The sequence below is a fragment of the Electrona antarctica genome, assembly GCF_951216825.1.
Source record: "Electrona antarctica genome assembly, chromosome: 19".
Taxonomy (NCBI): Eukaryota; Metazoa; Chordata; class Actinopteri; order Myctophiformes; family Myctophidae; genus Electrona; species Electrona antarctica.
In genome coordinates this window covers 6,266,673-6,389,172 of record NC_136800.1, presented here as the reverse complement: position 1 = coordinate 6,389,172, position 122,500 = coordinate 6,266,673, and the positions used below count along the sequence as shown (strand labels likewise).

Genomic DNA, 122,500 nt, shown 5'->3' with positions numbered 1-122,500 from the left:
TCAGTCAGTCAGTCAGTCAGTCAGTCAGTCAGTCAGTCAGTCAGTCAGTCAGTCAGTCAGTCAGTCAGTCAGTCAGTCAGTCAGTCAGTCAGTCAGTCAGTCAGTCGCACGCACGCACGCACACATACTGTCTTTCACGATGTAGGCTTTGATCGTCATAACTTTGCGCGGCACCTCCTACATGGATGCGGGTCTGATAGTGGTCTACTATTATAATCAGCTGACAGCTGTCATATCAATAGTGATCCCCGTAAAAGAATACATGCTTTTAGAACTAATTATTAATGCAACCTCACAACTGCCTATACTGGCTATATATCTTCCTATATTTGGTCCTCTATAAAGTCTGAATGCGTTCACACCAGTAACTTTATATGTTGAAAGATGATATAGTGTCATTTGGAAATTATAAAAAGAGATAAAGGAAAAAGATATAATGATCTGGTTCGTCTGGAGTATATAATACTCAATGCTGTATTGCGTGAGACCATTTTATACTCTTGGTCAAAACATGGGACTCACCAAACCTGGTGAGATTTTGTAACATGAACTCATCTAGACTACGACCCTGACAGGAAAGAAAAACCTATATATGTCCCAGTACAGATACAAGACTGTGTTCAAACTAGTCCTTGATGACACGACACTTCTAAAGGATTCACAATGTAAAAGCAAGTCAGAGGTATGCATTTTAGCCCTAAAACCATTGAGTGATTTGAAGGCGATGAGTTTAGTAATTTATCAACACGTTAAAACAATCAACAAAAACAGAGTCCTACCTGAGGTCCAGAAAAAGGTGAACAGCACCAATATTTGATATAGAAACATATCTGTTTCTAGCCGTCAGAACAGATAAATGGACCTTCAGTCAACAAGACGCAGCGTGGTCTGGTGTCTTTGTTTGGGTTTTATAGACGTAGTGCTGTCTGGTGTCTCTTTGGGGTTGGGGTTGGCACATCGTGTTTTATCTTGATCTCTTCATCAGAGTCATGTGGTTTCTCTGTAACGTCACGCTGCTCTTACTGACATTCTGACAGGAAGTGCTTATCGACGCGTCAGTTGGAAAACCCAACACATCACCGTTGTGTGCGAGGGCTCAGGGGTAGAGTGGCTGGATGGTAACCGCAAGGTTACCATCCCCAGAGTTAGTGTCGAAGTGTCCTTGAGCAAGACACTGAACCCCTAATTTCTCCCGATGTGCTGGCTAGTGCCTTGCATGGTTTCTTCCGCCATCGGTGTATGAATGTGTGTGTGAATGGGTGAATTGATGCACAATCTATAATGTAAAGCGCCTTGGATAAATGCGCTATATAAATGCACCAGTAAGCCCAGTGCACAGCACTGGTATCAATACAATTTCCAGGTTTCTGATTGGGACTGTTTGGAGTCATCAGGCGAGCAGAACCAACGGGGCCAGCATATTAGGCCTATACCCAAAATAATTCCCTGTGATCAAGGGCATCATAACTTTAGGGCCAACCCAGTAAAAACATTGATGCGGTGTGGTTTAGCTTATATGAATACTTTGTTTGGTATTATGCATCTTTTTTTTTCTCCAACTCATATCAATCAATCTCTATGAAGTGCTATATGACTACATAAAATGCAATTCTAGTGCTGTCTACATAACATGAGTCTGTATCAAATGCTATCTAAGTCTACATAAAGTGCTATCTAAGGGGGTAGGGTAAGTGCCACGGGCCATGACGGAGTCTGAAAAGGTGGGTTTTCAGACTACGGCGGAAGATTGGGAGTGAGGCTGCATGTTCTGACTGTAATGGGAAGTTCATTCCATAGTTTAGATTGGGAGTGAGGCTGCATGTTCTGACTGTAATGGGAAGTTCATTCCATAGTTTAGATTGGGAGTGAGGCTGCATGTTCTGACTGTGATGGGAAGTTCATTCCATAGTTTAGATTGGGAGTGAGGCTGCATGTTCTGACTGTGATGGGAAGTTCATTCCATAGTTTAGATTGGGAGTGAGGCTGCATGTTCTGACTGTGATGGGAAGTTCATTCCATAGTTTAGATTGGGAGTGAGGCTGCATGTTCTGACTGTGATGGGAAGTTCATTCCATAGTTTAGATTGGGAGTGAGGCTGCATGTTCTGCTGTCCATCATAGACTGTCTAATGTCCACCCCACTCTTCCTCCTGTATCATCATCCACCTGCTGTCCATCATAGACTGTCTAATGTCCACCCACTCTTCCTCCTGTATCATCATCACCTGCTGTCCATCATACTGTCTAATGTCCACCCCACTCTTCCTCCTATATCATCATCACCTGCTGTCCATCATAGACTGTCTAATGTCCACCCCACTCTTCCTCCTGTATCATCATCACCTGCTGTCCATCATAGACTGTCTAATGTCCACCCCACTCTTCCTCCTGTATCATCATCCCCTGCTGTCCATCATAGACTGTCTAATGTCCACCCCACTCTTCCTCCTGTATCATCATCACCTGCTGTCCATCATAGACTGTCTAATGTCCACCCCACTCTTCCTCCTGTATCATCATCACCTGCTGTCCATCATAGACTGTCTAATGTCCACCCCACTCTTCCTCCTGTATCATCATCACCTGCTGTCCATCATAGACGTCTAATGTCCACCCCACTCTTCCTCCTGTATCATCATCACCTGCTGTCCATCATAGACTGTCTAATGTCCACCCCACTCTTCCTCCTGTATCATCATCACCTGCTGTCCATCATAGACTGTCTAATGTCCACCCACTCTTCCTCCTGTATCATCATCACCTGCTGTCCATCATAGACTGTCTAATGTCCACCCACTCTTCCTCCTGTATCATCATCACCTGCTGTCCATCATAGACTGTCTAATGTCCACCCCACTCTTCCTCCTGTATCATCATCCACCTGCTGTGCTTAAAAGCCTTCTCCCAAAGCCTCAGTTGCTGTTTTCCAAGCCCGTCACAGGGTTTCCAACTAACAGTGACAATGTGTATATATAGCCTACACTACAGTCTATCAGGGCTTAAAGTGGATGCTATGACACCCAAGGTGCCTTGACACAAGTCTAGTGGTGCCTCAGAATACTTTGATAATATTTGGAATTGATCAATGTCACATCAGTTTAACTACCCTCTAGGTTAAACTGTACTTGTGTTCATTTTCAGTGTATAGTCTCTTCACCAAAAATGGCAGATCTACAAGCTCACAACATGTTGAGCTTGTAGATCTGCTATTGTTGGTGAATGTTCCCCCCAGAATAGGAATGCTGGGGTTTAAGTGGTTAAACGTCTGTCCAAATGCAAACATTCTCTCCAGTTTTCCTCGTGACACACTGTATTTTGGGGAGAAAGGATAACATATTTACGTACAGTTACATGTAATATGATAAAAGGTGCTATAAAGTAACAGCGTAATTCATGGGTACCGTCACCGTGGATGAAAAGGTTATTTACAGGGGTGACCTAGCTGTGCCAAAAAACTTGAGAACCACTGGCCTATATCAATTATACATGTCACAATGTTGAACCACTGGCCTATATCAATTATACATGTCACAATGTTGAACCACTGGCCTATATCAATTATACATGTCACAATGTTGAACCACTGGCCTATATCAATTATACATGTCACAATGTTGAACCACTGGCCTATATCAATTATACATGTCACAATGTTGAACCACTGGCCTATATCATTTATACATGTCACAATGTTGAACCACTGGCCTATATCAATTATACATGTCACAATGTTGAACCACTGGCCTATATCAATTATACATGTCACAATGTTGAACCACTGGCCTATATCAATTATACATGTCACAATGTTGAACCACTGGCCTATATCAATTATACATGTCACAATGTTGAATAGCCTGTGGTGTTTCAAATGTATTGATTCAAAGTATATTTACTTTTCATGCAGTTGAATACTTTACTTTTTTTTTTACTTACTGAAAGATGATATACTTACAGTGAATATATACATTAATATACTATATACTGTAGTGTGTACTGTACATCTATCACCAGCGAATATATGAATAGAAAAATAATGTACAGTGAATATATACATTAATATATGATATACACTGTACACTACAGTGTAGTGTGTACTGTACATCACAATATATGAATAGTTCTACAATTTATTCACAAAGTATGAATGAAGTACAGTCTCAAGGGTTATGCTTTAACAGGCTTCTGTCAAAGTTTGACAATGTAGGCCTGCCCTACATACACAATCACACTTGTGTGAAGTGAGGGGCGCTCTTATCATCATACGTCATCATACATCATCTCATTCTGGCCAATCACAATTTGCGACCTCACTTTTGTCTTCAATGTTTGTGTTTACACACAAAGCTGGACATAGGAGGGGCTAGCACCCCTCAACAATAGTACAAATTGGTTAGGTGATGGTCCATTTGGTGCATTTAGATGGTTTAAAACCAAAAGGATGTTTCTTTAATACATTTTTTTCCAAGGCGTAGGTGGGAATCGAACCCACGACCAGCCCTGACCTTTGGATCCTCAGCAAGTATACCTAAAATTCACAATTTTCATTAATCTATCGTGTATACTATAAAGAACTTGGATGCATCACTGGGGAGAGGCACAACAACAAAGGCCTTTTGCGTTTTTCATCCTTTCCACATTAGTTTTTTTCTTCTTTCTCCTCTTTTTTTCTTCTTCCCCCTTCTCCCCCTCTCCCCTTCCATTTTGTTCCCCCTTCGCCCCCTTGGTAGGCGAATGTTCCCTTCGCCGGTGCCTGCCCGTTGGTCACTGGCCTACTTGGAACGATGCAAGTTGGAAATGGATGCCCCACTCATTATGTCTGCGTCCCTTTTCTGCCCAAATGTGGAGTCTTTGTGGCGGTTCTGGTCAACTGTGGGTTCTGGTCAAGACCGACTCAAGGCCGGGTTTCGGTCGTTAGACCTTCATCAGGACGGAGTAAAGAGCAACATTTTTGTGACCAACAGTCACCAACCTTATGAGGTTTGCATTGGCCTTTATCTATAGGATCTTCATTTTATTTTTAAGCCAACACACTCATTCTAGATCAGAAGATAACATCTTCACTTTCAGGAAAACCCAAATGCTACACAGCTGATCTATGAGAAATTACGTCTCTAACCACATCCTGCGGTTGACAAGTTTCCATCGAAATGCTTTTTTTCAAAACTACTTTTTAGTTATTTACTAATACTAACATTACTGTCAATCTCCAATGAATATAGCCTCGGGTTTGTCAAGACATGTGTTATTCAATCTTTATTTCAGACTCGGGGTCCATATATCACCAACACAATGGCGATACAGTCTAGTCTACCCTCTCTCTTCTGTAAAACACCTCTGTCAGTGTCTATCCCTCTGTCCTCTTCCCTCAGTGTCAGACAGACAGCCTGGCTGGTGCGTGCGTGCGTGTGTGTGTGTGCGTGAATATATGTGAATGTTTTTTTTTATTAATCAGATTTTAAGTCTGAATAAAAGTTGTCAATCCACACCCATCATCTAGCGGCGGGGGATTTCAATCATGCTGATTTAAAGACACTCTTTCCATCGTAATGTGAAATGTGCTACCAGAGGGAGCAATATACTTGATCAGGTTTATACCAACATAGCCCATGAGCCCAGGTGTACCCCCATCTAGGTCTCTCTGATCATGTTTCGCTCCTCCTGCACCCTTGGTACACACCAAAAATCAGATCTAGTAGGCCCAAAGTCAGGTCTGTCAGGACGTGGCCTGAGGACGCTATCCCTGGGCTCCAGGTCTGCTTCAGCACCACAGACTGGGATATTTTTAGTGGCCCGGCAGCGCTGACGCGTGGGTCTCTGAATTATTTCACAGACTCAGTGCTGGATTATATAAATTTTTGTGTGGATATTGTTTCACACTGGAAACAGATCCGTGTTTTTCCAAACCAAAACCCCTGGATAACACCAAAACTACAATCACAAGTAAGAGCCAGGAATGCGGCACATAGATCTGGGGACACCAATGCATACAACACGGCGAGGTCAGCCCTGAGAAATGGTATCAGATCTGCCAAGCTGGCATATAAAACCCCCTGTCCCCTCTGATGGCTCCACCTTAGTCCTGAGCACTCATGTCTACGCCTACGCAACATCAACTCCAGGAAAGCGGCGGGTCCAGACGGAATCCAGGGATGGGTGCTCAAGGACTGCGCAGCTGAACTAGCACTGTCTCTGGGCTCATGCTGGGTCCCCGCACGTCTCAAGGCAGCGACAAGTCCCGGTTCCCAAGAAACCGAATGTCACAGGCCTGTGACTATACAGGCAAACATGTTGCATGTTTATATGTGATCAGTGTGTTTGCTGTCATGCTGGGTCTCATAACACTGTTTTCTATGTTTGTGAGTGTTTATGTGAGCTGATCAGATGCAGCCTCACACTTCTATAGAACCACGCAGGCAGGCAGGCACGCACGCACACACACACCACTAACATGCACTATTGCTCGTCTCATCAAAAACTTTTTATCTGAAAGGTTTAAACCACAGGATGTGCTTACAGTCTTTATAAAAAGATCCCATGCAGTCAATCCCCGCTGTGCGTGCGTGCGTGCGTCAGTGGTCCTTGAAGGGGCTCCCAGGGAGTCCACAGTAACATTTATTAACATGGCATCACAACCAGTATAACCACTTTGACCTAATGTTTTACTTGTTGTACATTTATACTTTTGTACAGCCATTTAAAAGTAAGCAATCATCAATACAAGCACAAGCTGTGAAATTAGAACAAAACAAATCTCAATTTCAATACAGCAATGCATTGATATATAGGAAACAGGTAGGCTATACCATTTACGAAATATGTGGTCGTTTTTACTTTTCACCTGACTGGACCTCACACTGCTGAACTAGAACAGATCACTTATTAATTCATGTATTAATTCATGCCCCCCTTGAAATGAGTTGCTGCAACTCAGGGGACTATCCCCTAGTGAAATTCCAAAATAAATAAATGCCTTTAAGAAAACTGGATTGTGAATTTGAGGTAATTCAGGTTGATAGTGTTTTTGTGAGCCCAGTGGAGGAGGAGGGAGGCTGGCCTGGTGGTGGTACAGTGTGAGTGTGGCTGCTTCCGCTGACAGCGCGCCACAGAGAGACAAACCTGATTGGACAGATGATAAAAAAGCATTATACATAATAAGCACATTTCTGAAAATGTTAAACTATTCTCAACTTTTAATAGAACTCTGATAAGAAAAAAGTAAAGATCCATGCAGGGGTGATCAGGTGTGATCAATTGGCTAATTTGGGCCCTGTCCAGAGCCTGCATAGGCGGCGGCCCTGTCCAGAGCCTGGGCAGAGGCCTTTTGTGGCGGTTCTGGACAACTGTGGGTCAGACCGACTCAAGGCCGGGCACTGCACTCCCTGTGGTGGAGTGGAGGAACGCGTGTGTCTAATTTGAAGCATGTATGGATAGATGTTCCACTTTTTACACTTTGTTTGTTGCTCCTTATTAAACGACGTTTTGGTCGTCTGATCAGGACGGAGTAAAGAGCAACATTTTTGCCAAGTTTCCGACAGTGTGCTTTTCTGCTTTTCAAAGATTCCCTTTTAATAAATGCACTTTTGTCCTACGCACCTGCAGTCAACAACCTTATGAGGTGTGCATTGGCCTTTATCTGTAGGATCTTCTTTTTATTTTTTATGCCAAACACACTCATTCTAGATCAGAAGATAACATCTTCACTTCCAGCTGAGCTTGGGAGTGAAAAACCCACATGCTACACAGCAGATCTATGAGAAATTATGTCTCTAACCACATCCTGCGGTTGACAAGTTTCCATTTAAACGTTTTTTTCCAAACACTACTTTTTAGTCATTTACTAATACTAACATTACTGTCAATCTCCAATGAACATAGCCTTGGGTTTGTCATTATAGGCAAGACATTTGTTATTCAATCTTTATTTCAGACTCGGGGTCCATATATCACCAACACAATGGTGATACAGTCTAGTCTACCCTCTCTCTTCTGTAAAACACCTCTATCAGTGTCTATCCCTCTGTCCTCTTCCCTCAGTGTGACAGACAGACAGCCTGGCTGGTGAATATATGTGAATGTTTTTTTTTATTAATCAGATTTTAAGTCTGAATAAAAGTTGTCAATCCACACCCATCATCTAGCGGCGGGGGATTTCAATCATGCTGACTTAAAGACACTCTTTCCATCGTAATGTGAAATGTGCTACCAGAGGGAGCAATATACTTGATCAGGTTTATACCAACATAGCCCATGAGCCCAGTGTAGCCCCATCTAGGTCTCTCCCCATCTAGGTACCCCCATCTAGGTGTACCCCCATCTAGGCCCAAAGTCAGGTCTGTCAGGACGTGGCCTGAGGACGCTATCCCTGGGCTCCAGGTCTGCTTCAGCACCACAGACTGGGATATTTTTAGTGGCCCGTCAGCGCTGACGCGTGGGTCTCTGAATTATTTCACAGACTCGGTGCTGGATTATATACATTTTGTGTGGATATTGTTTCACACTGGAAACAGATCCGTGTTTTTCCAAACCAAAAACCCTGGATAACGCCAAAACTACAATCACTAGTAAGAGCCAGGAATGCGGCACATAGATCTGGGGACACCAATGCATACAACACGGCGAGGTCAGCCCTGAGAAATGGTATCAGATCTGCCAAGCTGGCATATAAAACCCCCTGTCCCCTCTGATGGCTCCACCTTAGTCCTGAGCACTCATGTCTACGCCTACGCAACATCAACTCCAGGAAAGCGGCGGGTCCAGACGGAATCCAGGGATGGGTGCTCAAGGACTGCGCAGCTGAACTAGCACTGTCTCTGGGCTCATGCTGGGTCCCTGCACGCCTCAAGGCAGCGACAAGTCCCGGTTCCCAAGAAACCGAATGTCACAGGCCTGTGACTATACAGGCAAACATGTTGCATGTTTATATGTGATCAGTGTGTTTGCTGTCATGCTGGGTCTCATAACACTGTTTTCTATGTTTGTGAGTGTTTATGTGAGCTGATCAGATGCAGCCTCACACTTCTATAGAACCAGGCAGGCGCACACGCACACGCACACGCGCACACACACACACACACACACACACACAACTAACATGCACTATTGCTCGTCTCATCAAAAACTTGTTTTCAAAAAGTGTTTATCTGAAAGGTTTAAACCACAGGATGTGCTTACAGTCTTTAAAAAAAGATCCCATGCAGTCAATCCCCGCTTCCGCTGACAGCGCGCCACAGAGAGACACACCTGATTGGACAGATGATAAAAAAGCATTATACATAATAAGCACATTTCTGAAAATGTTAAACTATTAAAACTAAGAAAAACGTGAAGATCCATGCAGGGGTGATCAGGTGTGATCAATTGGCTAATTTGGGCCCTGTCCAGAGCCTGCATAGGCGGCGGCCCTGTCCAGAGCCTGGGCAGAGGCCTTTTGTGGCGGTTCTGGACAACTGTGGGTCAGACCGACGCAAGGCCGGGCACTGCACTCCCTGTGGTGGAGTGGAGGAACGCGTGTGTCTAATTTGAAGCATGTATGGATAGATGTTCCACTTTTTACACTTTGTTTGTTGCTCCTTATTAATGGTTTCTTTCTTCCACTATGACTCACACACTCTCTACCCATTACGCTGTCCTACCATGATTATGAGTAAATTACCGTAGGTCTCCAACTACCCAGCCCATGAATTGTTGTAATTGTTATGATGCGGTAATTCCGGTAAATACAACGGAAGTTATTCAGTAACTCTAGGAAACAAAATTATGCCATTGACTGCAGGCCACCATCTGAAAAGGAGGGAACCACATAATAGGGGATGTAGACATGCATTTACAGTATAACTGATTGATTGATTACTGCATTACAGTTGTAGAATAAGCACAGGAAAGCACAGTTCAAACAAGGTCTGCTAAAGAGGATTAAAAACCCACAGCTTGTTTACAATTTACAATTTAGGCATTTAGCAGACGCTCTTAATCCAGAGCGATTTACAGTAAACAAGAACTACACATCAGATCTTGTAGATCTGCTATTTTCGGCAAAGAGGTTTGGCATAGAGGGGAAAAAAGACCAGACCAAGTATCGAGCCAAAGGTCAAGTTTACAAAGTATTGAGAGTTTAAGTGGTTAAATGTCAGAAAACACACATTATGAGCAAAAGGTGCACACCGGCCCTTGTGAGGTGCCAGCCAACGGGAAAAATACTAGTAATGAAAAAATGTATAGCCGCAATGCAGAGAAGAAGCCAACGTTTCGGACAGATATACTGCCTTCAAAACACGTTGAACATGAATCCAATATGTCGTGGGGGGTCCCTGCTTCATCTCTCTCAGCCTAAACACGTTGAACATGAATCCAATATGTCGTGGGGTGTCCCTGCTTCATCTCTCTCAGCCTAAACACGTTGAACATGAATCCAATATGTCGTGGGGGGTCCCTGCTTCATCTCTCTCAGCCTAAACACGTTGAACATGAATCCAATATGTCGTGGGGGGTCCCTGCTTCATCTCTCTCAGCCTAAACACGTTGAACATGAATACAATATGTCGTGGGGGGTCCCTGCTTCATCTCTCTCAGCCTAAACACGTTGAACATGAATCCAATATGTCGTGGGGGGTCCCTGCTTCATCTCTCTCAGCCTAAACACGTTGAACATGAATCCAATATGTCGTGGGGGGTCCCTGCTTCATCTCTCTCATCCTAAACACGTTGAACATGAATCCAATATGTCGTGGGGGGTCCCTGCTTCATCTCTCTCAGCCTAAACACATTGAACATGAATCCAATATGTCGTGGGGGGTCCCTGCTTCATTTCTCTCAGCCTAAACACGTTGAACATGAATCCAACATGTCGTGGGGGGTCCCTGCTTCATCTCTCTCAGCCTATAAACACGTTGAACATGAATCCAATATGTCGTGGGGGGTCCCTTCAGTAAGTTGGTTCACAGCTGCAACAATCAGGCCACAACTCAAAACCACCACGCATCTGCACATAGGTATGGTTTTGCCCACTCAATTCGTAATTAGCCTTCCAATTTTGGGGCTCTGGCTCATGGACTATAAGAAGCGAACTGGTTCAACACTGGTGGAAAAGGGGCCTCAAAGTGACATACTCGTACGGGGCCATTTGGAACTTACTCAATGACAAGAACACTTTGAGACCCACTGGTGTAGCGGAGTGTTTCCAGTGAGCCAACACATGCACAATACTGTAGCTGTAGAAGCAGAACCCTGACTCTGTTTGACCAGAATGGAATAGAGCCTAGTATCATCGGTAAAGTCAGAAGAGTGCAAACTGCAAAGAGCCTGTTGGATTCATGCTGCTGTCTAATCCTGTGTGGCCTTTCGTTGTGTTTGCAACTCCGTCGTATACGACCAAGGCTTAAAAGCATCAGACAGAAATAAATAATCTAGAAAAAGGTAAAAACAAACAAACAAAACAAAAACATAGATGTTCACAAAGACAGGGAGAGGGAGAGCAAGGTAAATACAAATCTAAAAACATTAACGTGCATTGATTACATTTTGTCCAGAGGTTCTTTGTTCAGCTTCCTTCAGACAATGTAGCATGGTTAATAATAGTAAAGTGAAAGAAAAATAAATAGAGAGAGAAACAAGAGCTTAAAAAAGAAGACTCTAGTAGCCTAGGCCTAGAATAAAGGAAAGAAACTGTAGTGTTTGTGGTGAGAACAGAAAGCCGAGAGATACACTGTCTGTGCATCCTGAATGCATTGAGATATATGAGGCAATGGCAATAAAGCACTTTACCGCACGCACGCACACACACACTGTGTGTGTGTCCAGTTGTCCACCTATTGACAATTAACTCAACATGCAAAGTTGCCATCTGCTGGCCATTGGAGCGCAAGTGTGCATTTCTTTACACAGGCATTAGAATTAGATCATGTTTTTTAAACCCTGTGTATGGGTGTGAACATCTCACGTATTGCACCTACAGTACCCTGGCCTCTCTCCACTGGCCGGGGAGAGGTGGTTCAAAATAGTTTTTTAAGATTTTGCCGTTTGTTAGTGCCTCCTCTGGACGGGTCAACTGACTTGGGTTGCCTTTGCTGTTGCACGGCATAGATAGACTATGGAACAGCATTCCCTCTGTGTCAGATCTAAGCTTAATGGCCGCGCTCTTTTTAAGTCCAGACTCAAAACTCTCTTTTAGTGTTTGTATCCTCCTGGTGTGGCTGCTTTTGTCTTGTGTCCATGTATGTCTTGTTGTAGTTCAGTGTTTGTTGTATTTGTGAGTTAGCTTGGCACTCTGGTCAAGATTGGTTGTTTTTAAGTGTGATTCAGGCATTTGAAAATGGTTTACCAAAATGGATTGATTATAAAAAAGAATAATGCTTATTTTATTGTTTCAGAACAAATTCAGCAATTGATTATCAAAAGACACGTTTAGCACTACATTCAGTGAAGTAATAAACACATTTGCAGTGATAATGAAAATAGATAAAGAAATGCCAAGGAAAATATAAAATAAATACCACTGATTCATGACAAAGAAAAGGGCTTACAATCTGTTGTTTAAAGTACACAAGTTGTCAGGATAGACATACTGTATTTTCAGCATGCAACAAAGTCTAATCAGCCATTATGACACTATCAAGGCCTGGCAAAATACATTTCAGTCAACTAAATCAACTGTAGGTTTAAAACTTTAAATGTTCTGATGAATTGAAAATGGAGGACCCTGATGTAAACAAGTCTTAGTGCATTTTCTGGTTTTATCTTATGTTAGATAAATTCTGATATGTTGTTTACACGTCATGTCAAGTTGGCCACTCCATCATATTCTGTTGGTCAACACAGATAGAACTTTGGCCCAGACCGTGTTCCATATAGGTCATATTTTGTCATCTTGCCCTTTTATCATCATTTTACTCTTAGCCTACTGCCTGTTTACTCCGGGTTGTTCTCCTTATCCTATTTATGTCATGTCACCATCCACGTGCCTAATCATCTCAGCCCTATATTATCCTTTATATTATTTTGTCATACATATATTATGGATTTCCTGACACCACATTCAGATTTAATATCTTATATCTCGTTGACTCCTTATTCGGTCTCCATACTGTCTGTCCCCAGTCAAGTTAACTCGCATACTGAGAGGCCTATTTTGATTTGAGACTACATGTATTTGACCTTGATGCCCAGTGAGAAAGTAGATAGCCGGGCATTTCTCTGTTAAAGAGTTCACAGCTAGCAGGGAAAGAATGTTATCTTCAGGTTGCCATAGCAACGCCATCCTCTGTGCTTTCCCGGTCTATGGCCCTCAATGACGGAACCAAGGAAGATGTCACGATACCAGTCTCATCATCCATGTGCTGGTCCAATGAGTGCTCGACAACCAGCACCACCGTGGGATATTGCGGAAATGAACTATCTATTGAGCCAATGAACTGTTATCAACAACTGACGTGATCTACAGTATTAATGCCAGTAACATACTGTGAAGTCGAAATGCTGTCAAAAGAGTTGGGTTCAGTTCGGATCCATATTGGAACAATTGAATACTCTAAATTATATTGATGTATTGTACTATTATTATTATTATCTGAACCACGTAGCACAGTCTCTATGTAAATTGACTTTATTACCTACTAAAAATTACAGTTAAAACCTGAAACTCCTCTCAGAACTTTATTTCATCTGCCTCCAAATTCTTTTTTAAGGTCTTTCTATTTTTTATGGTACAGTGACTGTCAGTCAGATTTAAAGGGCTACTCACTCATTTTTAAGGTAAATACAGCACGGTATTTGGTCTCCCTGCTGGGTTATTGAAGGTATATATTTACAGTCCTTTCTAATTAACATTACAAAATAGATATAATTTATTTTTATCTATTATCTTATTCTTAGCAGATTTTGTATTGACCTGTACCTTCCTTGAACTGTATACCCATTCTGCAAACTGTTAATACAATTTACAAAATGTTAATACGATTTTCAATCAATCAATCAATCAATCAATCAATCAATGATTGATTGATTGATCCCCATCTCATTTTTATATAGTAAGCTAAAACAATATGTACATAAAACGTAAACTGAGGTGGCATCATTTGAAACTGAGGGTACCAGGCCCCCTTCTGGCACACCTGTGGTGCCGGGCCTGCTAAAACTAAATCGAAATGCTGTCAAAATCAACAATGCGGAAGTTGCCCTGTATCCCCAGAACCTTCTACTTTGGCTCGTTATCTCTGCCAGGCCGAAGGCTGGGAGGCAGAGCAGAGATCATTGCTTGGGTGCTGTGGTGGTGTGCTTCTCTGCATAGTCAATGGCCTCCTGGACCCATGTCTGAGTTGGGTCAACACAGAACTTCATCTTATTCTTCATTGAGAAACTAGAACAGACAGAGAGATAGAGAAACATTTTCATCATTTAAGGTGTTTCACTTTTCATTTTGTTTGTTTATATTTATGCTATTACAAAATACTAGCATTTTGCACTATAAAGTAAAGTAACTATAAGTACTCAAGTACTGTACTTATTTTTGTATTTTTTTAATTATTTTTTTTTGATTAGAATTGTCTGTCGGTCTGAGCTGTCAAGTTGTTATAACTATCTCTTTCTCTCCGTCTCTCATGGGTTTATATGTCTTTAGGAGATGCATAGGTGGGTGGAAACATGTGTGTGGAGGAAGGGGGCGTTGCTATAGAATTAGCCTCGGAAACCCAGACGTAGGTGTTAAGAGAGGCCATGCGCGTGACATCATTGACAATGATTGTGCGTGTGGTGGCACGGTCATGTCACCATAGGCATGTTCTTTTTTTAAACTTAATTTTTATTTGCAGGTAAACATAAAAATAAAAAACATTAAATGACAGTTACAGTGCAAGGGTTCAAAATATATCATTAATAGACAACGTATTCCAGTCCATTTATGAATGTCCATCATTGTTAACAACGGTGTCGTTCTGTTGGTTTCTATATTCAGTCCATTTCTTTGTAGTCTCAGTGTATGAGTTAGTTTCCCCATTACAATTATCTCCTCCACAATGCTCAGCCACTGCTCACAAACTGGAGGTTCTGGTTTGTACCATAGCCTTGTAACTGCTTTTTTACTAGCTGCCAATAATACTTTGACCATATCTTCTCTCTGTGTGTTATCCTGTGTCAAATCACCACCAGAGACATGTTCAATTTATAATTTTGTTGAATAGCCATGCTATATAGGGCTCGGTCCTTAGGTGCCACAGCACAAGAATAAAAATAAACAGAATACCCCTCGCTTGTGGTGAGAGGAAGCATCATGTAGTAGGCCTGTGAGAACATGAAAAAAAACCCTGTTCAGATGTATGGAAATGGACTGTGGTTCATTTTGAGAACTCAAAGCTGTGTTAGGCAATGACAGTTGCAGTACATAATAGGCTAGTATGCTCATCATAGGGGTCTGGGGACCACAGGGTTCCTCTTTGAAGGGCTTCAATCCCCAGCTAAATGAATGATAGTTTGGTCTGTACTACATGAGTGTACAAATTGACACTAGTCCCAGAAGTGTACAATAATATATTTGTACACTCAGTTATGGTGGTCCATGAGCTACATTGTGTGCGCGAGTCCTGTTAAACGACGTTTCGGTCGTCTGATCAGGACGGAGTAAAGAGCAACATTTTTGCCAAGTTTCCGACAGTGTGCTTTTCTGCTTTTCAAAGATTCCCTTTTAATAAATGCACTTTTGTCCTACGCACCTGCAGTCAACAACCTTATGAGGTGTGCATTGGCCTTTATCTGTAGGATCTTATTTTATTTTTAGGCCAAACACACTCATTCTAGATCAGAAGATAACATCTTCACTTCCAGCTGAGCTTGGGAGTGAAAAACCCACATGCTACACAGCAGATCTGAGAAATGACGTCTCTAACCACATCCTGCGGTTGACAAGTTTCCACTTAAATGTTTTTTTCCAAAACTACTTTTTAGTCACTTACTAATACTAACATTACTGACAATCTCCAATGAACATAGCCTCGGGTTTGTCATTATAGGCAAGACATTTGTTATTCAATCTTTATTTCAGACTCGGGGTCCATATCACAAACACAATGGCCATACAGTCTAGTAGTCTATACGCTCTCTCCTCTGTATAAGCCCTCTACTCAGTGTCAGACAGACAGACAGACAGACAGCCTGGCGTGTGTGTGTGCGCGTGTGTGTGTGTGTGTGTGTGTGTGTGTGTGTGTGTGTGTGTGTTCCTAAATAGAAGCCCCACTTGATCACACTACAGCATCACGCAACAGTAGCATCACTTTGATCTTGTATATCTGCTACTTTTGAGCTTGTAGATCTGCTACTTTTGATATTTTTTAATTTGAATCCTGAAAAGGGGACAGTTGTGGACATAATGAGGTTTCACCCGACAGACAATATGGGTGTTTATGAAATGTTTATTGAAATACACATTTCCGATGACTGAGACCCTCAAAGCTCGCTAGTTGCTTCACAAAGGTCTGGAAGAGAATAAACACTCACAGTACATTTACAGTGAGCAGTTTTTTATTGTAATATGACAATCCTGTTGTCATAAAAAGACAATAACTTGTACTTATAATAACAGTACGTACATGTAATGTAAAAAGATTGTTGCTAAAAGGCTAACTAGCTACAGAACTTACATGCTGGTGGTTACCCCGTTTAGTCATAATAACTTAGTTTTAATTTATTTTCCATTTAGTTTGTCTGTGAAAAGAGGTAGTCGACGAACATTTTTCGTCTGTTTTAGTCGACGAAAACTAGAGGGGGTATCAATATGTCCGTGCACTGGCAATATTACTGACTACTGATTACTGACACTATGTAATATGGCGCATTAGGAGTCCAACTAGTACTACTGGGCCAACCTAACTCGTTTGTAAACGAGTCAGGGATGTGCCGATGAGACATTTTGGCCGATATCGATATCCGATATAATTAATTGCTGTTAAGGCCGATAACCGATAATACATATGATCTCATTATGTATTAAAAAATATAATACATTATGTCCATTCTGAAAAATACATGTACTGTAACAGCGTATCTGCACTGCAGGCTTAGGCAAGTCAGATTTAACTTTAATACCTTTTATATTTAATATTGTGAGCTTGTAGATCTGTTCAAGCTGTTACTTTGGGCTTGTTTATCTGTAAAGACAGACCGATTAATCGGACCGATTAATTAATCGGTCTGATTGATTAATCGAACCGATGCCGATTAATCTAATCAACTAGAATCGGCCGATACCGATCTGTTTGCCGATTAATCTTCCATCACTATAAACGACTAATACGTTTTAGGGGTAAATATGCCACAAAGTTGTGGAATCTGTATTATTTTTATGCCTGCACAACAGCTGGTTTTTAATTTTTGTGGGGGACGGGGACAGGAATGGACTAATTGTAGTAATTCAGCAGTCCAGTCAAGCCCTAAACAAACACACAGCCTTCATTATTATTATTCTGTATTTTTATCCCACGATTTTGTAACCCTTTTTTTTTTCACCCGGTGTCAATTCCCTGAGCTGTAATCTTGGGCACTATGCTCTCCCTCTGCCAACCTGGGGAGAGCCCCGAACTGAGCTCATGCTTCCTTCAATGCGTGAGGAGTGAGCAGGCCGATTCTCATCCCCTGACAGGGGGGAGTTTCCCCGGTAGGACGTAGCGCGTGGAAGAAACACGTTATTCAAACCAGTTCCTTTTCCCTCCATCAGGCGCCCCGGCTGACCAGGGGCGCGTTGTACCACTACCTACTCTTAAGGGGACATGTGCAAGAACATGCAAATTCCACACAGAAAGGCCGTTTCGCCACAAATCGATTTGTGTTGTTATCTACTACAAATACTATTAACATTGACTGACCAGTGATGTAAACAGGTTTTCAATGTAATGAGTCCTGAGATGCAGGGATGATCTTTTAGATGAGTCCCAAGTTCATTTTATGAGTCCCACTTCAATGACATATTTTGCCAATTTTTACAAATTGCAGCATTTAACTCCCATTTTATATGTGGTTGTATTCATGTAGAAAACAGAAGAAGACATGATGATTATAACTAAAGCTAGCAAAATAAACTAGAATAAAAAACAGTACAGTAGTGCATCCTGTGGATGCAGAGGTCGTTGTTTACAACCAAGATGACTAGACTACACACATTATAACAATGAATACATCTGTCATCACTATCATGTTTATAGCAAAAAGCTAAGCTATATATTTTTGTATTATTTAATAAATACTATTGCAGAGCATGCCTGCTCTAGAAGAGTTGCTAAATCCAACACATGATACTGGTCTAGCTGTGTACAGTACATACCTATATTCTGGACCATTTGCTGCATGTCACTCCCCTGCTCGATGTTTTCTGTTCTCTCCACTGTACCTATCAAATAAGGCTCAGAAAAGCCCATAAGATGAATAAACAAAAAACAAATAGTTATTCTGAGTGATCACTTTTATCCTATGATGAAACATTTCTATCCTGATGTGAGTGGAATCTTGTAGAATGAAAATGCCACCATCTACAGGCCATGAGGGGTCACTGAACGGTTTGATGGGTATAAAAGTGATGTGAATTGATTGATTGAATGAATACTTCATTAGATAGAAATGCAAACGGCAAAAGGTATAGTCAATCATACATTTGGGTTTAAAGGGTCATATTCTATAACTTTACAGTGACCAGACCTCACCCAATTGAACCCCTCTGGCAGATTTTGGACTAACGTGTTGTGACACATGGAGCTCTCCACCACGATCATCAAAACACCAAATCAGGGAATGTTTTCATTCTTCCTGTATAGTTCTAGACTTGTAGAATCTATTCTAGGCCAAAGTCAAGTGCATTGAACTTGCTCTGGCAGCTCCTGGTGGCCCAACACCTTATTAAGACATTTTATTATTTTTTTCATTTGATTTGTCACACGTCTGATGTCACATGTAGGTTAAATAATGTCAATATGGCATTAAAGGCATGTGGTATGAATCCATCTCTGTCTTTGACCAGATAGTGGCCTTGTGGCTAGAGTGTGTGCCCTGAAACTGGGAGGTCGGGGTGCGAGCCCCGGCTGGGTCATACCAAAGACTGTAGAAATGGGACCCAACGCCTCCCTGCTTGGCATTCAGCATCAAAGGGTTGGATTGGGGGGTTAAATCAACTAATCAAATGATTCCCCAGCGTGGCTGCAGCTCACCGCTCCTTGGCTGCGGCTCTGTGGTCTGACTTATTCATATTGTTGCATAGTAAGTTAGTAGTAAGTTAAAATAAGTTCAACTGGAATGAGCTTTTCAACATGGAACAGACCTTGCTGTAATGATGGACTGAAAAATAAAGTTCTCTGTGAAATCCTCACAGTGAACACAATTCTGCTGTCCATGACACTGTCCATGGTTCTGAATCTCTCATCTCAGAACAGAGACTGCATTTGAAAGCTTAGTTTATTTACACCTCTAGTGTTTTTAACTCAAGGCTTTTAAGTACATTTAATATCGAGATGTTCATTTTAGTTCCACACATTGTTTGTTGTGTTATTTACAAGATGGTTTGGCCACCATCAAATTGTTGCATGTGTCGTAGAGAATTGTAGTTGAATATGTTTACATGATGAAGCAGCATGACTGTTGTACTTTATAGTACCTTTATAGCCTGTCTGCATGGCCATTGATGTTGATGCTATCAGGAGTCCTTGCCACACCTTAGCTTTTCTTGAATTGACTCGCCAAACTTGTCAATACAGTACATGTTTGTGAAAATCAACTTGGTTAATATTACATTTGTACATAATATGCATGGTGAATGTGAATACAGGTAAAGTGGGGACACTTGTATTTTCTCATTTACGGCACATTATACACGTAATATTGTGGTATGACAGTTACACCTGGCCCAAAGTCAAAATCAGTAACTCCCACAAACATTCTGGAAGGGTTACACAGACTGGAGCTGGCAAAATGTTTGGGAACTCTGAAAGATTACTGGCTTTTATCTTGTCTAATTCCTTGGCTATCTAACCCATGATACATCAAGGCATGACAAGCACTTGTGATTACCTAGCTGTTATTTGTCCAACAGTTGATTATATACAAAATAGCACTGACATTTAAATGGCTTATCTAATGCACACCATAGGACAAGAATGTTTAGCAGCTAGCCTATTTGTTGGCACAGGTCTATTCAAGCTGATTTGAGAAAAATAATGTTTTTCGCTCACAAGCCCTAAAGCAACAAAATATGCTCATCAATAAGTAGTACTATAAACAAATCTCTGCTGACTGAAATGCTAAACATCCATTACTGTGGAAAACACATCGTGAAAGGCACCTACCCAAATCACAATAACTAGTAGGCTATGACATAATGTCTGAAATATATATAAATTCCTCATTACCAGTTAGCTTGGAAGCTAACGGTTAGCTTTCAAGCTAACAGCAACGTTTAAAACATAAGGCAAAAGAAAAATATTGACACACGTCACCATGATTATTTACCTGGCACTGTCCTTTGTTCGTGTGGAGATGTCGCCATGACAACACAAATACACAAACCTAGTGTTGATATCTCGCGTGGTCCACCTGCAGCCATGTTTGTTGATATGGGTGACGTCAGAGCGTTCTGTGCACAAACCCGTTGCTAGGCATCAGCCAATGGGCAACGGGTGACCAACAGAATAAAGCCTGGCTGTAGGCTGTTACACATCACTTCTTTGGGAGAGACAGTACAGCTCAGAACCTTAGCAGGAGAAGACCTATACATTATGATGGCGGTGACACAAAGTTATTACTCTGGTAGTTTCAATGCTGTGGTCGACCACTCAGACCTGGTGGAGACGGAGGAGTGCAGGGAGGAGAGATGGAGGATCAAGGAGGATGAGTGGCAGGCCAAAACCGTTCAGAGATACTGTGGCGGGCCTCACCTGCAAACCCCATCACCGCAGAGGCCCACGGCTTTGACGCAGAAACTCACAGAACTACTGCCACTACCACAAAGGGCCCCTCGACGGAGACGGCACCAGGGCGACCCAGAGCGGACCACCCCACAGATCACACCGAGTGAGGGAGGCGATGGGAGCCGAACAACAGTCCCATGGTTGTGCCTGACTCCGATCCCACCTCGTACATGGAAGCCCACCAGACACCCCAACACCAATCTAAAGAACGAGAAGTGGAACCTGGACGCAAAGAAAAAGACTCTCATCATTGGGGACTCGAACTTGAGTAACATCCCGCCTTTCACACAGACCGACTTGCAGATCGAAAGTTATCCAGGAGCAAAGTTCCAGCATGCTGTGGAGCTACTCAAGAAAGTGAAACCCAACACCCAGGTCGAAACAGTTGTTCTATCGTTCGGGATCAACGAGCGTTCCCGGCGTACAATGACCACAGCACAAAAGGCCATGGAATTGGCAGTGGCAACGGCCAAAACATCTTTCCCAGCAGCAAAAATCATTGTCCCCCTGGTCACCTTCTCTGAGCGCCTGGAGCAGAGTGAGAAGAGGATCATGTGGGACCTGAACGCCACCATTACAGCCCAGAACCACCTCCCCAAACTCCAAGAGCGGGACTTCAAAACCGGGAGAGACAACATCCACTGGACAGCTGAGACAGGGAGAAAGATGCTAGACCATTGGCTAGCCCATTTAAACTGAGAGCTCAAGACCCTGTACCCCCCCCCCCCCCCCCCCCCGGCCCTTTTAAGGGCCACTTCCACTCCTTTTGCTGTGACCTTGCTGTGGTGGAGTGGCTTAGTGATTCAGTGACCCTGGAACCTATCGTGGTGGCGGTTGACCTGTGGTTTAACCAGCACCGGATTGGTCACAGGATAGTCCAAACTAACAACAGCAATATCCCTTTCTGTATTTCACCAACCAAGTCACAGCTCCACTGTACAGTATTTTTTTGCAATGCTGCCTGTTAATTTAGCCGGGAAATGTGACACAATATGCATAAAAAGAGGAAATATAATCTGATTATTAATGGTACATACACCAAGTAGAATGTTTGCAAAATATACATGCTATACAAAATACAATGCAACATACTATTCTACTGCAGTCAAATTAGGCATTTAAGTTTTCCAAGTCTGACTTCGAAAATAGCATTGCTCATTTCAGGTGCATACTGTACATAAACCATGTTCTTAATGGTGTTAGAAATGTTGACTGCTATACAATAAACACATCTACAAGGTATGTTCATGTCTGAACATAATATTACCTGAGCGAAAAAAGGGGATCAAATACACTTTCTGTCCTATTCATTCAATACTGCTTTAAGAGTTCGATTCCCGCTCGGGACGCTGTGGGTGCTGGCGGCGTGTTTCCTCCTCCGTGTCATCAGTGCCCATACCCGAGGCGGGGTTGGCGAAAGGGCCTTTCTGTGTGGAGTTTGCATGTTCTCCCCGTGTCCCCTATAGGGTAGGTACCCTCACAAAAACATGCAGTAATCCTGGTCATGCAGTAAAACTGCCTCCCCCTGGACAGCTGGGGCGCCTGATGGAGGGGAAAGGAACTGGTTGGAATAACGTGTTCCTTCCGCGTGCTACGTCCAACCAGGGAAACTCCCCTGTCAGGTGTAAAGGAGCAACTTGGACACTCAGGCATGAAGGAAGCATGAGTTCAAGTCCGTTGCTCTCCCCATGTCCCCCATATATGGGGACTAGGTTGGCGGAGGGTGTGTAGAGCCCAGGATCACATTAGATAATTGACACAGGGGTGAAAAATGGGTTACAAAATCGTGGGAAAAAACAGCCCTGTGAAGGTGATCAAAAGGCATGGGCTCAAGTGCCCATCCTTCTCACAGCACAGCATTTGAGATACTCAGCATAGTTATCAGTTTAACAATACATTAATCAGAGACAAAAAAAAGAAAAAAACAAATAACAACCCACACCGTGTCACTGTAGAGATCCACCAGGATCCATAGTGATGATGACTGCTTTAGTTAGACATTAGTATTGTTTTACACACACACACACACACACACACACACACACACACACACACACACACACACACACACACACACACACACACACACACACACACACACACACACACACACACACACACACACACACACACACACACACACAACTTGTGGACAAACCATGATAAAGCATTTACACTTGTTTACAACAGGGTCCACCATTTTTGTGAGACAAAGAGGAGAGCAAGATTAGAACAATCTGGTTTTTGAAAATGTCCAGTGTTGGTATCGTCACTGGAAAAAAAGTAATCTTTTGGAAAACAGTATATTAGCTCAGTGGCCTTGTGGTTAGCGTCTGCCCTGAGACTGGGAGGTCGGGGTTCGATCCCCGGTCGGGTCATACCAAAGACTCTAAAAATGGGACCCAGTGCCTCCCTGCTTGACACTCGGCTATCAAGGGTTGGATTGGGGGTAAGTCTCTGCGACATACAAGCGTCATGTCCAGGGGGTGTACTTGTACATCAAGCTGCCTCACAGAAACAGGAGATAGGCTCCTGCCCTATGGGCCTCATGGCTCGGCAAGGCTACTTGATATTAGGTCACAAAGTCGATTTGAGATTCCATAAGGAATGTCATTATGTGGTAAAGTAGAAAGTAGAAACCATTACCTCAATCTGACAATAGATGGCAGACTAAACAGCACAGAAACCATTAACACAACCAAGATGACTATAGACTACACACATTATAACAATGAATACATCTGTCACTCATCACTATCATGTTTATAGCAAAAAGCTAAGCTATATACTTTTGTATTATTTAATAAATACTATTGCAGAGCATGCCTGCTCTAGAAGAGTTGCTAAATCCAACACATGATACTGGTCTAGCTGTGTACAGTACATACCTATATTCTGGACCATTTGCTGCATGTCACTCCCCTGCTCGATGTTTTCTGTTCTCTCCACTGTACCTATCAAATAAAGGCTCAGAAAAGCCCATAAGATTAATAAACAAAAAACAAATAGTTATTCTGAGTGATCACTTTTATCCTATGATGAAACATTTCTATCCTGATGTGAGTGGAATCTTGTAGAATGAAAATGCCACCATCTACAGGCCATGAGGGGTCACTGAACGGTTTGATGGGTATAAAAGTGATGTGAATTGATTGATTGAATGAATACTTCATTAGATAGAAATGCAAACGGCAAAAGGTATAGTCAATCATACATTTGGGTTTAAAGGGTCATATTCTATAACTTTACAGTGACCAGACCTCACCCAATTGAACCCCTCTGGCAGATTTTGGACTAACGTGTTGTGACACATGGAGCTCTCCACCACGATCATCAAAACACCAAATCAGGGAATGTTTTCATTCTTCCTGTATAGTTCTAGACTTGTAGAATCTATTCTAGGCCAAAGTCAAGTGCATTGAAGTTGCTCTGGCAGCTCCTGGTGGCCCAACACCTTATTAAGACATTTTATTATTTTTTTCATTTGATTTGTCACACGTCTGATGTCACATGTAGGTTAAAGAATGTCAATATGGCATTAAAGGCATGTGGTATGAATCCATCTCTGTCTTTGACCAGATAGTGGCCTTGTGGCTAGAGTGTGTGCCCTGAAACTGGGAGGTCGGGGTGCGAGCCCCGGCTGGGTCATACCAAAGACTGTAGAAATGGGACCCAACGCCTCCCTGCTTGGCATTCAGCATCAAAGGGTTGGATTGGGGGGTTAAATCAACTAATCAAATGATTCCCCAGCGTGGCTGCAGCTCACCGCTCCTTGGCTGCGGCTCTGTGGTCTGACTTATTCATATTGTTGCATAGTAAGTTAGTAGTAAGTTAAAATAAGTTCAACTGGAATGAGCTTTTCAACATGGAACAGACCTTGCTGTAATGATGGACTGAAAAATAAAGTTCTCTGTGAAATCCTCACAGTGAACACAATTCTGCTCTGTCCATGACACTGTCCATGGTTCTGAATCTCTCATCTCAGAACAGAGACTGCATTTGAAAGCTTAGTTTATTTACACCTCTAGTGTTTTTAACTCAAGGCTTTTAAGTACATTTAATATCGAGATGTTCATTTTAGTTCCACACATTGTTTGTTGTGTTATTTACAAGATGGTTTGGCCACCATCAAATTGTTGCATGTGTCGTAGAGAATTGTAGTTGAATATGTTTACATGATGAAGCAGCATGACTGTTGTACTTTTAAGTACCTTTATAGCCTATGTCTGAATGGCCATTGATGTTGATGCTATCAGGAGTCCTTGCCACACCTTAGCTTTTCTTGAATTGACTCGCCAAACTTGTCAATACAGTACATGTTTGTGAAAATCAACTTAGTTAATATTAATAAATACATTTGTACATAATATGCATGGTGAATGTGAATACAGGTAAAGTGGGGACACTTGTATTTTCTCATTTACGGCACATTATACACGTAATATTGTGGTATGACAGTTACACCTGGCCCAAAGTCAAAATCAGTAACTCCCACAAACATTCTGGAAGACACAGACTGGAGCTGGCAAAATGTTTGGGAACTCTGAAAGATTACTGGCTTTTATCTTGTCTAATTCCTTGGCTATCTAACCCATGATACACCAAGGCATGACAAGCACTTGTGATTACCTAGCTGTTATTTGTCCAACAGTTGATTATATACAAAATAGCACTGACATTTAAATGACTTTATATGACCGTTATCTAATGCACACCATAGGACAAGAATGTTTAGCAGCTAGTTAGCCTATTTGTTGGCACAGGTCTATTCAAGCTGATTTGAGAAAAATAATGTTTTTCGCTCACAAGCCCTAAAGCAACAAAATATGCTCATCAATAAGTAGTACTATAAACAAATCTCTGCTGACTGAAATGCTAAACATCCATTACTGTGGAAAACACATCGTGAAAGGCACCTACCCAAATCACAATAACTAGTAGGCTATGACATAATGTCTGAAATATATATAAATTCCTCATTACCAGTTAGCTTGGAAGCTAACGGTTAGCTTTCAAGCTAACAGCAACGTTTAAAACATAAGGCAAAAGAAAAATATTGACACACGTCACCATGATTATTTACCTGGCACTGTCCTTTGTTCGTGTGGAGATGTCGCCATGACAACACAAATACACAAACCTAGTGTTGATATCTCGCGTGGTCCACCTGCAGCCATGTTATGATGTTTGTTGATATGGGTGACGTCAGAGCGTTCTGTGCACAAACCCGTTGCTAGGCATCAGCCAATGGGCAACGGGCGACCAACAGAATAAAGCCTGGCTGTAGGCTGTTACACATCACTTCTTTGGGAGAGACAGTACAGCTCAGAACCTTAGCAGGAGAAGACCTATACATTATGATGGCGGTGACACAAAGTTATTACTCTGGTAGTTTCAATGCTGTGGTCAACCACTCAGACCTGGCGGAGACGGAGGAGTGCAGGGAGGAGAGATGGAGGATCAAGGAGGATGAGTGGCAGGCCAAAACCGTTCAGAGATACTGTGGCGGGCCTCACCTGCAAACCCCATCACCGCAGAGGCCCACGGCTTTGACGCAGAACCTCACAGAACTACTGCCACTACCACAAAGGGCCCCTCGACGGAGACGGCACCAGGGCGACCCAGAGCGGACCACCCCACAGATCACACCGAGTGAGGGAGGCGATGGGAGCCGAACAACAGTCCCATGGTTGTGCCTGACTCCGATCCCACCTCGTACATGGAAGCCCACCAGACACCCCAACACCAATCAAAAGAACGAGAAGTGGAACCTGGACGCAAAGAAAAAGACTCTCATCATTGGGGACTCGAACTTGAGTAACATCCCGCCTTTCACACAGACCGACTTGCAGATCGAAAGTTATCCAGGAGCAAAGTTCCAGCATGCTGTGGAGCTACTCAAGAAAGTGAAACCCAACACCCAGGTCGAAACAGTTGTTCTATCGTTCGGGATCAACGAGCGTTCCCGGCGTACAATGACCACAGCACAAAAGGCCATGGAATTGGCAGTGGCAACGGCCAAAACATCTTTCCCAGCAGCAAAAATCATTGTCCCCCTGGTCACCTTCTCTGAGCGCCTGGAGCAGAGTGAGAAGAGGATCATGTGGGACCTGAACGCCACCATTACAGCCCAGAACCACCTCCCCAAACTCCAAGAGCGGGACTTCAAAACCGGGAGAGACAACATCCACTGGACAGCTGAGACAGGGAGAAAGATGCTAGACCATTGGCTAGCCCATTTAAACTGAGAGCTCAAGACCCTGTACCCCCCCCCGGGCCACTTCCACTCCTTTTGCTGTGACCTTGCTGTGGTGGAGTGGCTTAGTGATTCAGTGACCCTGGAACCTATCGTGGTGGCGGTTGACCTGTGGTTTAACCAGCACCGGATTGGTCACAGGATAGTCCAAACTAACAACAGCAATATCCCTTTCTGTATTTCACCAACCAAGTCACAGCTCCACTGTACAGTATTTTTTTGCAATGCTGCCTGTCAATTTAGCCGGGAAATGTGACACAATATGCATAAAAAGAGGAAATATAATCTGATTATTAATGGTACATACACCAAGTAGAATGTTTGCAAAATATACATGCTATACAAAATACAATGCAACATACTATTCTACTGCAGTCAAATTAGGCATTTAAGTTTTCCAAGTCTGACTTCGAAAATAGCATTGCTCATTTCAGGTGCATACTGTACATAAACCATGTTCTTAATGGTGTTAGAAATGTTGACTGCTATACAATAAACACATCTACAAGGTATGTTCATGTCTGAACATAATATTACCTGAGCGAAAAAAGGGGATCAAATACACTTTCTGTCCTATTCATTCAATACTGCTTTAAGAGTTCGATTCCCGCTCGGGACGCTGTGGGTGCTGGCGGCGTGTTTCCTCCTCCGTGTCATCAGTGCCCATACCCGAGGCGGGGTTGGCGAAAGGGCCTTTCTGTGTGGAGTTTGCATGTTCTCCCCGTGTCCCCTATAGGGTAGGTACCCTCACAAAAACATGCAGTAATCCTGGTCATGCAGTAAAACTGCCTCCCCCTGGACAGCTGGGGCGCCTGATGGAGGGGAAAGGAACTGGTTGGAATAACGTGTTCCTTCCGCGTGCTACGTCCAACCAGGGAAACTCCCCTGTCAGGTGTAAAGGAGCAACTTGGACACTCAGGCATGAAGGAAGCATGAGTTCAAGTCCGTTGCTCTCCCCATGTCCCCCATATATGGGGACTAGGTTGGCGGAGGGTGTGTAGAGCCCAGGATCACATTAGATAATTGACACAGGGGTGAAAAATGGGTTACAAAATCGTGGGAAAAAACAGCCCTGTGAAGGTGATCAAAAGGCATGGGCTCAAGTGCCCATCCTTCTCACAGCACAGCATTTGAGATACTCAGCATAGTTATCAGTTTAACAATACATTAATCAGAGACAAAAAAAAGAAAAAAACAAATAACAACCCACACCGTGTCACTGTAGAGATCCACCAGGATCCATAGTGATGATGACTGCTTTAGTTAGACATTAGTATTGTTTTACACACACACACACACACACACACACACACACACACACACACACACACACACACACACACACACACACACACACACACACACACACACACACACACACACACACACACACACAACTTGTGGACAAACCATGATAAAGCATTTACACTTGTTTACAACAGGGTCCACCATTTTTGTGAGACAAAGAGGAGAGCAAGATTAGAACAATCTGGTTTTTGAAAATGTCCAGTGTTGGTATCGTCACTGGAAAAAAAGTAATCTTTTGGAAAACAGTATATTAGCTCAGTGGCCTTGTGGTTAGTGTCTGCCCTGAGACTGGGAGGTCGGGGTTCGATCCCCGGTCGGGTCATACCAAAGACTCTAAAAATGGGACCCAGTGCCTCCCTGCTTGACACTCGGCTATCAAGGGTTGGATTGGGGGTAAGTCTCTGCGACATACAAGCGTCATGTCCAGGGGGTGTACTTGTACATCAAGCTGCCTCACAGAAACAGGAGATAGGCTCCTGCCCTATGGGCCTCATGGCTCGGCAAGGCTACTTGATATTAGGTCACAAAGTCGATTTGAGATTCCATGAGGAATGTCATTATGTGGTAAAGTAGAAAGTAGAAACCATTACCTCAATCTGACAATAGATGGCAGACTAAACAGCACAGAAACCATTAAGACAACCAAGATGACTATAGACTACACACATTATAACAATGAATACATCTGTCACTCATCACTATCATGTTTATAGCAAAAAGCTAAGCTATATACTTTTGTATTATTTAATAAATACTATTGCAGAGCATGCCTGCTCTAGAAGAGTTGCTAAATCCAACACATGATACTGGTCTAGCTGTGTACAGTACATACCTATATTCTGGACCATTTGCTGCATGTCACTCCCCTGCTCGATGTTTTCTGTTCTCTCCACTGTACCTATCAAATAAAGGCTCAGAAAAGCCCATAAGATTAATAAACAAAAAACAAATAGTTATTCTGAGTGATCACTTTTATCCTATGATGAAACATTTCTATCCTGATGTGAGTGGAATCTTGTAGAATGAAAATGCCACCATCTACAGGCCATGAGGGGTCACTGAACGGTTTGATGGGTATAAAAGTGATGTGAATTGATTGATTGAATACTTCATTAGATAGAAATGCAAACAGCACAAGGTATAGTCAATCATACATTTGGGTGTAAAGGGTCATATTCTATAACTTTACAGTGACCAGACCTCACCCAATTGAACCCCTCTGGCAGATTTTGGACTAACGTGTTGTGACACATGGAGCTCTCCACCACGATCATCAAAACACCAAATCAGGGAATGTTTTCATTCTTCCTGTATAGCTCTAGACTTGTAGAATCTATTCTAGGCCAAAGTCAAGTGTATTGAAGTTGCTCTGGCAGCTCCTGGTGGCCCAACACCTTATTAAGACATTGTATTATTTTTTTCATTTGATTTGTCACACGTCTGATGTCACATGTAGGTTAAAGAATGTCAATATGGCATTACAATTTACAATTTACAATTTAGGCATTTAGCAGACGCTCTTAATCCAGAGCGATTTACATTAGGCAAGAACAAAAGTATGGGAATACATCACATATATAAAATGCATTTATCAAGAAACATGCGTAAGCTAAGAACGTAGCTAGAACATATCTATATAATGACACTATCCATATTAAATATACATATATACTATACTATGCTATACATATGTACTATGATGTGCTATGACTACATACAATGCAATTATTGTGCTGTCTACATGACATGCTATAAGTCTGTTTCAAATGCTATCTAAGTCTAAAAAGTGCTATCTAAGGGGGTAGGATAAGTGCTAAGGGCCATGATGGAGTCTGAAAAGGTGGGTCTTCAGACTACGGCGGAAGATTGGGAGTGATGCTGCAGTTCTGATTGCAACGGGGAGTGCATTCCACAGTTTTGGGGCCAGAAGGGAGAAGAGTTTGGGACGTGTGGAGCGTTGTCCCGGCGTTTTTAGTGAGGGTACTTCCAGCTTTCCTGCGTTGGCTGATCTGAGTGCGCGGGAGGGTTTGTAGGGTTCAATCATGCTTGCAAGATATGGGGGAGCCATACCTTTGGTTGCTTTGAATGCCAGCATCAGAGTTTTGTATTCTGTGCGGGCAGCGACTGGGAGCCAGTGCAGGGAGCGGAGCAGGGGGGAGACATGTGAGAATTTTGGCTGGTTGAAGACCAGACGAGCTGCGGCATTTTGGATCAGTTGGAGAGGCTTAAGTGCACATGCCGGTAGGCCAGTAAGGAGCGAATTACAATAGTCAAGTTTTGACAAGACTGTTGTCTGGATTAGGAGCTGGGCTGATTCCTGGGTGAGGAACGGTCTAATTCGTTGTATGTTATAGAGTGTGAACCTACAGGATCGAGTGACAGCTGTGATGTGAGTTTTAAACGAGAGCTGACTGTCCAGGACAACACCAAGGTTCCTGGCTGTTGGGACAGACGTTACCAGGGCGTTGTCTACGGAAATAGTTAGCTCCCGCATAGGGCAGGACTTAGCTGGGAAGAAGAGAAGCTCAGTCTTGTCTGGGTTCAGCTTGAGGTGGTTGGAGGACATCCACTGTGAGATGTCAGCCAGGCATGCAGTGATGCGCTCTTCCACCTGAGTGGCAGAGGGGGGGAAGGATAGAAACAGTTGTGTGTCATCGGCATAGCAGTGATAGGATATATTGTGAGCAGAGATGATAGTGCCAAGGGATTTGGTGTACAGTGAGAAAAGGAGGGGACCAAGTACAGATCCCTGTGGGCATTAAAGGCATGTGGTATGAATCCATCTCTGTCTTTGACCAGATAGTGGCCTTGTGGCTAGAGTGTGTGCCCTGAAACTGGGAGGTCGGGGTGCGAGCCCCGGCTGTCTCATACCAAAGACTGTAGAAATGGGACCCAACGCCTCCCTGCTTGGCATTCAGCATCAAAGGGTTGGATTGGGGGGTTAAATCAACTAATCAAATGATTCCCCAGCGTGGCTGCAGCTCACCGCTCCTTGGCTGCGGCTCTGTGGTCTGACTTATTCATATAGTTGCATAGCATGTTAAAATAAGTTCAACTGGAATGAGCTTTTCAACATGGAACAGACCTTGCTGTAATGATGGACTGAAAAAGAAAGTTCTCTGTGAAATCCTCACAGTGAACACAATTCTGCTCTGTCCATGACACTGTCCATGGTGCTGAATCTCTCATCTCACAACAGAGACTGCATTTGAAAGCTTAGTTTATTTAGTTTTTAACTCAAGGCTTTTAAGTACATTTAATATTGAGATGTTAATGTTAATTCCACACATTGTTTGTTGTGTTATTTACAAGATGGTTTGGCCACCATCAAATTGTTGCATGTGTCGTAGAGAATTGTAGTTGAATATGTTTACACGATGAAGCAGCATGACTGTTGTATTTTTAAGTACCTTTGTAGGATAGTGTTAGGTTGAGACTGGCTCATGGACTATTACATCACCATGGTACATCGGTCAGAATACACAGACAAGGAGAGTTCAGTTTAAGCCTTTATTTTCCTTTGCACACACAAGCATTTAGGGTTGGGCAAGGAGGTGGTGAGGCATCACGGTTATGGTTTTTACTAAAAGACAATAGAAACATAATTATTATACAATTCAACATTACATAAACAATGACACCTAAGACAATTAGACTCAAAGGGGGGGATGGGTAGGCCTATCACTACATATTAGGAGTACACAAACATGGGAAATACACATTCAATATTATCTAAGTTACTGATTACTAAGACTAAAGTGACTATGTGCACTGCGCATTACACACACTCAGAGTTTCAGGAAAACAGATTAGACTTACATTTAACACAAATAACCAATAAAATACAATATACAAATGAACATGAACAAGCTGAACTCACTTCAATGACGCATAACCAAGGCGCTATATAAATGCACCATTTACCATTTTGTCACTGATGGAGCCAGCATACAGGTCTGAGATGAAGGTGACTGCTCCGTGAGGCACCATACCGATCAGGCCCTTCAGGGTGGAATGAGACTTGTAGGATGAGAACATCTCGCTCTGAAGAGACACACTGTCTGGCTGTTGGCATCTCAGCTCTGTGCAGTCGACAATCATCTACAAAATGAAGTAACATCAAGAATTATTTTTTAAACATCAAAGTGATGCAGAGAAAACAGATCTCAGGTTTTAACAATGTCTGGTGGAGAGATACATTGAACTGCCCATGCTCACACAACATTAAGACTACACTGCCCTCTACTGACCACCCTATGCGCGCTGTGGACCCCCTTTCCATCTAGACCAGAGGTGGGCAACTTTGGGATGGAGATAGTCCATGAGCCGGACAAGTTTTCATTACGAAATGAGTGGGCAAAACCATACCTATATTAAATTGTTTAGAAGGTCAATATAAGTAAATTAATATATGATAACACTTCCACAGGAGCAGCTTTTTCATATTTATCACACATTTTGTTATTTTCACCTATATACATGATGGGTGAATTAGGATGAAAAAAATTAAGAACTAGTGATCACCATGAAACTTCCCTAGTTGATTAATTACATGAAAACAATGATTTATTGTATTACAAGTTTTCTGAAATTGTATATTTAAATATGCAAATTAGGCATTATATAGGAAAATATGCCTGATTTTGCCTAACTTTCCCGAATCAATATTCATATTGGATTGAATATTGTATTGACAGTCAACATTCTTATTTCATTTTGTTAACATGTCAAAGTCAAAGGTTTTAAACGAGGGAATATTCAATGTCCATATAGTAGCCAATGTATCATCTAACTATAAATGCAAAGTCTGTCTGTACAGCTGTACGTCTGTAATCCATGTAACACGAGAATCGTTCGCCCCACCTAATTCAAATTCGACACACGCGTTCCACACCCCCACAGGGAGTGCAGTGCCCGGTGTCGAGTCGGTCGGACCCCCGGTTGTCCAGAACCGCCACAAAAGGCCTCTGCCTGGGCCACAGCTGACATCACAAGGCCTCTGCCTCTGCAACTCCATATTTGGGCATGCCTAAATACGGGTTCGTCCCACGGTCCCACCGACTTCTGACATCTGCATAGAAGGTGATACCGCTGACATCACTTCTGACATCACCAGCTCAACAGAATGATAAATTGGCTAATAGATAGCCAATATGCACAAAGGTACCCGAGCTTACCGCAACCGGATGCGTGACGCACAACAACGTGCACAGAGAGCTGAGTCAGACAAAGCACGAGATGCACGCCTAAAGCTGCAAGATCTGTGGTTGGTGTCAAATTTGCACACTCAATCCACGCATCACCCTGTGTCCAACTGACATCAGTTTCCAGTGAGACCCTGCTTCGGCATGACTGTCAATATGTCTCAGGGCCAGACACTACACCGTGTTGGCGTCTTCTGCATGAGGGACTTCTTCAGCCATGGCCAGTTCTATGTGGCGGCCAGTAGGGTTAGCAAATCAAGCAGGCATTCTTGCTCGAGATGAAGAGACAAACAAGAAGTGCCAGTTTATCAGCAATGTTGTTTTTAAAGAGGTCCTTACAATATAAGTGCAGTGCCCAATGTCGAGTCGGTCAGACCCACGGTTGTCCAGAACCGCCACAAAAGTCCTCTGCCCGGGCTCGCCCAGAGCACTGGTAAATTCAGTCCTTTATTTCCGAGTCAGTCAAGTCTGCCTCTGTGATAATCAGGTCCTCTTGGGGTTGGTTATTGCATGTTTGTAATTTGCACATTGATGTACATTTCAAGCCATGTCAAGCACATGCATCCTGGGAGCTTGCATTTGCAACTGCAGCAGCTGCAACACTACATCAGGAGCTGGAGATCCCTGCATCCATTCGACAGTGCGCCAACCATCATCATTTCTGACTCCCTCTCCAAATGCCAGCCTGGTAGTTGGCACGCATGGCATGCATGAAAAGACAGTCCTTGGCCCTGGCTCGTGTTATCACACTATAATAGTGTTTCTGATTGTATCTCTAGAGTTACAAAACGTAAAAACACATGTTACCACTCATATTAAAGCTTAGAATGGTGAGCAGTTTTCTATAGCCATTAGGAACATGTTGGTTCTTAGCACACACTTCCAAAATGGCAATATTTGCAAGCCTTATTTTAAATTTCTTAGATGTGTGTGCAAAATACTGCATTAAAAGCCCATTTAAGCATATATGGAAGTTTTGTGGACGTAAAATAACCATTCCAATCAATTCCCCATATTTGAATTATGCGGAAAAGTGGTTTCATTGGTCTCTGCACAAAGTAATGTTCAAAAGTTGATCATATATTTGTTGTCACAATTTGCATGTGGCAATATAGGGGTGCATGTATTCAATGCATGATAACTACCACTAAGCTGCTAGTCTGCGATTGTTATCATACAAAAATGTGAAGTAGAGATGTACAGCTAGTCAAAAATTCAAACAAGAATTTGCCCACCCATTTCGTAATTAACGCGCAAATTAGGGGGGTCTGGCTCATGGACGCCACTCACTCCAGAGGGCCACATTGCATACTGTCGTAGCAAAAATAGCCAATCTACAAGCTCAAAACGCGTCGCACTGCGACACGTTTTTTGCTATATTTGAATTTAAATTGTGAATTTTTTTTGGCTATTTTTTAATTGGAATCCTGAAAAGTAACCTTTTTATATAATTTCAAATGCATTTAGTTACCGTAGTTATGTTGACTTTATGAACAAAATACAAATGGTAACCAAATGGCCTTTGGTTGCTTTGAATGCCAGCATCAGAGTTTTGTATTCTGTGCGGGCAGCGACCGGGAGCCAATGGAGGGAGCGGAGAAGGGGGGACCACCAGTTGCCCATCCCTGATCTAGACTAATGCCAGTGATTGCGTTTACCTGCATGTATCAGCGTATTTGCTCTGCCTGAACTCCCTCGGCAACACAGCCTGAACCTCCTCTTGGGACATCCAGAGTTTCAGTGAGCCCAGCAGAAAGTACAGGTAATATGTCCACAATGTTATGATCCGGCTGACCGTTGATGGGTGGATCCCGAAACGATCTGCCAGGTCAACTTCTGTGGACCCCAACGCCAGGTACATGAGGAAGAGGAAGAATTCATCCAGCGGAAGAAGAGCATGTCTCTGAAAGAGAATGTGCAAAACATAGACATTTATGTCTAGCAATGTTGTTACAGAAGAGGAAATAAAATGACATTAATTTGCCACATTGTATAATCCAGGGCAGTGGCATGACTTATGCATACTATACATATTCCTGCCATTGTACACCCCCAGTACTTTAACTTCACAAGTTCACATGGACTTGATTACACCATTACGGGTATGTGGTATAGCAGAGTTCGGCAACCTTTTTCACATGAAGTGACATGTTTTTATTTTCTTGATAGTCAGTGTGCCATTCATATCTTAAGTTTAATTATGACAACACATCAATTAATATTTCCAACATATTTTGATTGTCGATATATTATTTTCTTTCACATCAGGATGCAAGGATCAGTAGTTTCAGTCAAATAACCCACCTATCTCTCAGACTCCCTCCCCAGTCAGAAGTTCAGCAGGTTCAGCAGGCCTGCGTTGAAGACTGAGGACAAGTACTCTTGGCTCAATGATCCCAAATTCATCTACATGGACCAAAGTGACGGTGAAGGTGATGATGATAAGGTCTACTTGTTCTTCACAGAGAATGCCGTGGAATATGACAGCAAACCTGTGATATCAAGAGTGGCTCGTGTCTGCAAGGGGGATATGGGAGGAGACAGGATATTGCAGAAGAAATGGACTACGTTCCTGAAGGCTCCTCTGGACTGCTCCGTAGAGGCTGGCAGCCTGCCCTCCCTCGTCCAGGATGTGTTCCTGCTTCAACACCACAACTGGAATGAGAGCGTCTTCTATGCCGTCCTTACACCTCAGCCGAGATCGTCGCACACATCTGCAGTATGTGCATTCAGTGTGTCTGATGTTGAAAAGGTGTTCAATGAAGGACGTTTTAAGAAGCCTGTCACTGTGGAAACATTGTGGGAAAAGTGGGTGACGGTACCGGAGGGTGATGTGCCCAAAAACAGACCAGGAGCTTGCACCAAACACTCATTGGACCAGGGAGACATTCAGAAATCCCAGATGTTCATCAAGGAAAGTCCCATCATGGATGAAACTGTTCGGCCACTCACAGGGGGCCCGCTGGTGGTGAAAAAGGGGCCCTTGATGACACGGATTGTAGTGGATACTGTGTTGGCACTAGAGGAGAGAGATACCCAGTTATGTTCATCGGCACTGAAAACGGCTACATTCAGAAGGCTGTGAACTACGCTGGGGAGATGTTCATTATTGAAGAGATTCAGCTGTATGAGGATCCTAATCCTGTCAGGACTCTACGCCTCTCTTCCAGCAGGGGCCAGCTGTACGCAGGGTCAGAGTTTGGTGCTGTTCAGAGGCCACTCAGTGACTGCAGTCGCTATGAGTCCTGTGTGGACTGTGTCCTGGCCAGAGACCCTTACTGTGCCTGGGACACCTCCTCCGACCAGTGCCGCCACGTCTCCAGCTTGTCTTCCTCTGACGCTGCAATTCAGAGTCTAAAGAAGGGGGACATTTCACAATGTCCTCGCCCAGAAGAGCCAGTCGTGGCAGCTGAAGACATCGCCCTGGTTACAGGGAACAATATTCTTCTGCCTTGCCAGCCAGACTCCAACTTGGCACAGGTCCACTGGCATTTTTCGGACCAACCACTGCACTCCGACAGCAAATACAACATCTACAATGGACACCTCGTCATTCTACACGCCTCAGAATCAGATGCTGGCTTGTACACCTGTGACTCCATAGAGCAGGTCAACGAGAGAGTCTACAAGAGGACCATGGCAGTGTATCGACTACAGCCCCACACTGACGGTCGTGCTGCAGTGGGTCTTATAGTTGCCGTGGTTCTGCTGTCTTTGCTGGTTCTATGCCTCGTTGGCATGTTAATGTGGAACCGCTGCAGAGGATATATTGGGAAGCTCCTGAATCCCACTACTCCCTACACATGCAACATTTAATGACACTGCTGTGAAACTGAAGGGAATGACCGTACTGAGACTATAAGGATGCTTTCCTTTCCTCATGTTTGATCCATGACCTGCTGTGAGCCTTGCAGAACTGTTGTACGACGCAGCACAAATAAGGGATTATACAGTATACAGCAGTGTGGGGTCAGGACCCATTTTTGATTGATGACAGCATTGATTTAATTGTAATGTGTTTGTTCTTATTTGTCTTTTGGGTGCTGTACAGGAATCTTATGATAATGTGTTGTATATAGCTGGACTGAAAAAAGAAATAAGGATTTGTGTCTGAGCCCATGTTTTTTATGTAGCCTACTGTACATAGTAATTATTTTGTTTATTTTTTATAATAAAAATGCTTGTTCCAGTGAGCTGAATTGTTGTGATCTGACTTCATGCATAATGAGTTGTAGGCTACATGTCTGCATAATAGACTACTAGAATAGGGATAAAAGGTTGGTGCCTTATGAATTTAGGCTAGTAAGAAATAAGAATTATTGTCTCACTGGGAAAATATAAAATGCTGCATTTTATCAGTGTGGATGTTGAAGCCCTCCTAGCATAGTGTTAGCTCCGTTGTTTTTTGCCAAATTTAGAACTTCCGCATTAGGAGCTGGCAAATATAAGAAATCTGGTTGCCTTCAGAATAAGGTGTCATATTAATGTTTTTTAAAACACATACATTTATTTAAAAAATGCATTTATGATATATGTATTTTTAAATGGCTTATACTAGAGTACTTATATGTGCCCTAAAAGGTTGTTACCGATTTAAAATGGCTATTGATTCCCGTTAAATTGGGCACTTGGCACATTTTCCTATCCTTGGCTTGCACTGTGGGGCGTCATTTAACAGTCTCTCGAGACTCTGTTGACTTGCATCAACTAAAGCAAAAGAGGGCGCTGGTGATGGATTCTCAGATTGCCTATATTATAAGGCAATTATTATTATAGTGGTTTTATTATAGTGTTTTTCAACCAATGGTCCATCAGTGGTCCTTGAGGGGGTGCCAGGTCAAGTCAAGTCAATTGTATTTATAGAGCACATTTAAAAACAGCCAAGGCTGACCAAAGTGCTGTACACCAAGAGAAAAACAAGTAACTATACACATTGCACAATATAAAATCTCAGTTCACAAAAATATCACATATTGCTCAACACATCATGGTTATAAAAAACATCAGAAAACCCAAAGAGTAATGGCAGCAAATACAATAAAAGTGAGTGCATCAAATACAATAAAAGTGAGTGCATCAGATATAAGGCAGTAAAAAAAAGGTCCAGCCTTTTAAGGATTAAAAGGTCTGGGATAACAGGTGAGTTATTTTTAGTCTGCTTTTAAAGGTGTCTAGGGAGGGTGCAGATCTGATAGAAAAAAATTCACCTTTTGATTTGAGCTTAGTCTGTGGAACCTTAAGGAGCCCCTGATCAGTTGACCTAAGTGGTCTAGGGTTATCCGGGGGAGGAAGCAGCTCACGAATGTAGGGTGGTGCCAGCCCATGGTGGGCTTTATAAACAAATAGTAGGATTTTAAAGTTAATTCTAAATTTAACTGGGAGCCAGTGGAGGGAGGCTAGGACGAGAGTGATGTGCTCCAACCTTCTGGTTCCAGTCAGGAGTCTAGCTGCAGCGTTCTGGACAAGCTGCAGTCTAGAGAGGGAGGCACTTGAGATTCCGGCGTATAATGAATTGCAATAGTCTAAACTGGAGAAAAATGAGGGCGTGAATTACTTTTTCCAGGTTGTAGATAGATAGATCTTTATTGTCATTGCAACAAGTAATTAAATTAAATTAAACAAAATTAAAAGTGCCAACCGATCAGTGCATCATAAACTAGAATATAAAACTATAAAAGCTAATACAACAAAACACACATAACCGTACTTCACTTCAAATCCCTATTTGCACAGTACACCCTTAACTGCAGCTGTTATAGCACAAACCCTGATTGTACTTAACTTAGAACAGCACAATAAAACATGCAACGTGCAACAGATCATTTCCTAGCAGCATTTAGTGTGGCTACCGCTGTGGGATAGAAACTGTTACTGAGTCTGCTGGTCCCTGACTTGAGCACTCTGTACCGTCTACATGACGGCAACAGTGAGTGACCGGGGTGCGAAGTGTCCTTTATAATGTTCTGTGAGACAGCGGGATCTGTGTAGGTCCTCCAATGTGGGAAGAGGGCAGCCAACGATCGTTTGTGCCGTGTTAATGACCCTCTGGAGCTTTTTCCTCTGTGCTACTGTACAGCTGGTGTACCACACGTCCACACGCATATAAGCTCTCTATGGCGCACAGATAAAAGGACACCAGCAGTCTCTGTGTGATGTTATTCCCCCTGAGCACCCTCAGGAAGTAAAGTCTCTGCTGGGCCTTCTTCAGCAGCTCAGAGGTGTTCACATTCCAGGTCAAGCGGAGTCAGGTTATCATCGAAGTGGACTCCCAGAAACCGGAAAGAGGACAACCTCTCCACACAGTCCCCATTTATGATTAATGGTGGAATGTCCGTTTTCTTCCTCCTGTAGTCAATGACAAGTTCCTGGGTCTTAGACGTGTTCAAGAGCAGGTGTTTTTCTCTCTTGTTTTTTCTGTGGGTGGAGAGGAAGCATTTTATTTTACTGACTTGCCGTAATTGGAAGAAGGCTCCTTTGACAACAGCATTTATTTGTTTATCAAATTTGAGGGCAGAGTCCAGGATTACGCCTACGTTTTTTACGTGAGGTTTATTTGTCAGCGGGGCGAGGGAGGTGGTGATATTATGTGTTGGGTGTGGGGAGCCAAAGAGTATGATTTTTTTTTGTCGTTTAGCATAAGGAAATGATCTGACATCCAGGATGTAATGTCAGTGAGGCAGTGTAACATGGGATCCAGTGAGTGAGGTGGTACCCAGCTAAGTGATGGAGAGTTTTGCATTTTTGGCCTCCTAAACGGAACAAAACATTAACAGAGAGTTTGCTTTCAAGCTGCGTTTAAAAACAAAAGACACCGTTTTGAAGGTTCGTCATTGGCATCCAGGGAGTATGTGCACAGTTTTGATCGGGCAAACGGTGCCAGAGATTAGGGTTCAGGGAAGTCCCTGCTAAATGTGTTTACTAATACTACAGCATAAAAATCAGTACTTTAACCACTTTAACCCTATAGTCTATTTGAAAATAACAGATCAACAAGTTCACAGGATGGGTAAAATGCAGAGGACGAATTTAACCTATGTACTGTAGCCTATATAAATGGCAAATGGTGCATTTATATAGCGCCTATATCCAAGGCGCTTTACCCATTCACACTGTACAGTGTACACACACATTCATTCATACACCGATGGAGGAGGAAAGCATGCAAGGCACCAACCTGCTCATTGGGAGCAATTAAGGGTTCAGAGTCTTGCTCAAGGACACTTCGACACTAACTCTGGGGGAGCCTGGGATCGATCTGGGAACGTTCCGGTACACCTGAGTACTCTAGTACCCCTGAGCCACTGCCGCCCGATGTATATACATATACACGTCTCTCTCTCACTCTCACTCTCTCTCTCTCTCTCTCTCTCACACACACACACACACACACACCTATGCCATCAGATGCCAAGAATATGACGTATGACCCCTTCCCCCAATATTAACCTTCATCATTCAACCTCTGTTATTTATTTGTCCAAAGTCGGACATAAAATAAGTACCATCAAATAGTTAACGGTATATACTACTCATGCTTTATTCTCAGGATGGCGCTCCATACAGCGATCCACTGAAGTGACATGAACTTGAAATAACTGGGCTGAATGAGAACAGCACTTGATAATGTAATGTACACTGCTTACAATGAATCTAAAATGTACCTTCGCATACTTCATATTCATATTTTATAGACACAATGTAGTCAGATATATTATATTCCTATAGTATTACTTCAACAGTGAACAGTGAAAGTTATTTATTCTATTGCAATATTTTGGCCATGAAGAGAAAACACTTATCTATGTCTGACTTCCCATGTTACTTTATGCATGTGAGGTGTGGTGTCTCCATGTCATCTAAACTGTGACCACAGACAATCACACTTATTATTCTTGTCAAGGTGTGATAACTGCAACTTTGTTTTCTGGACAGTAAAGCTGTCACCGAATTAGCTCCAAGTTTCTTAACCACAGACTAGCACTATGTAGCGTCATAGTTGTGGGTCATCAGTTTAGTTGCACCAGTTGTGCAGAGTCCATGCGTCCATTGTACTGCATGAATGTAGCATACAGTGATGCAGGAAATTCTCTTTTCTATTATACCTATATAACTATAGTTATATAGTGGAAAATGTCTTCTAATAGAAAGATCTACCACTTGGTGAGATGAAGTAAAAAATAATGCAGAATGTGACTGCACTAAATGAATGTGACCAGAAGGTGGCAGTCATAACCAGTTTCAGAGCTTCAGAAATCATGGTTGTACTGACAATTCACATTTCTGACTCATGGTTTTGCCCATGACTAGGAGACTCTCATGTAGAGTAGACAAACTAATTATAAAAAAGGTTATGTACTGACAATTCACATATGACTTATAGCACAAAGTCACATACCAGCTGAAATACAGATAATGTTCACAATCTTAAGCAGCCTAACTGAAAATGAATTAGTCTATTGATTGAACAACATTCAGTGTGCAAATTTGGCCTAAACTTCACATATTTGGTGAAGATGACATGCTTATAAGCAAAAGCTAGAGCATGGTTATTGGTTAGATTTCACACGAAAGACCAAACTGAGTGTCATCGGGACAATGTTTGCTGAACAGCAGCTTCTCAGATGAGAAGTCTGGATATCCTATATATATATATATATATATATATATATAGTATGCTTTGGAAAATAGTTTAAAACAACATTAACATCTAATTAAGGCCTAATATTGAAGTGTACATTTGTCTGATAATGTACCATGTATCCTCAAATCATTGAGCTGCAGAGAGTTCTTAGGTGCCCACTCTTCCAGGATCCCAGAAAACATTCCATGGACAGATACAAGGAAAAACGAAAAGAACAAAATTGGATTTCATGACTAAGATGAATGTATCTATCATTTAATGTTGAAATGTCAACATATGAACTTCATTCATGTACACTGTACTGTATAATTTGATTGACAAGTAATAAACATGATTTTCACCTAAAAACCAAAAGGTTGTGACACTTAAATAATAAAATCCAATGCAATTTCATTCAAGGAAGAAAAATAGGAGAGAAAAGAACATGCAATGCAAAAACAAACAGAAGACAGCAACGCACAATGGATATATTCCAGCATATTAATCAGTGTGAAAGTATCATATAAACACAATTATCCTGTGTCATGTCTTAGTGTATTATTTCCAAGCAGGGTAACAACCAAAGTACACAAAAACAGTTACATGCTTGCATATTGATCACACTAGTCTATTAGGAACACTTTAATTTATAATATATTACTGAGCACTGTCAGGTTAACATACTGAATACAGGGCTTAAAGCCAAAACAAAGCCCAAGACTAAAAATGTTTTTTTTGCAAATCTGCACTGATCATTAAATTACCTCTATGAAATCCTCAGGACTGAGAACTTTAAGCCCTGTGAATAAGGCCATTTTAAAACTGAAACGTTACCCAAATAGCTCGTTGCACTCAAGGCAAATTAATCCTAGCATGCTTTTCATAAAGACACAATTGTCACGGTGCAATACATTTATAATTATACGCTCGACAAAACAACAAGCATTATGGAACAAGAGAACCAAACAAATATGACTTAATTCAAACGGGCAGTAGTTAACTTAACAACATGTGTTACTTAGGTTTAAAAGTGTTACATTTAAATGAACCAACTGATGGCACTTGCCATAGCGTGTGACAACGTGTACGTCACCAAGAGGGGGGCGGCGTCTAAAAAGCTAGGGACGGCCCCCTGGTGGGCATTAAATTCTAGCCCGCATCACTCAGAATAGAATGACGGTGGTATGTTTTTATAAATATTGAGCTCGTTCTTGGCGATAACATAGTGAACAAACACCAGGATGGATAGAAAGAACGTCGGGCCCAAATACATTACAAGGACAAGGAAAATGTTGTGAACAAACACGGCTGTGCTTAGATACTTTGTTGAACGTTATGTCTCTGCGCCCGTGCGCCGATCCAAGTCATTCTACGTCTTTTTGTAAACTCGTCAATCTGGGTTCCTTGATGCTGTCTCCATGCTGGAAAGCTGAACATCTAATTCCGTTTTCTGGCTCATTTCCTCGACGCGACCTGCTGTGGCACTTATTTACTGAGCAAGTCTGCACCATTGTGAGGTCAGTTTAGAAAAAGAACGTATACAAGCATACGGATGGTCGCTCAATGTAAACAAACCAGACAAGCCAGCAAGTATGGCGGAAGCTACCACGTGACACATATGTTGACGCCCCCTCCAGGAGATTTTGGTACACCCTATACATGCATAGCAAGAGAGTCCAGAGGTGGGTAATGAAGAAATGATTGAGCGGCATAAAGGATCATATAATACACTAATTAACCATTTTCCTATGTTCAGTCAACTCTTCATATGAGGGTTTTCCTCAGTCACAGGGATTTAACAGTTAACACGTCACACATCAAGCTTAATTCATACTTTGTTGTCTTGCTCGTCATGTCCTTGACGTCGTTGAAGATCTTGGTGTACTTCGTGACACATGTTCTGACAGGCTCCGTTGCTGCTGGTCTGGGTGCTGCGGTGCGAGGAGACCCCCCCCACTGGCCTTGTTCTGCGTTGAAACAGACAGCTTCTCAGGCTCTCAGGATGCTCACTGCTTCCATCTCAGGCTCTGGATCCTTGGTGGGATGGAAACAAAACGGAAATGTAGTGCGCATGTTTGACATTATCCATAACTTCGATTTGGAGTAAATAATTTTCTTGATTACAAGTCAACATAGTTTTCACATTAAGTAGTAACGTATTCTTTCAGTAATTTTATGAGTAGTTTACATGAGGTGAGCTGTAACACACATGGTCATATATGAGTTATAGTTACCATTGTGGCACCATCTGTGGTTCCTCTTTGGGTATAACTGGTTGATTGCGACGTCTCTCCTTAGCCTTGGGTTCCACGTTGCAGTCTTCTAAATACAATGACACAATACAATGCTGAGCCACACACAGTATGATTACTGGAAGGTGAGTTCAACCATCAGTGCACAAAGAGATCGAAAAAAAGAAAATGATACAGAGAGAAAGAAGGCAACAGAGGAAGATAGGTAGTTACCGGTAGACACAATGTCAAATGTCCTACATATCTCACAGATTTCCAATACAGTACTGTCAGCCGGAAAGACAGACATGTACATAATTACAGACAAGTATTTCAAATGTTTACCAGATTTTCCATAAGAAACCGCACTTTATACACTCTCTATTCAGTAAATATGAACTGGGATCTGACTGTTATTGTGTTTTTGTATTCTTACATAATTTTGTCCCAACGACAATTAGCAAAGATCTACAAACTTAGGACTTCACATCATCCTGTTGTAAGCTTGTAGATCTGCCATTTTTGGAAAAAATGTCCAAACTAGGGATGCCAGGTTGAAAGTTGTAAATTGCATAGCGGTTGTTCAATGCAGCTTACAGAAGTAATAGTGTGTTTTACCAGATGGTTCCAGCACCAAGAGCTTTAGAGATGTAGTGAGCCTCGTCCATGGTGAAGACAGCAGCTGCCAGGCCGTCTCTCGCCACAACCTCCTCCAATGTCTTTAACTTCAGAATCTGCATCACTGGACCAAAGATCTGCAGACAGTAGAAGCCTTCAATACACTCCAATTCTCAGAAGATTAAGAGACAGTTGCACCACCTCACATGAAGTTCAAACTTAACGTAGTCATAGCTTAACCCATTTAGACCCGAGGCCACGTCTGTGTCACCTTACAGCCTTTAACCACTTTATTTTAAACTTTAGCTGTTGAAAAATAGCAGATCTACAAGCACAGCACTGAGTACCGCACTACAAGCTTGTAGATCTGCCATTTTTGGAAAATCGTGAAAACGTGTGCAAATCTTTCAGATGGAGGTCGGTGGTAGATTATACTTTTTTTGGGGGGGGGGGGGGGGGGGGTGATGTCATGATTTAGAAGACATTTGTAGAATCGGTCGAAATGGATTAAATGGCTTTTAAATCAAGCTGTATAACTAGGCCAAGTTTGAACTTAGTGTCTAACCCTTACTCAAATACAATCAAATTCTCTCATAGAAGTTCAAGTGCTTAAACTTTACTCAAACTGTAATCCTCTCATGAAAGTACTAATAAAAGCATTCTGTATTAATCCACACAATTCTATATGTGTAAGGTATGAAATAAAAATGTCTGTCCTGATTCCACACCGGATCGGGGAATCCTCCCCAGCGATGGTCATGTTGTCATGTGACGTCTCCAAACACGGTGGGCTGGATGGCCACGCCTCCTCCACACATCAGCTTGGCTCCCTCCTTCTTGTGGTGATTTCTGTAACACAGGTTTGTTCTATCTACGGATTGTCCTTAGTTGATCTCTTTACCCTTTGAGCCGTCCGTCATGTAACTGCCATGACCTGCTCTCTGGGTAAGAAATACATAAGCTCCTCCGCCAACGTCAAGGCGACAATCCATGGGAGGAGACCCAATTTAGTCATCGCCAATTCCCAATTGCCCCAAGTGTCCTTGAGTCCCTGTTGCTGGCACCACCACCCCCACACTACTGTGTGCATCCTCCCATACACACTTGCAAGTAGCTTCTGCAGTGCAGCAAAAGGGACGGTCACTTGATCCATCGCCAGATTAAGTTCCCACCCGTAAACACGGCCAATTGTGTTTGATGGAGCGCCAGGCGAAGTTGAAGGCACCGCAGTTAATGCTGCAGTGGTGGGAGAGTACTTTACCTCTTACCACACCCAGACGCCCCATAGACAGACGTTGCTAAACGCTCAGGCGCAAGACGCAACCTAGAGCCTGGCCCCGCAAGACGCCAAGGCCAGTGACCATCACAGGGTTGAAGGGCACCTCAAGCTAGCCCGCCAGACGCGAGGCCAACTGACTGGTGACGATGATCAGCATGCAGGACTCAGTCAGTAGAAACCTGTGGACAAACTAGACATAGTTAGGGCAGAAAACAGACGGACAGACATTACTTTTTTTTGTTGATGCAATACTGGTCAGAATACTGCTCCATTCTGCTGCTCTGTGGAGAGAGGGGGTTTTATTTGTTCGTTTTCTTTGCGACTATTATTACTTGATGTTAAAAGTTAAACCCTATAGAGTAGAGAGACAGTGTCAAGTTTCTCTGTGAGGCCTAGCACATGTGGAGGAACAAGATCTATGCCTCCAAGATCCACTTCCTGCTGAAAAGGCACAAAACCAACCTGTACCAGAGGTCCTTAAGAGCTGCTTGTCGTCTAGGAAAGGTCACTTACCTGGTCGATACTCTCATCAAAGTACTACGAAAAGCATTCCGTTTTAATTCCACACAATTCTATGTGTAAGGTATGAAATAAAAATGTCTGGCCCTCAACTTACCTGCACGTCCAGATTGAGACAGCTCCTTGTTCAACTTGATGCACCCCCGTTGTTGAGGAAAAACCCTGTGCATGCAGCTGCTACAATGAACACCGCACCCCAGGTCTGTCTGAGTTACAGTCTTAGACATGTCTTGCTTCGAGGAGGGCCTCTGTCGATGGTCACATCGGCATCGGTCTTCCTCTTCAGCGATGAAGGGGAAGGCGCCCCGTCACTAAAGACGAAACGCCTCCGTACCTTTTCTACAGGGAAGCTACAGAACACGGACAGCTGCATCTGTCCGTCTGACCTATAGACAGTCACCCGCCACTGGCGCTGGACTGGCCTTCCGCCCAGCTCCCATGTGGCGGAGACACCTGAGATAACTCTGGCCAGCTGCTGACCGTTCACCTCCACGAGGTCATAACGGTTGCCACAGCGGGCTTTCCAACACCCGAAGGGGGGCGTTAGGGTATCAGGGTGTGGTGGAGTCACGAGGCACCCAGAGAACTCATGGAACAGGCTGTTGCTCTGGGTAGTCACCACCCTGGCTGGTGGCGTGGGCGGTCGCACTGGAACCCACGTCTTACTACTGTGGACGTAGCGAGTACAGAGACACCGCGCGACCGTTGGAATAAAAGCAGGTCTCCACTGCTTTCTACGCCGGTCATAGCTTGCACGCACCGGCCTCCACTCTTTAGTGAGGTGGTCATAGTAGCATGCACAGGGTTTCTCCTCAACAACGGGTGTGACATCCTTCGGGGGTCTGAGCAGCTGCTTCTCAACTACTACTAGTGAGGAAACGTCACATACCTGGTCGAACTGGCGGTACAGTTCAGGGACACACGCTGTGATGACGGCCAGGTCGTCATCGGTCAGGGGGCGGTTCCTCAGGTTGTCCACGCGGACGTCTACCTGCCTTCTGGAACGAGCCCTCAACTTACCTGCACGTCCAGAGACAGCCGGCTCGTTGATCAACCCGAGTCTATACTGCTCCATTCTGTGGAGAGAGAGAGAGAACTGAGAGAGGTGCTGCTCTGTGGAGAGAGAGGGAGAGAGAGAGAGGTGCTGCTGTGCCTGTGGGGGGAGAGAGAGAGAGAGGAGCTGCTATGTGCCTGTGGAGAGAGAACTGAGAATGAGACAGAGAGAGAGAGAGAGAGTACTGAGAGAGCTGAGAGTTGTACAAGGCTGATACTTCTGTGAAAGAGAAATGTAAAAAAAACAGATCTAACAATGAGTATTATTTATGCGACAAGTGGTTAGCTTAGGTCTGGTCAGCTATGTTGTTATAGTTTGATTCAAAATGTAATGGCCGAGCCACAATTTGAGTTAACTTTTAAATGTAGGCCGCCTAACTAACTTAAAAGTTTTAAACCCAGTACAACGGCAATAATTAAAACGGGAACCTGACTGTGCAAAAAACAATTGCCCTCTGTGATAGTAGTTGTGGCCAAGCTAGGCTACAACGGTTACAGACAGCCTAAATCCTTTCAAACGTTTATGAAAATCACAACTACAGACGTTATCGACGCAACGACAGCACAAATGCTTACAAACTTATTTGAAAAAAAAACTTCAGACGTTATCGACGCAACGACAGCACAAATGCTTACAAACTTATTTGAAAAAACTACAGACGTTATCAACGCAACGATACCGACAGGCGGCAACGGTAACAGACCGTTCCCCGGCCCTTACCCCAAGCCCAACGTACGAGTAATTCGAAAATAAAACTCACTGTTGAAAATGAAAAGCAACAATATTAGCACTGGTTAGCAATATTAAACACTAGTTCCTTTCGTGGTTGTCGATGTAGCCTCTCTGTAACTGTGTGTAATGGTGGTTGGTTAGTGATGTCTGTGGCTGTTGAGCAGGTGGTGGTAATGATGCTGTTAAGCGGGTAGGTAGATGCGACTGTCTCTGTTTAGGATTCAATGCATCTGGGGTTGAAACCGTGCGACTCGGCTTTTTATATGCAGCTCCGCCCCCTACGCGTGCTTGTGCCCGCGGCGGCGCGGCCCGCCCCTCGTCCGTCATTGATTGGTTGACTGTTAGGCTGTCGCTGCTCGTTGATTGGTCGGTTTAAATGTCAACTAACTTTTCAGTTCAAGTCACCAGACTTCGGGGGGCTTTCCACCAAGTGACGATGACGTCGTCGCTTAGGGTGCGTTCGGAAATCGCACGAGTGCGGTATTTCCGAACGCGCCCGAAGTAACAAATTGGTTTCGTGTGTTTATTTTTGGATTTTAGCTATTGTTATTATTTTTGTTTTAATTCAAGTGACACATATGTTACGTTTAGAGGAGACAATATGAGTCGTTGATTGTTGAACTTGAACCACCACTGCATCTGCATGCCACTGCAGATCAATGAGATTATTTATTTACATCAGCCTCGTAGCGTAGTGTAGTCAGTGTGTGTGTGTGTGTGTGTGTGTGTGTGTGTGTGTGTGTGACATGGCAGTGTTACGGTGAAATTGGTGACCTGACGAAATATGTGATCATCTTGTGGACTTCAAATAACTTACATGGAGGTCTTTGACACATGGCCTAAATACCGCTAGGTTAGACTGCTATAAGTGCTAATAAACAAACAGCAATGATTTACGTATGGAATGGACACTGACGTTTAGTTATATGATGTGTTATATGACCTATTTCAGCAGGTCACCAATTTCACGGTAACATCGCCATGCTGGAGTGACCGAGACTCGGCCGAGATTTTGGGTATTGTAATTCAGCGTTTACATGACATCACGGTGTCAGATCACCGTTCTGTAACTTCTGTAGCTACTGTCATGTCGGCCACTGTTACTGATTTACATAATGAACCGAATACCCCATTAGTTATGTAAATGTGGCCCACATGACAGCACTATATTGATAGTAAACTCATCTGTTCAATACACAGTAACACCCCCTGTTGTTGTGTATTGAATAGATTGAATAGAGACCTTTTGTGTCGAAGACTAAAGTTCAAGGCCTTCTGTCTTGAACTTGACCATATACCTGAGGGGTGTTCAGGGGAGTCCCTGCAAAATGTGTTTAGCCTACTAATACTACAGTTATAAAAATCAGTACTTTAACCACTTTAACCCTACTCACGTCTATTTGAAAATAACAGATCAATAAGTTCACAGGATGGGTAAAATGCAGAGGACGAATTTCACCTATGTACTGTAGCCCAGAGCCTTAGATATAGCCAGAGTTATGCAAACTTCACTTCATGGGGCCAGTCCAATGGCGGCTCTTCTACATAGACTTCTATTGAGCATGGGGACATTGGGACAACCAACTGGGACAAGTACTGCGGACTGGAAGTAGGCAGAAAATGCATTGGACTCAGGCAACAGCCCAGCTTTAATGATCTTAAATCCCTTTATTTTAGATTGTTTTGTAGTAATAGTACAACATAAACATTAAAGAGACTTTAGTTGTTACTGTACAATACTTTAAAACAGTTGTCATGTTGCACACATGCTTAAAATAGCTCTTATTTGCGCCGCCCTCGTTGAAAACAATGTATTTCCAACTCCAGCTTGTCTCAGTTCAGGCTGCATGAACAGCGCTCGAGCGCTCGGTTTCTGCCCCCTCAATATCGTAACTCTTCTATTAGATGGCTCTGCTGTAGCCTATATAAATGGTAAATGGTGCATTTATATAGCACCTATATTCAAGGCGCTTTACATAGATTACATTCACCCATTCACACACACATTCATACACTGATGGCAGATGAAAACATGCAAGGCACCAACCTGCTCATTGGGAGCAATTAGGGGTTCAGAGTCTTGCTCAAGGACACTTCGACACTAACTCTGGGGGAGCCCGGGATCGAACTGGGAACCATTTCGGTTCCCAACCGGCAACTCTAGAACCCCTGAGCCACTAAAATCCTTACATTGGCTACCAGTATCCCAGAGAATTGATTTTAAAATGTTGTTACTATAAATCTATAAATCTGTTTGTGGCTCTGGGCCCAGCTACATCTCAGACATGCTGAAGCCATATGAACCATCTAGAACCCTCAGGTCATCTGGGGCTGGCCTACTAATTGTTCACCCCATAGTTGGAACAAAACATGGGGAAGCAGCATTTCACTATTATGATTATTATTAAATATTATGCACCACAAACCTGGAATAATATTCCAGGATACATTAGGAAATCCCCAACCATAGCTGTTTTTAAGTCTAATTTAAAAACATATATTTGTTCGAATTCATATGCTCCTTTATCTTACAGTATTTAATTGTATCTATTGTAATCTTTGTTTTTTATTCTGTAAAGCACTTTGAATTGCCTTGTGTATGAAAGGTGCCTCTGTGCACGCCGCTGTAGTAGGTAGGCCTACATAATGTATGTGTACTTATGCTCACACAGACAGACAGACAGACACACACACACACACACACACACACACAGACATGCACGCACGCACACACACACACACACACACACACACACACACACACACACACACACACACACACACACACACACACACACACACACACACACACACACACAGTACAGTACACCCTTCAAACCATATAACAATATGAATGTACAACTGAGATTCACGAGCTTGCATATCTATGCCATCAGATGCTATATTAATCTTCATCATTCAACCTCTGTTATTTGTCCAAAGTCTGACATATTAATGGTATATACTACTCACATGCTGTGTGGCCCTGTCTTTCCCTAATGGGACTGGTGATGGGTAGCTACTGGGACGTATAAGGGTCATCTGAGTGAGGGGTGTTGCGAGACCCGAAACCCTGATGACCTTGGGATAGGCCTATACATGAGGATACATCCCAGGTGCATCCATTTAGTTCAGATATTATATTATATTCCTATAGTATTTCTTCAACAGTGAACAGTGTGTCTCCATGTCATCTAAACTGTGACCACAGAAAATCACACTTGTCAAGAGGTGTGATAACTGCAACTTTGGTTTCTGGACAGTAAAGCTGTCACCGAATTTGCTGCAAGTTTCTTAACCATAGACTAGCACTATGCAGCGTCATAGTTGTGGGTCTTCAGTTTAGTTGCACCAGTTGTGCAGAGTCTGTGCGTCCATGTACTGCATGAATGTTGCATTAGTACAGTGATGCAGGACATTCTCTATAGTGGAAAATGTCTCTGCCAATATGTCTGATAATAGAAAGATCTACCACTTTGTGATCTCTCAAGAAACATTTGCAAGGAAAATATTTCAGCAGGATCGCTGTTTAGTTTGATCAGAGCTCTCAGGCTATTGAGCAGGAAGCAAGCTAATTTGTGAAAGTTTCAAAAACCTTAGTAAAAAGGCAAAGGTCTTCAGCTTTGATTTAAAAGAACAGAGTTGTAAGCAGACCTAGTGTGGGGGGAGATGAAGTAAAAAAGAATGCAGAATGTGACTGCACTAAATCAATGTGACCAGAAGGTGGCAGTCATAACCAGTTTCAGAGCTTCAGAAATCATGGTTGTACTGACAATTCACATTTCTGACTTATAGCACAAAGTCACATACCAGCTGAAATACAGATAATGTTCACAATCTTAAGGCAGCCTTACTGAAAATGAATTAGTCTCCATTGATTGAACAACATTCAGTGTGCAAATTTGGCCTAAACACATATTTGGTGAAGTTTGTGTTAAAGATGACATGCTTTTAGGCAAAAGCTAGAGCATGGATATTGGTTAGATTTCACACAAAAGACCAAACTCTGAGCGTCATCAGGCCAGATGAGAAGTCTGGATATCCTAAATATTAAAAAGAAAAAGAAAAAAGTATGCTTTGGAAAATAGTTTGAAATAACATTAACATCTAATTAAGGCCTAATATGGAAGTGTACATTTGTCTGATAATGTACCATGTATCCTCAAATCATTGAGCTGCATAGACTTCTCAGGATTTCATGACTAAGATGAATGTAGGCTATCTATCATTTAATGTTGGCAGTAGAACGATTTGAAATGTCAAGACATATGAACTTCATTAATTTACACTGTACTGTATAATTTGATTGACAAGTAATACAAACATGATTTTCACCTAAAAACCAGAAGGTTGTGACACTTAATAAAATGCAATGCAATTTCATTCAAGGAAAAAAGAAAAAAAAAAGACAAAGAAAAAGAATAGGAGAGAAAAGAACATGCAATGCAAAAACAAACAGAAGACGGCAACGCACAATGGATATATTCCAGCATATGAATCAGTGGGAAAGTATCACATATAAACACAATTATCCTGTGTCATGTCTTAGTGTATTATTTCCAAGCAGGGTAACAACCAAAGTACACAGTAACCGTTACATGCTTGCATATTGATCACACTAGTCTATTAGGAACACTTTAATTTATAATATATTACCAAGCACTGTCAGGTTAACATACTGAATACAGGGCTTAAAGGCACAGACGTTCTATGAGATTGTTACACAAAATGTCATTCTCCAAATGTGTTGGATCACGTGTGTGTTTGCTCTTTCCAGAGTGGATCACTTAGATGAATGAGTTTCATGTCGCAGTGGAGTCTCCTGATGCTGTCCATGTCCTCAGGAGAGAGCAAGAAATCAAAGACCTGTTGAAACACCAACATTATTAACAACATAGCATAAAAGGTGGAACACTGGTCCAAAGTGTGAATCCATCTCATGACTATGACATCGATTCAATACTGTATACTGTAGTATGTCTATACAGAAATGCGTAGATATGTTATCTATTGTCCTTGGCTCCTGCCATCATTTCCCATTGCTACTATGTTTTCTGACTATGAATTTCACATTAGAAGGACCTGCAGCCATCTCCTTACAATTGAGTTTTTAACTGCTGACTGGGACAGAGTCAGCAAACTCAGCAACCATATTAGTTGGTGGTTGAGATCGATCAAGTAAGTTATTTGGTGAGATGATGTAGGCAAAGTATGTTTAAATCGAGGTATAATGTGATAGTGCTGCACGATTCTTGCTCAAATGTGAATCTCGATTTTACTCCACAATAATCACGATTCTCATTTTTTTCCCATGAAAATATTTATTTAAAAAAACCACGAGTAACTAAAATGAATTAGACAGCCAATTAGTGCTGCACGATTCTTCACAAAATGAGATTGCATAAGTGTCTGAATCTAGATCTTGATCTTTTATTTTTGATTAATTGTGCAGCACTATAATGTGATATGTAGTGTAGAATAGATGAGTAAGTGCAGGTTTGGTCAGAGGAGAGAAGTAATTCTAGCCTATAGGACAACACAGATTACAATATCACAAGAAAATCTGATCCCATTCATAACAGATGAATGCAATGTGCAACACGGTGTACTCCGGCAACAAAGCAGAACAGCATGATGAAAAAAGGGAGAAGAATCACTTATGAATACAAAGATCATAAAGGCACCGCGAAAAAAACATGCAGAGAATCAACAGATAGGACGGCTTGTGTTGAGAAGAGAGTGCGATAGAGAAGCAACGTTAGAATGGAGATGTTGTTGGTAAACACCTTGTGCTACTCCACATGGGTGGGATCCCAGGATACGTGTCTCCCATCATGCAATCTGCCCAAAGTTGCCATGTCCACCTCCTGCAACTGGAACCCAAACACCTGAGAGAGGAAGGACGGTGGTGGTCGTGGTGGCGGTGGTGGTAGTAGGGGAGTTAAAAGGAGAACGAAACTGGATATATAGATATTGACAACGGTTGGAAATGGGCAGTATGTTTCTGGAACACCTTGTGTTTTCCCACTGATCTTTACCATTCATTTCTTATTACCGACTTCCCTCATTTGAGGCTAAAGTGATGGTGGGGTCAACACACATGTACAACAGCAACTGCTTATGTTGAACTCACTTGACAATTCTCTTGTACCCTCTCCTTCTTGGTAGATTTGGGTATTGTGACAACACCATTCTATAATGGAAAAATAGTTTAAACACGTTAATACATATAATAATGCATGCATACTACATAGTTTAAGGCAATAATAATTGAAAGAGTGGTTAACCTTGGGGATAATGTGCTTTTATGGCCTACAGACCAGACTAGATTGTCAATATTATGACATGATTAATACCTGTATGCTCCAGCGTATGCAGATTTGAGCAGGGGTGCGTTGGTATTTTCGTGCAAGCTGTAGAACAGTGGGATGGTTAAGGGCCTGTCCCTTGGCCAGGGGGCAGTACCCTTCAAACACTATGCCCTCCTGACGACAGTACTCCGCCAGCTGATTGGGCTGCTGGAACGGATGGAACTCTACCTGATTGGGTGAGGGTGGGTGTTGTACCCCAGAGGTTAAATGTTGAATTCAGCTCTTTAGAAACAACTGTAATATTATATATCTAATATTCTTAGTCAGTTGTTTCATTGTTGCACTTTCAAATAGGACCATAGTATACCAGTGTTTTTGCATGTCCTATTAAGACACATTTGGATCCATTAGCAGCAGCACACCCTTATAGATTTTGGTCTAAGGTTGGTTAGCTAGCTGGAATACTCACTTGGTTGACATGTGGTACTACACTACAGTCATCCTTTAACTGTTGCAGGTGGTGGACCAGGAAGTTGCTTACACCAATAGCCCGACACACCCCTACAGAAGCAAAATACACAGTCTATTTTAGAGAGTCTTTATTCATTTGTAAATTGACACAGGAGTAGTGCATAGCAAAGAGATGCATTCCAAAGCCAAAAGGAAATACTTAAACACTTCCTTTTTTGACTAGGGTCCCCCAGGTGTCTATCCTTGGCCCCCTCTTGTTTCCCCCTCTACACCAAACCTCTTCGCCGACCTACAAGCTCACATAGTAGAAAATTAGAGAAAATTAGCGAAATGTGTGGCAAATCTGCAAAAAAAAATGCTTAAGGTCTCCACACACCGGGCGCGAATCGGATGCGAATTCGGATTTTTTGCGTCGTATCGGTTTTCCGAAAAACGCGGCCGGTGTGCAACCACCTTTACCACTAGCTTTCTCCACAAATGTGTTCATAAAGGTGTCTACTATAACATATAAATGTGTTCCAACCCAACTCCCTTGGGAAACTTTGTGACAGCTGCTGAAAGTTGGGGTACCATTAACAGCCAATATATGGCAAAATTCCAAAAATGTCATTATTAAGTAGCATGTGACGTGTCAAACTAGGGGGTTTTCATGATGCTCGCCACATGTGCCACGGGTGTTAGAAATCTGCTGGTACAACGATTAGCATTGCTGCATCCCGCGTTGTTTAATAAAAAGCATTTTTATCCGAGCACCCCGACTACTTTTCTCAGCAATGCTAATCGCTGTACCATGTAATAATAATAATAAGGCCATGTAATAAGCATTGCAATTATTTAATGAATCCCTTTGTTTCTCACCCTCTTCATAGAGCTCCTCCAGGGCTCTCCACGTCTCCGCTCTCACGTCCCTGTTAGAGCGACCAGGCTGTCTGGCATCTGGCCAGTGCATCAGGTACAAATCTGAGTGGTAAGGAGTTCATAAAATTACAAAGGGGCATTTTGAGAGTAATAAGATAGGGATAATGTGGTTTACAGACCAGACAGTAGGTGAACATTATCTTACAACGTACCAAGATATTCCACCCCCATCCGAGAGCAGGACTCAAGGCAGGCCTTTTTGGCATGTTCATATCCATAGTCCCCACACCAGAGTTTACTGGTGAGCCACAGCTCACTTCGTGGAATCCCACTTTCTCTGATAGCTTCACCTAGCTGTGTCTCGCAGCCATAGCGCTTTGCTGTGTCAATGTGCCGTACACCACACTCGCGGATTGCATACACAACAGCATCGTGGGCGTATCCACCATGATGTGATGTTCCTTTGAAGAGAGAGATCAAGGACAAACATTTCACAAAAATCTGAAATCATCAGTGGTGGAAAAAGTACTCAATTGTAAAAAACAAAAAAAGTACAAAAGTATTGGCATCAAAATGTACTTAAAATGCCAAAAAGTAGAAAGTACTCAATATGCAGAATGTCCCAATTCAAGTTTTCAAATGTATAAAACTCTAGTAATAATAGCAGATGTACAAGCTCACAATGCGTCGCCATGCGACACATTGTGAGCTTGTAAATCGGCTATTTTCAAACGTCCGAAATGTATAGGGCTGAACTTAAGTGTTCAATGTATGTTTTGTAATAATAATCAAAGTAACAAGTAACTAAAGTTTTCAAGTAAATTTAGTGGAGTTGGAGTAAAAGTACAATATTTGCCTTTGAGATGTAGTCGTGTAGTATTGGAAATTGTACAAATACCTCAAAATTGTACTTAAATATAGCCCTTTAATATTAAGTAGGCCTAAATGTACTTTCCACCACTGGAAATCATACATTGCATATAACATAACGAGCCTTGTTCATTGAGTTGAAAGCTCATTTCCCTTACAGTTGTTTAGTTAATGAGTTAATTTATTTTACCAGGTTTCTTGGAAAGGTTTGCTATCATCCCCCCGCACCCTCCAAACTGGGGTCCCACAGGGATCTGTACTTGGTCCCCTCCTCTTCTCACTGTACACTAAATCCCTTGGCACCATCATCTCTGCTCACAATATATCCTATCACTGCTATGCCGATGACACACAACTGTTTCTATCCTTCCCCCCCTCTGCCACCCAGGTAGAAGAGCGCATCACTGCATGCCTGGCTGACATCTCACAGTGGATGTCTTCCAACCACCTCAAGCTGAACCCAGACAAGACTGAGCTGCTGTTCTTCCCAGCTAAGTCCTGCCCTATGCGGGAGCTAACTATCTCCGTAGACAACGCCCTGGTAAAGTCTGTCCCGACAGCCAGGAACCTTGGTGTTGTCCTGGACAGTCAGCTCTCGTTCAAAACACACATCACAGCTGTCACTAGATCCTGTAGGTTTACACTCTACAACATACGACGAATTAGACCGTTCCTCACCCAGGAGTCAGCCCAGCTCCTAATCCAGACAACAGTCTTGTCAAAACTTGACTATTGTAACTCCCTCCTTACTGGCCTACCGGCATGTGCACTTAAGCCCCTCCAACTGATCCAAAATGCCGCAGCCCGCTTGGTCTTCAACCAGCCAAAATTCTCACACGTCACCCCCCTTCTCCGCTCCCTCCATTGGCTCCCGGTTGCTGCCCGCACAGAATACAAAACTCTGATGCTGGCATTCAAAGCAACCAAAGGCATGGCCCCCCCATATCTCACAAGTATGATCGTACCCTACAAACCCTCCCGCGCACTCAGATCAGCCAACGCAGGGAAGCTGGAGGTACCTTCACTAAAAACGCCGGGACAACGCTCCACACGTCCCAAACTCTTCTCCCTTCTGGCTCCAAAACTATGGAATGCACTTCCCATCACAGTCAGAACTGCAGCCTCACTCCCAATCTTCCGCCGTAGTCTGAAAACCCACCTCTTCAGACTCCACCATGGCCTGTAGCACTTGCCCTAGCCTAGCCCCTTAGATAGCACATTATGTAGACTTAGATAGTATTTTAAACAGACTTATAGCTTGTTACGTAGACAGCTCTAGAATTGCACTTTATGTAGTCATAGCACTTTATAGTACACATGTATAATATATTATATAGTATAGTATGTATAGTTAACATAGATACTCCACTGTTACGTTCTTAGTTTACGCATGATTCATGATAACTACTTTTTATATATGTGATGTATGCCATGCTTTTGTTATTGCTTGATGTAACTCGCTCTGGATTAAGAGCGTCTGCTAAATGCCTAAATTGTAAATTGTAAATTGTAATTTTCTATTTTTTTGCTTGCCTCAAGTTGCCTGGTTGAGTAAGTAGTAAGTAAGTGGGTGAGGAATAGACCATTTTTGCACCCAGCAACACCACTTTGATTGATTGATTGATTGAAATATGTATTAACAGTTTGTAGAATTACAGTACATTTCAAGCACAAACTCAATACAAAGGCTGTTAACTGTGAGTGGACGACCCAATTAAGCATTACACTAGTTTACAATAGGGTCCACCATGTTCAATTCATCAAAACATTTAGAGACGTACAAATAGACACTTCTATATAGACAAAGAGCAGAACAGGAATTCATCATAATGGAGGTAAAAAGGGAAAAGAAACATATTTGTAACTTCACTGAAGCATACAGAATATAAGTGCTGTCTAAAGTTTAAGTAAGGCAGGAAGATACAAGGACAAAGCAAGTTCAAGTGCAATGTCGTAGTCCAAAAACTTGATCAACTCACACACATGTGCATGCATGCCATGCACCAAAACAAATGTGCAATGAATTCATGTGTGTTTCTCAAACTGCTACTGTTAATAAACTGACAGGGTCAGTGCAGAAGATGCAGCAGCTGCCTGTATATTGCATAGGTCAAACGCACCTAATCCAAGCTGGGGAATGTGCAGTCCGTTAGAAAGAGGAACATTGGGACAGTTAAGAGAAGAACACATGATGGAAAAAGCCCAGACTCACTGACGTGAAAGAAGGTAAAAAAATCCGACAAGAATAGAAATTGTGTAAAGAAATACATTAAAAACAAAGTCAAAGAAAAAGGTCTACCGACCTGATCGCCAAATCACTGCAACCCTGTGTTTTGATCATCTGGGTAACTTGTAAAATGCAGTTTCCGCTTCCTATCAACTACATTCGGGATCAATTCACTTGGCAGGTTTCAGATCCGGGCATCCGGCTTAGAGCAGATATGGAAATGTCACCTGTGCGTTTGTGTTCAAATGACCGGATACAGTCAGTGGGCTAAAACCGGATCTGAGCACTGAGACGCAAATAGAAACACTTTCGGACTGTACTAGCGGGTTGCTATGGTAATGTATCAGCTAGCCCGCTCTGAGCTAGCCTAGCAAAGATGGCAGCTACTTGACTGAGACTGACTGCGAACTCCTGTTTGTTTGTTTACAGCTGGTCGTGGAAGTTAGAACTCTTTTCTTCAAAGTTCTTTGATGTGTCAACACTAGCCCAAACATTTAGACTCTCGTAGAGGTTTTTTTCGATTCTGACGAATCGTCAGAATCGAAAAAAACCTCTACGAGAGTCTATGTTTGGGCTATGTCAACACATGGCGGGGCGTGAAAATGAAGAGGTCTTACTCTACCAGCTGTGAGCATAAAATGAGGTAACGTTAGTTCAATTTTCTCCATGTTTTAAGAAGTTATCTCTCGTTGTTTGTCAATGGTTAATTGCTTCATGTATGTATACTAGAATGGCTTTTAAATATGCTTTATAAACACATTTTATTTAATTTTATTTCTTACAAAGAAAAATATGTAAGTGTTTAATGCTACTTTTTAAAGAAGAGTTGAGAGAGAAGTGACCACTGAAGTAGCTTAAGGATTGTCATGAGCATAGATAGCTTAAAAGTGGTTAAATTATAGCAGCTGTCACTGGATGCTCAATTAAACACTTCCTTTACGTGACATGATTGAAAAGTAAGTGTGCAAGTAGCTATTGATATATAATTTATATATATTTGGCTGCTGACCCCCCATCTGAAAAGAGTTTGTGCCAGGGACCCCCAGAAGATATATAAAAAAAAGGAAAATGATAAAAATGAATGAATTCATTTCAAGATTTTTAATTTTTTCCAAAATAGCAGATGTACAAACAAAGTGGTTAAAATGATTGCGATGCTACATTAAATACTTTTGCGTTGAACCCCGTGGAATCGCCACCCAAGGACCCCTGGGGGTCCCCGTACCCCACTTTGAGAACCAAAGGTGATGGTCAACAGGTGATGGAATTCAATGAACCGTGAGAGAAGGAAAACGTAGCATAACTTAAATGTTGCATCTGTCTCTTCTTGCTACAGGGTCCTTCGCAGCTTTATGGGTCTCTGGCGGCCGTATCTAGTATTCTAGTTTGGCCAATACTGCTCCTCCTGCTTCTGGTCTGTGCAGCCTTGACCGCTCTATTGCCACTTGGTGATCTCTCAAGAAACATTTGCAAGGAAAAGCAGGATCGGTTTAGTTTGATGGGAGCTCTCAGGCTATTGAGCAGGAAGCAAGCTAATTTGAAAGTTTCAAAAACCTTAGTAAAAAGCCAAAGGTCTTTGATTTAAAAGAACAGAGTTTTAAGCAGAGAGTTGCTGTGATAGGAGAAGGATAGCAAACGGAACACAACCACCCTAAAGACTAATCATTGTGTATATTCCTGCACTATACCTGCATCCAGCGATCTTGGTACAATATAGAAATTGATCTATTGAAGATTCTGACGTTCAAATGTACATATTTTTTGTTTTGATTGTATTGCTGTATTGCTTTCTGCTTTGGCAATGTAAACGTATGTTTTCTCATGCCAATAAAGCCCTTTGAATTGAATTGAATTGAATTGTGTGGAGAGATGAAGTCAAAAATAATGCAGAATGGGACTGCACTACATCAATGTGACCAGAAGGTGGCAGTCATAACCAGTTTGAACTTCAGAAACCATGGTTTTGCCCATCACTAGGTGACTCATTGGGACTAGAGTAGACAAACTAATAAAAAAAAGTTATTGTAGCCTACTGACAATTCACATATCTGACTTATAGCACAAAGTCACATAACAGCTGAAATACAGATAATGTTCACAATCTTAAGGCAGCCCAACTGAAAATGAATGAGTCCCCATTGATTGAACAACATTCAGTGTGCAAATTTGCCCTACAATTCACATATTGTGAAGTTTGTGTTAAAGATGACATGCTTTTATTTTATTACAATAAGGCAAAAGCTAGAGCATGGTTATTGGTTATATTTCACACGAAAGACCAAACTCTGAGCGTCATCTGGACAGTGTTTTGCTGAACAGCAGCATTCTCAGATGAGAAGTCTGGATATCCTAAATGTAAAAAAATAAAGGTATGCTTTGGAAAATAGTTTGAAATAACATTAACATTGAATTAAGGCCTAATATTGAAGTGTACATTTTGGTCTGATAATGTACCGTGTATGCTCAAATCATGTAGGCCTATAGTTTACATTATTTCAGAAATTACATTTTGGAGAAACCAAATAGCTAATTTCACATTGTGCTGCAGACTTCTCAGGTGACCACTCCTCCAGGATCCCAGAAAACATTCCATGGACAAAGATACAAGGAAAAAATAACAAATTGGATTTCATGACTAAGATGAATGTATCTCCCATTTAATGTTGGCAGTAGAACTATTTGAAATGTCAGACATATGAACTTCATTCATTTACACTGTAGGCTACTGTATCATTTGTAAGTAATTGACAATACAAACATGATTTTCACCTAAAAAACAGAAGGTTGTGACACTTAAAATGAAAAAAATGCTAAATGCATTCAAGGGAAAAAAACAGGAGAGAAAAGAACATTGTTTTTAAATGTGCTATATAAATACATTTTGATTTGTTTTAGTGTTTACTTACTGGAGAGACAAGGACATCCAATTACTAAAAAAAAGGAAAATATAGCAATGATTATTAATATAGAGCAATTTAACATTTGTTTTTTGAACCTTTAATAAACACACAAGCAGGACACATGTAAAACATTAAAGGACCACTTCACCACTTTTCAACTTCTCTTCCTATAATTGGTCCTCACTAATGTTCATGATAAAATACCACCATGTCTGTGTCTGTGTGGGCAGTTCAGAAACCCGTCCACCAGTGACATCATCGATGGTGAATCCAAGCTAATAGAAACGGCAGGCTTTCTTTTCCTGAAAAGTTGCAATGCAAAAGTTGAAGCCATCGTTCTCACGATAATAAAAATCTAAATATATTTTAAAACAAATCTTGTTTAAAAAAAGAATCTGCCTAATGATGATGTCACTGGTGGACGGGTGTCCGAACTGCCCAAAGCCCTTCTATGAGACACAGACTGAGTAGGAAAAAATGGTGGTGTTTTATCATGAACATTAGTGAGGACCAATTATATGAAGAGATGTTGAAAAGTGGTGAAGTGGTCCTTTAAGCCTTCCATCACTGCAGGGACTTGAACCCCATTTCAGAAACCTGAAAGTACCTTCTACCGGTGATTGTTTTGGCCATGCTAACACGTCCTTACTTGCACGATAAAATAAAACATCTGCTGATGCACAAACCTGGACTGTCAATGTTGTAATCTTGAATCATTGGATGTTTCTGCGTCTCGCAACAGACACCGTCCTCCAGGCGACCCGACCACGGCTGATGAGACACCGGCTTGAGTCCAAGTGGATGCTCCAGGCGCTGTGGGTGAAAAGGTATAAAATATGATAAGAATAGCCTGCCTTGATCAAGCACCAACACAGCTTTCCTTCATTGTTTACTGATTGACCTGTAATGACCATGCACAATAGCACAGTTATTCTCAGATTGGGTCCAATAGCAACATTATTATGTTTGTTTTGTTTTTTGTAATATAGCATAAAAATAGCTAGCCACTTTAAACCATAGGCTATATACCTCAGCTATTTGAAAATAGCAGATCACAATGTTGGGAGCTTTTAGATCTGCTATTTCTAAATAGCTAAATTGGGTTAAGGTTATAGGGTTAATTATTAGGATGTGAGAGTTGTTCCATAGTGAGCATATTGTAGATCGGCTATCTTATATTTCTGAATTCACATGCAAGTAAAGACATGGTGTTGCAAAGCAAAAGAAAGCGCTGGTAGAGTACTATCCAAGCTTCAGCCTGGATATAGGGTTCGAAGCCCTACAGCGCTGTAACCTGCTGACTGCCTCACCTTAGTCCTGTTGTATGTTTACATTAAATATGAAATTCACTATTTCACCAGTGTTAAGACGCTGTGTTTACATTACCCCACCTGAAACCCACTTTTAATGTTTTCTATCATATACATGTCCATCTCATTTAAAAACTATCTCTGAAATATCCCTGAAGAGTTTCTAATACATGATCAATATTTAATCAAGATCCTCTTAGCAACAAGTAAGAAAGCGATCACCCCCTGGCCAGCCGGGGCGCCTGATGGAGGGGAAAGGAACTGGTTCGTCCAACCAGGGAAACTCCCCTGTCAGGTGTAAAGGAGCAACTTGGACACTCAGGCATGAAGGAAGCATGAGTTCAAGTCCGTTGCTCTCCCCATGTCCCCCATATATGGGGACTAGGTTGGCGGAGGGTGTGTAGAGCCCAGGATCACATTAGATAATTGAAAGTGCCCTTCTGGGCACAGGTCTCCACCAGTAGGATAGGACTGTGTGAGATGTTTGGCAAAATGTTTAGGAGTAATATAAACATGTTTGCCTTTGATGGCAATTGGATGATTTGAGGCATTTTGTTCCAAAAATGTGTTTTGCAAACATCAACCTGTTGGTGGCGCTATAACAGGCCAATGTGAAAAGGGTGGGATATATTCCTCAGCCTAGTAAGACAATGTGTGAAAGATTTCACGTAAATTGCATGCTGCGTTCATGATTTGAGGCTTTTGTTCAAAACGGGGCAATCTTGCAAACTGTGAAAGCCAATTATAGCCAATTAGGATGGAATATGAAATATCGGACAGATCCGACTTGAGCACATGCCCATAGAGATACTGTGTAACGATTTGTGAGATTTTTGGACAGAATCTGGAGGAGTAATATCAAAAAATGTGTTTTACAAAAGTCGGCCTCCTGGTGGCGCTATAAAAGGCAGATGCGGAAAATGCAGGTCAAAGGTTTGTCCTTGGCCTCTAGGGAGTGTGCATGCAACGTTTCACACAGATCGTGCAGTTTTAGGTAAAGAATGTGAAAAGCTGCCTCATGGTGGCGCTATAACAGGCCGTTCTGGAAAATGCGGGGCAGAGGTTCATCGTTGGCATTCAGGGAGTGTGTGTGCAAAGTTTGGCATCGACCGGGTTAACGGTGCCGGAGATTAGCTGGTAACGGACGGACGGAAGGACGGACGGACAGACACACACACACACACACGGACGTGGAGACAAAAATGGGTTACAAAATCGTGGGATAAAAATTAGATTAAAAAAAAAGAACGCGATCACACAACGCTGGTACCAACAGGACCCACCAACGAAAGAACATTGGATGGACATTACTGAGGAACTGTATGTTATGGAAAAGCTAACATTCATACTTAGACTACAAGAGGATAAGTTCTATAAAAAGTGGGAAAAGTGGGATCTTTTCTCTCAGCCTAGCGATAATGCAAGAGGATTTCAATTAATGTATCTTGTAATATGAAAAATGCAGCCTTTGTCTTTTGTTTTTGTCTTCCTCCTTTTGTTCTTTTGTTCGTATTGTCTTTTTTGTTTTGTTGTCTCTGTCTTTTCATCAATAAAATTAAGTGAAAAAAAAAACTATCTCTGCTGTTTCTCTGAACATAGTTGGTTGGATGTACCTTTTTCTGAATGGCCTGTGTATTAACTGCAGCTTTAATTCAATACTTAACTGAGGATAATGTTATATTAATTTGTGTTGCTATACAAATGCTAATTTAACCCATTCTGGACCCCTTTTGGTGTTTTAAGCATTATATTATACTTTAGCTATTGAAAAATAGCAGATCTACAAGCTATCTGCTGTTTTTGAAAACTGGAGGGTGCCTGGAACAACATATTTTCAGATGGGGGTCCAAGGCCAAATAGAGGTAATTATGGGGGTCCTGGACATGAAAAGGGCTGAGCACCACTGACATAGAAACATGGGTTTTTCAGAAAACTGTCAGGCTTTAAAAGGCTTTTTTTTAAAGAATCTACCCCTCAGGTCTAAATGGGTCAAAAATGATACAGCTGTTTGTGTCAGAGTTACAGAAATGTTGACCCCCAGAAATCAAATGAGTGATTGACTGTTTCAGAAACAAAAAACAGCTATTAACTAGAAAAAGTGCCCTTCTGGGCACAGGTCTCCACCAGGAGGATAGGACTGTGTGAGATGTTTGGCGAAATGTTTAGGATTAATATAAACATGTTTTTGAGGCATTTTGTTCCAAAAATGTGTTTTGCAAAAATCAACCTGTTGGTGGCACTATAACAGGCCAATGTGAAAAGGGTGGGATATATTCCTCAGCCTAGTAAGAAAATGTGTGAAAGATTTCACGTAAATTGCATGCTGCGTTCATGATTTGAGGCTTTTGTTCAAAACGGGGCAATCTTGCAAACTGTGAAAGCTAATTATAGCCAATTAGGATGGAATATGAAATATCGGACAGATCCGACTTGAGCACATGACCATAGAGATACTGTGTAACGATTTGTGAGATTTCTGGACAGAATCTGGAGGAGTAATATCAAAAAATGTGTTTTACAAAAGTCGGCCTCCTGGTGGCGCTATAAAAGGCAGATGCGGAAAATGCAGGTCAACGGTTTGTCCTTGGCCTCTAGGGAGTGTGCATGCAACGTTTCACGCAGATCGGTGCAGTTTTAGGTAAAAAATGTGAAAAGCTGCCTCATGGTGGCGCTATAACAGGCCGTTGTGGAGAATGTGGGGCAGAGGTTCATCGTTGGCATCCAGGGAGTGTGTGTGCAAAGTTTGGCATCGACCGGGTAAACGGTGCCGGAGATTAGCTGGTAACAGACGGACGGAAGGACGGACGGACGGACGGACACACACACACACGGACACACACACGGACGGAGTGCAAAACATACTCTCTCCCATGCCTTCGGCCTGGTGGAGACGGTTCCTCAGGCGTTGACACTATAGCGGTGCCCACCTGCCCCTGGCAGCGAAATAACACTTTGGTCTGCTTTCAGGTTGCCCAACCGGACGAGTGCTCTTTTGAGAGGGGACGCAACCTGAACACAACACAAAATATAAAACACCTGAACACCCTGAGAAGCACTTGGAATTGTAGGAGTTAAGTTGAGGTATTTCATTTAGTTTTTTAGTTTATATATATACACATAGTGAAAACAGCAGATCTACAAGCTCACATTTGCGAGGCGTTGTGAGCTTGTAGATCGGCCATCTTATACTATGGTCACTTCACTCACCATTACCTGGGGCCCCCCCCAAAATATGTTCAAATGTGACCTATCATTTTACAATGGACATTTTATTTTTTTCAGGCAAGTGGGCATGACCTTTGGGCAAGTAGGACATGACCTGTACTTGGCCCGCCGGGCAAGTGCCCCTGAGACCTTAGTAGGACAGTGGTTCCCAGAATTTTTAGCTTGTGACCCAAAATATAAATTAGACATTCTCCTGGGACCAGGCCAGGGGTCATCAACATGTTGGCTTGTGGTGGACATTGTTGTCAAAATTCAATTTTTGCCACAGACACACACAATGAGTGGACAACAAAAATAACAATATTAGCTGAGGGTGTTCAAATGAAACCAAATGGACCCATAAGGGTCCATGTGGTTCCATGTGTAAACATTTGAGAAGTTAGCTTGGACTCCTAATGAGATTATCTCTTAGCTTCATGTATTCATGAAGTTACTGCAAAACAAAGCACTGCATTTTGGTTTAATTCATGAAAGGTTTGGCTATTTTTGGGAATGTTTTTTTGAAAATGATTTGAAATAATTTAGGAAACAAAACCATAGGGGATATGATAATGATGTCACAGTGCAGATTGCAGATCAGCTCTTTTGGGATGAAGACAGATAGTCACTGACAGTGATGTACTACAGACACTGATGAAGAAAAATATATACATCTCAAATACAGACAAGAGCTGTCAATCTCTCCATTTCAGCATAAAGAATATAAAATCCATGTTACACTGAGCACTTTACACAACTCAGACACCCAGATGGATGCCAAACATGTATTGACAGCATCAAACGTTTTGCCACATTAAAGCCTTCCTTCTTTTTTGATGAATTGAACAAGGTGGACCCTCTTGTAAACAAGTGTAATGCTTAATTGGGTCGTCCACTCACAGTTAACAGTCTTTGTATTGAGTTTGTGCTTGAAATGTACTGTAATTCTGCAAACTGTTAATACATAAACTAAATCATTAAAAAAAATCACACCCATGTGAAGTGAGAGGCGCTCTTATCATACATCATCTCATGAACAACTGAATTTATGTGATTGATTAGCCGATTTGCTAGTCTACATATGACGTAAATTTTCCCTTCATTGTCAATGGCATTTAATTTAAATGCCATTAAATTTAAGTTTGTTGCCACAAATAATATTTGGTGGACATTTGACCTAATTTCTCCTTTTATTGTCAATGAGACTGTGGACAAACTTTACGTCATATTTGAGGCACATATGACCTAATTTCTCCTTTCATTGAACTGAATATGTGATTGGTTAGCCGATTTGCTCGTATACATATCGTTGCTGTCGGGAGGAAACCTCATAACTCCATTTTCTTTTTAGGTTTGTGATTTGTTTTGTGGCATAAATCAGTGCTATTGAACACCCTTTACGTCTGTGTGTTGTTTCGAAAATATTGAACCAATGGAAAGTAGTAAAATGTGCTTTGGACAAAACCTCTTAACTCCATTGGACCCTCAAAATGTCTGCTAAAGCAACTAACTCCTAACCTGACACCGCCAGATGGGGCAGCAGAGAATATATGGTTTTCTTTATTTCCTGAAAAATGAACATTTTGGAGTTATGCGGTTTCCTCCCGACAGCAGAGATATGACGCAAGTCATCCCTTCATTGTCAATGGCATTTAATGTTTGTTACCACAAATCTACGTCATATTTGGCGGACAATCGGACATATGACCTAATTTCAGTGCCCCTCAAAAACACTGACAGATCTAAGCAAGACTTTAATCTACCTCCAGGGGTAATATGCTGTACATGTCTGAAGACACCTTATTGTTAAGGTTAGAGGTTTGGAATTAAGTCATATTTACAGATTAAAGACCATGCCTGGAAGGAAGCATGAAAGGTACCAAGATGCACCAGGTAAACATCATTCAACCAACTTCCTTAAAGGACCACTTCACCACTTTTCAACCTATCTTCATATAATAGGTCCTCACTAATAATCATGATAAAATGGCTACCATTTCTTTCTACTCGGTCTGTGTCTCATAAGAGGACTGTGGGCAGTTCAGAAACCCGTCCACCAGTGACATCATCGATGGGGAATCCAAGCTATTAGAAACTGCAGGCTTTCTAGTACTGAAAAGTTGCAATGCGAAAATGGAAGCCATCGTTCTCATGATAATAAAAATCTAAACATTTTTGTAAAACAATATTGTTTAAAAAAAAAATCTGCCTAACGATGATGTCACTGGTGGACGGGTTTCTGAACTGCACACAGTCCTGCTATGAGAAGCAGACTGAGTAGAAGAAAATGGTGCCATTTTATCATGTTTATTAGTGAGGACCAATTATATGAAGATGGGTTGAAAAGTGGTGAAGTGGTCCTTTAAGTTCCCACTAATGGGCTACCCTTTACCAGAATGCTGCTGCTTGTGCCACATGCATCCTGCCTTGTTTCTCTGAAAAGGGCACTGTCCAGTCCTGGCTGATCCACACACCCAGAGGAGCAGTGAGTCTCACTACACTGTCCAGTCCTGGCTGATCCACACATCCAGAGGAGCAGTGAGTCTCACTACACTTGGTTACGTGTCAACCTACCCAACATTAAATTGCATTATGTTGTATATTCACAGCGTTACATGGGCAAGATACGTAGTGTTAATATGTTGGGCCATTGATTGACACATTAACACACTTTGACCGCACAATCTCCTTGGTGGTGGGTAGACACTTTACCACTGTGCCACCCTAGCACCTTAAGAGACATTCAAATATTATGTTGATGCTAGCCCACCAACATGAGTCATTTGGTATTTGTATTAGGCCATTACGGGGTTCGAAAAATGGAACTCTGTGCCTACCACACTCCCTACAGGCAAAGGAAAAACGTCTGGCCTGCATTTTTCAATTCTGCCTTTTCGAGCGCCACCAGGAGGCCGACTTATATGCAACAGATTTTTTTACATTAGTCCTTCAGATTTTATCCAAATATCAATCCTGGTGGAGACCTGTGCCCAGAGGGGCACTTCTTCTAGTTTGCGCTGCATTTTTGAGGGGCGCTACCTTTCACAGCATTGCCACTCAAGTGTGGAATGCCCTGCTCTCTTCCCTCAAAACATGCAGATCACTGCTTTCCTGAGGTGATTGCCCCACCTCTTTACCCCCCCCCCCCCCCCCCCCCCCCCCCTTATCAATGTATTTCTATTCCAACCTGTACATGTAGATTTAGTGTTTGCGAAATCTTAATTGTTTGGAGTCGGAGATCTAGTGATTCATCAAGTAGAGGAAGAAAAAGATAGGGGTGGTGGTTGATAATTCACTAGAATTTGAAATGCACATCTCTGAAAAAGTTAAAAAGGCAAACTCCATGTTGGCGATTAGAAGAAACTTTGTAAATTTACGTAAAGAACTATTTATGCCGTTATACAAATCCTTGGTGAGATCACATCTTGAATTTGCAAGCGCAGTCTGGTGCCCTTACAAAATCAAATACATAGAGGTTCAGAGCAGGGCTACTAAATTAATACCAGGGTTGAAAGAAGTGTCATATGAAGATAGGTTAAGACACTTAGTTACCAACGTTAGTGTACAGGAGGCACAGGAGATATGATCGAGGTCTATAAACTTGTTCACCAGATATATGACTTTACAGCCTAGCCTGTTGTCCATTTCTGGGACAACAGGTATGAGTTGAGAGGGAATTCTCTTAAACTCTTACCACTACATTGTTACACTTAGAGCTGTCAGAGCATGGAATAATCTTCCGGAGGAAGTGGTCCAGGCTCCTTCAGTCAACACTTTTAAGAATAGACTTGACACATTTTGGTCAAAAGATTTTTGTATAACTATAGGGCTGGCTTGTAAGGTCATAAACTGGTAAATACGGGACGTTGAAACTGTATTATGTATAGAAAAAACAAAACAAAGTGAGGGTCCACATGAACTTTGTTTATTTTAAAGTAAAAAGAAAAGATGATATGCATGTATATATGTATCATTGTATGTACTTGTGAATTTTAATATGTATTTATGTCTGTTATGAGTCTGGCGTAGAGGATTTCATCCTGTGCTGGAAATCATTTCAATACATTTAAAAAGTTTGTCACTGTTGTTCATGTGAATGAATGCATGGTACCCTGTACGGTTTGCATTTTATTGTCTAATAAAATTATCAGACAATGACTGCAGTGTTGAGGGTGAAGAAAAACAAACATGTGAGGTTCACTTACTTGCAATTTCCAGGGAAACATTTTGAGATGGTGAGTAGTGAGACAGTGTGGTGAATCGGTTAAAAACCATGACGCAAAATTGCAGAGTTAGCAATATCATTTAATCCTTCCCCATCAGCATAGAATCACTGTAGTACATAAGTTACATTTTGCTTTCTCAATTTCACAGGTTAATTTTTTTTCCTCTCTTCAAACTTCCAGTTTGACCTCCCTCTTGTATCAAACAAAAAAAAAGCAGATTGTATTATACAAAAATGCAAACCAATTTTCACACAGTGAATTCTCTTACAAAGTCATAAAATGGCGTAATAATGGCTACATCCACATTGGAGGAAGATAATTCTAGACATTCCTTAATGGAGTATAATATACATATAAAAACTTTTTCTTGCTGAAATCAAACCTGTACCTTAATTTAAGAGATATCTTACAAGGGAGTAATCATGTAAAAAATGCTATTTGCACATCTCCCCAGAAAGTCAGGGAATAATATGAGAGCCTCAAACAGCAGTAACAGTGGTCAAGGGAGTGGGGGGATTCATTGGCTGTGTGAGTATAAGGGGTAGGAAGCAGTTCCACTCGGAAACAAAACAAAAACAGGAGGCTTAAAAACTTCATTGCTATTTAAGCATGGAAACCACCCTGTATATCAGTATGTCAATGCTGCTCAGTAATGGCTGCAGGGATCGCAGTATATAGAATCAGGAAGCATGATGTTGGAGGTTAACTGTTCTCTTTAAAGACTGAGAAGCTAAAACTCATGCAGGTCTCTTGCATTCCGTTGCTTGTACCTGTACGAGTAGTGACAAATTGTCCTTCATTCTTGAAATGCACCAAATTTCTGGTTAATCTTCATCCCCTCTTTTGACTCGAATCAAATTGTAATTCCTGCACAATTAACCACTTTAACCCTAGCGTCTCTATTCTGGGACAAACATTCAAAGAAAATAAATCTACAAGCTCATTGTGAGCTTGTAGATCTGCTATTTTCAACAGAGAGATGTGGTGTAGTTAAGTGGTTAAACAGGTGACTTGTAAAATGAATACCAGCCAGTGTGTGACACACTCAGACACTGTTGTATGACTGTAGACAACATGTTGACACGAGGCCATGCACTCATCACCATTAGGCCCAAACCACACCAATGCAACTAGTCTTTTAAGGACATGTCACACTAATGCAACTCCTTGCAACTGCCATTGGGGTAACGGTTGCACAGGCCCGGCCCTGTCCATCTGGGGGGGGGGGGGGGGGGGGGGGGGGGGGGGCTGAGCGGGGGGGTTCAGATATCTAGTTTGTAGGTGTCCGACCTTCCTAGCCTGTTATTAAAGAAAAACGGGCGATAATGGACAAAACGCAACCGAAAATCGGCCGTTTTTGTTGGATGCATGACTTTGAGACATGTTCGGGGGGGGGGGGGGGGCTCTAGCAACTCCCAGGGACCTAGGCGGTCGCATAGTTCACGTATACGGCGGGCCAGCACTGTGGTTGCAACTACTCACAACCGTTTGGTTGCAAGGAGTTGCATGGTGAATCATTGGTGTGGTTTGGCCATAAGACTTGGAAGTCAGTGATTTACTCAACACTTAAGAAAAGAAAGAAAAAAAAACTGCAAACCCAACTAGGTCCATAACATTTTGCTAACCAAAAAGAAGTTCAAATCTTAACAGATTTGTATTATTGCATGAGCTGGGATTAAAGCAAAAGGAAAAATGTTTTTTTGTTAGGTCAACTCCCAATCTGCGATTTGTGAAACAGCGTGAAAGGAACCCCACCCCCCACCCACCTCCCACACGAGTGCTCTGTTTTCCTAAATAAATAGCACAATATGTGAAATTATGGTTCATTATAAACATTCTAAATGTATGTTCTCGCTGTTCTACACACAGCAAACTGGTTGACATTTGTTTTAATCAAAGATGCTTCTGATGTACCGAGGCATCTATTCTCGTGCTAGTTTGACCAATTAAAATACTCTTTAATCTTAAAATGAAATATGTATTTATTACTGTAGGGCTTGATTTGACCGGCCACATGGTGCAGAGAATCAGTGTTAAAGTTACAAGCCAAATTAATTCATGCTTGACCTCTATGGAATCCAAGTGACTGAAATCAGTCGAGGTGACCAAGAATTTGAACCTACGTCATTTTTGGTAATTCAAGTCATAGTTTTAAATTAAAACTATTGTACGACTCCTCAGTCATGCCAATTTAGCATCAATTAGCTCCCGAACATCCGTTTTAAATTAAAACTATTTTACGACTCCTCAGTCATGCCAATTTGGCATCAATTAGCTCCCGAATATCTCATGCTGTTAAAATGGACACATAGCGAGGAGCAAAATAAGGCCAACCTTTTCATCAGAGACTTCCTGAATTGCAACTTGGGGGGGATAAACGGGGGGGTGGGGGTGGGATAATAAAAACAATTTTCTAATACCTCAACACCATCACCCAGTACAGCACACTTCACTGAGAAAAGAATAAGCCATAGTCAGGGTACATTTTCTACAATACAATCTAGCACACACAAAAACATTTTTTTGTATTTTTTTTTCTAAAGTTATTGAATTTTGTCTTCTTCGGAAGCATAGTCTATAAAGAACATTTTCTTTGTTTGAACACAAAAAGATTAAAGTGAACACATCAATGCGCACAGAAGTCCTTCGACTGGGAAAGGATAAAGTCTGTGTTGGCAACCAGTGGACAGAAAAACAAAAAAAACAAAACAAAAAAAAAACATTTTGCTGATTCTAAGTAGAGATCATTTAATATAAATGCTGAGCGAGTAGTAAGAGGTGGCACATTAATAGTGCTTTAGTATATTAATGTATGTATACATACTCATATGTATAAGTTGAGTTGTGTACCTAAACAATAAATGTAGCAAGGAACAGCCTGAGAGGCTTATAAGTGTGGTGGGGAGAAAAAAAAACTAGGAGAAACCCCAAAAACATTCACCTTATAAGATCTGACAAACTGGAATAACAGATGCACAGTCAAATGGCTGAATTGTGGCGTCCATGTGACGCAGGGGTTAAGTTCCTTTCTACCACTGTGGAGAGTGAGACTGGGGTTTGAATCCTCTGCAAGGAAAGCTCCACGCTTCCTTCGGCTCTGGGGCGTGTGATCTCGAGAGGAGGCAAGACACACGCTTACACCTTGCGGAAGCATAGCGGAAGCGTCACAGAAGGGGGCATTCGGTACATAGATATTTAAAAAATATAGATGCCTCATTGGCCTCTGCTGTTCGTTGGAGCGACCCGTCTCCAACGGGAGGAGGAAGTCAAACGGAATCTTGAAGGCACGCGCCTCTCATTGGCTTACCGTACGTCCCCCCTTGCGGTCTTCCATTTTGCTTCCGCTATGCTTCGCAAAGGAATCTCGGGAAAGCTTGCCAATGCAATCATGCATTGCCTCCCGTTGCCTCCATGTTGCCTTCTGTTGAGATACAGACGCCCCGGGGCTGGAAGAGACGAGTCTACCTTTATATGTCTATGGTTCGGTAGGCCAATCAGAGGCAATGTAAACGTTTGTTTTCTCATGCCAATAAAGCTCCCTTGGATTGAATTGATAAGTCCCGGAAAAGACGCGCGCTGTGATTGGCCAGTAGTCACTTGAGTGAAGTGAAGGTTCAAAGTGTCTGGCAACTCCATGTGTATCAGAGGAGAAACCTGGTTCACTACTACAACCTCCCCAAACCAACAGCAAGGGTTGGCAGTTACAGGGACCATACATATGGGCAGCAATTAGCATAATAACTATATTGGGTGAAACATTTTAAGCGATAAAAGATAATATATATATAGGCTATATATTTAGTTTTTGTAATGTCCAAATTATAATTATAGACCTTTATTGATCCTGCGGGGGAAAGGATATCAGCTAACCGATTATGGCCACAGAGTACATGATCAGCACATTTGTGCCATTATCCTGACATATTCGTAACCAAGCATCCATTAAAACCAGACTGTCAGCTCCTTATTAGCCCTCGTCTGACCCAGAGGCTGAATGTTAACCCAAAATGACCAGCGCCAGAGCGTCACCTCTATTCTTATCCTTTAACCGTTTACACACAAGGACCCACTCTTTGCATTTGAGGGTAGTTCTATGATTGTAGCCAGTCATGTCAATTGTTTAGGGGGGGAAAAAAAGGCAAAAATCTCCTAATTTGAGCATCAGCAATAAACAATATTCCATGACACGGACCAAGAAGTATTAGTGGTGGTGATGATGATGCTAATAGCATGTTGTGACTCAACTGGGACACACTCACTGAAGTGAACTGGAAATGTGACTACATGCAATTTAAGAGGCAAATCTCTTCAAAGGGCAAATATTACAGTGAGACATACATTTCCCTTCACACCGTTACCATAATTTATGTACTCGACTTTAAATGCATTATACGGCTATGAAACGGCCAGCGATATCAATGCGATTTCTGCACCTACGCAGTTACGTTTCTGAAATGTTTGGAGAATTATCAAAAAGGAGATAGTTTGAGAAAGTTTGTTTTCAAAACAAAGCTCTGAGGTGACCTAAGAGCTTTGTTCGTCAGTCGCACCCCCCGAATTGTAACGATGTAAAGCATTAAAAAAAAAACACACACACACACAAGGGAACGCAACTTCATAGAAGTTAAGGAGAACCAATGACACAATGATCCCAATGGGGAGGCCTTTTGTGTGACCAGACGGGGAGCTCCGAGAAGGGAAAACCATTACTCCCGTTTTTGGGGAGAAAAAAAAAAAAAAAAAAAAAAAAAAAAAACAGGTTTTCACTGACTGTGCATATTCAAAATTACTCCACATGCAGTAAATGCTGTTCTTGCAGCATACTGTGTATACTGTATAGAAGCATGTTTTGTAAAACACACTATCTATTTCATGGCATTGAGTTGAAGAATTCCACAGCAGTCAATGAAATACTGAATGCCAAACCCCTCCAGAACATAACAGGCAAAGACATCACAACCAAACCACGAGTCACACCACAACCAAGAGAAGCTCATAGTAGGTTCCCTTATAGAAAACATGAGGAAATCTCTCATTATCAAAAAGACTTAATTTTGCAATCTTTAAAACAGAATGCTTTGGTTAAATATATAATATACTGCTTTTCAAGTATGAAACAGACATGATGTATTCATAAAATGCACTAATAAAATCCATACTTCTCGTGGCGGGGGGGCCAGGAAGTGCGTGTGACTAGAAAAAACACCTTGCCTATTGGCGTCTGAAGGTCGGCCTAGGATTGGTGCAACATTTGCCTGCTTTTTTTTCCCTTCCCCGGACCTTCGTCGTCTGGCCAACCACATTACAATTCCGGAGGTGGGCGTGTCTGGGAACCAACAATCATACTTCTGCCGTGTTTACAACTATTAACACCTTCATTAGTCACCACATTGTAATGGACAGCACTCATTGTACGGATGGTACGGTGTATCGTGCAAAAGGGGTCTACGCGATAGTTCTAGCTAAATCTGCTTTGCTTCTTTGTGCTCAATTGTTCACTTTATCAGCATGCAATTCAGCAATTATCTAGGCTGGGGATCGCTGAAGGTGAAATATTGTACACGTCTTGTGTGCGTCATGGCTACTATGCAGCACTTGGGGGCGGACAGCCTTCTTAAATCAAAGATGTTGCCTCAATGCTACTATCATCATCACCACCATTTTGCCTTTCTGACATTATCTATTCGTGAGCCTTGTATTTATCTGTAGTCCAAGTAAAAAAACAAAACAACAAAAACGAGAAATGTTGTCAAATGCCCTGGTTTCCAGGCAATGAAGTCATTAAAAAAAAAGCTCATTCACAGAACAAAAAGAAAGAAAATTCATATCACGGCAGATACTGCTCATCTTCTAAATAAAACGGATGTGTGTATGTGTGCCTGTGCATGCTTTTCAATCGAGCGTGTATGTGTGTGTGTGTGTGTGTGTGTGTGTGTGTGTGTGTGTGTGTGTGTATGTGTGTGTGTGTGCGCGTGTGTGTGAGAGAGAAATGTGTGGTCTAAGAGCATGAATGGACCACACCGTTCTTCTGCATGTCTGAAGCGCCAGTTCCAGCATCGGAACACAGGCTCATTGATGACGTTTTGTTGGTCAGCGAGAGCATGGATCCACCCACCCCGCTGTCTTGCAGACTGCTGGAACCATTCGACACCTCACTGAAATGAGGAAGGTAAGGAGGGAGGAGGGGACAGTGTCAGGCAATGGTTGGAAATTACATTCAAGGTATGTGTGTGCTCAGACAAGAGCTAGACATTTTGCGTCGATTATTTGGCCATTATTTGACAAAAATAGCATGCGTTGTGAGCTTGTAGATTGCCTAGTTCTTAACCCATTCTGAACCCCTTTGTGTTTTAAGCATTATGTTATGCTTTAGCTATTGAAAAATAGCAGATCTACAAGCTCATAGCGCGGCTCAGAGTGCGCTACGAGCTTGTAGGTCTGCTATTTTTGAAAAATCGTGAAAATGTGGCGCAAATCTTTGAATATATATTCTTTCAGAGCGAACGTTTAAGTCAAATCTTTGCTTCCAGCGAGTCCCTGGAACAACATATTTTCAGATGGGGGTCTGCGGCCAAATCCAGATATTTTTGGGGGTCCTTGACATGAAAAAGGTTGAGCACCACTAACATAGGTATTTCAGAAAGAAAATCAGAAAGAATGTGTAGAATTGTCCTCAGGTCAAAATGGGTTAAACTTTAATGAACATGATTGATTTTGCACTTTGATAAAATATCGGTCGAAACAATCAGTAATGGGCCAAGACAAAATGGGGATGGACAGCAGAGCCAATAACGTGCCATCAGTCAGGCTCTAGTTCAGATATATTGTATGTGTGTTGGCTCACCCGAGGGCCAGAGAGATTTCCTCCAGCTGGGTCTTGTGGTCCGGCTGTCCGTTCTCTGCAGCCTTCATTTTATACTGCTGAACATCATGGGCCACCTGGCTCTCCTATTGGGAAAAACACACAACATTTTGTTTTAGAAAAGAATGGCTGATGAATGATCCTCAATGATAACCCATATCACGGATATGAACTAGAGCACCTTTTTTTTTTTTGGATTATGCATAGTGACAAATATCACCCTTCCATCCAGCTTCCCTCCTCCGAACACGGGCAAATGTGTTCGTATGGAACCCTAGATTCCAAACCCCCACCAGTCCTGAGAAAAGCTGTTTACCGTAAAAATACAAAGGAAAAAAAAGCTTCTCGTCTCAATATGACACAGAAGAACTGGTCCATACAGGTGTCTTCAACAGGATAGACTACTCTTCACTACTGCCTAAAGAGACCATTAGAAGCCTCCTACCCAGCTGATCCAAAATGCTACAGCTAGAGTTCCTCACAAGGACAAAAAAAAGATCCAAACACATTTACTCCTGTGCTCAAACCACTTAATTGGCTCCCCAGAATCGATTTCAAAATACTTATATGTTGAGGCTTGCTCTTGCCCCTGCTCTAAGTGGTCTAGCTCCCGAATACATCGGACCTGTTCACAGCTCATAGACCAGTCAGGCCACTCGTAGCCTCGGAAACCCAGACGTTTTTTTTCCCAGGGAGAAATAAATGCTAAACTAGGTTCATCACTATCACTCCACTGGGCGGGAACCCCTTTTGGTGTTTTAAGCATTATGTTACACTTTAGCTATTGAAAAATAACAGACCTACAAGCTCGTGGTGCGGCACCGAGTGCCACGCCACGAGCTGCTATTTTAGAAAAATCGTGAAAATGTGCTTCAAATCTTTGAATATATATTCTTTCAGAGTTTCAGTTTGGAACAACATATTTTCAGATGGGGGTCGGCGGCAGATTACATATAATTTTTGGGGTCCTTGACATGAAATATTGAGAACCACTGATATAGAAACATGAGGTTTTTCAGAAAAAAGGACATTTTAAAAAGACATTTTTTAAATTTCGACTTCAGGCCTGGTTAATTCCTCTCCTCTCACCATGGCCATCTCGCGGGTCCTCTTGCCAATCTCTCTCTCCACCTGGTGGAGCTCAAGGCTGAGCTGCTCGCTGGAGACTGCTGCTGAGCTGGTGCCCCCTGCTGGCCACTTTGCCTGCTGCTGTTGGCCCACTCCTCCCTGGCTCTGGCTGGGCTGGCCTGCCATAGCACTGGCCTCCCTCTGCAGCATCAAAGAGTTACTGGCAGCCTGCAGAAGAAAGAGGGAAAACGTTGTCAATTAATACCAAAGATTGAAACATTTTTTTCCTGAATCAAGTAGAAACTTAAGTCTGGGCATTATTATGGTTACCAAAGGCATCAATGGTGAAAAAGTAATAATTCATCTAAAGAGGGGGGGGGGGGGGGGGGGGGGGGAATCCACGCCCGTGTGAAGTGAGGGGCGCTCTTGTCATCAGACATCATCACATTCCAGCCAATCGCAATTTGCGTCTTCACTTTTCTGCCCTCACTTTTTGAGGGGCGCTAGCCCCTCCTATATACAGCCTTTGTCCACACACGTCTAATATTTGCCATTGACAATGAAAGGAGAAATTGGGTCAAAATTCTGCCAAATAAGACGTAAATTAACCATCAAACGCTGTCGACAATGAAGGGAAAATTTACGGTTATGTAGACGAGCAAATCGGCGCTTGGCCAATAAGGGACCACCATTCTAATTGATGATGTACGATGATGATGAGCGCCCCTCACTTCACACGGGCGTGATATTTATCCTCAATTATGTACTTTGCTCAAATCATCGCTATGGGGTGATCAGCCAATCACACTATGATTCACACCAACACACTAAAGCTGGGCATAGAAGGGGCTAGCCCACTCAAAAAATAAAAGCCCACCTACAAATCTACAATTACCAGGCTTAGAAATGGCCTACGGACTACATATGCCACTACACGTGCAGCCACTGCATGGCACACAGACGCATCATGATGTTGTGTTGCATTGAAAATGTTCTGTCACTTGCCGGGGAGGGTCGCAAGCATAAGTTTACAGATGTTTAGTGAGACATATTACAGTTTTTAAAAAAGGTCACAAAGCAGCATTATTACACTCTTATGGCATGGTATGTTTGTCAACACTGGATTGCCGTTTAAAATCAACCTGGGGATGTAAAAATGTGATATTTGTCCGTTGGAGACACATGCCACTAAGGTTATGCAATAGCAATACGTGTTGTCCTATAGTACTAGAGTATAGATGATTCTGGACAAGCACTGATCTGACCAGACTTCCCACTCAGCACTGCATTCCCTCTGGTCCTCAGCAGGTGTGTAGTCGATCAGCCGCAATACGCGGGGGACACAGACAGTGCATTTAGAGAGAGAAAGCACTGCAAAGCAGAATGCCCTGCAACACTCCAGATTAAACAAAAGTCTCTCAAGGTGCACAGCTCAACAATATCAAAAACAGTCTTCCTCGGCATTTACCGAGGTGCTGGCTGTTTTCTCATGCGTTTGAAGTTGCTGTGCACATCCCCCACAACAACACATGAAAATACATGTATGTCTCGTAAAACCGATTTGAGTGTAGGCTGTGAAGCAGACAGGCCGTTTTAAAAAGACCATCATTGATAAAAAGAGCATTCAATAAATACCTCCATGCTGTGCATCTGGGTTTGTTGGTTGATCTGCTGGTTGACCTGCTGCAGTTCAATCTTTAGCTGCTCTCTGTCTGACGCTGCCACAGGCAGACTGACGAGAGAGAACGAGAGAGAGAGAGAGAGAGAGAGAGATGTTTACAAGACCATCCACACTGTCCCGTCGATTTGGACAAGGTTTCAGCCCCATCACTGCCCCTTTGACTTCCATTATGTAAGGTAAAATATGTCAAAACAGTATAAAACCTGTGAAAAGAAATCAAGAGGAGGTACGTCCTACTGGCAGCGTGCATACAAAGTTTGGCTCTGATCAGTCTCGTAGTTTGCTAGATTAGCTTCGGACACAGACACACACACACCCTCTTGCAGAGCCACACGATAATAAGACAAGCATTAAGTCTCACCGCTCAAAGTGTCCCTGAGAGGAGGAGGAGCCGGTCTGGTGGGAGGGGTAAGAGGCTCCGCCCCATCCTCCATGGTTTCCATACGAGTATTCTGCTGTGGGGAAGACGATAAAAACAGTGATTGAGCTCCTGTTGGTTTCCATGACAAAATGATGATACCAAGTATGGAGGGATTTGTCTCCATAAGTATGGACATTTTGAAAAAAAGTAAAAGGAAAAAAAATGTCAGGAGGCATCAACTGCTACAGCTGACAATGGTGTGTTTACACGCACTGTGTGTAGAGTATCGCAAATAGCCATTACAATATTTGTGTTCATGTGTAATCCATGAATAAATGTATAATCTTATGAGAAAATACAGAACAAATTAATAGCTTCCTACCAGCCATGGGCATGTGTTTTGAGTTGGGGTTCTGGGGTGTTGAGGTCATAGCCTGTATAGGGCCAGTGGTCTGATAGCCCGTCTTTGAGGTGCGCGAGATGGCGCCGAATCGTGACACCGTGGGCTGAGGTCCAAACGGGATAATGGGGTCATCATCCTTTACTTCTGCCCCCCTCCGAGGGGCTTCAAGAGATTGATCCCTCAGACCTTTAGCCTCCGCATTCTACAGAGAGGGAAAGAATCATGAATGAGCGCAAGCAAGTTAGTGGAACTTACTGTGCAAGACAAGACAGGTGGCACATTTTGATCCCCAACCAGCCCATTTAGACCCGAGGACGCATCAGTGTCACATTAGCTTTAACCTATTTAACCATTATTTTAAACACTCGCGTTATGAGCTTTTGAAAAATCGTGAAAATGGTGTGCAAATCTTTGAATATATATTCTTTCACAGTGAACGTTTTTAACTCAAATCTTTGCTTCTGGGGGGTCCCTGGAACATCATATTTTCAGATGGGGGTCGGTGGCCAATTACATATCATTTTGGGGGGTCCTTGACATGAAACAGTTTGAGAACCACCGACATAGAATTTGTCATGATTTAGAAGACATTTATAGAATCTGGTCTCAGGTCTAAATGGGTTAAAGCTAATTGACCCCGACTAAAAAATAAAGAACCGAAGACAATGCAAGATAAACTCACCATCATCTCCATGGAGCCTGGCGCCATGACGTCTTTGGGTTTGGCGTCCTTGGTGCCAATGTAGGAGCCAATCGTATCACAAGACCAGGGCGAGTACTGCCCTGCGTAGTCAGGCTCTCTGCCCTTCCCAAAAGCTTTGGAGTTCTCTTCACCATACTGCAGAGATGTAGACAAGATGTTATAATATACAACCAACCATTTCCTCTTTGAAACATGCCACTGTACTTCCATATTGTGCAGACTTCACAAGGGCCACCTGATGACGGTCAACCATGGCTGAAACGTTGCGTTTGATACTAATGCCAGTGTTTTTTATAATAAATTAAGCACATTTGGAGCATAGCTGTGTGCAGACTTCTCTTTTAGACTATATTTACCTATGGTCCAGCACCAGCGAGGAACTGGACGAGTCACTAAGAGTCACTGCCTTGAAAATGTAACTCTTCAATTGTGTCATTTGTCAATGAAATGTGTGGATTAGTGTCCACACAGGTGAGGTCCTATCCTGTCTGCTAAATGCAGGTAGAACTTACCTCAGGAGGGTAGTCACTTGGGAAGGGGTGAGAGAGTGTCGGGGAAGCGGCGAAGGGTGGAGGCGAGATGACCTTCCTCTCCTCCAGCTGGGATATCAACTCCTGCCGACGACGGTGTAGGTAGACTAGGCTGGGCTGAGAACGGTCATATTGTGGCTCCTAACATAGGAACACAATTATTAATTGTCTGTCCTGAATGAAGGTCTAATCGAACGATACGTCGACCTAATAAAGAGCAACATTTTGGCAAGTGTCGGACCTTTTTTGTTTTTCAAAGATTCCCTTTTTAACACAATAATTACTTCTACTTATAATTACACTTTTAACAATTCGTCTGTGACAAGTACTCCTAGAGCGAAAATTAAATGCCCAGAAATGTTCAAACTAAAGTTCACATATACCATGATCCAAGTATGAATTAATGTGTACACTTATTTCTTTTGTACACAGTTCACTTTTACCAAATAAAAGTGTCACCAAGGAGAACCAAAGCAAACTCACCCTAGCATATCCCCTCATGGGTGGAGGCTGGGAGCCTGGTGGATAGTAGCTTTCCGGTGTATACCTGTCCCGGCCAGTGTGCTCAGGGTGGTAGAGTGAGCCACCTTGTCCTGCTGACTGAGGGTTGCCATCGAGAGGCGCGGGGCTCATTCGGACCAGGTCCTCCCTCTGAGAGGGGTATGGCTGGGGAGGGGGCGGGGGCCCGGGGTAGGGGCCATGTCGACCCCGCGTATCATAGTGTGGAGGGGGAGGGTAGGAGAAGGGCGGACCAGAGTGAGGGGCTTGGTAGGAGCGCTCTGGGGGGCCATAACCACTGTAGGCATCCTGGTAATGCGGCCCCGCTTGCTCACTGGGGGGTGGAGCATTGCGGATATAACCACGATGGACATATGGCGGCGGCTGCTGGTAGGGGTAACCTGTGAAAAGGGAATGGGAGAACATAGTCAATATTGGGTGTAGACTCTGTAGACCCTAGTCAGGATTTTTGGAGGTTTGCTAGTATGTACCAACTTGACAGAAGGTTACGGGTTTTCTATCCACCACGCCTCGCAATATATCGCAATAAGTTGTGAGTTTGAATAACTGTTATTTCTGTATTTTTTAAAAATTATTATTAATTATTTCATAAGACATTCTTTTTTTTTAATTGAGTAAATTGATTAGTTTCATTAACTGTTGCACCTTCATTGTGTATTTTCTGCAAACCTCATACCAGTGTACTTTTATTATGTCTGTCATGTCCGTTATGACTATGTAATAAAATAAATTAAAACAGTGGAATGAGATATCTGGGGAAAGCAATATTCTAGAATATTCTTGAATTTAGGGTGGTGGCATGTCTGAGTTTTGGGAAGTGCATAGTTTTGACAGGTCTGCCTGCTGTGGACACTGGACAGTGAAACCCTGACCATTAAACACGGGCAGACGCAAGGATGCAGTCTATCATGGCCTGACCTCAATTTAAAAAAAATCTTCTAAATCCTCCAGTTTTCTGAAATAAATAGACCTACAAGCTTGTAGCGCGCCACTTGGTGGCACGCTATGAGCTTGTAGATCTGCTATTTTTCAATAGCTAAATTTTAACATAATGTTTAAAACACCAAAAGGGGTTCCCGCCCAAAATGGGTTAAAGGAAGCCAGCATTCCCATTCGTCCGTGTAAACACAGCATCAAGTGTGAGGGGTTTGGGGAAAGGATGGAAAGTACCATAGTGTTATTAAGGAGGACTCCTTCTAATGATGTGGACCAGAGTTAAACTAATGTTAGCTCCCATGCTAGCTAGTAACTACCCTCGTCAGACAACACCACCACCACCCAGATCGGGTGGAAGCTGCTGATATCACTTTGCTTGTGCCCGTGGATGGGAAATAAGATTTAAAAGGCTATGGAAGCTTGGATGAAAGCACAGATGTGTGCAATAAAGTTGTGTCGTATCTGCACGTACATCCCGTCTGACGTCTGCCCAGGACGAAGTTCTTTGTCCTTTCTATTAGTAACGCCCAAGACGAAGTATTGTCCAAAAGACAAAGTTTATTGATATGAAGACTGATCGCTCCACAGCCTAGGAGCGCCTGTTGTGCAATCCTCGATGTTGCGCAAGAAAATCATCGAAAATCTCCCTCCCCGTTTAGCCGCCGACGATGAAAATCTTAAAACATGAATAACTCGCGATCTAAATAATCCCGTCTAATTATGAAAAAAGATCCTGTGTTTGACGGCCGTCCAGTCGCTAGTCACGATAGATTTATTATTACCTCCTGTTGTTGTCGATCGCCTTTAAAGTGGCGTGGCTATTGTTAGCTGCTACACACACATTCACAACAACATCCGATCCATCGGTAAAAGTGGTCCGTGTTTATAAATCGAATGGGCGCTATAATGTAATGGATTAAATAACCCCGGGAAATTAAAGTGTTAGGGCGTCATAAGCATGCGCCCGTCCTGTGCTGGAAGTAGCAGATCTACAAGTTATCAACCCGTCGCAATGCACAGGGCTTTGGGCTTGTACATCTGTGTTTTTCCCACAGTTAGTTCAATTATATCGATCCATAACTTTAGGATCAGACGCTATTTTGACCGATCCAGACACACGTGCATCGATGTAGTTGCATCGTTAATGATAAAATGGATTCTGCGATTCATATCGATATTTTTGACACCACTACAAAATATATATATATATGGTATGCAAAGTGCACATGTTGGCAGGTCTGCTCTCACCTGTTGGGTACTGTGAAGGCTCATACTGTGAAGCAGAGGGTGGAGGGCGACTGTCAGGATAGTACATCTCTGGCAGCTGCTGCTGTTGGGGGTACATGGGAGACCCCCGAGATACCACAGGCATCTGCTTTACCCCAGAGAGGTGGTCCGGTGGGCCCCTGGGGTGGACCATCGCATGGGGCGGCAGGGGCATTCCAGGTTTAGACATGGAGTCCAGACTACAAGAAGAAAATAGTTGAGTTAGAAACAGACCAGGACATCTACAGAAGCTAGGGAGAAAAAATACTTATCATCTTTATTGTGCTTTCTTATAGCTGAACGATTAATAACAAGCCACAGATTAAAAAAAATGAAAACATATGACCCACAAATACCGTAGTTATTTTTATTATAAATTACACACAGTCACACACACACACCTAGCCTGACACTCAGTCTGAATTCTCATTTTGTTTCACTTCATTATTCAGACTGAAAGCCCTCCCCACGGCAGCAGTTTCTGGGATGGGCGTTGTCAAAGCAGCAAGCGACCAACCAATCAAAATAGTAGGAAAGCAGATGACGTTGTCAACCATGTGGCTATGGCTAACCCGTTTGCTAACCCAACAAACACAGCCAACGAGCGCTACTAGCATGTAAACTAAAGCGGTAAAATATGTCGGATGAGGTTTATAAAACGTGGTCGTTTCTGTAAAGAAACTATTTATCATACGTCGATTTAATAGCCAGATTGATACGGTCGTGAGTCACCGCAGTGGGGGCAGCCATGTTTGTTGTCTGACGCTGTCGAGGGAGGGGGCTGATGGCCAAACAGCTGCTGCGATCGGATTTTCGAACGACACCGACGCCGTCGTAGGGAGAGTCACCAGACCTGAATCGCCAGAACATATTTTCTTAATGGGCGTGGCTAGCGATTCAGGGTTGGAGCCAGGCTAACACACACCCCCTAATGAAACCAAACAGGCCAGGAAAAGGGAACTCACGAGTCAGGGGGTGACCCTGGGGCACTGTTACTCCCTCCGTCCATCTTATGTGGCTTACGCAGCAGGTCATACGCTCCCGGTCCCGTCTCAGTGCCACGGGCAATGAGCATGGAGGGGCCACCGCTGCCGTTGGTGAGGGGCGAAGGCTTGCGGGTCACTGCTACGTCTAGGGAAAGGCCCTCATCAGGCATGAGGCCTCCTGAGCCTGGGAGGCGAGCCGCCAGCCGCTTATTCATCTTACGATACCTGGGGACGACGCGCACAACGCATGAGAACGGACGGTCACAACAAGTACAACTTTCAATGGATTTTCTTGACCTACTCTGTACTTTATTTATAAAGCACATTTAAAAACGACTGTCATCGACCAACGTGATGTACAGCATCAACAATACAATCAATACATCAATATCAAGCGGGTACATATGGATATAATAAGACACCAAGATAAGAGGTGAAGAAATAAAAAGGTTGGAATTAAACTAGGCTGTGATTAAAAGCCAAGTAAAAATAAATAAGCAGAGATTTAAAAGTCTCAATGGACTGGATCGTAAATTTGACAGGGAGCCTTGATACAGAGACAGTCATGGCGGCATGACTAACTGTTCAGGAGAGGAGAAGAACACATTATTTTTTTAATCCAAAATGTATTAGCACAGGCACTCTTCACATACTAGTGCATGTCTGAAATAAATGTCAGAGCTGAAATCGACGTAATCGATGTAAATATGAAATACATTCTTAAACTGTAAATGTAGCTAGGTGCACAGAAGTGAACCTTTCAAGCCCGTTTTCTCAACTCGCCGTTTTCTGCAAGACGATTACTCTACGAGCCATATCTCCAAGACTGGTGGGTCAAACTGAACAACCACTATGTCAATTTGAAGCCATGATTCCTTGCTTTCATATGACATGACAAAAAAAAGGAAAAAAATAAACATACTTCTCCAGCTCTTCCTGAGAGTGAGCGAAGGTGCAGCTGGCTCCACGGGGGCAGCCTCCCTTCTGCTTCATATCCCGACACATGTACGTCTTGTATTTACTGTGCTGAGGCGGCTAAATGGAGAGACATGTACATCTTGAATTTAGACTATTTACTGTGCTGAGGCGGCTAAATGGAGAGACATGTACATCTTGAATTTAGACTATTTACTGTGCTGAGGCGGCTAAATGGAGACATGTACGTCTTTAATTTAGACTATTTACTGTGCTGAAGAGGCTAAATGGAGAGACATGTACATCTTGAATTTAGACTATTTACTGTGCTGAGGCGGCTAAATGGAGACATGTACGTCTTTAATTTAGACTATTTACTGTGCTGAAGAGGCTAAATGGAGAGACATGTACGTCTTTAATTTAGACTATTTACTGTGCTGAAGAGGCTAAATGGAGAGACATGTACATCTTGAATTTAGACTATTTACTGTGCTGAGGCGGCTAAATGGAGACATGTACGTCTTTAATTTAGACTATTTACTGTGCTGAAGAGGCTAAATGGAGAGACATGTACGTCTTGTATTTACTGTGCTGAGGAGGCTAAATAAGACTACCGAGTGGGGGAACAAAAACTTGTTACAGTGTGCAACTCTAGATCTCTGTAGTAAAGATGTGTCTTTACTACAGAGTTGCACTCTGTGTATGCCAAAACTACTGAGCTTTACTGCCATCAAACCCTATTCATATCCCTTAGATAGGCTTACAATACCTCCGATATTTGTTGTGAAACATATCAATTTTGAAGAAAATTCAGGACATTACACTGAGTCTACAGCCCAATGTTGATTTCGTCGACTAAAACTAAGACGAAAAATGTTCGTCGACTACCTTTTTTCACGGACGAAAACTAAATGGAAATATACTGACAATTTCGTCAACAAATAAAAACGAAACTAAAATGTTAGGAAGGGACAAGTGGACAAGAGCAGAGCAGATGCATGCAGATCTACTGATGATATTTAGTCGACTAAAACTAGACCAACACTAAAACATTCCAGGTGACTAAAATGTGACTGAAATTAAATGAACTACTGAAGAGACTGACTAAAACCAAAATGTGCTGCCAAAAACAACACTGCATACAGCCAGACGGACCTGCTGTGGATCAGCTCCCTTCTTGCTGTGGTTCTGGATGAAGTCAACCAGGCCATGGACCACCGTCTTCACTGCTACCAGACCCTTCTCCAGCTGTTCCCAGGTAGGGGCGGGTGCATCTGTGGACAAGAACGACAACAATGACAAATAGCAGGAGTTTTGTATTCTCAAAAAACGTTGGAAGTTTTAACCCATTTAGGCCCGACCTCAAAATCTTCTCTAAATCCTCCAGTTTTCTGAAATAAATATTTTCACGATTTAAAAGACCTACAAGCTCGTAGCGTGCCACTCGGTGGCGCACTATGAGCTTGTAGATCTGCTATTTTTCCAATAGCTAAATTATAACAATGTTTAAAACACCAAAAGGGGTTCCCGCCCAAAATAGTCGACTTTTTCGGTATCTCAGAGCCGTTTACATTTTTGACTTATACGACTTATAAAATAATGTGATCTATTGAATTATTTGTATATACACACACAGCAGGAGAGAAAGAGAAAGATAATGCAATTAAGGACTGGAATATGTCAAATACACAGTAAGCTCCATAGCGCACAGGGAAAGCAGATTCCCTCCTTACCAGGGCTGGGATCAATGTTAGCCAGGAGCTCCAGATGAGGTCGCAGTCTGTTGAGGTTGGCTGGGTCTCCTGTCCTCTGCAAGGCGATGGTCAACTCCTGGACACTCTGGGCAAACGAGGCTGGGGTCTGCAGCTGTGCCCAAAAGCAAACGTATAGAAGTGAATGATACTTTCAATGACGGCTGAGGTTTTCTGATTCACAGGCCAAAAAAAACAAAAAGAAGAAAATACTCTGCCAAACAAATAGTAACATTTCAGGAATACACAAACATAATGTTGGGAGGAAACCACCTAACAACTTTTTCTTTTCATAAATCAGTGCTATTGAACACCCTTTATGTCTGTGTGATGGTTAAAAATATTGAACCAATGAAAAGTATTAAAAAGCGCTTCGGACAAAACCTCTTAACTCCATTGGACCCTCAAATTGTCTTTTAAAGCAGCCAACTCCACCACCTCTCCCCCCTCTCATGCAAGTAATTGACAATATATAAAGTCACAACACCAACTTTGATGAAGCAGTATTGCATTGTTTTAAAAAAAATACATGGTTCTCTTCATTTCTTGAACATTTTGTATTTTTCATTTCCTGAAAAATGAACATTTTTGGAGTTAGGTGGTTTCCTCCCGACAGCAGAGATATGCTGTATTGTCACAGAAAACAAGAAACCTGCCCCACTCACACAATCAACCCATTTTGGGCGGGAACCCCTTTTGGTGTTTTAAAGCATTATGTTATACTTTAGCTATTGAAAAATAGCAGATCTACAAACTTGTAGGTCTGCTATTTTTGAAAAATCGTGAAAATGTGCCTCAAATCTTTGAATATATATTATGACAGAGTGAACATTTTAACTCAAATCTTTGCTTCTGGGGAGGTCCCTGGAACAACATATTTTCAGATGGGGGTCGGTGGCATATTACCGTACATATCATTTTTTGGGGTCCTTGACATGAAATAATGAGAACCACTAATATAGAAACATGAGGTTTTTCAGGGAAAAAAATACATTTTAAAAAGACATTTTTTAAATTTCGACGTCAGGCCTAAATGGGTTAACACATGCAGCCACATACCTTATCTATGATGGACTGCATGTGAGACTTGTGGGACTGGTCGCCGTAAAGCAGTGAGGACCACTGGTCTGGGGCGATGCGCAATCCCCCCTCCATGGCAATCTGAACAATCTGAGAATCGTGCTCGCGTCGCAGAGCCTCGTACGTGCGGAACTCTTCTTTCAGCTGCATCAGGGACGAGTCTTCATCGCGTTTGGTAACCTAGGGCGACAAGGGAGATAGGAAGGAGGAAAGAGGAAGTTACACAGTGTGTTATTTACATTGCACTCTGTGCTTTGGTACGTTTCTGCTTCTGGCCTGGGAGAGCTTTTATGATTGTATTTGCTTAGGATTTTATTACTTATTTGATGGTTGCCAGGGTATATATGATTTCCAATGGGGAAACTATACCATTTGGCGTATGCTCATCTCAGGGTTGGATATGCCAAGACTGATTATATGTAGGACTTTTAATTTAGATAATGTAGAACTAGGAACTACATAGTAAGACACCTCACACCGATTTTTAACCAGGTCACCTGCCTGGTGAGTGACAATCGGTGACCTGGCAATAGACAGGTCACCGAGCAATATATCTATTGCTTTTTCTTAGTCTGAAAACAAACCTTGAAGCAGGAAGCTCTGTAGAGAAGCTGCACCACATGGCCTATGCTGGTCTTAGAGGCCTGTGGGAAGCGTGGCTCCAGCCTCTGGACTACAAAAAGAACCAGCACCTTTCTGGAAAGAGCCGAGCCGTCCTCCAGAGCCAGAAGAACCAACTTTAGAGCCTCCTCCTGCATGGCTGCGGGAAGAAACAAAACCTCAAATCATGAGTAACGGAAGTACAGCTTTCACATAAATCACACACAAACAAAACAGGATGGCGTGGCTGCTCTGAAAAAAATAAAAATAAAGAATCGAGGGTTTTCTTTCTACCTGGGCCAAGGAACTGACATCCTCGTGCGCGGACGGCGGCCCACAGGTTGGACGAGAGCTGCTGCGGGTTTTGGTGCTGCAGGATGAGCTCGGTGACTGTGCGCTCGCCCAGAGAGCGCGCCGCTCTCATGGCTCGGACGCGTCCCTCCTCTTCCACCAGCTGGCAGTGAACCAAAGTCACCAGCTTCCTCTGCATGGGCCGACTCAGCATGCTCTGGGCTGTGCTGCTCAGACCGACCCCTGGTCAAAGCAAAAGAAACACGGGATTTCAGTTTGGCGAACAAGTGAATATGACACAAGGATTAGTTCAACCGTCGAGAATTCCAGGATGGTTGTTCCTAGTAATTTGTTGTGGACAATTTCAAATATGGGTTAAACCCTCGCACGCGTCAGTTGGAATCGAATATGGAAGATATGTCGAATGACTATCTTCAACTACTTCCATAAAACATCATCCAACTTCAATGACACTGAAATTCACTCAACAAATCTCCCGAGCTATTTTCATTGTGAAATGCAGTGTTACATTTGATTTATATGTTGTGGCTTACCACAATACACGCACACATTGTTTTTGAGGTGTATATTTTTTTTTTACTCATTTAAAATAGGTCAAATCTCATTTCATTGTAGAGCTGCACATTGATTCGCCCTCCTTGTCTGACTCGCTCTTTCACAAACACTCAACAATCAAAAACGATAATGCGTGGGAGGAAGGATTGTCCGCTTTTCCCTGCAGAGAAGACTGTTGGCCAAATGCATGAATAAAATCAATTCAGAGTTCACAAATGGTTAGGATCACCATGAACCTCTGCACAAATTTGTTCAAAATCAAAACCAATTAACTCTGATAAGTTTGTCCGTCTATTTTCTTAACAGTTCTAGTGCCGCTAATTGTTTGATCCAGTGTTCCGCTGCTGCATAATACGCTATTCCCGCTATTTGTTTAATGCGTTTAATTCTCTGTTTTAAAATAATTAAAAAGACATTTAAGCGCATTTATCCGGGACCTGATGACGAGGCCGTCGCGTTATGACGACGAAACCGGAAATCAAGTCATCATCTGGGCTGCTAGGGCTTCTGGGAAATTGAGCCCAATGCAAGTGGACGGGGGGGGGGTTTGTTTGGACTACAACTTGCTCTGCACTGTGGTTTCGTTTCGCATTGTCATGGCCGCTGGTGCGTCTGATCATAACAAGACGACGGACCATTTTTTACCGGATTTTCGTGGTTGAAAGCTGCAAATACTTCAGCGTATGCTCCAAAGGTAATAAAACAATGTCGTCAGCGTTGGATATTTGATTAAAATGCGGGGAACGTGGGGTATGGCGTCAAAGTGTTAACACAGGGCTGTCAATCTCAGAGGCGCAATGCTTCAAATAAGTTAATAGCAAGCATGTAGGGAGCCTAGCTAGTACGGCAACATTAGAATATGGCTGGGTTGTCGTTATTAGCAGCACGCTGTACATAGATGCTAGTGGATAATGAATGTTAATCATTCAAGCCACAGTTTAGGCCATTTACTGTAGCTGTAGGCATTGTGTGTGTGACAAATGTAATGTTCTTTACTTCTATTGCGTGGTGTAATCTGTTGCGTACAATGTACATTTTTGGCGTGCCGGGGCTATCGACAGCTCGGGCATTTAACCCATTTTGGGGCGGCAACCCCTTTTGGTGTTAGCATTATGTTATGCTTGAGCTATTGAAAAATAGCAGATCTACAAGCTCATAGCGCGCCACCGAGTGTCGCGCTACGAGCTTGTAGGTCTGCTATTTTTGAAAAATTTAAGAACCACTGACATAGAAACATAGCTTTTTCAGAAAACTGTCAGGATGTAGAAGACATTTTTTTAGAATCTGATCTTAGGTCAAAATGGGTTAATTGGCATCGAAATGAAGCAGATATTGGCGTTGTGATAAAGCCCGGTAGATACCAGACCCATAGAAACCGGTGCCAGTAGTATGGCAACGAGTTCCCGTACTCAACCCTGCTCTGAGTCAGAGTTATTAGCAAAACAGAGTAGCTAGAAATTGAAAAATACTGTCTGACAAGGTGTGATTAGCGATCCAATTAACTTGTTTGGAATATTTCCAGACTTCAACCAGTGCTGATGTGGAAGCTGTAGCAGCAAGAGAGGCTGAAGGAAGGCATGGTTTTAGCTTATAGAGAGAGAGAGATGGAGGAGAGCAGGATGCTAGTGCTGTGGGAGACAGCTAGGGCAGGAGCAGGAGCAACAAACTGGAGCAGGTCAGATATGCAGATCTATCCGATTTTTTTTAATGGGGTCTTATTGCTATTCTTCTGTAACGTCTGTGTCATGTAAGCACAAGGGCATTGGATTTGATCCAGAGCAGCTGGTGATTTAACCCATTTTGGTATTTGGTATTTTTGTTAGCATTATGTTGTGCTTTAGCTATTGAAAAATAGCAGATCTACAAGCTCATAGCGCGCCACCGAGTGGCGCGCTACGAGCTTGTAGGTCTGCTATTTTTGAAAAATCAAAGAACCACTGACAGACATTTATGTGGTGACATTTATTGTTCTTGTTACCAAGTTTTGGCAATGGAGCACTGTTTATTTTTCTGTTATTTGAAGTATTATTATATGTTATTCGTTTGACAACGTCAAGCAATGGAGCTCCGTTTTGCAATATATGCATTATACACATACATAGATACGGTAATAATGTAATCACTTTTAACCCATTTTGGGCGGGAACCCGTTTTGTTTTGTTTATTATGTTATAATTTAGCTATTGAAAAATAGCAGATCTACAAGCTCAGAGCGCCACCGAGTGGCGCGCTACGAGCTTGTAGGTCTGCTATTTTTGAAAAATCGTGAAAATATTTATTTCAGAAAACTGGAGGATTTAGAAGATTTTTTTTTTATTTTGAGGTCAGGCCTAAATGGGTTAACCTGGTGTCAAAGGGCAACGCATTGTGAGCTTGTAGAGCAACCATTTTCGCTAGTAGTCATACAGGCATTTAAGAATGCGTGGGTGCGCTTCCTTCCGCCAGCACACACCCCCGCCCCACCACGATCAGCTACCACCCCACCACCACCACAAATAGAATCTAATTCTTTAGGAAACACGGCACTGACTGTCAATAAATAATGTAAGAGGACAGAGTAGAGTCCAGTCATGTGTGTGCGTGCGCCGTACCTCTGGTGTTACTGAGGGGTTTGAGGTAGAGGGCCAGCTCCTCCACACACTCTCTGGCCTCCTCATAGTGCTGCGAGTCCTCTGGACTGGTGAGCAAGGCAACTGGCTGAACCTTAGGAACCTGCAATAACATACAGACAGCTTACAATTAGAACACCTTTACATATACCGGTAAGTCTACTTGATAAGATTACATAGTATACTCTGTTCAACTGATGTCTCTGTATAGGAATGGAATCGATAAAACAAAGAACCAATATTATTATGCCTGGGACAAAAGCCACAGTTCCATGGTTCTGTATAGAGCGTCGCAGTCCCACCCCCTTTCATGCCGACGAGAGACATTTTCCTCATAGACTTCTCAAAAAGTATTTATTTAAAGACGTTTACGCTGCGGACAAAGCCAACACGAGTTGTGACAAATCATGACAATAAACACAATGTTTTGATTTGTCACAACTCGAGTTGGCTTTGTCCGCGGCGTAAACGTCTTTAAATAAATACTTTTTGAAAAGTCTATGAGGAAAATGAACGGGGAATTATTTTCCGGGTCTCTCGTTGTCATGAAAGGGGGCGGGACTCTCTATACTCTATACTGCAATTTTATTAGTACTTTTTTTGGGGGGGGGGGTGAAAGTTATTTGATTGCGTCGAAGTTTGTGATATCAAATATAGGTTTACCATAAACACAAGAACGGTTTAGTTCATGTGTATTAATTTGTCTGCGTCCATACAAAACTCATTGGTACAAGTACAATTGGTACTCAAACTTAATTTACAGTGAAACAGTAGGGTAAATATATTTTATAGTATAATAAAATGAACTCTGCATAGCACTATGCCTTAAACCAGGAGTTTTTCTTTTTTCCCATTTTTACCACTCGTCTCAGTGTAATTGAATTACCAATTGAAAGTGGCGCAATATCTGTATTCTGTACATGAAGAGAGCTAGTTGCACCCGACTCTCTTGTTGTGTCGTACACAAGACCAAACACTGGTTCTTTAACATATCTTAGGGCAAAGTATCATACAAAGAAAAATATATATTTTGTTGTCAAATCACAATTGCATCGCAGGGTATTACTTCAATCATTGGAATGCATTTCCAATATTTCAAAAGGTACTTCAATGCTTAAAAATCAGTGTGCCTCAGACTATAATAATCACATAGAATAGAACAAGTAGGACTGCTTCTCTGCCCATCAGGTCATACTGAGATAAACTACTCTACCAGGTTAACCTTCATAAGTACATAGATACAGAGCTTCACAGCCACAACAATATCATGCAAATCAACAGTTATGGAGATTCACAATAGTTAGTATTGTTCTTACAGTGATGTTGAACACTGTGTCCTGCATTCAATTTCTTTGACACATTTCTACAGAGTAACAAACGTCGCCAGAACACGTGGTTTAAGTTTCAATAACAGCAACCTGAACTGAAGCCTGTGGATCTTCTGTGCCGTCAGAATTTAGCAAATGTGCTGAAATCGATTGCACGTCCATAACTACTGACATAGCAGGGTTATAATAACGTAGTTATCAGTCAGATAATGTAGTAATGTCACCAAAAGAGGACATTGAAGTCTACTGCTGGCCAAAAACAATTTGGACGTATATTTTCTGCTGCCATTACTACCTCTGATGCCCCCCTCTCTGCCCCAGCCTGTGCTCAGCCTACTATAAGTAGAGTGTACCGGAGTCTAACATTGCCTGTACGACGCTTCTACTTCTGCCATGTCTTCTGTTTTGACCTACATACAATAACATAGTACTACAGTACACTCTAAATCAACTTTTTGAGTTCAAAGACAAAAAGAAAGAATGAAATTGAACAATCACCTGTGTGTCCCAGTACCCACTGGGTTGACAATGGTTCAATTATCGACGTTACATCGTCTAACTCTTCCTGGAAATGTTGCCAACTAAGCTAAAGGACAATTTATGCTTCCCTCTGTCTCCCGGAAAGGTACCATCATTGATTGCACCACAAGACAATGTGTGCCGACTCCCCAGAGCAGACCAGTTGAATGAAACTAAGCCAACCACAACCAAATGACTGGTGCGTGACTCATCAAGGACCACTACATCAGAGCTATGTTTATCATGTAGTCTAAGCTAAATGGACATACCACTATTAATTATAATATTCAATAGATTATAGCCCTAACCTGTAGTCTCACTAGCCTCGCGTAGCCAGCCTTCATCTGCCTTTGCAATGCATATTGCCACAGGCAGATTAAGTCTGGCCCCTCTCAATTGTGGGAGCACTTCACGACCGAAGTGGTGACGAGCCGCCCAGATTCGTCTGGAACCAGGCTATAACCAACCAGGACCCAGTATGCTAATATGGGGCGGGACATTGCAGGGGGAAAAAAATCCTGAATACTGAGAGGGACGAGACTATGAATGAATAGTTTATTTCGGTGCTTTACATTTACATGTTAAGTTTCATCATTTGCATTTAAGTTTTTAACAAAGGGGTAGCACCGAAAAGGTCTAGGCTGAAGCCGAAGCTTATTTTGCCTAGCCTTTAAGAAAATAAACAAATATACAAAATGTATACATTTTGCACACAGTGATATTAGTATTGCTACATAACCAGAGACCTCTGCCTACCGATACGTCCGGGGAATCTAAACTCAATATATGTGTTAGAAGTTGAACAGCATTGAGACTGACAAACAAAAGCCCATGGCTTTGAAAACACAACACTGCCCCAATATGAAGGACCACCCTAAAGGCTATGCATTGGTTCCGCGATGCCGTCATATATTTTAGTCAAAAATAATTCCTGATCATCTGGCTAATATACGCGACACGAGACTACTTTACATGTAATGTCCAGACTCAAAGATAAAAACGATCTTTCACAATGTTCTTTTGCTAAGCCATGTCTCTCTCTACTCTAGTCACTCCTATACACAACACAAACCACATCTGCACGCTTGCATCAACCTCCACATGCTAGCATCAACAACTTAGGCCTACCTTACCTTGCCAGGTACACACATGCACCTCTCAAGAATGCAAGGACTTTTTTTTTAGTGCCATCCCTTTTGGAGTTTGAGTGTTTGACTGTACTCGGTTGCGGTTTATACATTTCTCTCTAATGAACTATTCGATCAATCAATCTTCATAAAGCGTCGCAGTCCCGCCCCCTCGAGAGACCAGGAAAATAATTCCCTGTTCATTTTCCTCAGACTTTTCAAAAAGTATTTATTTAAAGACGTTTACACTGCGGACAAAGCCAACTCGAGTTGTGACAAATCATGACAATAAACACAATGTTTTGGGCCGATCAAATCATTTGTAAGAAGAAAAACAAAAAAGTGTTGTATCCTGCCTTTTTTTCCTTCTTTCTAATTATTTGATCAGACCAAAACATTGTGTTTATTGTCATGATTTGTCACAACTCGAGTTGGCTTTGTCCGCAGCGTAAACGTCTTTAAATAAATACTTTTTGAAAAGTGAGGAAAATGAACGGGGAATTATTTTCCGGGTCTCTCTTCGTCATGAAAGGGGGGCGGGACTGCGACGCTCTATTAAAGGGTGGTGGTGAGGTGAGGTGACACCTGCGATTTCACGAACAAACAGAGGAATCCAAACACACGTGCATGCACGCACGCACGCACACACACACCACAAGGCCTCTCACCTGTCCTCCAACGAGCTGCAGCAGGGCAGTGTTGACAGGTAGCTGCTCGATGTCGGTGCTGATGGCCGTCTGGTCAAAGGGACAGGCCTTGCGGTGCAGCTTGTTCAGGCACATCTTGCACACAGTATGTCCACAGCCCAGACTTATGGGCCGACGGACGGTCTCCTCGAATGTCTGCGTGCAGATCGGGCACAGCAGGAACTCTGTCCATTGCGGAGCTTGCACTGGCATGGTTAAATGTTGACGGGACGAATGTTGACAGGGTTTGGGGGGGGTGGGATGTGTAAATGTGTGATTTTACACAGAGAAATAATATAATAATATAATATATGGAAGATTCCACTGGAATCAAGATTTTTTTCTTCCGAACTTAATCGTTCTCAAATGTCCTCACACATTGTGGATTTTGGATCACATCACGTGACAAATACTGCAAGAGAAAAAGAGAGAAAAAGAGATAAGATGGGTTAAAATGTTATCTTTCTCAGATTGCACAGCACAATACAATTTACAAGTAGTATTTATTTAGGCATTTAGCAGGTGCCCTTAACCACAGAATAGAATGTACAGTGCATTTCCTCAAGAATCTAACATCCCAGGTAAACCAAGAATATATCAGTAGTCAAACAATAATAACAATATGTACAATAGCAGCAGTATAGCACAAAATAAAGCTGAGTGTACATGGATTAAATATCTTAATTAAATAGATTTTCAGGATATTACATTTGAAACAATTTACCTTGTCAACATGTTTAGAAATTACAACCAAGCTGACTAGTAAAATTGTGAATGAAATAGTTAGTCCGTAGCCGACTGTGGGTTTCTAAATGTGTGTCAATAAGATACTATGAATTCAAAATGGCTTAACGTTGGGTCGGAATAATGGCAGAATAGCATTTAATGGATGGCAGTCTATGTTAAAAGTGCTTCCCCTCCGATGACAGCAATGTAAAGCGTGCAACAATTCAATCTAGTATTGTTGTATATCACGAAACGTCCAGTGACAAACAATTACTTACGTATAAGATCAAAACAACAGTTGTGTGGCCTACTTGTTACCGCTGCGATCATGGACAAAGGGTCCTGGACAGGCTAACAGTTAGCCTAACATTAGCCAAATCCTGCCGTTTAGCACAACTTATCCACGAGAGCAGATAACCATGTAATACTTGTTGGTGCCCACGTCTGTTTGTGAACGTGTGGGAAATAACATACTAGTTATTCCACGTTCTCTAGTCTTAATTTACTTCCTAGTCAACACATTTCGAGGTGCGATGTTTATGCTAGCTGCTTGCAGCCTAGCCCACAACGTTAGCATGTTTAGCTATGGGGTGGCTAAAGCTAACGTCGCTGTTATAACAATATTAGGACTAATTAAAGATTGAATGCACACCATAGTATGCTGTAAGACTGCAGTTATGTTATGACTTAAAAGTACAGTGATATATACATTAAAGTGTTGAAGTCCAGGACAGGAAACTAAATAGAAAACGTAGCCCCAGTAACATTATGTAACGTTAACATTAGATTACATGCCAACTGCATGGAAAAACCCAACTATCTTTTTTCCACATGTAAAAAAAAAAATCCACGTTATTCAATCACTGCGTTGATTCCGTTTCCAACGCCAACTGCCATTCTAGCACATGAAATGGTCCAATAATAATCAGAAATACTTTACAGTACTCCCCAAATCCACACTGATGATCAGACAATGCTAACGCTACTCCTCCCGGTGTTGCTGTATGTAGCCTGCTGGGCTCGTACAGCTAAAACCTAGCCTAACCAGGCTAGCCGTTAGCAATTATAAGCTAAAGACCCATTAATGTCACACACGAAAAACGAAACAACGCAGCCCGCCATAACCATTTACGCCCCACGTGAAAAGCAAAATATCCCTTCGGCGATACTCACTCTTTCCAAAACACTTGGAAAAGCTTCATCTTTCTTTAGGAAAATGGTGTTCTATTTTGTCGGTCGCCATGTCGACTGTTGCAGCCCTGTGTGTGCTGCTGCCTGTCGAGCTTTGGGATGGGAGGAGGAGGGAGGAGGAGGGTGTTACTCTACAGCCCCGACCAGCGGCTAGCCGGTTACAGCTAGCTGGACGTGCTGGGCTGGGTGCGTGTGTGCGCGTGCTTCCTTGTGTGCGTGCGTGTGTGTGTGTGTGTGTGCGCGTGTGCGCGCGCGTGCGTGTGCGTATGTGTGTGTGTGCGCGTGTGTGCGTGCGTGTGTGCGTGCGTGTGCGCGTGATTACTACGTGTTTATGTGGTACCACATTATAATGTGGGACAACATCACCCTCTATGGGTCAAAGACTGTATGCGGCGCGCATCATTGAGCACGTTTTGTCACTACTAGTGAGTGACTGACAACTGGAAAGTCTCTGTACCACTACCACGGCGGGACAGAAAGAAAGAGACAACATGATACAATACAAAATGTCTAGATATAATACAATAAAATAGATGTCAAGATGTTATTATTTGGGACCAAAGCAATCTTGCAAATTTAAACGGAGAGGTAGACTAAATGTCCCATTTTGATTACAGCACGAGGACGAGGAGCCTTTAGAGTTGCATGGCTTTTATTTACTGATCTTATTTTATTTTGTAATATACGCCGGTAGCCGGTAGGCTTATGTTGTGTGTTGAGCACTAATCAGGCGTGTTGTTTATCGTTACGAAACAGGGAGCTTCAATCAGGCTATATGAGTTTCCAAGGACGAAATTAAAAAGCACGCATTTTTGTATTCCCATTTATTTTTTTGTCTAATCCCTCGATTCTGAAGGGATTACCCGGGACCAATCATGATTGACGGACTGGCGGTTCGCTTACACTGCACTGACTGTGACAGGATGTGCAGCCTATAAAAGCTATTGCTAAACATTATAAAGAGTTGCCAGCTGGATGACAGCAAAGATTTTAATTTTAATTTCTAAAGGGGAAAGTTGCTCCATTTTATTGCGGTTGAGGATGCGCACAAAAAAATGTACAAAGCGCAGCAGGTTTTAATGGATTGTCACCGCGCTAACTTCTGCAGCAGTCGCCTCAGCATAATCAACTCTGGATATTGTGGTAAAGGATATCATCTTATTCACAATTGTTTGAGTAAGCTAAAAGTCAATATGCATATTTGTATTTTCGCGTAGACCTATACTCAAATGCTCGTGTTGCTAAACAGTAGATTGTTGTTTTTGTATTCAAAGTATCCTGGGACGAAAATCTTGATTGATTGATTGATTGATCGATTGATTGGAAATGTTATTAACAGATCGCAGAATCGGTGCAATTCAAGTAGTTATAGGGAAAACTTTGTGACAGCTGCTGAAAGTTGGGGTGCCATTGTACATTTTGAAATTTTCATTCAAATTTTCATTCAGCCCCTCCTATGTCCAGCTTTGAGGGTCTGTGTAAACACAAACATTGACATATTGATGACATATGATGATAAGAGTGCCCCTCACTTCACACAGGTGTGATTTTTTTCTTGTGTGATTATCTAGTAGTATCATGCAGTTGGCCTAATCATGATAAGGCTGAGTGACTGAATCCAGTCTTATAGGTCAGTGGCAGGCCCGGCACCGCGAGGGGTCGAAGGGGGTACTTGACCCCTCAACCCGACCTCCTTGACCCCTCATAATGTCAATAATAAAATATAAAACTACCTTTTGTGCTGGATTGGTTTTCTAGTGATATTTGGCAGTGATATTCACTAGCAGCACTGGTTATAACAACTCGAAACATGCTGCTACAAACAAAAACATGTATTGTACAGGCATGCAAGGAACATCTAACATGCGTCATGGCCATCTCCCATCTGGAAAGAACAGGAAGTACGACATTCCTGAGGCACAGGAATTTAACACATGTTAATTCGGATCAACTGAATGTATGTGTCTGACATATGATTGTCTGCCATTGGGGGGGAGGGGTGCTATTGTGCAAAGTGGGCTGTGGACTATTGTGGACACGAATTTAACACATGTTAATTCGGATCAACTGAATGTATGTGTCTGACATATGATTGTCTGCCATTGGGGGGGAGGGGTGCTATTGATGCAGTGGATCAGAGCAAGTGGCAAAGTGGGCTGTGGACTATTGTGGACAAGAATGTATTCTCTGAGCACAGACTCAGTTCACTTAATGCGGTCTGCAGGTAAATATCAGAATACTGATATGTTATTGATTTCAGCTGTTACAATTCCAAACAAGCAAACATGACCCACTTTAATTACTTCAGTCTATATTAGTAGCTTAACACTTTAATTGCCCGGGGTTATTTAATCCATTGCATTAATGCGCCCATTAGATTTATAAACACGGACCCCTTTTCCGGACGGACCGGCGGAAGTTGTTGCTGTGTGTGTAGCAGCTAACAATAGCCACACCACTCTAGTGTCGATCGACAACAACGGGAGACAAGAATAAATCTATCGAGACTAGCGACTGGACCGCGGAGCGCCGTCTAACACAGGATCTTTTTTCAGAAAAAGACGGGATGATTTAGATCGCGAGTTATGAACGTTTTAAGATTTTCGTTTTCATCAGCTAAACAGAGGAGGGAGTTTTTCGATGACGTCTCACTCTTGCACGTCACCGAGGATTGCCCAGGAGGCGCGCCTGGGCTATAGAGCCATGCGATCCGTTCTCGTATCAATAATCTTCGTCTTTTGGACAATACTTCGTCCTGGGCGTCGGGCGTTACTAATAGAAAGGACAAAAAACTTTGTCAAAGTACTAATATGAGTTCTTTATAGATCTAGCCTCTTCATTTTTATCTCAAAGTGCACCAGATTGAAGCATTTTCATCGCAAATTTAAAAAAAAGAATCTGGAGCCCAGGGGGGCTAGCCCCTTTTTTTGCCCCCTCAAAAATCTCAATTGACACCTCAGTCATTTCATCCTGGCGCCGGGCCTGGTCAGTGGTTCCCAAACTTTTTCATGTCAAGGACCCCCAAATTGGCACTAATTAGCGGACCCCCATTTGAAAATATATGCCAGGGACCCCCATAAGAGAAGATTTTCTCTGGGACCCCCAATTTATATTGTAAAATCAAAGTAAATTTCACTCTGAGAGTGTGCAAATGGAACCAAACGGACCCGTTAGGGTCTGTTTGGTTCAATTTGTCCACTCCCCACTTTCGGAACCACTGCTATAGGTAACATGTCAACTAAGAGATTTGCAATTGAATAAGTAACAATGGCCTTATGGTGGTGTTTATGAAAATAATATCACTTAATTGTTTATAGGAGTTGTTGCTCTGTTCCTGGTCAGCCAATGGAGAAAGTGTTGCAGGTGGAAGATCAATCAATCCCCACCCATTCACCTCCAACCTCTGGGCCCTCTGTCAACTGGAGCCTCCTGTCTGTCCCTGACTCACCTCTCTCATGCTCCCCGGGACCTCCTCCCACGAGCTCAGCCGTGCATGCACTACAAACCAAGGTGAAGACACTCACCCAGAGGAGACAAAGAGGGCGGGAAAGAGAGAAAGAAAGAGAAAAGTTTGACTTGGTGGTTCCGGCGGTGTTTGACCCGGCTGGCCATGCTGCCACGTCTCTAGTCCTGCCCAGAGAGAGAGCCCGATGCAAGGGCAACGTGCCGCCGGTGTCTGCCCCAACGTGGCGAAGCGGCCCCATGAGCAAGTCGAGCAGCAGCGAGGAAGAGGAGGAGGTGGAGGTACAGGTGAAGCTGGAGATCCACAGTCCCCCGCCGGAGGCACCAGGGGAGCCGGGGAGCCAGGGAAGAGGAGAAGAGAAGTCAGCTGGCGGAGGGGGTCTGTCAGACCAGCCTCGGGGGCTAGGGGAAGGGGCCAGTCTGGACAACCTGAAGGACAGCGCAAGCAGTGGCAAGGATGCCCCGGCCGCCCGGCCTCCTGCACCGCCTACACCTGCCTCCACTTCCTCCTCGACCCTCGCCTCTGCCGCCAGCGCCTCTCCTCCACCTTCCTCTACGTCCTCATCCGCGACCAGGCACTGGGCGCCACCAAAGGGCTTCTGGAGAATCGTCCGTCCAGAGACTCTGCTTCTGAACGGCGTGCCGTCCTCGTCACCTCTGAGGGACCACACGCAGACTGGTGCCGCGGCCGCAAAGCCTCAAAGGAAACCCAGCCAAACAGAGGCTCCCGCGGGGGCCGCCGGCGATTCAGGGAGCGCGGTGGACGACGGCGAGGTGGTCCCGTCGGAATTCAAACACTCGGACAGTCTGGAGTGTTACCTGGACAGGTATGAGCAGAAGGAGGCAGAGCCGTCCAAGGCAGTGACGACGGCCCTACTGCTGGGGGTGGACGGCAGCATGGACAGCGAGTCCGCACAAAGTGGCACACTGTCCAACGACAAGAAAGCCGAGACGAGACCCAGGGCCTGCAGGAGGCCCAAGGAAAGACGACAACACACCAGCAGAGAGGAGGGAGAGCAGAGCTCTTGTCATTATAGTGATGAGGCATGCAAAGTGGATTGTAAAGGTACGTTTGGCTTGGACTGGACATCAGGTTAACTATATATGCACATGTTTGTGAATCATAAATTGAATATACTGTTGCGCTGATCTATGGCTGATCTATGGCTGACCTTACTCTTTGACCTCTCTGTACATAGGCTATGCAGGGAGTTGTATTAATGTTAATGTACCCACGCAGGGAGTATAACTGTTTTGAGAAATCCATAGCATATCTACGATTGATCAGAACGTAATCATTACAAAAAAATGATATAAAAATATGAAATATATATTTCGTGATCTTTTGTGATCAAAAGACAGAGATGCCAGAAGTTGTGCTTGAATTAAAACTAAAAAGTTTAATTTCTTTTTGGCAATAGCAGCTTGAAAAAAATGTCGATTTGTTGATTTTGCTTTTATATTATTGTTATGTCTTGCTAAAATTATGATTCGCCAAGGCCACAGGCTTGCCGCTATATTGCATTCACATTCCTTTATTCAGTGGTGAGTTTTACAACCAATCAGAGACACAAACAAGATGGAGCTTTGGGATTTCTATTTTTATTCCCCCCCCCCCGCAAAACGCACATATTGCCATAAAAATGTTTATGTTTACAGTGACTGCCAACTGTAGTGGTTGTCTGTTCAAGCATAAACTGCGGTGGCACACATGGGCCCTGTGTTCATGAAGCTGACCGACTCACTGTGCTGAACAGATGTTCCAATGATGAACAGATGTGCACAGGGATGTTGCTATTATTAGAGTCTATGACGATGTGTTCATCTGCACGAAGGCAGATCAGGTCATAGAGTACATGTTTACTTACACAGTCAAATCGTCTGTGTTCCGAGAGTATACAAATTGAACAAAAATCTTCACGTTTGTTTACTCTGAGTTACAAATGGATACATTTACACAGAGGAGGACTTTACTGTGTACTGTGTGCCTGTATCATATGAAATGAAATGATTACTATATTTACCCAGGGTATCTGGGCTAAGCTCAAGAACTTGTTTCCAGCCAGGCCCTGCTCATAGAACATTTCATCGTAGTGGTTCAATGCCTTGTTCAAGGGCACTTCAGCTGTGGTAATTTTAACGTGTCGGACCGCTGATTCGAACTGGCGACCTTCCGGTATCAAGACCGCTCCGCAATCCGTTCGGCCACCGCTGCCACTAATATGTATGGGTGTGTGTGTACTTCAGGGTGTATGTGTACACTGTGTCAATGACAGTAATCCAGTAAGAGAGTGGCGACACGCTTTGATCTCGCCGCAAAGCGGGGTGCTATGGGCTATAGTTCCAAACATTGGAACTATCCCATTGAGATAGAATGAGCACTTCCGCATTCCATTGTTAACAATGGGAGTCAACGCTGGTGTCGCCACTCTCTTACTATATTACTCTGTGACAGAAATAGGAAAATGATCATACATCCATTGTGATCAACAACCAAGAATGGCTCTATGTTAACTCACTCCATGTTCCAGCCATTGGTTGCATAACTCCTTTGGTTTTGATGGACATAGAAGTAGAGTCAGGGAGGAATGTAACCTATGGAGTCAGCGAGTGATGTTATTAAGGCTTATGAAAAATCTTTGTGATCATACTACGATTCATTCAATCACCGTAATACCTGCGTGTACAGCTGTACATGTACTAGATCACATTGTGTCAAGCCACTGTGTGGCTGTGTCGGGACAGCAATATTTCACATTTGTTGACATTTGTTCTATTAATTTAAAAGTGAAAGCTATCTTTGCATTTGTGTCCTAAAATATTAAAGACTGGAATAGCTCTGTTCATGGTGGAAAGAATGGTGGAAAAGAATTCACTTTCAATCTGTCACAAGCCCATATGTGTTTTACATGTACATGTGCATGTGCTCATTTTATACCAGATGACCAGGCTTCAGACTCATCAATTCCCCCTCAAGAGCTTGAACAATGTCCAAGGTAAGTAAACAGAGTATTGTTTTATGGAGGAAAGCAGTGAGCTAGAATTGCCAAGGTTTTCCGCTGCCCTTATTTTGAAATGGGAGTATGACCCCAAAAATCACGAGTTTGTCACTCTCTTACAATGAACCTGTGAGTGACAAAGTTGCATTTGACCATGTGCTACTAAACATTTTGTCCATGGTTTACGAAACTTCATCGAGGGTCTTAATCAGTCCAAACGAGGACATTGTATTTTCCATCTGGGAAAATGACTGACTTGTGTATTGTCACACCTCCTTCACAGTGTTGGGATAAAACATTGACATTACAGACTGTAATCTATGGGGAACACAGCATGTTCTACTCCTCCTGACACACATGCAGGAGAGAATGAGTCACCCTGTCCATTACAGGGATAATCCTCATGGCTGGAGTATCATGCTATCTTTATCACTGGGCCAGGGGATAAAGAGGAGTGCAGTGAGTGAAGCACAATGCAGGGCAGCTTAGCTGGATGTAAGGATGGATGGTAGGGCTGTGAATCTTTGGGTCTCCCACGATTCGATTCCGATTCTGATTCTTGGGGTCACGATTCGATTCAAAATCGATTCTCAATCCAAAAACGATTTTTTTTAAAATTCAAAAGCATTTTTTTCCCAGATTCAAAACGATTTTCTATTCAAAATGATTCTCGATTCAATACATAGGATTTCATCACAATCTACTCCAGTCTTGAACTGAAGTGACTACAGTAACTTGAAAATGACTGAAGACATGATGTTTACAGTGATTAGGGTGAGCTTACATTTCATATCACAAACACCATGTAGTGAAAACTCCTGTAAACTGTAACCAGAAAAAAAATCTAAAAAAAAAAAAAAACATTAAAAAAAAAAAATCATTTTTGGAAATTATGAATCGATTTTGAATCGTTCATAACGGAATCGCGATTCTAATTCAATTCGATTTTTTTTGACACCCCTAATGGATGGATGGATGGATGAGGTTCCTCTGTGCTGCCACGCCCCAGCCTATCTGATATTACATAATGTGGCTTAAGGAGATGTAACAAATGGATTAATTAATTAACATGAAGGTTTTACTGGGCAGGCAGGATAAATTATGCGTTTAAAGACTAATTAATTCATAGTCCAATTAATGGGATAGAAAATGAGCTCAATTTGAACCTTGATTCTGATTTGGATTTGTCTGTTGTTTTTATTTAGAAACACATTGTTGCCCTGTAATTAAATTAAAATGCTATAACCATGTAGTCCACTTGCCAGAATGTGAACCCTGCAGGCATGTTGAGTACACCAAAGTTTTATGTTAGAAATGTTGAGTATGGGTCCCCAGCATATAGAAACTGCCGGAGGCTAACTTGCATACCGGTATATTGAGCAATTTTCATAATTGGCATACAATATGTGACCATACCATTAACAACCTATAAGGAAAACAAATCTAAATGTCATCATGCTTTAAGCAGCATGTGACGTGTCAAACTAGGGGGTTTGCATGATGCTGAATCCATTCCAAGCATTAGTTTTGCACAAAAAACACACAACCTTTCTGGAAAGCACTAGGTGTTAATGGTATGGTCACAAATTATGAAAATTGCTGCAAGTTAGCATCCGGCAGTTTCTAAATGCTGGGCACCCAATACCCATACTCAAATTTCTAACATAAAACCTTGGTGTACTCAACATGTCCGGGTTCACAACGGGGCTCTATGGGCTGGCAAGTAGACTAATGTGTTTGCACACTTCTACAGAAACATCATTATTCACTTAATTTCCCAATGTTTCTGTCTCAGTCTCTTCCTTCCATTAGTGTCTCTCTCTCTTTCTCTCGACCCCTCTGTTTCTGACCCTCTCTCACTCATTCTCTGTCTTCCTCCAGATCACTCATTGTGCCTGAGCTTGCGCTTCCTCTGAGTCCAAGACACGAGCAAGCCAAACGTCTTCTGGAACGAGCTCGCCTCAAGGCCCGTTCCAATCATATCAAGGGTGATCGCCCAACCAGACGATCACAATCTGACCAGAGATGCCACACGTAAGTTATAGCTATCATCAGTGGTTCATGAACATTTTCATGGAGAACTAAATAAAATATAAGCGATAGAGTTTGATGAGGTGAAATGTGAAATCTGATATAAGGATGCCTCTTGGTAAGTTCTGAGATGTACAGGTGTAGTAAGGCAGGGGTTCTCAACCCGTGGGTCGCGACCCCTCGGGGGGGTCGCCAAATTATTTTAGGGGGTCCCCAAATTATTTTCAAAAAAAATATATATATATATTTTTAATTTTGTTTTCACGATTTTTCAAAAATAGCAGACCTACAAGCTCGTAGCGCGCCACTCGGTGGCGCGCTATGAGCTTGTAGATCTGCTATTTTTAAATAGCTAAATTATAACAATGCTTAAAACACCAAAAGGGGTTCCCGCCCAAAATGGTTTAAGGTTATTGTAGCAGTCAATTTATATTGGGGGTCGGGAGGGGGCGGGGCGGGGGTCCCGAGACATTGCCAAAGCATTTCCGGGGGTCCCCGGCCAAAAACGTTGAGAACCCCTGTAGTAAGGCAAGTAAGACATGTTTTAAAAGAAAGTAGTAACATCTTTTTATCTTTTAAAATGACCTTTTTCTTAACCCATTTAGGCCTGACGTCGAAATAAATAAAAAGTCTTCTGAAAGAATATTATATTCAAATATTTGTGCCACATTTTCACAATTAAAAAAAAATAGCAGACCTACAAGCTTGTAGATCTGCTATTTTTCAATAGCTAAAGTATAACATAATTCTTAGTTAAAACACCAAGACGGGTTTCCGTCCAGTTATTTAAGGGATGTTTTACTTTCAAATAAAATAAACATTAAACAAAAACAAATAATACAAATAAATGAAAAAAGTAATCACGGCCCCCTCACGATTAGGCGAGGGGGCGTGACTTTTCCATTACCCCTTTCTTTTCTTTTTTTCCACTTTAAATGCATGACGCAAATAACAACAATGACAACACAATCATTTAACTACGTAGTCGAATCTTGAAATAAATTCCAAAACTAACTGGTAACCAGTGAAGGTGGCTAAAATCGGTCGGGGTGATGTGCTGTGCTCTTCTGGTTCTGGTTAAAAAGCAGGGCTGCTGTGTTCAAGACCAATTGTAGCTGGGAAGTGGGACCATTTTCTGGCTGTCCTTGAGCGCAACACGTTCCCTAACCCTATCTGCTAATGTTGCTATCAGTGTTGTTTTTGGCAGCAAATTTTGATTTTAGTTTTAGTCATAGTCTCTTGAATGGTTTTCATTTAGTTTTAGTCACATTTTAGTCACCGGGAATATTTTAGTGTTAAATATCACTAAATATCATAAGATTTTAGTCGACTAGCAGGCCTTGATGCCATCATAATGACTGTTTTTTTTTACTTGCTGAAAATAGCCGATCTACAAGCCCACAACGCGTCGCAGCGCGACGCGTTGTGAGCTTGTAGATCTGCTATTTTCAGCATGCAACCAAGTGTAAAATTACTTATACTGGATCTCTTGTCCACTAGTCCCTTCCTAACAATTTAGTCTAGTTTTTATTTGTTGACGAAATCGTCAGTATATTCTTATAATATAACTAATAGCTTAGTTTTCATGTAGTTTCCATTTAGTTTTCGTCAGTGGTAAAAGGTAGTCGACGAACATTTTTCGCCTTAGTTTTAGTTCCTACCAGAGGAGAGAATGAACTATGAGGAGGGAGAGGCAATAATGTGGACAGGAGGAAATAAACGCATGAATGACTTTTTCTAGGTCAGCTGGAAAAAAAAGAACTTTATTTTAGAAATGTTTCTAAGCTGGTAAAAATAGGATTGTACAACCTTACTAATACTAATGTGTACTAAAACTGAGATTACTGTTCAGAAACACATTTCTGGCTTTTATGAGAGGGCAATATCTTAGCCCCTTACCCCCTCATCCCTCAACGTATTTGCCATTTTTTTACCATTTAGAAAAACCTTTTAACCCATTTAGACATGGGAACGATTCTACAAATGTCTTCTAAATCCTGACAGTTGAAAAACCCATGTTTCTATGTCAGTCGTTCTCAAACATTTTCATGGCAAGGACCCCCAAGAATATACGTAATTGGCCGCCGACCCCCTTCTGAAAATATGTTGTTCCAGGGACCCCCAGAAGCAAAGATTTGAGTTAAAAACGTTGGCTCTGAAAAAATATATATTTTCACGATTTTTCAAAAATAGCAGACCTACAAGCTCGTAGCGTGGCACTCGGTGCCGCGCTATGAGCTTGTAGATCTGCTATTTTTCAATAGCTAAAAGTATAACATAATGCTTAAAACACCAAAACGGGTTCCCGCCCCAAAATGGGTTAAAATAGTTCAAATAAGCTGATAGATCTAGAAGCTCACAACGTGTCGATGTAGATCGGCTAGTTGAACTATTTTAAAATGTTTTTCAAAATAGTAAGAAATGGCAAATAAGTTGAGGGATAAATTAGGGGTAAGGGGTGGCACAGGATAATTCTCAGAGGTCTCTGTCTCTTTCTCTCTCTCTCTGCCCGCCCGTCCGTCCGTCCGTCCGTCCGTCCGTCTGCCCCGCCATCCGTCCGTCCGTCTGTGCGTGTGTGTGTGTGTGTGATTACTACATGTTTATGTGGTGCCACATTGTAATGTAGGACAACATCATCATCTCTGCTGCCCTATATGGCGGAGCTGCCACTGCTTGTGCCCATGGAGTGCTAAGTGACATGTGTGTTGTATCATGAGGACATATCCATGAGTTTGTGAATGTAACCTTTACTGCACCTAAAATATTTGTGTTCCTGTATGCTTTCCCTGTGTGTGGACATAAATTGTTAAACTGTGCGTGCGTGCGTGCGTGCGTGCGTGCGTGCGTGCGTGCGTGCGTGCGTATGTACAGTATGTATGCATATATATAAAATGCATGTATCTAAAAGTCATGGTTGGTTGCTCACTTTATATCTCTCTTGGTACGTCTTTTTCTTCTGTCTTCAGTTCCTTTGGTTTCTGCTGTTGGCATTTTAGTTTGGCAAAGTCAATGTTGCATAAGAGTTGAGATGAATTATTATTGCCTCAGAGCTACATAAGGATGCTTCATATAATTGCAAGCATGCAGCAGATATTCCATGGACATGTTTGCTGTCACTCTACTTATGTAATCATGTTTACGTCACATGGTTTCTCTGTTACGGTTGTTTTGTTTCTATGTCAGAGCGAGACATTCACACACAACACGAGTATTAGGAACTGTCGCACACAAATGGATCATGCGCTCATAATTGCACAAGAGAGGTAATTGTGTTTGTTGCTTTGTTTCATTATAGTGGAGGAGCTTAGGGATATTTCACAATAATTTGTCTAAAAGCGCCGAATTTTGCACAGCTGCAGCCCAGGGCATGCTCTAATGATTTAGCTAGGGCGCCCGAGCCGGTGATCTTCGGGAGCGCCACAGCGGCCAAATTCATATGGCCACCATTAACAAACCTATTATAAGGCAACATTTTCTAAATTTCATTATGCTTTAAGTAGCATTTGACGTGCCAAACTAGGGGGTTTTCATGATTCTGAATTCATTCCAAGCATTAGTTTTGCACGAGAAACACTCCTTGGGCTAAAAACGGCATCACAAATGTGATGAGGTCATCACCTGTCCTATGGCATCTACGTATGTGCCTATGGCCAAATTTAGCCCAAGGAGTGTTTTTTGTGAAAAACTAATGCTTGGAATGGATTCCGAATCATGAAAAAAAACATAGTTTGACACATCATATACTACTTAACCTAAGCATAATGAAAATTATTTGCCTTATATATAGGTTGTTAATGGTGTCCATATGGATTTGGCCGCTGTCGCCGGCTCGGGCGTCCTAGCTAAATCATTAGAGCATGCCCTGGGCTACATCTGTGCAACATTTGATGAATTAGTACAAAATCACCCTTATCTCTCCCTAAGCTCCTCCACTGTTACAGAATTGCACCCAAAAAACCTGAACTTTTAACATTCAGTAGATTGTCTGTGGTCTGGGGTTTTCTGGCTCAAACAAGTGCTCTGATTTGCCTGTGGACTGTGAGGTAAGAGTCCACAAATCCCATATATGACATAAGAATTGTTTAAAGAACTGTTTGCCTGTTTTCATTGCAGCTCAAAAGTCTTCAGAACACACAGAGAAATTGCCAGACCACAGAAAGTCCACTGAATGTTGAACTAAAGTTCAGGTTGTGTGGGTGTAGTTGAGGTATTAAAACCTATAAAACGTTTCGGCCTATGCGGCCTTCATCAGGCTTCATCAGGCTATCATAAAGATAGCCTGATGAAGGCCGCATAGGCCGAAACGTTGCTGTTTCCCTAATAAAAGTTGGTCACTGCATTTGAAGACAGTGTGCGGGTGTTTGTTCCTTTTTCGAGGTATTAAAACCTAAAATAAAAACAAAAAATAAATTAAAATTAATGTCATGAAACCTTTCTTTAACCCTGAGAACACATTTGTTCACAAACATTCTGATCTGGTCTGTATAGAACAAAATTAGTTTTCATTTACATCTGTAAACTGAATAGCATTACATTTATCTGTCCTTCCTGCAGTAAGAGCCAGTCAACTGGACCTGCCACTACTCCAGCACGGCAACAACCACAGCCCGTCGTAGCTCAGCTAACGGCTCCGGTACTCGAGATAGACCCATCTCCTCCCACAGACCTGCAGGGAGGCCAGTCCCAAAGACACAGCTGCTCTCCCACAGACCTGGGTGTGGGAGGCCAGTCCCAAAGGCACGGCTGTTCCCCCACACGGGTACGCTTCGAAGACGAGTCCGAGAAAGAAGCCGAGTCTCGGTACTTGGCCAGGCAGAGAGACCGTGGGCGGCCCGGGGCGCCCACCACCAAAACCAAGAATAAGGCCGAAAACAATCCAGACTGCAGTGATAGTGGGTCAGACAGAGGCAGAGGAGGCCAAAGGAGTGTTTCCATGCCGCCGCCGGCACTGAGGCAAGAAGACGTGGCGGTCGCCAGATGCCAAGTTACCACGGTGATCAAAGAGGTGATAGTGTTGGTGAAGAAATGCGAGGCGTGTGGCTCCGTAGTAAGGATCGAGCCTCCGTCGTTGCCCTCGGAAGCACAGAGCGCTGCTGAGCCTCAGCAGCTCAGCAAGGCCGAGGACTCGACGCAGGGGAAGACGTCTCTACGCTGTGCGTCCCCGAGCAAACCAGAGGCGAGCGCTCGCCCTAAAGTCACGTTCGCTGGGGCTTTCGTCTTGGGGGAAAGTAAAGAGAGGAGTGGCTCAGAGTGGAGGAACTCAGAGTTTGGGAAACTGAGGAGAAGGAGCCGGAAGGGAGAGGGTCGTCTGGAGTCCGGTCACGGTCCATACGGCCTCTCGTGGGCGCGACGCAACTCCAATCCCAGATCCCGGGCCGGCAAGAGGAGAACGGTTTCCTTTGTTCCGGCCGTCGCTGTGGAGCCCCACGCGTTGGGCGGGCTCAAGTCAACTCCAACCCAATTGCTGCCCATGAAGTCGGCCCTGAAGTCGAGCTCAAAGAACCGTTCTGAGGGAAGCAGCCAGCATTCGCCCCTGGTGGAGTCTCAGGGGCAAAGAGGAGAGCTCTCCAAGGCTTCGTCCCAGGGGACCCCCGTGACAACCTGTCCGGTGCCCTGTTGCAGGCCCTCCACCCTCAGGCACTCCGAAGCCTGCAGGCTTGCCCCTGACGTGTCACCTGCAGAACTCTGGGATGCCACTCCAAATGGGACAGGTGAGCTATCATTAAAAAATATATTGAAAGATTTGCACAAATGTACGATTTTCAGCCAAATGGCTGTCGACAGAAACATTTTTCAGAAAACTGTTTATTTTATTTTGATTTAGAAGCCTTTTTTTCTTTTTTAGAATCAGCCTCAGGTCTAAATGGGTTGATGGTTTATGGAGCGGTTGTATATGTCCTGAAGTTGCAATTGTTGGTCTCCAGTGATTCTCAACTCCGTCGTCATTCCGCAGGTGTGATATTGAGTGACTTTGGGCAGCGTGCACTGGCTCTGTCTCGGCCCGAGGACCTCCGAGCGGAGCTGCTGAGGTCGGCGCATCTGAAGGCTGAGGTCCACTGGGAGGAGAACTCTGACGGGTCGCGGTGAGTTATATAACTGTGTGCTCTTGCTGTTGCTCAAACCATGACGTGAACTAAAAATCACACCCGTGTGAACTGAGTGGTGCAACTCCCCCCCTTACCCCCCCCCCCCCCTCTCTCTCTCTCATTAGCAGGCAACAGTGCAGCACTATTTCTCTCTCTTTGTTTCTGGCACGACAGCGCCCCTACTGGTACTCATGAGTCACACATGAGTCACACACAAACATGGTTAACACGAGTCACATAGGTGTCACATAGGTGAACACGGACATTGCTGTTCCTTGGAGTGGTTGCACCACTCAAAAAGAAATGGGGTCGTATTATAATCGGGGACTATAGACTATTTGACATTCAATGTTCTTTTTCCATAAATGAGTCTTGAAAAATTGGGGTCATCTTATATTCGACACCATTGTTGTTTTTGGCAGCACATTTTGATTTTAGTTTTAGTCATAGTCTCTTGAATAGTTTTCATTTAGTTTTTAGTCACATTTTAGTCACCTGGATTGTTTTAGTGTTAGTCTAGTTTTAGTCTCAATAGCATAAGATTTTAGTCGACTAAATCTACAGTTGATTTAGTCCAACAAATTTTATTTTGTTGGGCCTTGATGCCATCGGAATGACTGTTTTTTTCACTTGCTGAAAATAGCTGATCTACAAGCCCACAACGCGGCGCAGAGCGACACGTTGTGAGCTTGTAGATCGGCTATTTTCAGCATGCAACTAATGACTTAGGCCTACTGGATCTCATTGTCCACTAGTCCCTTCCTATTTGTTGACGAAATTGTCAGTATATTTAGTCTTAGTTTTAGTCATCATAGTTTGTTTTTATTTAGTTTCCATTTAGTTTCAATCAGTGGAAAAAGGTAGTCGACGAACATTTTTCATCTTAGTTTTAGTCGACGAAATCAACACTGTTCGACACAATACGGTACTAGTAGTCCATACCCTTTAGGTACCCAACTACCCATGCTTGGCACAGCGGTGGCAGCGGTGGCCGAACGGATTGCGGAACGGTCATGATACCGGAAGGTCGCCAGTTCGAATCAGCGGTCCGACACGTTAAAATTACCACCGCTGAAGTGCCCTTGAGCAAGGCATTGAACCACTACCATGAAGTGTTCTATGAACAGGGCCTGGCTGGAAACAAGTTCTTGAGCTTAGCCCAGATACCCTGGGTAAATATAGTAACTTTGCTTTGCTTTGCTTTGCTTTCCTTAGCACCAATTCCGGCGTCATATATGGTCATTTTGCCTTTCATAATTTAGCCAATCAGAGCGTATGGAATGGCAGTCCTTCCAGCAAATAACAACTACCCCTCCCTTTCTTCTGCCATTCTCAATTTCGGCACGGAATGGCAGACCTCCCATTCACTCACAACGGGCTCTCCCTTTATGATGTCGTCCTCAATTTTGCGTTTGGGGATATGATGACATACCCAAAATATGTGTAGAGTTTGTTTGGGTTGTGTGGATTGTACATGCATCGCATTTGTATTATTGCTGAACATCCCAAAGTATAAAATATCTGTGTAGAATTGACAGGTTGAAAAACCCTTGCATGCTGTACATTCAATAGATGCCTTAACAGACGACGTCACACCATAGAGTATATAAAAGGATAGAGACTGATCTGGCGCGAAGCTCCGCCCCCCCAGCTATTCATGTCAGTGGAAGTTGCTCAGTGGCGTTTTGAAGCACCCGGAAGACTGCCGGAAGTACCGTCTCAGAACGTCTACTTCCGCATTTGACCACCAAATTTTGGTGGTCAAATGCGGAAGTGCAACCGAGCGCTCAATGTTAAAGCCCAGCTGCACGGGGTTTCCCGGTCATGAATCCACGGGTCCGCCTGTAGTCCCTCCTCCTACCACTAGGGAGGAGAGCTTCAACGTTGAATAGCCTCACTGGCCCCTTGCGTCACACTGTTAAGCACCAGCATGCGCGCGCAGGCCGGCAGCACCAGAACACCACCTCTCATAAGATGCAATGGAAAAGTTCTAGCTGCACTCACATGAAAAAAATGCCCCGTCAAACTTTCAGATGCTGTTTTTCTCCCAGTATGGAGGAAGAATGATTAGGATTTTTATTGTATTCTCTCACTCTTGAAATATATAATCCATTGGTTTCTGTTGTGTGTGAACAATAAATAGCAATTCAAAGCAGTTGTCCTCAAAACCACACCTCCAGTCGCTGTCATAAGAACAGGAGGTGCACTCATGATCAGCGTGGCAGCGTGGCAGCGTGGCAGCGGTGGCCGAACAGCGGTGGCCGAACGGATAGCGGCGCGGTCTAGATACCGGAAGGTTCCCAGTTCGAACCAGCCGTCCGACACGTTAAAATTACCACCGCTGAAATGCCCTTGAACAAGGCATCAACCACTACGATGAAATGTGTTCTATGAGCAGGGCCTGGCTGGAAACAAGTTCTTGAGCTTAGCCCAGATACCCTGGGTAAATATAGATTTCATTTCATTTCATTTCATTTCATCACGGCAGCAGAGCCTATTTGTGCATGGCTGCACGCGCACCTGCAGCCCATCAAGTATAATTTATGCTTCGTCCTGCGATGGTGTCGCGCACGCAGACCTCTACGCTCACAACAGTCACGTCTGCGACGCGATGTGACCTTGTATATCAGCTGTTCTCTGTGCGCAATAGTGTGCACCTCACTGGCCAACACATAAGAGGAGGTTAAATGGACTGAAACCAGCGCTCCCCAAAACAGGTTTTGGAGATCTGTTGGGAATTGATTACATGAAACAGTCATCCATGCTGCCCAGTCCCAATGTTTGTAAACAAATAATTGGTCTATAGGATATGTATTAGAGAGTATGAGGTAATGCTGCCCTCTTCAGGCAAAAGATAAATAACAGGCTTGTTGAGGCTGAACATTTTTCAACCCTTCTGTGTACCTAGTATGTAGGTCGCTTGAAGGTGTCCACATTACGCACGCACGCACGCACACACACACACACACACACACACACATTTTAGTTCTTTATTTGAATCCACAAATTGCAATTAATTTTACAAGGAAACAAATATAACGGGGTTGACAGTTCATGTTCACTTAAAAAAAGAAGCCGAAACAGAACAGTATTTGGCAAGTTGTTTGGCTTTGCTCTTTGTAATGCCAGCTATTCTTTGGCCACTCGTGGTCAGTTTATGCACATGGCCCAGGCTTCCGAATATCAGTATGGCAAATCTACATCGATTCCCCAGGTTTGTTATAATTCCAAAGAATGTTTGATACTTATGTTTATCTTGGAATGCCTGGTCCATGTACAGCCCACCTCCAGAAACAGGAACTCCTTGTGACTGGTACTGTCCACAAAAACAACATCCGGTGTATTTGGGATGTTAGCAAAGACATCGCATGCACAGCTAAACCAATCTGGTAACACTCTTGAATGTTTATACATTGCTGCACTAGATGGCACATATTTCCGAACTGCATCAGACACTATAGGTCAACAATACGGTCGTGGCGAGCAATATGTATACACGTTTTTGTATGCACTACATCCATTTGTTATGTGTGCGATAGATTATAGGTGTTGTTCAGAATCACACACACAAACAAACAAAGGGAGTCTACCAACGCGCCTCAAGCCTGGAACGGCTTGAGGTGCTAGTATAGAAAAGGACTGTCGACTTAGTAGTTTTCTATACTAGCACCTAATAAAAAAGGCTCAAACTGTCCGTGCTGCTCCAGTGTCCTCTCCTCCTTTCGAAACAAACAAATTGTAAAGTTGGCCAATGGTCAAGGCTCCAAGAACAGTTCAAAGCCCAGGAATGCAGGGTTTTTTATGTTTATTTCCCTCCACAAACACATGATAAATAGCAGTGCAGCATATATACACAGTGGGCCAAGGCAGACAATGACAATAACACAAATAAGGCTGGCCAAAAATAACTTCAAAATCTGAAATGAACAAAAGCTAAACTAAATAAACACAACAAACTAAGAACTTGAGAAACTGTTTGAACAGGCTAAACCTTACACCTGAAGGCCCTGGCAGCTCTCCCTTAGTGTTGTACTATTCTGCTCCAAGTCAAAACTGAGCCTCCTCACCTGAAGCCTCCCTTTTATAACGGTCGAGCCACACCCAGAACACAGATTAGCAATTTACTATCAATTAACTAATCGCCATATATCTAATATCCTATAAACAGCAATACCATTATACCAAAAAGTTGAACAACACATATAGGTATCATATTTTAGACTTTAGATAGCAATAATACACATAATATACCAAATACACTTTAAAATAATATTGCAAACAGCTACACCCAAACAGACACTTCCAAGCCGGCCGGCATAATGATCATCAAATGGAAGCAGCTGTAAGTTGTGTGCAATTGTCTATAGGGCACGGGCTGCCCCGTGACACAAATACTTAATCAATGAATTAAAAACAAGTAAATGAACAGACGTCTAAAACCTCACTTCTACAGAAAGCTACTGGCAGAGCGAGACGGTCGGCCCAAGCTGTCCCTCCGTCGCTTCCTGTCGTCCATCGGCGTGAACAGAGTGGGCAGGCTGGTGAAGAGCGCTCGCTCCAGCAGCATGGAGCAGCTCAGCATCCCCATGGCCCCTCCCCGCGCCAGCTCGGCCAGTCCCACACGCAGGCCACCGGACCCAAACATCCGGAGGAGACCCTCGCTGCAGACCATGCACACGGTCAGTGGTGGAGGCAGCGGTGGCTCAGGGGTAGAGTGGCTGGATGGTAACCGTAAGGTTGCCAGTTTGAACCCGGGCTCCCCCAGAGTTAGTGTCGAAGTGTCCTTGAGCAAGACACTGAACCCCTAATTGCTCCCGATGTGCTAGTTGGTGCCTTGCATGGTTTCCGCTGCCATCGGTGTATGAATGTGTGTGTGGGTGAATGTAATACACAATCTCTGTAAAGCGCCTTGGATAAAGGCGCTATATAAATGCACCATTTACCATTTAGTATAAGTACTTTGTACTTCAAGGTATATTCAGTGATTTCACTTAAAGGGGAAAACCACCCATTTTCAACATTTCACTATGTCATTAATATACCTTAGAGCTGTTGTGTGGAAATAATAAAAAAGTCCCCCCATTCTGTGTTTCCTAGAACTGTAATTATGAAAAAAAGCATTAACATGGTGAAACACATCTTGATGACATCATCAAGATGCGTTTCACCATGTTAATGATTTTTTTCAGACCTCTAGTTCTAGGAAACACAGAATGGGGGGACTTTTTTATTATTTCCACACAACAGCTCTAAGGTTTTTTCCAAATCACCAAAATCACTGAATGCTCCTTTAAGTACAATTTGGAGGTATTTGTACTTTGTACATTGTACTTTGTACTTAAGTACAATTTGGAGGTATTTGTACTTTACTTGAATATTTCCCATTTCCAAATACTTTTACTCCTACTCCACTACATCTCGGATCCAAATATTGTACTTTTAATTGAAAAACGTTATAGTTACTATCGTTACTTTGTTGATTTTATTTTTTAAGTACATTTTTTTTTCATTTTTAGATGAAAGGCACAGGTACAGGCATACAAAAAAATGCACATAAAACATAATTCAAATTCTTTGCCAACTACAATCAGTGGCTTGCCCCTTGCCTCATTTTTAAAATTCCTACCCCCAAACCCCAGCACCAACCACCGTTGACAAACAAAAGAGAAAAATATAGTAATGATTATAACAATTAAATACAACATAAAGCTCGATTTCTTTTAAATTAACAACAAATTGTAAATAAAAAATAAAAAATTACTTTGTCGATTTTGATTATTATTACAAAATATACAGTAACCACTTCAGCCCTATACACGCCTTGGCCATTTGAAAATATCCGATCCGCAAGCTCACAATGCATCGCGATGCGACGCATTGTGAGCTTGTAGCTCGGCTATTTTCAAAATATATATTTTTTTACATTTGAGAACTTTGAGAAATGGGACCTTCTGTATAATTCGTACTTTTACTCCAGTACAGTTTCAATTCTGGACATTTACTTGTAACAGAGTATTTCTATATTGCAGTATTGATACTTTTACTTAAGTAAAACACTATTGTTTACACCACTGCACACGGTGAGAGATCAGTGGAATATGATTATCTGGTGGAGCATTCTTGTTCTGATCTGCTGCACTGTTCTCGCAATGAATCCCTTGCATTTAAAGGAACGAAAATGTCATTTTAGATGTTATGCTATTTTTGCCACATAAGTCTAACTCTTGTGTCAACTGTGATGACTGAACAATTACCGAATTATATAGACCTATACATTGTTCCGTTTTCCATCTCTCTTTATAGTCTATCTTCATTAACCTGACTCCGCCAGATGGGGCAGCAGAGAGTACACTGGGTTCCCCCCTCCTGCTCCCATCTGGGAACTCTCAGGCAGACTTGATGCCCGGCCACAAAACGGCCTGGCCAATCAGCAGCACCTTGGCAACTCCAGCGATGCATGATGCAACAGACGTAAACCACCATCCCATCCTGCCAATCAGAGTTAGCATATTGCACGTGGTATCAAATATAATCCTTAGATTTGGAACGGGTGGACTAGTGCCTAAGAGGTTTTGATGAATGGGGGAATTCTGCCAAAAAAATGTCAGACTGCTGTGCAATACCTGTTATCTGCCACTAGGTGTTCCCTGTGGCCCAGATGCCCCAGCTGCGCAAAGCCTCTTCTGTCCAGAGTCTTGAGAGAAGAACAGAGCGTTCAACCATTCTGGGAGAAGTGCAACTACCATATGGTCTGGCACCCAGGTGTGTGTGGGTGTGTGTGGGTGTGGGTGTGTGTGTGTGTGTGTGTGTGTGGGTGTGGGTGTGTGTGTGTGTGTTCGTGCGTGCGTGCGTGCGTGCGTGCGTGCGTGCGTGCGTGCGTGCGTGCGTGCGAGAGAGAGAGAGAGAGAGATGGTGTTTATGTTTACTCAGTGAGTACAGCTTTGGCTATTACTACTGCCAGGGGATGAGGATTTAATTATTCATATACTCTACAACATAGGCCTATAAGTGAAGTGAGGGACGGCTGCCACTCTATGTTTGTTTAAAGTGCTCTAAACAAACATTCAAAAAGTCCCTAGACTTGGCTGTCATATGACGTCATTTCAAAATAGTCCAGTAAACTAAGTTAAAAAAATCACTGAGTTTGGAATAAATTGCTTTATTTTGTTTCTCAACTGATTCTGACAGGACATTAGGGGCTCCATTTTCGTCACTGCTAAACGCCTTATCCCTAAACTTCTTTGCCTTTTTTTTTACTATTTTGCAAAACATTTTTGAATAGTTAAAATGGCCAGTCTACAAGCTCACAAGGTGTCAATGTAGATTGGCTAGTTGAACTATTCAAAAATGTTTTTCAAAATAGTAAAACAAGGCAAAGAAGTTTAGGCATAAGGGGTTTAGCGGTGACGAAAATGGAACCCTAGGTCTACTAGCCAGGATAAAAAGATCTACCCTAATCTGCTCACTGCAAATACCCTAAAATTGCATTAATCCAAGATGCCACCATTGACGACCTATTATAAGGCAATATTTTCTAAATTTCATTATGCTTTAAGTATCACGTGACATGTCAAACTAGGGGGTTTTCATGATTCTGAATCCATTCCAAGCATTAGTTTTGCACAAAAAACACTCCTTGGCAGTGACGGATCAACCCCTCTCAAGGCCCTGGCGCTTCACAAAATCAAAAGGCCCTACAGATTCAGCCAATTAATTAATTAATTAATTAACATGCATTTCGCCGTTTAGCGTATATCCACTACTGCCTGCGCTGCCCGCTGACAGCCTGACACACAAGACACAGCCGCACTGGGCACAGCCTTTCCAACTTCAGTCTCTGCTAAACTATTATGTAAGGACTAGGAGATTACTTTATGGTTATTAATACAGTCATTAACAATAAACATGCAGCAGCATGTTTTGTCTAAATTGTCTTTGTGGCCAACAAATGTAGCTACATTTGCAAACAGTGCTGTTGACCATGTTGTTACATGGTCCATATAACGTGTGTACCAACAGACAATATGCCAATATGCTATATTAATATTAGAACGTTTTAATGACAGATAAATTATTGGCGA

General features: G+C 42.6%; 3 protein-coding genes and 1 long non-coding RNA gene across 7 annotated transcripts; 1 reads left to right on the top strand and 3 right to left on the bottom strand.

The window, feature by feature from the left end:
• Window positions 1-14,010: 14,010 nt before the first annotated feature.
• Window positions 14,011-99,931, bottom strand: rc3h1b (ring finger and CCCH-type domains 1b). Of its 3 annotated transcripts, XM_079529126.1 has the most exons (20): window positions 99,824-99,931; window positions 97,907-98,336; window positions 94,247-94,367; window positions 91,083-91,322; window positions 90,773-90,948; window positions 90,168-90,368; window positions 89,091-89,223; window positions 88,513-88,631; window positions 87,365-87,477; window positions 86,422-86,667; window positions 85,439-85,656; window positions 83,219-83,634; window positions 82,718-82,876; window positions 82,185-82,340; window positions 81,482-81,704; window positions 81,100-81,193; window positions 80,693-80,789; window positions 79,079-79,285; window positions 77,972-78,075; window positions 72,380-77,282 (listed from the first exon to the last, which is right to left on the bottom strand). In XM_079529126.1, exons 2-20 carry the CDS (start codon window positions 98,135-98,137, stop codon window positions 77,126-77,128), a joined length of 3,411 nt encoding a protein of 1,136 aa, XP_079385252.1. In that variant the 5' UTR covers window positions 98,138-98,336; window positions 99,824-99,931; the 3' UTR covers window positions 72,380-77,125. The 3 variants fall into 3 exon arrangements, with proteins under 3 accessions (XP_079385254.1, XP_079385252.1, XP_079385253.1); XM_079529128.1 differs by lacking the exons at window positions 72,380-77,282; window positions 77,972-78,075 and adding an exon at window positions 14,011-14,352; XM_079529127.1 differs by lacking the exon at window positions 79,079-79,285.
• Window positions 35,802-37,513, top strand: LOC306943712 (semaphorin-4D-like; the record flags this gene model as incomplete). Its single annotated transcript, XM_079530241.1, is given in 3 exon segments — window positions 35,802-35,806; window positions 36,026-36,717; window positions 36,720-37,513. Coding segments are annotated over 3 exon segments (1,491 nt in total).
• On the bottom strand, window positions 43,451-46,992 carry LOC306943191. The gene is made up of 4 exons (XR_013792365.1): window positions 45,895-46,992; window positions 45,167-45,303; window positions 44,552-44,639; window positions 43,451-44,351 (listed from the first exon to the last, which is right to left on the bottom strand). It is a non-coding gene; the product is annotated as an uncharacterized lncRNA (long non-coding RNA).
• On the bottom strand, window positions 52,984-59,916 carry LOC306943418 (putative oxidoreductase ZK1290.5). Of its 2 annotated transcripts, XM_079529724.1 has the most exons (8): window positions 59,381-59,914; window positions 56,603-56,851; window positions 56,391-56,492; window positions 55,531-55,622; window positions 55,107-55,289; window positions 54,884-54,943; window positions 54,537-54,638; window positions 52,984-53,616 (listed from the first exon to the last, which is right to left on the bottom strand). In XM_079529724.1, exons 1-7 carry the CDS (start codon window positions 59,448-59,450, stop codon window positions 54,543-54,545), a joined length of 852 nt encoding a protein of 283 aa, XP_079385850.1. In that variant the 5' UTR covers window positions 59,451-59,914; the 3' UTR covers window positions 52,984-53,616; window positions 54,537-54,542. The 2 variants fall into 2 exon arrangements, with proteins under 2 accessions (XP_079385850.1, XP_079385849.1); XM_079529723.1 differs by lacking the exon at window positions 54,537-54,638 and having other exon boundaries at window positions 59,381-59,916.
• Window positions 99,932-122,500: the final 22,569 nt, after the last annotated feature.

Bases quoted from the DNA above. Each gene is read 5' to 3' on its own strand.
- LOC306943418 (XM_079529723.1), bottom strand. From the start codon at position 59,450: ATGTGTTCTTCTCTTAACTGTCCCAATGTTCCTCTTTCTAACGGACTG. The intron at 55,290-55,530 runs GTGAGTATTCCA...TCACCCAATCAG, and splicing joins TAGTACCACATGTCAACCAA to GTAGAGTTCCATCCGTTCCA. The intron at 53,617-54,883 runs GTGAGTTCAACA...GTGTTTCAACAG, and splicing joins GGGTACAAGAGAATTGTCAA to GTCTTTGATTTCTTGCTCTC.
- rc3h1b (XM_079529126.1), bottom strand. From the start codon at position 98,137: ATGCCAGTGCAAGCTCCGCAATGGACAGAGTTCCTGCTGTGCCCGATC. The intron at 83,635-85,438 runs GTGAGAGCAGAC...CCCTTTTCACAG, and splicing joins GCCTTCACAGTACCCAACAG to GTTACCCCTACCAGCAGCCG. The intron at 79,286-80,692 runs GTATTTATTGAA...TTTCTTCTGCAG, and splicing joins CCCAGATGCACAGCATGGAG to GCTGCCAGTAACTCTTTGAT.